This window comes from Xenopus tropicalis, chromosome 2 (genome assembly GCF_000004195.4).
Source record: "Xenopus tropicalis strain Nigerian chromosome 2, UCB_Xtro_10.0, whole genome shotgun sequence".
Classification (NCBI taxonomy): domain Eukaryota; kingdom Metazoa; phylum Chordata; class Amphibia; order Anura; family Pipidae; genus Xenopus; species Xenopus tropicalis.
This window is the reverse complement of record NC_030678.2, coordinates 56,744,653-56,888,831: the sequence shown is the minus strand read 5'-3', so window position 1 is coordinate 56,888,831 and position 144,179 is coordinate 56,744,653. Positions and strand designations below refer to the sequence as shown.

The 144,179-nt window shown below is 38.5% G+C and overlaps 1 protein-coding gene across 6 annotated transcripts; it reads left to right on the top strand.

The window, feature by feature from the left end:
* The first annotated feature begins 27,751 nt into the window (after nucleotides 1–27,751).
* usp9x (ubiquitin specific peptidase 9 X-linked) lies at nucleotides 27,752–143,269 on the top strand. 6 transcript variants are annotated; one of them, XM_031895723.1, is made up of 46 exons: nucleotides 27,753–28,309; nucleotides 43,808–43,935; nucleotides 51,192–51,439; nucleotides 54,559–54,707; nucleotides 56,777–56,856; nucleotides 60,748–60,860; nucleotides 61,516–61,734; nucleotides 64,917–65,032; nucleotides 68,123–68,374; nucleotides 69,459–69,597; nucleotides 70,558–70,710; nucleotides 73,262–73,366; nucleotides 74,737–74,952; nucleotides 77,276–77,412; nucleotides 78,340–78,473; nucleotides 79,713–79,800; nucleotides 81,895–82,237; nucleotides 85,357–85,452; nucleotides 86,500–86,711; nucleotides 86,909–87,149; nucleotides 94,705–94,854; nucleotides 98,646–98,766; nucleotides 99,922–100,052; nucleotides 100,640–100,918; nucleotides 101,344–101,460; nucleotides 102,055–102,180; nucleotides 105,887–106,053; nucleotides 106,568–106,676; nucleotides 107,550–107,696; nucleotides 107,995–108,141; nucleotides 110,412–110,619; nucleotides 114,645–114,865; nucleotides 116,026–116,216; nucleotides 117,797–117,970; nucleotides 118,184–118,325; nucleotides 118,902–119,652; nucleotides 122,929–123,052; nucleotides 123,472–123,697; nucleotides 123,942–124,071; nucleotides 126,151–126,336; nucleotides 129,647–129,867; nucleotides 132,148–132,236; nucleotides 133,417–133,573; nucleotides 133,699–133,911; nucleotides 139,872–139,967; nucleotides 141,558–143,269. In XM_031895723.1, the coding sequence occupies exons 3-46, from the start codon at nucleotides 51,344–51,346 to the stop codon at nucleotides 141,690–141,692; spliced, it is 7,647 nt and encodes a 2,548-aa protein (XP_031751583.1). In that variant the 5' UTR covers nucleotides 27,753–28,309; nucleotides 43,808–43,935; nucleotides 51,192–51,343; the 3' UTR covers nucleotides 141,693–143,269.
* The last annotated feature ends 910 nt before the right edge of the window (nucleotides 143,270–144,179 follow it).

Sequence of the window (144,179 nt, the reverse complement as noted above, 5' to 3'; positions counted from 1 at the left end):
CACATGGATGTGGCACCCTGGGAAATGAATAATATGGCTAGCGTCACGTGGCATTTTCAAATGAAATGTAAAAATCTGTGTTTTTGAAAAATGGATTTCAATGCAGGATTCTACTGGAGAAGTTTTATTAAAGAAGAACTATACCCCCCCGGGCTATAAAAGCCACCTTAACTAGCATTTCCATGACCCCCCTCACTTCTCCCTTATCACATAGTTTCTAACTTTAAAAACTGTCCCTATAGCTAACCCCAACCTAAAAGAGCAGAGCAGCGCAGCTGCATACCTGGCCGACATCTTCCCTGCAAGTAAACAGTCTTCTGGTCTCACTGCCGACACCAACCCTGCTTGCGCATGCACAGTTTAAGCTGATTTCCTGCTACCACCAACTGCGCATGCGCAAGCAGGTTTCATGGACTTACAAAAATAGGCAGTATACAGATAATATTAATCCAGCAAGGAAGGTTTCCACCTTATATGGGAAAAATTACCTTCATATCTCTATTTCTTTCATGTTCAGATTTTATTTTTACCAGCTGGACCAGTAAAATAGGTAGCTGTGGTAAATTATTCCGATATGTATTTATAGTACAAGAAGATGTCTCAAAAGTGGCAAAGTGTCCCTGGAAAAATATTTTCAAATGTTGGAAACAATAGTACAGATTGAAGAGAGGTTTCACTTTTGGTAACACAATAAAAAACACAATAGCAGTGATTAAGTCTTTGCTCTTTTTGTCATTGTTGCTTGAAGAAAAATGTATATTTTCAGAGTGGTTATGATTCTCCTTGACCATTGTTGGTAGTCACGTCTATACATATCTTTAATTTCTAGGGGACTCCTGTGTTTTATATAGGTATAGGATCGTTTATCCAGAATACTTGGGACCTGGGGATTTGGATCACTATAAACCCCCCCAAAAATTTAAACATTAAATAAACCCAGTAAAAGTACAAGGTTTTATTATTACAGTGAAAGAAGGGAATCATGTTTAAAAATTGGAATTGTTTGCTTAAAATGAACTTTATGGGAGATGACCATCCCATAATTAGGATTTTTTGCATAATGGGTTTCTGGATAAGGGATCCCATTGAACTGCCATATATTGTGATGGACAATAAAATTTTGGATAATATACGTTTGCCAATATGAAAATTAATCATTCAGTATTTCTTTGCTCTGTTGCCATTGCAAGCAAGTTTATATGTTATTTCAATAATGGGTTACAATATGGCATAACAGATATAACTAGGTATTGACCTATTAAAAAGTCCTGATACTATCTGGTGTGTAGAAGGATAAAGGCTGAGGAAGCTCAAACCATTGCTAGGGGGCAGTATGCCCTTATCTTTTAAAATAAATTACTTGACCTGGCTTACTTTGTGGTATAGTATGTTTATGTTGATTCATATAGTTCATTTATTTGCATTGAGGTGCCAGTAACTAGTATAATGTAACTTATTACCAGGCATTTTTCCCAAACTTGATGAATTCCAAATATGCTACAGCAACCTAGTGAATTGAAACTATTGCAACATAGGTAATGTTAATGTTAGATGAAGTCTACTGCCTTTGCCTTGTTAGTAAATTTTATCCAGTAGTGTTTCTGCAGCAATGATTTTCCGGCACTGCAGATCTATTCTCTGCCCTACTTAGGTTTGCCACCTTTCTAAATTATTTTTACTGTCTGGTGAGGGACAGGCACAAAAGGGAGTGGGCAGTGACCTAAAGGGGATGAGTCAATGAAATAACACTGTGATGCATGACAGACAGCAGGTTATGGAGAGGATCGAGGAGAAAAACTGTAAAATTGGGCCAGGAGCTCATCTTAAGGGTATTACAAATTTACTGGCTACTACATTGCTGGTAAATTTGTAATACTGACCCTGGCCTTGGTAGGTGTTTTACCAGCTAGGATAGTAAAACACCAACCGGGTGGCAACCCTAGTACCACTTCTTGTACTGCTCCATAAAGGTAATATGTTTAACTAATGGCACTTATGTCTCTTTAGTGCCTCTCCCTGCATGTACATTTGTTTAATTGGGTACACTATCTGTTGGTTTAGTATTAAATCAGGGGGTGAAATTTCCTTTAATAGAATATAGCAAGCAATTATGGTCTTGTTGCACATTCTAGTTATCGCTAGGAAAATGTTACTGTTTTCCTTTCTCTTGAAATCCAGTCAATCATTTATTCTCATACTATTGAGTCTCTTAGACCAAGCAAGATTAAGGAACACTGGCCTTAAATGGGAACCATAATTACAAAAATAAAATCCACCATGGGGCCGATTCACTAAGGTACGAATCCGAATCACAAAAACCGATCATTTCTGATGATCGCAAATGTCACTAAAATTCTTTATGTTTGCATACGAAAATTTTGTACTTATGATCCAATAGTCACAAAATTTTCATATCTGAATGATCGTAAGCGGCGGGAAAACCTTTCTGACTTTGAACCTTCAGTGCATGATTTTGGAAGCCTCCCATAGGACTCAATGGCACTCTGCAGCTCCAACCTGGCCCAAGGAAAGTCACAATCGGAGTCGGAGGCAATTTTGGGTACCTGGAGTCGGAGTCGGCAAAAAATGAACCGACTCCTACTAAATTTAAATGGGAATAAAAAAAAAAAATAAAGCAAGTTTAAATGTCCCAATTCACAAACAGTCATAATTAATTACTTCTCTGCTATAAGAATAAAGCCCAATGCACGCAGTGCATAAACGAACACGTTGAGTGACCATGAAGCATGCTTTTCATTGACTGTATGAATGTATAAAATACATTAGCATATTAAAAACAGAGGAGTCGGAGTCGTGGAGTCGGAGTCGGAAGTATCAGAAACTGAGGAGTGGGAGTCGGAGTCGGAGAGTTTATCTACCGACTCCACAGCCCTGACAATACCGAAGCTTGAATGAATCTGAAATGTTCATACTCGTTGCGACAAATATGATTTTGTCGTGGAAATTGTTGCAAAGTAAGTTGCACAAATCAACTAAAAAATCGCAGAAAAAAATACAAATTTTTTGCATTCGGACTCAATTGTACATTGATGAATGTTCCCCTAAGTGTGTAGTGGATTTTTTTTTATTTCTTTCAGATATTCAGTGATTTATTTGTGTGGCATTTATTTTCAAAGCTCTGCCACATTTTGCTTCTGTCTCAGTCATCCTGATACCTTTTTTTCTTACAGTTTTTAAAGACCATGTATTGGATTTTCATGTTGTAAACCATTTCTAGTCTTTCCAACAGTTTCAATTCAGTAAGGTCCAAGAGAAACAGGACTTTTGAAGTTCAGAGAAATCTCAAAACCTTTTCAGCAAAATGTAGCGTCTTCTTAGTCAAACTGGTGGTTAGCCATGGTTTACAAGATACATTTATTACAAATTATAGTGTTTAGACAATTGACTAGATTCTGACAGTTTGCAGGAATATATCTATGTAAAGAGAAAGATTATAATTAATAGATTTTATGCCTAAACACATTTCCTAGTTAGGTTTGTGAACCTTTGGTAGTAGATACTTCTTGTTTATATGAATACAATTTACTAGGTTCCTAAGGTAATCCTTACTATTCTGTTATACTTATTAATATGCCAATGCTCCATGATCTCATTTAGTGCAAACATTTTATACTTTATTTTCACTATTTCAGCACCACAGACGGGTGTCTTCCTTAGGGAAAACAACGCCATTAGAAATTAAACAGATCTAAAAATGTACCTACAGGTATGGTTCTAGATGATTTTAACAGACATAAGCATGGTGATCTAAAAAGAACAGATGCAGATACATTGACATGTACAACTTTTATTGCACTGCAGCCATTTTATGTGTGTGGGAGGCCCTCATCCAAGGGAGAAAAGATGAATACTACAGGACTTTGAAGTGGTGAACCTACAGTATTATGACACTTAATATATAGTGAATAAAATATAAAAAAGTTGTAAGACCAAATAAAGGGCAGAGTGGGTTTTATACAGGTCATGGAACTCTAAAGTGACTGCTAATATCTTCATTTTTTTAGTAGGGGGTATATTATTTACTATAATACACAAGTTTCAGTGAGTCATGTGACAGAAAATACATCACTGAGCTACGATGATAATTGATGACATCACCATTTATAAGGATATCATTTATGGGATATTTATGGCTTTGTTTTATTATATAATATACTAAACATTCCAGTCTGTGTTTTTTTTAAAAAATTCGTGTGAAATGTGTAGGCAGCATTTATTTGATTTTCCTAAAATTCAAAATAAAAATAAGGTTGAGAAACTATTTCACAAACAGGAGAAAAATTGGAAAGGGAACAATTCAAATTGGCATATTGCGGAACTAAGAACAGCAGGGTGACCTGAAGCCTTTTAGTGACTCAAGCTTCTAAACAAAGATGCTTTCCATGGTTTGGAAAATAGTCAGTCGTGAGAAAAATCTAGCCTGCGGGAATGTTAATGTGAGTGGGCGCATTCTGAAAGACAAGGAGCTGCAAAATGTGTAGATGTAGAATATACACATACACAGGACTGCCTGGCAATTGATGTTCCTCAGTACAAAAGACATATGGGCGTGTGTACAAATAATTAAATACGCATCGAAGCATTCATGTCACCATTTTCAATTGTCTGGGTGCAAGAAAATGTGGATATTCTTAGACTCGCTTTCATTTGGTATGGTACCTATGGAATGGAGGAAATCTAGTGTCATTCCTATATTTAAAAAGGGATTACGATCTCAGCTTTGCCAGTAAGTTTGACATTTATGGTGGGCAAGTTATTTGAAGGCTTGTTATGGGATCACATAGAAAATTTTGTTCTGGAAATTGGCGTTATAAGCAGTTATCAGCAGGGCTGTGGAGTCGGAGGCAATTTTGGGTACCTGGAGTCGGAGTCGGCAAAAAATGAACCGACTCCGACTCCGCAAGTTTAAATGTCCCAATTCACAAACAGTCATAATTAATTACTTCTCTGCTATAAGAATAAAGCCCAATGCACGCAGTGAATAAACGAACACGTTGAGTGACCATGAAGCATGCTTTTCATTGACTGTATGAATGTATAAAATACATTAGTATATTAAAAACAGAGGAGTCAGAGTCGGAAGTATCAGAAACTGAGGAGTCGGAGAATTTATCTACCGACTCCACAGCCCTGGTTATAAGCATGGCTTTATAGGTCATGTCAGACAAATTTAATTGCTTTTTATAATGAGGTTAGTAAGAAGCTGGACAGTGAGATGCAGTAGATCTATTTGGATTTTGCCAATGCATTTAATAACCTGCCCCACAATCGACTGCTTTCTAAACTAAGGTCTGTTATCTTAGTGAAGTTGTGTACACACGGAATGGAAACTGGCTACAGGATCAGGTACAGAGGGTGGTTGTTAATGGTACATTCTCTACTTGGAGTAAGGTTCTTAGTGGGGACCCTCAGGATTCTGTACTGGGTCCACTTTTGTTTGATTTATTCATAAATGACTTAGGGGAGGGTATTATAAGTAATTTATCAGTGTTTGCAGATGACACAAAACTCTGCAGCCCAGTAAATGTAAGGTCATGCACCTAGGATGTAAAAATATGCAAGCCATTTAATGGGACTGGAAAGTCTCAGTTATGAAAAAAGACTGGCCAAGTTAGAGTTGTTTACATTAGAAAAGAGCATTTAAAGGGGACCTGTCACCCTAAAAAATAATTACAAATTGTTTTATATTGTGTTTATCAAGCAAAATAAACTGCAATTACACTATATAAATTATTTTAAACTTATTTCCTTCAGCACTGGAATTGACAATTGCAGAAAACAGGCAGGCACCATTTTGTGGACACTGTTATTAAGGCAAGCTGTGTATCCTGCTAAAATCTTGTTTCTGTGCCAGAATGGGGGACCAGATGCCCATGTCCATGCACTGGTTACACAATTAGATGGGGAGGAGGGAGGGGGGATGTGAGGAGTGCAGTGATATCTAAGAAGTTCTGAACTGAAAGTGAAAGTAACTGTCTGCCCCACCCCTATGCCTAAGGCATAGAGGTGGGGCAGGCAATATATGATTGACAGCTGGGACATTTAAATGCTTATTTAATGGGTATAGATGTGTTAATAAAAAAATGACTTTGGGTTACATGTTTAATTTGAAAAGGGCTTTTATTATACAGCTGTTTATGTCTGGGTGACAGGTCCACTTTAAGGAGTGATATGATAACTATGTATAAATATATAAGTGGATTATATAATAATCTTTTTAATGCTGAATTTACCAGTAGGCCCTTCCAACTGACACAAGGCCACCCATTGCGAATAGAAGAAAGGAGGTTCCGTTTAAACATTCAAAGAGGATTTTTTGCTGTGAAGCAGTGGAATTCCCTCCCTAAGGGCTGTGGCACAAGGGAGATTAGTTGCCCATGACAAATCTCCCTTGTCGCGGCCAACTAATCTCCCCAAAATGCCATCCCACCTGATGGCATACGCAGCACCGCAATTTCCACAAAATCCACTATTTTGGGGAAATCGCGGCGCCGCGTATGCCATCCCATCGGCGATTTACATTTTTGCCGGTGAGATGGCATTTCGGGGAGATTAGTCGCCCGCAACAAGGGAGATTTGTCGCGGGCGACTAAGGAAGGAATTTAGGCATTAAGGTTGAACTTGATGTGTGAATGCCTTTTTTCAACCTAACTTACTATGTTAGATAGTACAGGTATCTGGAAACCCAGAATGTTCTGAATAACAGGAAGGCCATCTCCACTTTACAGCAAATAAATCTAATTTTTTTTTTTAAATATTTCCTTTTTTGTACTTGATCCTAACTAAGCTTCATAAATCCATATTGGTGTCAAAACAATCCTATTGGGGTTATTTCATGTTTAAATGTGTTTTAGCAGACTTATGATTTGATGTTCGAAATTACGAAAAGATCTGGAAAACCCTAGATTCCAAATATTCCAGATAATAGATCTGTACAATGTAATATCACAAAGTTGTTTAGACTGTGGATCCCCACATTTATACCAATTAAAAAAACACGTGAAATTTTGTGAATTGGTGGTATGTATATATATATTTTTATAGACTTAGATTTGACTTATTCATTTCATGAATAAGGCAGAAACTTTAATAACACTAAAAGCCACCTTTCCTTATCAAAAAGGTGGCACTAGGGAACAGGTCCAGACTGGGATTCAACATAAACCCTGGCAATTAAAGTACAGAGGCCCATACAGCCCCCACCAGCCAATAAATAGTGAGCACTCACCTCCACTCCATGTTTTTTCTGCACCTTCAGGCACAGTGTTGGCCTCTGAGCAGATACACTGGGCACTTTCAACACAAAATCGCACTCTCTAGCATTTGCACGCAGAAATCAGCTACATGTGTTTGTACTCAGGCCAACACTATGGGGCACATTTACTAATACACGAACGTCCGAAAAGCGTCCGAATGCGTTTTTTTCGTAATGATCGGTACTTTGCGTCTTTTTCGCGAATTGTCGCGACTTTTTCGAGCTCTCAATACGAAAGTTGCGATAATTCGCGAAAGTCGTAATGGCTATGAAAAAGTCGCGACAATTCACGAAACTTATAATGGCAATGAAAAAGTCGCGACAATTCACGAAACTTATAATGGCAATGAAAATGTCGCGACAATTCTCAAAACTTATAATGGCAATGAAAAAGTCGCGACAATTCTCAAAACTTATAATGGCAATGAAAAAGTCGCGACAATTCGCGCAAGTCGTACCGGTTACGAAAAATTCGCGACAATTTACGGGAAAGTCGTAACGGCGATGAAAAAAATCGCAAAAAATACGAAAAAGTCACAAAATGTTCGTTTTCCAATCCGAATTTTTCTCATTCGGATTCGTGGATTAGTAAATCAGACCCTATGCCTGCAGGTGCAGAAACAACATGGAGTGGAGGTGAGCGGTCAAGCAGTTTCTCAACCTGCGTTTATCCACAGGCCAAAATACAGCCTGATTTGAGCAGAGCCTAAACCTCACAGGTGATAAAACTTTGGTTTTATATAAATAAATTCAGTGCTGAGAAATGTAGAGCCAGTTAGTGTTAAAAGCAAGAAGTGATTTTGTAGACACTTTTTTTAAACGTATAAAGCAGATTCTGCAGGTAATATGTCAAGTGTTCCTTAGGCTAATGCCACACTGTGGATACCGGCTACATGTACCTGCACCTGAGCATATTCAATGATTTTACAGTAGTGGGCGCATTCTCGGCAAGGGTTTTTGGGCTTTCCGAGAATACGCTACGTGGCATTAGCTTTGGGTGCATGGGTTGGGCAGCAAGCTGAGGTAATCAGATACAGAAACCACATGCTTATTAATGTTCAGGGGGGTGCCCATGTCACTGTCGGTAGTCTATACAAATTATGAAGTTGTATTGGTAGTTTGTACAAATTATGAATGTCTTGTCATTTATTAAAAGTTCTGAATTGAAAAAGCAACAACGAAAAAAAAAACAGAAAAAAAGTGAAAACCACAACTTTTCCTATTGTCACACAAATGCAAAAAAACTCTAAAATCACAAAGCAAAGAAAGAATGTCCAGTTGTAACAAGGACAACTGCCATTGACCTCTACATGATCTTTTAGATGTTTTTTTTCTTTTGGATTTGGCAGTTTTGTTGCATAATAAATGGTAAAAAAATCAAGTTTTTTCTGTGATAAAATTTTTTTGCACAAAAAAATACAAATCATGAAAAAAACAACCCTTAGTAATTGTCCCCCTAAATAAACTCAATAGAACAGTTTTGCCACCAATATGGCTCCTGTTTTATTATTACAGGAAAAAGGGTACACAGGGTAAACAGGTAATCTGCTAGCATAATGATAATTGCTTAATACGATATATTTTGCCATAAAGGAGAAAGACAATTTGATCTCTACACTACACTCCAATTTGAGGGGACATTGCCATTAAAAACATCTTATGTTATGGGACTAAAGATATAATTGACAGCTTGGTTCTTATTTTAGCATTCCAGAATTAGGTACAAATATTACTTGTGTAAACAAAGCATGTGTGTTTTGATGCTTGTCTTGACACTGGTAGCATGAGTGATATGGCATATATTCATGCCTGGATAGTTGAAAGATACCTTTGCTATTTATATATAATATAGAAGTGAAATTCTTGAACGCCATATACATATATTTATTAAACCTGCATTAAACTTCCATTACCTTCGAGGACGATTTTACCTTATTTTAATAGCCAGGGTTCGGTGCTACATAAGAAATTGTTTTGTGTTCAGACTTCAGTAACTGCCTTTCAACTGCCTATAAATACATTTTATTGAAAGGCTTAATAGCAACATTTGCTTAGTCTGTTGAAACTGTTCATAACATTGCTTTCCAAATCACAAAAAATGCTTGACAGCTGGAGTTTAAATAGCTATGTGGCTAATTTATATTTATTTTTTTAACCTTCCTTTCTATAAATGGCTGAGCTGTCACAGTGCAAAGGTTATATTATTTAGTATGTAAATTTTACATTCTATATAACAGTAATAACGATTGGCACTTATGTCAAGATACTGGTCTCAGCTCACCCTTCTGCCTACAGCAGCTGCCTTTGGCTCTGGGAGGAACCCTCAGCTACTAAGATGCCAGGCCTTAATGTGAGAGGAACAAGACAAGAGCGAGCAAAGGGGCCAAATCGTAGCAAATGGGAAGGCAGAAGGAAACAAGGTGGGGTCAGTCCAGGCAGAGTTCAAACAAAGTCAAATAAAAGGCAAAGGTTGGTCCAGGCAGAGTTCAGGTAAGGTCAAATAACAGGTAAAGGTCGGTAACAAAGGCATTACAGAAATGCACCCAGGAACTATGAACATAGTCCTATGATAGGCATTGATGCACTAAGGGTGAATAAATATTGGAACTACGTGCCAAAAATAAAATCATGCAGTGTCATAATTGGTACCAAACGGCATGCACAAGGAGGATGTGGGTGTCTCTGCTGCTAGCCCACTAGACCACCAGGTACCCTTACAAATAGACTGAGAAACAATTTAGTTCACATTTAAAGATTAAAGGAAAACAAATGCTTACTAAAATACCTTGTGGCTTTCCTGGGCCTGAGAATTGGTTTGTATTACTGCTTAGGCTAGAAGCAAAACTGCTACAGACATAAGGGGAAGATGGTAATGGGATTGCTCACCAATGGGATCTTTGCCCTGGGCACAGTCCTGCACAGACACATTTTTAATGATTTGTCTCTATATATAAATAGCCTTTCATATGATATGTAAGAGATGACAATCCACACCTGCCAATTCATTATGGTAGGAAGGGATTTGTTTGCAGGTTGACAAAAGAATAAACTAGACTTTCAGTGATGAATATGTCTCTGCCCCAACCTCTAGGAGATAGATGTGCTGGTAGGTCAAAGCACCACCACTGACAATTCTAAGGGGCACATTTATCAAAGTACGATTGCTTCCGAATACCAAAAAATCATATTTTTTCTAATTTATAGAACTGTGCGTATTTTCTACATTTTTTTTTTTCGTTAATTTGCGCAGCTTTTTCGCACTTTGTGACAAATTTTACGCGTCAAAATCGTATTTGTCTCAAGGAGTACAAAAGTTTCGGATTCATTAAAGCTTTGTTATTGTGACTTTCCTTTGGCCAGGTTGGAGCTGCAGAATGCCATTGAGTCCTATGGGAGGCTTTCAAAAACATGCAGAGAAGGATCAAACTTTCGTGACTTTCGGATTGCCAATACGATATTATCGGGACTATTGCGATTTTTTCGTAAGCATTTTCGTGACATTTCCGATCATCAGAAATGATCATATCTAATCTGAATTTTACCCATTTCAGGATTCGAACTCGTACTTTGATGAATCTGCCCCTAAATCTCTGTTTAATTATTATTGTATAATAATTATTATTGTATAATAATTAAAAATCTGAAAGAAATTTTAAAATGTAGATTTACCACAGCTAAACTAAAAATAAAGAAAAAAAATATTCATGCGTATGATTTTGGCTTCTTCTTACTAATTAATCCATAGAGCTTATTCTAAATCAAACTTGTTTCACAATCATTTTATGTGAGCTTTTACATTCCATTGGCTATTTCTTGTTGATACGCTGATGTTTTTTCCATTAAGAGGTCACATTAAAAGACAGTATATTATGGAAAAGTAAGTCTTGATTTATATGCTGAGGCCAAGATATTGAATTTAGAAAAAGTGTAATCAATACTTGAATATTAAGCATCATTCATGATTAATTTAACAGGGTTCTATTAGTAGCACTAATGCAGTTGAAAAATAGAAAAATGTTAGACCATGGTTTCAAAGTTGTCTGGCACAGATATGTAGGAAGAGGTTGGCAATTTCCAAAAACATAATAATATAATTCATTTACATGTTTGCAACAAAATTTATTGGTTCTGTACTATTTTCTGTATAATTAGAGATTCCCATTTCCTGTATAATATCCAGTTAGGTCCATAAATATTTGGACAGAGACAACTTTTTCCTAATTTTGGTTCTGTACATTACCACAATGAATTTTAAATGAAACAACTCAGATGCAGTTGAAGTGCAGACTTTCAGCTTTAATTCAGTGGGTGAACAAAACGACTGCATAAAAATGTAAGGCCACTAAAGCATTTTTTTTTAACACAATACCTTCATTTCAAGAGATCAAAAGTAATTGGACAAATTAAATAACTGGAAATAAAATGTTCATTTCTAATACTTGGTTGGAAAATCGACACATGATAATCGACTGTGTGCCTCCAAATAGGAGGGGTGGTGACAGATTTGGAACTTTTGAGATTGGAATCCAGGTGGATACACAGACTGGGCACAATAGCCCCTAGGGGCCTAAATGAACATTTGCCTTTATCCATTTTTATTTGAATTATTGACTGTTACAACTATTCCTTGGGGATTAGTGAAAAATACACTCTTGATGGAAGTATGGACCAATATATGGTTTCCTTGTTTCAAATTAACCTATTCTGTTTACTTTTGTTGACTAAACTAATTTTATTTATAATCCCACAAGCTGGGGTGTAGTATTGACACCACTGTGAACTAGCTACTCCCAGTTAAACAATTTCTCTTTTATTTCCCTAAACTGATGTAATTTGTGTTAACTAGAGCGGTTCTGTACCCAATTTATCATGAGAATGGTCCATTGAGAATTGATCCATCGAGCAACCTCTCATGGTAGTTGAACTAACCCCTTTATTGTACTAGGAGACTGCAGTTGTACTACACATGGGTCACAATGGGGTAAGATATGGCTTGACAGGCCATAAACCTCTATTTTTACCTCTAAACTTAAAGGAGACATATTGGATAAACTGGAAAAACCCTAATATTGTAGGCAATTATGAATAATATACGGTGCTGGTTTCCCTTTGTGCTTAAAATTAAATCTATCTGTAAAAATGGCCCCTTTGTTGGAGTTCCCTATAGATCTTATCTCTTCTCTGACCATGTTTGAAATGAAGAGTGGGCGTGTCCTAACAGTCCCTGCCAGAGGCACAGTAGGAGGGGGAGAGCCAATCACAGCCCTGCACTCACACAAGCAAAGACAGGCTTCAGTTCCCTATCAGGTCAGCCTAGCTGCTGATTGGTTCCTATCCTACAGTGCAGTGTACGGAGGGCCGCCGGCTCCCCTGCACATTCAGAGAATTCAGCCAGCAGAAAGTGGAACAGATGGGCGGGACTAATGAGGTTTTGGGGGAATTTCTCAATAAATCAGCCTGAAACACAGCTTTTTTAAGCACATTCCTTCTACAATCACCTAAAGGTTTATTAGGAACACCTGTTCAATTTCTAATTAATGCAATTATCTAATCAACCAATCACATGGCAGTTGCTTCAATGCATTTAGGGGTGTGGTCCTGGTCAAGACAATCTCCTGAACTCCAAACTGAATGTCAGAATGGGAAAGAAAGGTGATTTAAGCAATTTTGAGCGTGGCATGGTTGTTGGTGCCAGACGGGCCGGTCTGAGTATTTCACAATCTGCTCAGTTACTGGGATTTTCACGCACAACCATTTCTAGGGTTTACAAAGAATGGTGTGAAAAGGGAAAAACATCCAGTATGCGACAGTCCTGTGGGCGAAAATGCCTTGTTGATGCTAGAGGTCAGAGAAGGGTATTAGTATGGTGTTCCTAATAATCCTTTAGGTGAGTGTATATCTAGAGGAGTATAATTCACTGGTACATTCATAATTTTTATAGGATATGTCTCCTTTAACATCCTATATAGTGTAGCATGTACACACTATGCTACACTATATATACACTATAGTTCAGCAAGAACTTTTCTTGCATACTGAGATTGACTGGAAGGTTGGATACCTTTCCTCTGTAGGATATAATGACTGTGGTATGCCAATGTGCTGTTCGGTGAATCTCTCTGGATCTAGACTACAGAACCTGCCAAACTTAAATGGCGCGCCATTTAAATGTGGCAGGTTCTGCTGAAATGGATTAATTCTGTAAAATATCTCACTTTGTCTGGAATCAACAACAAAACATCTTCATGTTACACATAAACACACGCAAAAATCCTGATAAAGCTTGTGTCCTCGCCATCTAGGGGCCAGAAGTCATTATAACATCTAAAATGATATACAGTGAGGAACATAAGTATTTGAACACCCTTGTGCTTGTTAAAGAGCACCAAAGGGAATGCTCTTGTAGCCTTTAATTTAGTTCTTGCACTTGCGTCCCAGGTACTGTTAAGTGACCCCTATAGGCAGCTTTAAAAAGAACGTTTTCTCTCATTTATCAAAAAAATTAGCACATTTCTTTTCTCTGGAGGGAGAGTTTCATGCACATTTACAAACAAGTATTTTAAAATTAGCCAGTTTAAGCTAGAGAGAACAGTTACAACCAATTGGGGGATATAATTTCTTTCACTCAAAATGCTTGAGAAATTTTAGACTTGTTCTTATAAAGGCAAATGACTTGGACATTGTGCTGAGAAAAAAGTCCTAGAAAAGAATAAATGCCCAAGAAACTAGCATTTCCCACTAGACAAGGTGAGAAAAAAAATCTCAACCCTTTCTTATTTGCATCAACATTTTTCAACTCCAAGTAAATCTGCTTCTTTTGAAAATGTGGTACGTCTTATAAAAAAACATGCTATATTTAATTGAAAATATCTATAATATTTTTGGTAGGGCTTTTGGCAGCAGTTAGTTAATATAAATTAGTTAAGACTCAATTGATAGTAGTGGTATGGGACCTCTTATCCAGAATGCTCGGGACCTCGGGTTTCCGGATAAGGGATCCCATACCTGTAGTAGATTAGCTGTTTTTTTTAGATGAGATAAAAGGTGATTGAATAAAGCAGAGTTGATAGCAAATACTGCAATAAAATGTTAGTTCAAATTAATATCTTTTATTTTTGTTCTTACTCCTGTATTATATTTACAGTAGAGAATTCTAAACTTTACTATAATAAATATGAAATAATTTATTAATGTTTAATTAACATTATTCTTTTTTTCTGTCTCCATACAGAGTCTCTCAGAGAATTCACCTGCTTTGACTGGCTGATTGCAGGATGAGCAGTTATTATTATTATCCTCTATTTATATAGCATTAACATATTTTACAGTGCATTTTACAGCCTATACATCATTCACATCTGGCTCTGTCCCAGTGGAGCTTAAATTGTAAAGACCCTATCACATTCACACAAACGGGGCAATTTTATAAGGAGTTAATTAACCTGCCTGCTGAAGAAAATTGAATCCAACCCAGACCCCAAGGCTGCAGTGCTAACCATTGTGCCACCACGCTGCCTAGTTTGCAATTTGCCACTGACAAACAGCATGGATACGTTTTTTGCAGTAGGCAAAAAAATAAAATATAGTCTTTGTTAAAAAAAAAACCCTTTCCCTTGCTTGCTGGTATTGTACCACCTGTATTGAAAGGCAAAGCTTTAATAACAATTCCCCTTAAATATGACTTCATTATTCTCTATATTAATAAAACTCTTGTTTTGTCATTCTTTCCTAGTATTTTAAAGATACCCAATTCTGCATAAATTGTTTTACAAATATTGAAATATCCATGGAGCTAAGAATTTCTAGAATCCATTTAAAGAACAAAATAGTTTCCCCACCTGAGGTGCTGGCTAATAAAGCGTACACTCCAGTTGGGAGAAAAATACTTTTGCAAGAAAATACCCCTCAGAAGTGCTATGTTGTCTAAAACTGTTGGTCCATGCTTGTGACGTAGGACTGGTTGACACATCACCTGATCCTATGTCGCACACATTGGTGTGAGTGCTCCTGTTGCAGATGGCATAGTGCTTGCAAGGGGCATTTGCAATTGAGTGCATGTATGCACAGTGATGTTGTGGGGGAGGGGTGGGCAGAAAGAAAAGGTACATGCCTAGTGTCCCCCCCAACTGTTGTACCCTAGGCACATGCCTTTTCAGCCTAACCCTCATTCTAGTCCTGCTCCTGTCCTAATCTGGCTACTACCATAATGTGCTCAACATTGCCCTTAATGAGCTTGCTCTTGCTTGCACTCAAACAGCTCCAACCTTGTATATCAAAACTCTCCAAAGGCAGTCACATACATTTGAGCACTTGTCAAAAATAGAATTTTCCATAAATCTTTTCTACTTTCATATAATACCAGTCTTTGCCTTACTAAACAAACCTACTAACTGCACTCATTACCTCCCTATCTAAAAAACCTGCACAACATTTCTCTGCCTTTAAGTCAATACACTCCCCTTCCCCACCCCCTCAGTGAATATCAAGCATTGCCCAAGGTATTGCTGAGTACATGGGGAGATTAGTTGCCCGCGATAAATCTTCGCTATTGCGGGTGACTAATCTCTCTGACATGTCATTCCACCAGCAGGAGTGTAAATCGCAGTGGGATGGCATACGCGGAGCTTTGGTTTTCCAAAATCGCCCAAAGTTTTGGGCGACTGAAGTGATTTGTATACCATCCCACTGCTATTTACACTCTTGCCAGTGGGATGGCATGTAGGGGAGATTAGTTGCCCACAATAGTTAAGATTTATCGCGGACGACTAATCTCCCCGTGTGCAAAATTGACAACATCAGGAATTACATCACTCAATAACATCTCGCAAGCAATTCACCTTCCTCCCTCCATATTACCATGTCTTCTCTGTATTCCATCTTCCCTGTGACTGAAGAGGTAGTCTCAGAACTTTTGACCCCTCACACATTCAGGGGATAGCACACATTGAGATCAGTTGCCCATAATAAATCTGCTCTACCACAGGCACTAATCTCCTGGAAATGCTTTTCCACTGGCAATAATGTAAATCACCAGTGGAAAAACATACACATTGCTTCCATCTTCTGAAGTAATCCAAAGTCTCCTTGCAGGCAACTTCAGAAATCCAAAGTGACGCGTATGTTTTCCCCCTGGCTATATATATTATTGCCGGTGGGAGAGCACTTTCAGGAGATTAATCAATTACAGTAGAGCAGATTTACCAGGCAACTAATCTCTACGTTTGCCATAACCTTGACAACCTGCCCACTCCATTCTATTCTTTTGCTATCCCTTGCAATGCCAAGCCCTGTAATCAAAGCCTTAAAGGAAAAGTAACACTAAAATGTTTTGAGTGAAAAAGCTATTCTACCCTGCACCAAGAACTGCCCTATCCTGCAAACCCCTTAGTATTTTGAATGCTTTAAAAGGTGATACGGAAAAGGAAGGAGCAGGCATCAACTATACAACTATCGATTGATCGAGTCTGGCCTGACTCCTTCCTATACAGAATGAAGGCTAGGCTCGATCAATCGATCGCCACATAGTTGATGCCTGCTCCTTCCTTCGCCGTATCGCCTTAGTTCAATTGACAGGAAGCCAAGTTTTAACAGGTATTTTCTTTTAAAGCATTCAAAATACTAAGGGGTTTGCAGGATAGGGCAGTTCTTGGTGCAGTGTAGAATAGCTTTTTCACTTAAAAATTTTTAGTGTTACTTCTCCTTTAATTCATCTATTTAATGTATTTCTCTCAGTGGTACGCTTTCCCTCCCAACTAAAACCTGCACTTGTCAGCTCGTTTCTGAAAAAAACCCTCTTGATTCCTCCAATTGTGGTAACCTTTGCCCCACCTCTCTGCTTCCGTTTGTTTCTAAACTACTTGAGCATTTAGGTTATACCTGACTGATGCTATTTCTTACTCACAATAAAAGCTCTTAAAAGCTCTTGTGATACCATGGGTGTGGTTTGAAGGGGGTGTGGTTTTTAAAAAGGGAGTGGTCAACACTGGCTTCCATTATCGGACCTCCACAATGTATGTGAGAAATATTTCGGCCCTCAGTACCACAGGTACCACAACACTAACCTAGGGAATATCCAGAATATGATAATGTATCACCCAAGATGCTACTAAAATTCTGATTCATTTTATAATCAAGCCAGTTACTGTAACTCTTTATTAATTGGCATAAAAACTGTAACCTCTGCAGAAGGGCTATAGGGTGACACCAGACCTAAATGTGTCCCTTGGGTTGCAGAAGTGACGTCACATGCCTACTATGCATGATGTCACTTCCTCTACGCGTGAAGACACCTCTGCTGGAAGTGACGTCACTTCCCAGCCTGCAGACTCCCTGTACCCCTCCCCCAACTGTGCCACAGTATTTCACTAGGTTTCAACTGGCGGCAGCTGGGGAGGATCTTATTTATTTATTTTTGCATTGTTTTGATTATATAAGCACAGGCCCTCTGTGCCTATATACAGTGGTGTGAAAAACTATTTGCCCCCTTCCTGGTTTCTTATTCTTTTGCATGTTTGTCACACTTAAATGTTTCTGCTCATCAAAAACCGTTAACCATTAGTCAAAGATAACATAATTGAACACAAAATGCAGTTTTTAAATGAAGGTTTACGTTATTAAGGGAGAAAAAAAACTCCAAATCTACATGGCCCTGTGTGAAAAAGTGATTGCCCCCCCTTGTTAAAAAATAACTTAACTGTGGTTTATCACACCTGAGTTCAATTTCTGTAGTCACCCCCAGGCCTGATTACTGCCACACCTGTTTCAATCAAGAAATCACTTAAATAGGAGCTACCTGACACAGAGAAGTAGACCAAAAGCACCTCAAAAGCTAGACATCATGCCAAGATCCAAAGAAATTCAGGAACAAATGAGAACAAAAGTAATTGAGATCTATCAGTCTGGTAAAGGTTATAAAGCCATTTCTAAAGCTTTGGGACTCCAGCGAACCACAGTGAGAGCCATTATCCACAAATGGCAAAAACATGGAACAGTGGTGAACCTTCCCAGGAGTGGCCGGCCGACTAAATTACCCCAAGAGCGCAGAGACAACTCATCCGAGAGGCCACAAAAGACCCCAGGACAACATCTAAAGAACTGCAGGCCTCATTTGCCTCAATTAAGGTCAGTGTTCACGACTCCACCATAAGAAAGAGACTGGGCAAAAATGGCCTGCATGGCAGATTTCCAAGGCGCAAACCACTTTTAAGCAAAAAGAACATTATGGCTCGTCTCAATTTTGCTAAAAAACATCTCAATGATTGCCAAGACTTTTGGGAAAATACCTTGTGGACCGACGAGACAAAAGTTGAACTTTTTGGAAGGTGCGTGTCCCGTTACATCTGGCGTAAAAGTAACACAGCATTTCAGAAAAAGAACATCATACCAACAGTAAAATATGGTGGTGGTAGTGTGATGGTCTGGGCTTGTTTTGCTGCTTCAGGACCTGGAAGGCTTGCTGTGATAGATGGAACCATGAATTCTACTGTCTACCAAAAACTCCTGAAGGAGAATGTCCGGCCATCTGTTCGTCAACTCAAGCTGAAGCGATCTTGGGTGCTGCAGCAGGACAATGACCCAAAACACACCAGCAAATCCACCTCTGAATGGCTGAAGAAAAACAAAATGAAGACTTTGGAGTGGCCCAGTCAAAGTCCTGACCTGAATCCTATTGAGATGTTGTGGCATGACCTTAAAAAGGCGGTTCATGCTAGAAAACCCTCAAATAAAGCTGAATTACAACAATTCTGCAAAGATGAGTGGGCCAAAATTCCTCCAGAGCGCTGTAAAAGACTCGTTGCAAGTTATCGCAAACGCTTGATTGCAGTTATTGCTGCTAAGGGTGGCCCAACCAGTTATTAGGTTCAGGGGGCAATTACTTTTTCACACAGGGCCATGTAGGTTTGGATTTTTTTTCTCCCTAAATAATAAAAACCCTCATTTAAAAACTGCATTTTGTGTTTACTTGTGTTATCTTTGACTAATAGTTAAATGTGTTTGATGATCAGAAACATTTTGTGTGACAAACATGCAAAAGAATAAGAAATCAGGAAGGGGGCAAATAGTTTTTCACACCACTGTATAAATAAGCCCTTGCTCTCCAGTCCATAATGAATACTGCTGCTAATTTTAATCTTACAGAGCAATAGCTTTTTGGCTGATGGGATAAGTGACTCCCATTTGAAATCTGGAAAGAAGCAGAAGGCAAATAATTTCATTTCAAAGGTTTAAAAGCCGTATTTAGAGTTGTATTAAAAGCTGTATCTGTACCTTTGAAAAAGTATGTGAGGAAAACTGACTTATGCTATACTTTTTCAAGTGTAGCAGAATGACTGTACATTTTCTTTGTATGTTTGTGTTTTTATCGCTTTTGAATGTCAATTCATGTGACATATTATCAGCTTGAAAAACAATATATCTCTCCATCTGGTATATTATATTTTGGAATTATATATTTGTAAATGTATATATTTGAAAATGAAACAGAACTTTTTTTTATATGTGCAAAAATAGCACATGGTGCAATCTCCATCATTATACAAATTCTATCATAGATGTGTGAAATTAAATATAGTTAGAATGAATAATTTAGCAGAAATCTAATGGGTATCCAGACACATGGATATGGGGAGCAAATGTAAAATATGGATAACTAGCAGGATTGTTTTGGTCATTTTCTAAAGGCATTGCTGTTGGAAGGCTAACAAGGCCAGTGACGTCAGTCTGGCATCACAGTGATATTTGCTTTGCCTATTAGCCTTTCTGCAAATTGATTATAATCTCATAGTAATGCTGCTGTGCAGCCACCATGTTGTTGCAGTGGTGGTTTTCTCACTGCAAAAACACTATCATTGTACAGCAAAACCCCATAGTAACATCACTATGACACTGCAGAAAGAAAACCCTTACATGACAATGGCAGCGTAGTAACATTGGGCATAAGTAAACCATAATAAACCAAACTTGGGTTCTCTCCTTATTCTGAACTGATGGCATAATGTATTCATTACTCACTATAAAAGTAAAACACTATGACCTTACTATGATATGACACTGACTTCACTATAGCATAACATTATATAACATCACGGCAACACAGCTATCACTTCACAGTCAGAAAGACATTAAAGCCATTACATTAAGGTCAATGCAACATCACTATGACATTATTATTAACCTACTATGGCAAAAAATGTAAATATAATATATAAAAGATAGAGAGTGGGAGTGAGTATGATTGGAAAAAAATACCCAATCAAAATGATATACTGTATGCATACTGTATATGTTCTAAGCTATAAAAGTATGAGCTTGATTGACCATTTAGGCTAAACCTTCTGATGATCTGCAGGACTTGACTTGGACAGGATAATGATTAGACTTAACATTTCAGCATCTAATTAACACAGTGGCGATTTTCAATATTTGATTTTCAGAAAGAATTATAACAAATTCCAGGGTAGATGACAAGCATCTCTACATTTGAGGTACTGAGAATTATACATTATTTAATAACTATATTGGGAAACTGAGGAAAAGAAAAATTATTATTTTCATGAATGGCTATAGAAATTGCCAAAGTAAAGTCTGTTTTTCTTTTTGGCCTACTTTTATATGTTACTAACTTGAATATACAAATAAATGGAGATTTGGGAAATAATGAGTCACTGCTCTGAAATACTGGAACATTATCATTTTAGCTATTTAGCTATGGAAAGGAGTATAAACGTTTTACTATGGTATAAAAAAAAAAATCACCTTTTTGTATGACATAGACATTGATATTCTCTGACTATTTGCAACTGGATTTCATTATTTAATCTTTTCCTGTTTTCTTAAATTATTTTTTTTTTAATAAATTTATTTATTTTTTGTTCAGCAGCTCCCTATTTTGGAATTTTTGGCAACTATCTGTTGCTATGGTCCAATTCACCCAGCAACTAGACACTAGTCTGAATGAGAGGCCAAAAGATGAATAGCAGATGCAATGAAGAGAATGTTAAGTAATAAAAAGTAATGACAACCAGGGCTATGGAGTCGGAGTCGAGGAGTCAGAGGCAATTTTGGGTACCTGGAGTCGGAAAAAAATGAACCAACTCCGACTCCTACTAAATTTAAATGGGAATAAAAAAAAAATAAAGCAAGTTTAAATGTCCCAATTCACAAACAGTCATAATTAATTACTTCTCTGCTATAAGAATAAGCCCAATGCACGCAGTGCATAAACTAACACGTTGAGTGACCATGAAGCATGCTTTTCATTGACTGTATGAATGTATAAAATACATTAGCATATTAAAAACAGAGGAGTCGGAGTCGGAAGTATCAGAAACTGAGGAGTCGGAGTCGGAGAATTTATCTACCGACTCCACAGCCCTGATGACAACAATAAATTTGTAGCCCAAACAGAAATTGTTTTTTGGTTGCCAGGATCAGTGATTCCATTTGAGCTGAAAAGTGGCCTCCATCCCTCCACTGCAGGGGAACGCAGGGCAAAACACCTGTGGGTATGAGCCCTTAGTTAAAGGTGCACTGCCCCACTGCCTCTGGAAAAAAAATAAGGAAGAGCCTACAGAATTAGGTACAATAGGAGTAACAGAAGATATTTGTACTACAACCACCAGCATCCACAGGTTTAAAGTGGACCTGTCACCCAGACATAAAAACTTGTATAATAAAAGTTCTTTTCAAATTAAACATGAAAACCCAAATCATTTTTTTATTACCCAGCCATAACCATTATAAAAGCATTTAAAAATCCCAGTTGTCAGTCATATATTGCCTGCCCCGCCTCTATGCCTTAGTTAGAGTTACTTTCACTTTCAATTCAGAACTTTTTAGATGTTGCTGTTACCATGTAATTATGTAACCAGTGCATATGCATGGGCATTAGGTCCCCCCATACTGGCACAGAAACAATAGGATGCAATGCCTGCTTTGATTACAGTGTCCACAAAATGGCCCCTGCCTGTTTGCTGCATTTGTGAATTCCAAGGCTGAAGAAAAAAAGATTAAAATAATTTATGTAGTGTAAGTAAAGTTTATTTTGCTTGACAAACAATAGAAAACAATTTGGAATTATTTCTTAAGATGACAGGGCCCCTTTAATGTGGTGTAATTCAATTGCTGCTAGTCATCTTTAATATAATATGACAGAACTACTTCAGAGAATTTTGCAAGTATTGCACCTGCACTTGGGGAGATAGCTTTCAGGGTCAGCCTGCTGCGCACAGTCATGCACCCGGGGCCTTTGATATAAACAATGTGCAACGCTATTATATGACACACAGAATTAGTGGTGAATGTTGCAAGTAGACATTTGCTTGTATAATATGTACTGTATGCTATTAAAAAAAAAGACAGCATTGTAATTAGTGGGCCGCCCATCTGTGGTAATTCAAGTAAGAATATGGTAATGTGCAATGTGGGGAAAAAATAGCTGATTGTGCCATGTTTTGCACTTTGCCCTCCCCAGGCCCAATTGGCAATGTCTGGATTCTGGCAAATGCCAGATGGGCTGTCAGGGCCTCTGTGTACTTGAAATGCCAGAAGATTTTAAAACAATGCAAGTCTAAGTATGTCTTTGCAATACAAAGTATTATGTATGTATCAACTTCCCCATTGGCCTTTAAGCACAGTTCCAAATGCAGAACTCTGCAGGTAGGTGGCAACCTATATATTTCACTGCATCACACCCTGTCTCCAAAGTTCAGATTGTCAAGGAGTAATATGTGCCCTGAAGTAATATGTGGCTCTGGCATCCAGTGTGTATGCATCTAGTTAGCAATCACCGATTTGCAGCTCTGCATTTTGTACACAGGGAATATGTGTTTCTGGTGTGGGGTTGATGCAGCTGGGAAGGAGGGCCTGTGCAATGTGGCCAGTTCTAAAAACCCAGAGGTGGGTACCATTCCTTTTTATTAAACTGGTACAAATGATTTTCTACATTTCTATGAATGTATATTAAAATTAACCAGCAGCACTACAATTGGTAGAAAGTGATCACTGGCTGATCACTTACAAGATATCAAACACTGAGCCTACCAGACTGGTTGCTCAAGACTTGTAAGCTCAGTCTGTCACTACTGACAGCATTTTTGAAAAGGGTAAATTGGATCAGTGGAACCATATATGGAGATGCATGTGCTTCTATAGAATTAAGCCATAATGTGTTTAATAAGAACTTTTTAAGTCACTGTGCAGAGCTGTGGAATCAGACTGGTAAACGAAAACAAAAAATAGGACCCAACACAGGCTAATGTTTAATAGTCACACATTATGCAATCTGCTACTGCACTTTGCACATTCATCTTGGAGTGGTCATGATGTGTTATTAGATATGATAGTTTTCCCTGTCTCCTGCCCTACTCTGCCAGCCCTGCTCTACCCCACCTGTGTGTGCTATACTTTTCCAGAAAATGATGAGTGGGCATGTCCTAACGGTCTCTGCCCGAAGCACAGTAGGAAGGGGCTGGCCAATCACAGCCCTGCCCTGCCCAGCCCAGCCAAGACAGGCTTCAGTTCCCTATCAGGTCAGCCTAGCTGCTGATTGGTTCCTATACCACAGTGCAGTGTATTGTGTGCCACCGGCTCCCCTGCACATGCAGAGAATGTGCAGTTATGAAGAAAGACTGGCCAAGTTGGGTCTGTTTACACTGGAGAAGAGGCGCTTAAGAGGTGACATGATAACTATGTATAAATATATAAAGGGATCATATAATAACCTTTCTAATGTTTTATTTACCAGTAGGTCCTTCCAACGGACACGAGGGCACCCACTCCGTTTAGAAGAAGGGAGGTTCCATTTAAACATTCGGAAAGGATTTTTTACAGTGAGAGCTGTGAGGTTCTGGAATTCCCTCCCCGAATCAGTCGTGCTGGCTGATACATTATATAACTTTAAGAAGGGGCTGGATGGATTCTTAGCAAGTGAGGGAATACAGGGTTATGGGAGATAGCTCTTAGTACTAGTTGATCCAGGGACTGGTCCGATTGCCATCTTGGAGTCAGGAAGGAATTTTTTCCCCTCTGTGGCAAATTAGAGAGGCTTCAGATGGGGTTTTTTGCCTTCCTCTGGATCAACTAGTAGTTAGGCAGGTTATATATAGGCATTATGGTTGAACTTGATGGATGTATGTCTTTTTTCAACCCAACTTACTATGTTACTATGTAATTCAGCCAGCAAGAAATAGAACAGATGAGCGGGACTAGTTGGGTTTTGAGAGAATTTCTCAATAAATCAGCCTGAAACACAACTTTTTAAAGCATAGTCCTTCTATATTTAGAGGAGTATAATTCACTGGTACATTCTTAATTTTAACATGATATGTCTCCTTTAACAATACTGAGTCAACATACTGTCTGGTAGTGATGTGCAGGTTAGCCTGCAACCCTCAGGACCCACAAGTTTACCCTTAGGTCAGTTGGGATAGGGTTGAAATGTGGGTGACCATTGCAGATCGGGTACGAGTTGAGTTGAGTTTTTGGGCATGAGTAGATTTTGATGAAGGCTTGGTAAAGCTAGTTCTCCCCAAACCAACTGGCAGATTATTTAGCACACTATGGGGCTGATTTACTAAGACACGATTTCGAATCCGAATTGGAAAAATTCCGATTGGAAACGAACATTTTGCGACTTTTTCGTATTTTTTGCGATTTTTTCGGCGTCTTTACGATTTTTGCGTAAAAACGCGAGTTTTTCAGCGTCTTTACGATTTTTGCATAAAAACGCGAGTTTTTCGGCGTCTTTACGAAAGTTGCGCAAAGTCGCGATTTTTTCGTAGCGTTAACACTTGTGTGCAAAGTCGCGCCTTTTTCGTAGCGTTAAAACTTAAAAGGCGCGACGTTTCGCACAAGTTTTAACGCTACGAAAAAAATCGCGACTTTGCGCAACTTTCGTAAAAACGCCGAAAAACTCGCGTTTTTACGCAAAAATCGTATAGACGCCGGAAAACTTGCGTTTTTACGCAAAAATCGTAAAGACGCTGAAAAAATCGCGTTTTTACCCAAAAATCGTAAAGACGCAGAAAAAAATCGCAAAATTACCGATCATTACGAATAAAACGCAATCGGACGCATTCGGCCCGTTCGTGGGTTAGTAAATGTGCCCCTATGTGTTCTGGGACACATCTAATAAGTACATGCTGCAGGGCTTCAACAAATGCATACGAAGGAATGTGCAAGTTAGTTTTATCCAAGAATTGCCAAGTTATCTGGTAGCCCTATCTGGGACCTATGAAATTGGCACTGTATTTTAATTAACCTCTCCTAAGTACCTGGGTTAAGCTTTCCTTTCTTTCTCACTAGCTAAAACCCGATGATTTCTCCCATGCAGTTTTGCCAAAATGAATTCTTTATTCTTGCTGTCCCAATTCATACTAACAATGTATACCTAAACTTCTTTGGCCTATATAGGAAGAGCATCCATGTTCCTCCTTTGGGCAGACCTACCTATGGAAACACCCTTAGAATCCAGGCCCTTGGCATTAAGATGACCTATGACATAATGAAGATTATATATATTGCTTTTTGTGGCTTCACAGCTAACAGTTGAACACTGTCACATTGCAGGTGAATACTGTCAGCATTATTTCCCTGCTGGGATATTTCTTTGATTAAAAGTCTTAGGTACTAAATATGAATATCTTTTTTAAGTTATAGCATATGTTGGGCCCATAGGCTTCAGACTTCTGCAATAAACATCCAGTTGATATGTATACATTTGTTGTATGTCGGATAATAAAATGACATCTATATAAGGTCCATTTGCTTGGGTACCTGGAATTACTTTTAGGGTTTATGCAAGTGGTATCCAAACTGGTAGATCTGGAGAAGTTGCTGGGGGCTCAGCCAAAAGACAAATTATGTCCAGATTTGGGGTAATGCCAGTTAATCTTCTAGATACCCCTCAAGGCCCGGGTAGGAGGCTAGTTAGAGTAAGGCTAGTGGCACACAGGGCTGAGGATTAGATTTTCTATGCAGAATTTTATCGGCTTCTGCTTACCAGTGGACCAACACAGGCATCAGCCTGTAAGCGCACATAAGAACCGGATTTTGGCACTAAACTATGAAAGCATGAATTTTTATGCCAAAATACACTCTGTGTATGCACTTAAGGGTTTATACTTTGCCTGTTAGCAAGGGCATATTTATAATAAGGCAACTGAAGGCCTGTGCCTTGGGGCGGCAGGTCTTGGGGGTGGCCCTTGGGTGCCCATAATTTCTTTTTTTCATTTAAAAAAAAATAAAAAAAAATGCCCCCAGCCTCCACTGATGGGTAAGGGGGTTGCAGTCTCTGTGGAGTGACATAACATGCACAATGTAGGGGCGTATTTGGGTCTGGTGCCTAGGGCAGCACCAGCCTTAAATACACCCCTGCCTGTTAGTGCTTTTGTAAGGAGCGGATGGGACTGCAGGTGGAGAAAAGCTCATAAACAGCACTGTGTGCCACTAGCATAAAGTTTGGGACAAATGCTTATTTGCTATTGAAACTACGACTGAATTGCTGATATATAGAAATTTTCTTGAATCATTAGCCCTTTTATTGAGAAGAAATCAGGGCTGTGGAGTCGGAGTCGAGGAGTCGGAGGCAATTTTGGGTACCTGGAGTCAGAGTCGGCAAAAAATGAACCGACTCCGACGCCTACTAAATTTAAATGGGAATAAAAAAAAAAAAATAAAGCAAGTTTAAATGTCCCAATTCACAAACAGTCATATTTAATTACTTCTCTGCTATAAGAATAAAGCCCAATGCACGCAGTGAATAAACGAACACGTTGAGTGACCATGAAGCATGCTTTTCATTGACTGTATGAATGTATAAAATACATTAGCATATTAAAAACAGAGGAGTCGGAGTTGGAGTCGGAAGTATCAGAAACTGAGGAGTCGGAGAATTTATCTACCGACTCCACAGCCCTGGAAGAAATGCAATGACAAATGTGGCCATGGCCTATTCGGAGGGCTCTAAAGGCAGAGAAATTGCAAAAACCAGTAGCATTAAGTGAAGGGTTCAGAATTCAAGAGTAAGCACTAGCCAAATGGGCCTAAACAAGAGCTGGGTTTACTTGGATGGGTTGAACTTGATTGACACTGGTCTTTTTTCAACCCTATGTAACTATGGTCCTCCTAGAAGACCTTGAACCAAAATAGTCTCATAACCACTGGTTTAAACCTAGCATCAATTTAATGCTGGTGAACGGAATCAATTCGGTGGAAAGCACCTAAAATGCCTAATCTCCAGTAACTCGAGTACTCAATAAAACACTATTCAAACAGTTCTTTATGCTGTTTAATTAACTGTAAGAGCCAACACTGCCTCGCGTACAAGCAAAACGTGTAATGTGACTTAAAACTCTTTTTTTAAGTCATTTTTATGGTTAAACAAGGACAGCTGTTCCACGCTCTTTACATACAGTAACAGTGAATGTGACAGTATGCGCACAGCAGCACTGCACTGTATGTCCGGCCATGAGGAGGAAGAGGAGGTGGTTGCCGGCTATGATGGTGGGAGAGGAGGAGGTGCTCAGCTGTAGCTGCTGCTTCTGTTCATGACGCAGGAGAAACGCACCACCGGCTAAAGAGAGACATTACGAGACTAAAAGAAGAGAATATTTATGCGTGTATATGGGAAATCATTACGGAGTCATACTGTCAAGAGCACAAAGCTTCAACCACTGACAAGCCATTGAAGCGGCGAAGAACAAGATAACAGGACAGTCCTCTCAGAAAGGGTGAAAAAAATCAGGCGCGGGAGGCGACGTGAAGAAGTTTTCATGCATATGAAGTTGTGGGGGAGGACATAAAGGAAGCTAGAAAAAAAAAAAAATAAACCAGGAAAGCAGAGTCCGCCCGACCGCACCGGTCCGCATAGCTTTCCCACACATTCCCTCTGTATTACTTTATAGGATTATTCCTGGGAAGGTGCGTGTACCTCTAAATGTACGTGGTTTGCCCCGTCTTATTTGCACTTCTGTTATGACCAAAAGGCCGGCTCATTTTTATCTCCAGCAGGGGAGGATAGCTCACTAGTTTGCGGTGAGTAAATGGCCGTCAGTGGCTCCACATTAAACCATTTTCTACAGTACACCTTGTGCCAGGTCATTTGACATGTATTCAGTTGCTTGTTAGCTATCTGGCCGGGAAGGAAGTTTATCTTTTTGAGGATTTACTGGGTAGGGGGGGCCCAACTTAAGAGAAAACAGGGTTGGCCGTCCCTTGGTATGTAAGCTATTTAACACATGCGCAAATTTTCTGTAACGTTCCCATAGCGATGCAATGTTGCACCTTACTGCCTTAGCAGGGCTTGTGGGAGTTGTAGTTAAGCAGTAGCGCTGCTGTATTTCATGCCAGTGTTACAGAGCAGGAGAGAATGCATTAACGCCGCACACAAACCCACGTAACATTACAATAACAGCACACAGCCGGCTAGTTTATAGCAAAGCTGTTATCTCTTCGGTACATATTGCTCACAGGAGCTGTGTAGGCCTCATGGCTGCATTAAGTCATGTAACATGAATGAACTGATAATAAGTATATATCATGTCTCCACCCTTGTATTTTCCTCCCTCTTTTTTTTTTTTTTTTTACAATATGAAACTGTAAAGGAAAATGGCTGACGTCTCTGCTCTCCCCCCATCCTGTCTGGGGCTGACTGAGAGTGATCTAGCACTCCTCCTCTTCCTCTCTCCTCCTCCAGAGGCCATTGCTGCCCGAACTCTTCCTCCTTTTTGCCCGTTCTGCCCCCATTTTTTTTTGCCTTTTCCAGATTAACCCGTGCTTGTCCTTAGCCGTATTGAGGAGACTGGAGCCACCCACCTGTGACCTCCATAACCCTTACATTCTCCTCTCTGTAGCCCTCAAGTAGCCGAGCATTTCCACTTTTATTTCTAGCCCTCCCTCTGCCCTCTTTTCTCCTCCCCCCTTTCTGTCTTCTCTTCTGCTTTCTGCCAAGCGCCATTATTGAGGTGGAGTGATTTGGAGGGGTGGGTGGGGAAAGCCGAGAGACATGTAGGCCCTGCCTGCAATTCTAGGCCTCTGCCCAATTTATTTAAATACCTTCGGTACCTCACCTTACACGAATAACCTAACAGTGCTTCTTTCAAATACTCGCGGCTCCCCTCTCTCCCACCTATTCAGTTTGTCTCAATAAAGCCAACATGCCCCTAAAATAAAGACGGAAGCTGCCGGAAATGTAAGTAAAGTCCATATTGGGCCTAGTGTAGGAAGGGCTGCTGAATCCTCTCCATGGTTTGGCAGTCATCTGTGTTAGGTTTGTCACTGCAGCCAGACTGTTTGAGAATAAGAAAGAGAGTCAATCTGTTTTAAACCTTAAACTTGCTTTTTTGGAAATTATATTTTGTATTAAAAAAAAAAATCTGCATTGTTATAACTGAATCAGTTTCCCAGGACTGGTTGGGATATAGGAATGTGAGAGGAAAAAAACGTATTTAAATGTGTCACTTATAGGTTTATGCAAGACAAGCTGATTTGGATGTAAACATTTGTGAAGTGTCGTTTTTTTTTTTTTTTTTATACCTAATTACATAAATGATTGGTACCTCCTAATTCTGGCTTGTTCTCTTGAACCTGTTAGCCATGTAGTATTCATGAAAGAAATAGACTGAGGTTTAATGGCTACCATACAAACATATTATCCTGCAGAGTTTCCTAATAGCCGAGGTTTTTGTTTATTGGTCTTCCATTTAGTTACTTTCAAGTTAAGTGCTTTCCAGACTTGGGGTCATTCCTGTTTGTAGGGCAGCATACGTTCGGTGCCTGCCTTCTTTCAATACAAGGTTTTAAAAAAGTAAAATGCAGTTGAATTATTTGTCCTGTCATCCCAACTTACCTTAAGGTTCCCCCTACCATTCCTTTAGGCCCCTGTGTGGAGGGGTGCAGTACCATAGTTTGTAAACCTTCAATTTAGGCTGAATCAAATAAATGTATGTTAGCTGTAGCTAACATGGACTACAAATATCCAAAGATTATTTATTTGAAGCATTCAAAATTACTAACCACTAAATCTATTTGTATGCAATTTGTAATGCTCTTCTTCGTTGCCTGCATTTTAATTATTTTTAGAAACTTTGCCTTGCTTCATTTGGTTTCATTTGCTGTCTTCAGCCGCCTGACTTTTGTGAGACACACTCATAGTACTCCATGTTGATGGCTTGATCTCAAGCCCATTACCATTGTTAGGTTTGGCTTGACAAGTTCCCTGCTCATGTAGATCCTTGGATTTCTGAATTGAAGTAGACAAGCATTGCGAATCTGTTGGTAAACTCGCATTAATTCTGCTCTTTGCAGGTTTTGCTGCCATATTAGTAATATGCCAAGTGCTGGGCTCTAGTGTATCATCTGGTAAATGGCAGGTATACATGAAACACAGCATTATGGTCAGTGTGATAAATAGATCTAAAATGCCACATTTAAAATGCTGGCTACCTTTTCAGACATCAATATATTGAAATTGCAGCACTCCCATTTCATATTCATAAAACCGCCTTTATTTCACATATGGCACAGCCATATTATATGAAATAAAGGCAGTTTTATGAAATAGGAGTGCTGCAATTTTGATATATTGAAGTTTGAAGGTATGTAGAGGTGAACATATGATGCTGCGTGCACACCTCTGATAATCTTCCCACAAGTGTGCTGAAAATCCATTGTGTTTTGTACAATTTCCCTCTCCAGACATGCCAGCTATATGGCTGTCTTTCTCAAAGCCTGTCTTTCTGTCAGGTTCATACATCTAAAGTAAGTTTTCTCTGCACAGTAAGGGATGGTTATTGTAGCTAAAGCTCAGTTGTACTCTAACAGTATAGTTACAGATGTGAGCAACCTCCCCTCCCAAATTATTTCTCTAAGGTAGAAACTGATCATACATTGTCGTCAATACACTGACAATGTCAGAACATTCTTTTTAGTGAATACAATTGTTCTGTTTATATAATCCACAATTTGCAGCATTTCCAACTTTGCAGAACTTTGGTATTCTAGCCGTCAGTTTCTGTAGATATTTAGAGGAAATCTCTGTAGCTCTTCCCAGATGTGCGGCAAGTTTGTAGAGGATTTTTATGTCTTGGTCGTTTTTTTTCCCCCAAGGGTAAACTACAACTTAACAGTGTTGAGGTCAGATGAATGTGCTGGCCAGGCCATCAAAGATTGTGCTCCAGCTCCTCTTTCTTCTTCAAATAGATTTTGCATAGTTTAGAAGTATACTTTAGATCCTTTTAGATCAGCATAATAAAATTTGTACCAGTCAAGCACTGACATTTACATGACATTGTGAAACGGAAAGCGCGTTTCTGGTGATGTTAAACTTTTGAATTCTAATATATATGAAATCAAATACAGGTATAACCATAGCGCATACCTGCAGAAATCATGCTACATCAATAGTAAGTGTTAAAACATGGGTAGTATACACAAATTAAATGTAAATATTTTTGTTATAGTCATATGTTCACAGATTTGGTTGGTTGGACAATCTGGCCTATTTTCCATGGTGTAAAATTATAGGTATTAGATTTATGCATAACTAATGCCCTATGACTGGGGCCTAACAGTAACAGCAGTAGATCCAGGGACTGCTAGGGAGTTTAAGGCAATGCCACACAGGGCAGATTCTTGGCCTGCAGATATATGCAGACAGAGAATCTGCTCCTATGGTTAAAACAAGCTTTATGCCTGCAACTGGAGCCATTGCATTGCTGCTGGCACACAGTCGGATTTGGTGCAAAACTGTTGGCATATGCAAACTTTGTGCCAAATTCCACAGTGTGCCAACAATACTTTTTCCTCATTTCCTCGAATAAGTGGCTGTGTTGTCATAGGGTTGCAATGAATCCAGGATATGGCTTGTGAGTTGGCTGAATCCCTGCACTTTTTGGACAAATCCTTAGTGTTCATATCCAACACCATAGTGATTTTACTTTCAAGCTCTGGACATGTGTATGCCTTCATCTTTAGTTCACAGATCTGATCTGGAAATCAGATTCAGTATTCCAACTAACCTTTTGTTGGAGGTATTGGTGTTTAGAAGAATCCAATAAATATAGATTTGGTTCAATACATGGAAAGATGTGTAATACTGTTGGGAGTGGGGCTTATTATAGGCTAGCAGATTTGCAAATCAAGATTTGTTTAGACATATTAACTTTTAGCATTACTTTATATAGGCAGCCCCCAGTGACTTAACCGCTTACCTTTTACCCCGGGCTGGTGCTCCAGTTAGGAGAAAACCGCACCAGCCTGGGGTACCTGCAGCAAGTGTTTCTTCTTCCTTCTTGCTTTTGTCTCCGGAATCCCTGGGCTGGCGCATGCGCAGTAGATTAAAAAGCCAACTTTTTTTGTTTAAGTTTGGATTTTCACTCTACTGTGCATGTGCGCAAATATGGAAGAAGGAACGGGAGACAGTCGCTGCAGGTTTCCAGATAACTGGTCCCATACTGTATGTATTTTTATTTCGATATTTGTATACTGAATTTGAATTCATTAGTAACTGTATTTTCTAATATGTAGTTTTGTGGGTTTTTCATAGGTTAGTAGACAGTGCCAAATCCTGTCCCCCCAATATTCCCAGTTATTTTGTACACTTTGAATTGGTTCCTTTCAACTGGTTTCAATTTGACTCATCAGTTTATTTACAATAAAACATGGTCCGGGGTCTCATTATAATATAATTGATATCATCCAAATAGGTTAGTGGACAACCTGAGAAGGATGGGAGGCTTTGTCCAGCCTTATGTTTGCTGTACATTTGAGATTTATAGTGAACCTTGTATGACATAAGGCATTAAATCACACAGATGCATCATGTAGAATTTTTTTAGTTTAGAGTCCCAGATCACATGGCTATGCTTGGTGTTTACCATTGCTGGCAGTGTTAAGTGACCTGTGTTGATTGTCAGCATGTTAAATGCTGCTACTCATTAGTGGGAAACAAAAACTCTGGTGTCATACCATAGAAAGGATTTTTAAAAAAGGAAAATAACAATGGCTTTTAAAGACAAGGCAGATTCTAGAAGCTGAGCTAGGAATATTTTTTAAAAGCAATGTTAAAAAAGTTTCTGTTGTATCTCCAGCATATTTATGGTGACCTGTGTGCCAAAAGCTTTTGTGTTTTTTTTTTTTGCTCAGACTTTTATGCTCAAAAGGGGATATGTAGTATTGCACAAACTGCGTTGGGGGTATACTGGGGATTTAGTAATGCAAAATCAGTACCACAACCTGAGATTCATTAATTGCCAGCATAGACTTTAGAGACTTTCACTGGCTGTAAAGGGCCATAGTGCCAGCATTGTAGAGTCTATGTTTCTGGGCAGCTGATTAATCTTTGCTGCATGTGCATCATTGTTTACATGACAACACATGACACTGCAGATAAAAAAAAAACACTAGTGCTTAATGGTTAAATAACCATTTTGATTAAATTCTACTTATATTTATTTTTTCCAGTTACATCATATTTATTTCAGACAGTTTATATATGCAGGCAACTTAGCGACAAGACTTTAAGTTATTTGGATAAAATATTAGGATTTTTGGATAAAATACGGATAAGAATCTATTATTATGAATTAATTGCACAACTCTGCAGAATAATATTACATGCAGGGAGTTACAGGTCAACCAAAAATTGCAAATTGTTCCATAATTGGATAAAATATATACTACAGTGCAGAAATTGCATATAATATTAATACAGGCAAGGAGTTACATTTAAATACACAAATGTAATGTGTAATTGTGTAATGTGCAGAAACTTGAAACTGTGGATTTATTGCATTTAGCAAGCATAAAGGTGGCCATACACCTTACAATTACGATCTTTCCTGTGACCATTGGTCTCAGGAAAGATTGTTCGTTCCCTCCGTTCACTTTCAGAATCGTCAGATATGGAGGTAGAAGCAATAGGGATTCTACCTCCACCTGACTATTCAGCCCTAAACGCAGATTTTGCTTGGGCACATCAAAATCTTTTGTCCTGGCCGATCGACGAGATGACCGATATCCAAAGCTTTTGCGATATCGGTGATCTCGTCGATCTGCCAAATCGCACCAAATATCGTACGAAACAAGGTTTGTTTCATTCTTGTATAGGACATCAGATCATCAATTGGTAAATTTGTGTAGCGGCTAATTTAGATTTTGTTATTCCATCATATAATATTTACATTTTGTGTGAAATAGATCAAACAGTTTTCTTTCAGACAGAATCATACATAGTACCATTGCCTCTCCTTTCTAACACAGACCCGCCGGTCAGTATGAAACCGTTTTAAATCTTGCCATTCCTTAGGATTGCCTTCTATGTACTGTGCAGATCAGTGGAGCTAAAAAACATGCAGTCAGCTGCAGCTACTATTACATACAGTTATGGGATCCATTATCTGGAAACCCATTATCCAAACAGCTCCGAATTACAGGAAGGTCCAATTTAATCAAATATAATTTGTAGAATTATGCTCAAAACGCTACACTTTGGGGCACATTTACTAACCCACGAATCCGAATTGGAAAAATTCCGTTTGGAAAACGAACATTTTGCGACTTTTTTCGTAATTTTTGCGATTTTTTTCGCCGACTTTTCGGAAATTGTCGCGACTTTTTTGTTACCTATACGATTCGCTCGTATCTTGTCGCGACTTTTTTGTATTGAGCGCTCGTAAGCGGCGGGCGAAACTTTCAGACTTAGCATGATTTTGGAAGCCTCCCATAGGACTCAATGGCACCCTACAGCTCCAACCTGGCCCAAGAAAAGTCACCATACTGAAGCTTGAATGAATCCGAATCTTTCGTACTCGGCGCGAAAGCTGTGAAAAAGTCGCGACTTTTCGCGCAAGTAGTAACGCTACGAAAAAATCGCAACATTCGGAATGGCTACGAAAAAGTCGCGTCAATTTTCTGAAAAATCGCCAAATGCCGATCATTAGGAAAAAAACTCAATCGGACGCATTCGGCCCGTTCGTGAGTAAGTAAATGTGCCCCTTTGTGTTTTGGGCTTCTGTATCATAAGGTAGCCATACACTGTAAGATCCACCCATTTGGTGAAGTTGGCAAGTGAAAGCATCTTCTCCTGATATGTCCACCTACGGGTGGGCGATATCGGGCTAATTCGATCAAATTAAAATGGCGGTCATAGCTGATGCGGTCTCCAATCCAATGGAAACATCAAACCTGCCCAATTTTAGACCAGATCTCGGTCAGGTAGGCCTGTCGGTGGTGCCCATACATGGGCAGATAGGATGCTGAATTGGTCTGAAGGACCGATATCGGCAGCTGAAATCGGCCTGTGTATGTTCACCTTTACTCAATGCCACCACAGTTCATTCACACTGAACATGTGTCCTTAGCTTTGAACACAAACACACCACACCGCGTACACACACACTGTACGACACATGCAGGTCATCTATAAACAAAAAGCATTCTTGAGGAAGTGACTTTCCTCAAGGACAATCAACCAGAACTGTAAGCTCCCCCCCCCCCAAAAAAAAACAACAACCTGCAGATAGTGTGGAAAATAGTGCCAAAATTTAAGAGTAACCATGGCAACCTCTGTAAACATCTGTAGTCACTAAGTGACAAAACATAGTAGTGACTACTATGGCATAATACATTACAAAAGAAAAGCACAGAAAACTACCCAGTAATGCTGAGCATAAAAACAAAGAAAAATATATATACCATGTATATGCCATGACAAAATTAAATGAAATTAATTAGCCTCACTTAAAAGCTGAAGTGCAGGTACATCGGTAAGAAACTATTCATCACAGTTATGGCTCTGGCACACGTGGGAGATTAGTCGCCCGCGACAAAACTCCCTGTTCGCGGGCGGCTAATCTCCCCGGATTGCCATCCCACCGGCGGAAATGTAAATTGCCAGTGGGATGGCATACGCGGTGGCGCAATTTCACTGAAATCGCGCCGCCGTGTATGCCATCCCACCGGCGATTTACATTTTCGCCCGTGGGATGGCAATCCGGGGAGATTAGTCGCCCGAGACACGGGCGATTTGTCGCGGGCGACTAATCTCCCCGTGTGACAGAGCCCTTACTCTGCGTACCCAGCATGGAAGAATATACCCCAACACACCATCAAATAATGCTATACCAGGATGCTATTAAGGAAGCCCCAACACCTCTCCCCCCATCTCACCATTTAATAGTGATTAGTATAGATAGTGATGAGTTAGTGGCGTGCAACCTTAGAAAACTTGAACTGACACCTCTAAGTTGCAGTTAGTTTTACTACCCAGTTTGTCTTAAGATGTGTTTCTGCATTGGCTAAAAAGGCACTTTAGGTTCTAATTTGGGTACTTCAGCTTCTTCCAGCACCCCTTTTTAGGAGTGGTGACCTTTTCCAAAAGTACCCCAGAATGAGACAAGGAGCAAGGGTCCGTATGGTTGGGTACACGCCTACAGTCAAACCTTCCAGAAAACTTGAGGTGGGCGCAGGCTACTGTATCTACAAATACACTGACTGGGGTGTCATTTATAAATGCTGGGCAACCATAATAACCAATCAGCCTGCAACTGGCTGGAAAAAAATGAATGATTGATTGGGTGCTATGGGTTTTTGCCCATGTGCAAATTTGCCCAGTCTTTATAAATGAGACCCAGTGAATTAGATGGAATGTTTATCAGTACAGGGCTCAATTTTGTTCTTACACAACCTCCTGATCTTGTGGGCACCCTATGTGACATTCATACTTTTAATTTAACTCTGACATTGAAAGATCACTTCTGTTTCACCACAAATAGCACCCCCCCTTTCACCACATTCATTTGCTACATTCTGGAGACTTATAGCCAGTGACTGTATGTTTGCTTTGTCCTTTATAGTGAATCACCTTGTTTTTTAATTTTTACCTTGATATTGGTATTATATGTACTGTCTGTATTTTTGCTGATGATACCAAATTGAGCAAAATTATTTTCATGCAGGATGTTGCTGTATTGCAGAGAGACCTGACTAAACTGGAGAAAATGGCAGCAAACTGCCAAATAGTGTTAATTGTTTATAAATAGCAGGGAAAAAATAACATTAATTTTATTTATATATTGATGGAAATTGTGTTGTAGACCTCTTTAATTATGAAAGATTAAATGCAAGAACAAGGGTAAAAATAATAATGTGGTACACATATGGATGTGTGGTCAGGGGGCATCCTCAATTGAGAATGATTTGGGAATTTTGCAGACTGCAGTGCTAGAAAGTGCCTTTCAGTGTTTTCTAAAATGTGTGTGAGAGTATATTGCTTGGATTATATATGTGTTGCACACATATTAGTGCTTGGGATCTTTTGAAGGGTTTGAACTTAATGTCCATTGTCTTTTTCAATTCAAACTACATATGCAACTATCCTAAAAGCACAGAACTTAACTTAAGAGTCTTAAAGGGAACGGTTCAGTATAAAAATGAAACTAGGTGAAATAGGCTGTGCAAAATATAAAACAAATTCAATATAGTTAGTTATTCAAAAATGTAATCTATAAAGACTGGAGTGAATGGATTCCTAACATAATAGCAAATCCACTACTTCCTCCTTTTTAGCTTGTTAAGCTGTTTCCAGTCAGTAACCACGACTTGGGGGGGGGGGGCATATGGAATAAAACTCTTTAGTTCGGTTTACTTTTTAATCTTACCTGTGTGCTCACAAACTTAACTGAACAGTTATGTCTCATGTGGCCCCCCTCAAGTTGCTGACTAACTAAGAGGTTAGCCAGCTGAAAAGAGGAAGTAATGTTCTGGCTATTATGTTAGACATCTGCTCACTCCAGGCCTTTATAGATTACATATTTGCCTAACTATATTAGAAATATTTTGTATTTCACATATCTCTTTACCCAGTTTAATTTTTACGCTGAACTGTTCCTTTAAGATGCTTAGGGATGACCCTAACCCAGTGATCCCCAACCAGTGGCTCGTGAGCAACATGTTGCTCCCCACCCCCTTTGATATTACTCCCAGTGGCCTCAAAGCAGGTCTTCATTCTTGACTTTCTAACTTGAAGGCAAGTTTTGGAGGCATAAAGACCATGGATACTACCAAACAGAGCCTCCTGTAGTCTGCCAGTCCACATAGGGATACAAAATTACAGCCTTTTTTGGTCGCCCCCAGGAGCTTGTGTTGCTCCCCAACATTTTTTATATTTAAATGTTGCTCATGGGGTAAAAAGGTTGGTGACCCCTGCCCAAACCTTTATTATAAGATTTGCTGACAAGGGGGAGTCATAGAACTTTTGGACAAACAGTACTTTTGGCATTAGGTGTTGCTTGCCCTGTTACCTGATACCATTACATAACACACACCATGAAAATCCCACAATGATTACCTCAGAGTGTATAAAAATGCATAAATCCTTCTGTCAAAGGTGTCCCATTATTTCTGCCTCACAGTTAATTTATATTCAAGGACACCTGTATGTATCTGGGTTGATTTTGTGTCAGACGTTGCTCCTTTTGTTAATATTTATACGAATAAATACAAACCGCAGCTGGTTTTCCCTCTCCTATGTGAATCTTTTTGAATTTTCAATAGATATAATATTTACCTTTTATGGCATGGCACTGTGACCTTTTCTGTGACTTTGGGGGGCCTTCTAACTTTTCCTTCTAGTATGAAGCACAGTATGTATTGCAGTATTAATATTAATATGCAGTGCAATATTTATTTAATTGGTCTAAATATTTCCATTATTAAGACAAGCTTCTGGAATAGAACTGTGCAGCAAATGGCAGAACCAGAGCTCGTTGAGTTGGTAGAGTGCTTTTGCTAGATGAAGTATTCTAACTTGGTAATGTGATCAACAACTGTCTAAAGCTGAAGTGCTTCAACAACATGACTTCCTGCAAGTTGTAAAGCTAATAACAATCACAATGAATCAACTCATGTTTATACAACTGCTTTCTTCACAGCTTCGCTATGTGAATAAGACATTAAAAACTAATAACTTCCTATCATTTGGATTAATCAAAAGGCCTATGTTTGCATATAGACATGGCAGGAATTTGGTGATCTCTTGGTAACAAAAAAATGGATATTTACTAGATGTATAATCCCATAAATATGGCATGCACTACTACTCATTGTTTCCTGATGTTTCTGGGTAACAATTGATGTGCCATGAGAGCTGTTCTACAGTCAGACAAGGCTGACTAGCCTATAGAAAAGCACTTTTTGATATCAACTCTCCCAGTATAAACATATGTTGGTTGACTTTGTCCCTCTATTTAGGAAAATTGGTGATAGGAATGTTGCTGCTCTTACAGAGATGTGAGGATAGATCAATTTTCAAACTGTATACTGTGCCTTCCAAAGGCTTGAATAAAGTTTTACCATTATTAGTGTTTTTCTGGTGTTTATATAAAAGTTGCATTGCTATATTTCAATCATACTTATGACCCTCTGCACTTAAGGCATCATGAAGAAATGAACTGCTTAATATTTTATATCTTTCAGGCATGGTTCACGTTAGTGCCTAGACTGATCTGTAACTCTTTGCATGTCAAGTTTTTACCCTTTGGTTTACATTTTACCTATCAATTATTCACTTTACTACCCATTTTTTTAGGTAGCCATGTCCCTTATTGAGTATATGTAAATATGTTATTTATGTCATATAAGAAAGCCATGTCCCTTATTGAGTATATGTAAATGTTATTTATGTCATATAAGAAACATGTTATACATGCTATACAAATACAAATATGTTATAGTCTTCAAGTAATGAAAATTGTTGAACAACTTTTCATTGATTTTTTTAATTGATACTGTGAGAGATAAAAGCAGTAAGAACACTTTTTTGGTGTATTTTCTACCATTGTTAAAGGACAAGGAAAGGCTAAGTCACTTGGGAGTGCCAAAATGTTAGGCACCCCCAAGTGACTTTAATCGCTTACCTGGTGCCCCTGTTAGGAGAAAACAGCATCAGACCGGGGTACATGTAGCGAGCGCTTCCTGCTTCGTTTTCTGCGCAGTAGAGTGAAACGCCGACTTCTCTGTTAAAGTTCGGCTTTTCACTCTACTGCGCATGCACGCAAAGAAGGCAGCGCTGCAGCTACCTCGGGTTGGTGCTGTTCTCTCCGAACAGGGGCACCAGCATGGGGTAAAAGGTAGACGATTTAAGTCACTTGGGGGTGCCTAGCATTTTGGCACCCCCAAGTGACTTTACCTTGTCATTCAATGGTGAGATACATCTAGCACCAGGGAAAATGCCTGGTTTAGCAGCAGTGAATGCTGTATTCATGCAAGTGGATTAGGAAAAGCCGGATAGGCGAGTCCTGGAGTAAATAGATGGTGAGTATCTTAGGTCCTCCATTCCGTACTCCAGTTTAGTATGTTGATTTGGCCAGCTGTAAGCAGCTGCCTGATTAGGCTGCAGGTAAGCAGCAAATAAAAGGGCTGTGGGATTACACAGTAGGGGCACCAGGTGACTGGTGACTAAGGTTGGGGACTCGGAGGGGTTCACTCTCAGAGCAGGGCACAGGGCAGGAAGGCTGTCTGCCTGTGTTAGGAACTCCCAGAGGAGCTGGGGGTGCCACCTGCATCTGCAAGGAGCAGAGGGAGCGGTACCCAAGTGAGGAGTCATCCAGAGAAAGGTCTCTCAGAGCAGGGCATGGGGCAGGAAGGTTAACTGACTGTGTGATGAACTCCCAGAGGGGCTGGGGTGCTTGCACTGCAAGGAGCAAAGGGAGCTGTGACCTCATGTTTGAGAGCTGGCACGTTGAGGCTTGGTGAGAAGCCTAAGGGGTATATTTATCATGCTGTGTAAAAAGTGGAGTAAAACATCACCAGTGATGTTGCTCATAGCAACCAATCGGATGTTTTGCTTTGGTTTTCTAACTGTTGCAATCTAGTTGCTGATTGGTTGCCCTGGGCAACATCACCAGTAATGCTTCACTCCACTTTTTACACAGCATGATAAATATACACCTTTAAGTGTGCCAGAAGCTGGTGAGCTGGTATCCCGGGAGGGAGAGACAGCAGGGCTGAGTGAGTAGCCCAAAGTGTTTGAGTGCGAGAGTCACCATGGATGTGTGAAAGCCATTGGGGATAGTGAGAAGCCCTGGGAACAGGTTCCAGTGTGTGAGAATTACCCTGGAAGGTGAGAGCCCTGAAGCAGGAACAATTCATAACCATGTTTGATGAACTGTTAATGAACAAACTGTTAGGTTTATGTTGGGAGGAATTTACCCCAAATAAACTTGCTCCTGATCCTCTACATACCTGCCTACCTTAGCTAATTCCCCCAAAATTACGTGTACAGGCAGTCAGCATGTCACAATACAATTTAAACTGCTCCAACTGTGATATATTTTTTCTGTTTTAGCTGTCAAGTATTCTAGCAATGGTTACTGGTAGTTGTCCACCATAAGTGAGCCTACTTTGACATACTGTTCTCACCAGTACCCAGTCTGTGCTTGCTGAATGACTGTTAGGACTTTTTAATTTTTGTTCCTTACACAAAACTTCGTATACCAGAGACCTTTGTAAAGGTGTGGCCATTCTTGATGCTGTCCACATTGTTTCCTTTAATGGAGAAAGATTATGCTCTAAGTGTTTTTTGTTTAATTGTGCTCTTTGGTGTGACCCATATCAAAATGGCACCTACGTTCAATATCCTTATACACACTGCAATTCCGTCACATTACCTTGTATTGGAGTTCTGCTCTAATTACTTTGATGGGCTTTTAAAATGTGCTTTGTGGAAATCCTTTTTGCATCTCAGGTTGACTGTTAAGTGAATCACATCCTGTTCTCTTGAGAATAACTGTAATACCTTTACCCTTAACTAGCTGGGTATTAGCTAGCTGACATTACTAGTAGGAAAGCTTTTGGAAGGCATAATAAGGGGACTATAAGTTTGTGCCAGCATGGTTTTATGCGGAACAGATCTTGCCAGACTAATTGCCTTTTATGAGGAGGTGAGCGGGAAGCTCAAAGCTGGAATGGCAGTGGATGTTGTCTACTTAGCTTTTGCTAAAACATTTAAGACAGTACCTGACAGAAAGTTAATGATAATAAAATTGAGGAATATTGGCCTAGAACATAATATTTGTAATTGGATAGAGAACTGGCTGAAGCACAGATTGAAAAGATGGTGGTAAATGGAACATTTTCTAATTGTGCCAGTGTTGTAAGTGGAGTACCGCAGGGGTCAGTCCATGGTTCTTTGCTTTTTAACTTGTTTATTAATGACCTGGAGGTGGGCAAGGAAAGTACTGTTTCTATTTATGCTGACGATACTAAATTGTGCAAAACTATAAGTTCAGTGCAGAATTCTGCCACTTTTTCAAGCGATTTAACAAAATTGGGAAACTGGGCAGCAAAATGGAAAATATGGGTTCAGTGCTGAAAAGTGCAAAGTTATGAACTTTTGTAGAAATAATATAAATTGCGAGTTATACACAAAATGAATGTGTGTTGGGGGTATCCTTAATGAAGAAGGATCTGGGTTTTTTTGTGGATAACAAGTTGTGTAATTCTGTGGCTACTAAAGCAAATAAAGTGCTCTCTTGTATAAAAAAGGGCATTGAATCAAGGGATGAAAACATAATTTTGGTTTCTGGTAAGGCCTCACCTTGAGTATGCAGTGCAGTTTTAGGCTCCAGTCCTTAATAAGGATTTTATCGACCTGGAGAGAGTGCAGAGACGTGCAAATAAACTGGGATGGAAGCTTTAAGCTATGAGGTTAGACTGTCGAGGTTGGGGTTGGTTTCTCTGGAAAAAAAAAAGACGCTTGCGAGGGGACATGATTACACTGTACAAGTACATTAGAGGGAATTATAGGCAGATAGGGAATGTTCTTTTTTTTTCCCATAAAAACAACCAGCGAACCAAGGGCCACCCCTTTAGATTGGAGTAAAGGAACTTCCATTTGAAGCAGTGTAGGTTGTTTTTCAGTGAGGGCAATGAGGTTGTGGAGTGTCCTTCCTAGTGATGTTGTGATGGCAGATTCTGTTAATGCCTATAAGAGGGTCCTGGATGAGTTCTTGAACAAGCATAATATACAAGGCTATTGTGATACTAAAATCTACAGTAAGTATTGATGTTGTAACTTTGTAACTATATGGGGAGGTTGTAGTCCATATTGGCGTATTCCTGTTAGCAGAGAAAATGCCATGTGTGACCTTAAGCCTTAGAAGCAAATGTTTCATAAGGCACAGGGCATGATCAATCCATCTTGCTACACTTCTGCTTGGAATTATATTTTTCTGGTTTGATATAGCTGTGGATAGTAAACAGACTATTACTTCTGTATGAAGCATTAAAAAACTACTGAAAGGGGGGTGCCACCCAACATTGCAATACCATTGCTATTGAATGCATTATCTGTTTGGTTGTTTTCATTTCTGCACTTATATTTCTGATTCTTGAAACAATGTAGCAGAAGCCAGGCTGACTGGGAATGAGAATAGATTTCAGCTACTTTGTGCCAATGGTCAGAAACAGAACAGAAAGTAATACCTTTTGCTTTGAATAGCAGTTATATTTAAAGGTAAACAATCTATTTTCCAGAATGCTTGGCACCTGGGGATTTCGAATGAGGAATAATTCTGTAATTTTGTGTAATTTTGATTACAATGCTAAAAACATTAAATAAACCCAATATGGATTCAAGCAGCAAAGTTACCCTCAAGTACAAGGTACTGTTTTTTTTTATTATTGCAGAGAAAACAATCTGTGGGAAATGGCCTCCCTGTAATTAAGGAATTTTTAAATAATGGTTTTCCAAGAAATGGATCCTATATCTGTGCTAATTTTAAAACCAAAGACATTTTATAATTTTTGTATTTTGGAATGTTGCTCAGTATTACATCAGCATCGCAGTGGTTTTGAGTGTGGTGCCCCTTAAAATATTGCCAGCATTTAATTGTTTTTTTTCTAATAATGACACAGGAATGACAAACTAATAGTTATCAGTTACTTCAAAAGAAGAAGAAAACTGATGTTTGTTTATATTAAAAAAGTTATTTTTTTTTTTTAGGCAGAAAAAATGCTGATCTTTATCAATATCAGAAAGAGATGACTAAACAACTAGGGAGTTAACAAGAATCATTCTATCAAGTGGGAATACCAGAAATTATTTATGTAAGATAAATTGGGGATAATGAGTTGGGTTAATAAATTGTTGTAAAGACAACAACTTCCTTGTGCAACTCAATACGATTATTGCAAGAAATATTAAATGTGAGAGGTTTAACCCCAAAGTAAAAATGAGAATGAAATATTTGGGATTTCTTGCTGGTGAGATCAGTTGAGAAAAATCTAAAACTTTCTTGACTGATTATTGAAACCAGTTTGCCTATTTACATTTGCGATAAATCAAAAATGTTAATCATCTGTGAACAAGAAATTCTACATTCAGTTGTCTAGAGGTTTAGATGACTGACTAAAGTTAGATGACTGTAGGACCTTTGTTCTTTGTTAATATATATTTACCCATTTTGAATTCTGCAGATGATATCATTTTAAAAACGTGGCTTTTAGGGCCTTTTTTGCTATTAGGGATTTATAGAGTAAAAATACATACAGTGGGGCTCTGTTATCAAATTTGGGCAAATTTGGTCCTGTGCAGTCACCCATTGAAGCAAATCAGTGATTTGAGTTTGGAGTCTCTGTATGCATGCATAATTTAAGTAACCTTATGTAAACTAAGCTTTAAACTATTAAAGGAGAAGGAAAGGCTAAGTCCCTCGGGGGTGCCAAAATATTAGGCCCCCCAAGTGACTTTAATCGCTTACCTTGTACCCCGGGCTGGTGCCCCTGTTAGGAGAAAACAGCACCAGCCCGGGGTAGCAGGGAGCGCTTCCTTCTTCCGCGTTTGCGCATGCACATTAGAGCGAAAAGCCGAACTTTAACAACAAACTCGGCTTTTCACTCTAATGCGCATGCGCCGGCCCAGGGATTTTGCCGCAGAAGAAAGGTGGAAGAAGGAAGCGCTGGCTACCAGTACCCCGGGCTTTCTCCTAACAAGGGCACCAGACCAGGGTACAAGGTAAGCGATTAAAGGCACTTGGGGGTGCCTAACATTTTGGCACCCCCAAGTGACTTAGCCTTTCCTTCTCCTTTAAGACACAAGATATTTTCATTCTATCAAGAATATAAATTATGTAACATAAGATCCTGCAATGTGCAATTTTGAGTAAATATTTCAGAAACATTGCCTTAATCACTAATTGTACTAAAGATTTGCAGTCCAGCTGAGTGTTTTTTGTAGAAATATTTAACCATTCTGAATTTATGGGTTTATGAATTTAAACTTACTGTATAGATTTTTTTGGTGCATAAAAAACAGGTGAGGAAAAGTCAGCCATAAAACATTTATACACTGTCTATATTACACCTTATTTGGTGATCACCTTATTTGGTAATCATATTTATTGTTGGTATCACACTGTTCAGCAGACTCACAGCATTCATATTTATTCTTTATACCCAAGAACATGTGGGTGATAACATTCTGTTAAATACAAACTTTAAAGGAACAGTAACACCAAAAAATGAAAGTGTATAAAAACAATTAATATATTATATACTATTGCTCTGCACTAGTAAAAGTTGTGTGTTTTCTTCATAAACACTACTGTAGTTTATATAAATACCCTGCTGTGTAGCCATGGGGGCAGCCATTTAAATTTAAAAAAGGAGAAAAGGCACAGGTTACTAAGCAGATAACAGATAAGTAGCAGATTCCCATTGTATTCTACACAGTTTATCTGTTATCTTCTTATGTAACCTGTGCCTTTTCTCCTTTTTTCAATTTAAATGGCTGCCCCCATGGCTACACAGCAGCTATTTCTATTAACTACAGTAGTCTTTCTGAAGCAAACACGCAACTTTTACCAGTGCAGGGCAACAGTACATTATATTTGAATTACTTTAAAACATTTTTATTTTTTAGTGTTACTGTTCCTTTAAGACAATTTTTAGAAGAAATTTTCAAAAATGTTGCTGCTCATTTAGCCCAAATAGTGATATGGCACACCACTGAAATCTCCCCACTTTGGACTCAGCTTGAACAATGCTCTTGAATATTTTATTGAGCAATTTATTGTGGATTTATATGTTTTTACTCCCTTGACATATCTTCCTACAGTAAATAATTCATTAGAAATATGGGCAACTAACAGGATAACATTTCTACTAATTTCTCTCCATAGACCAGCCTTATCTCCACTAACTATCCCCGAGTTTCCTCCGGTTTCCACGGGTTAATAATAAAAAAAAGCTTTAGGGCAGTGGCACAGGGGGAGATTAGTCACCCGCGATAAATCTTCACTACCATGGGCGACTAGTCTCCCCAATATGCCATCCCCCAGGCAAGAATGTAAATTACCGGTGGGATGGCATACGTATTGCTTCAGTTTCCCGAAGTTGCTTCACAAGGAAACTTTGGGCAACTTCGGGAAATCGAAGTGACACGTATGCCATCCCACTGGCGATTTACCTTCTTGCCGGGATGGCATATGGGGGAGAATTAGTTGCCCACGGTAGTGAAGATTTATCACAGGTGACTAATCTCCCCGTGTGCCACTGCCTTTAGGATGAAGACACACGGAGCTACTAGTAACGGCACTTTTTGTGGCGACTAAAATAGACAATGCTGATCATTTACTGATAATTGTCTCTGTGTTTTAGTAGAGGCAATTTTCAATATTGTCTATGGCAAGGAATTTTCTGGAGTTTAGGAGCCATGAAAAAGTAGCTCTACTTGTAGCTCAGTGTGTCTTCACTCTTATTTCAGTGTGAACTTTGATATAAAGCCATCATATGGCGAAGTCTGAAGTCTTTTCAGAAAAGTCACTATTTCCTGTCAACAACAGGAACAAATTGTAAGCTCTAGCCCCGCCCATTGGCTATTATTTATTGTTTACATATTATTCCTTATAAAGGAGGTATTTTAACCTCTGCATTGTTCCCACCTCAGACTGTAATCACCCACATTGTTCACTTGTTCACACCTCAGGCATTATGTACTGCCTGACCTATGCTGCCTGTGTGTATGGCGCACACACAGGCAGCATAGGGTAGGCAGAGTATGGCACACAGGCAGCATAGGGCAGGGAGGGTATGGTGCACACACAGGCAGAGTTGGGCAGGCAGAGCATGGCACACACAGTCAGCTAAGGGCAGGCAGAGTATGGCACACACAGGCAGCTAAGGGCAGTATGTGTATAGCACACACAGGCAGCATAAGGCAGGCTATGTGTGCCATACTCTGCCTGCCCTATGCTGCCTATGTGTGCCATACTCTGCCTGCCCTATGCTGCCTGTGTGTGCCATACTCTGCCTGTCCTATGCTTCCTGTGTGTGCCATACTCTACCTGCCCTACCCTGCCTGTGTGTGCCATACTCTGCTTGTCCTATGCTGCCTGCGGGAGGTGAACCTGGCTGGGGTTTGTTCTGGGAGTTTGTTAGCAGTTTAAAATAGCCATTAAATGGTCCCTACGGTGTGTAATTATGTGCTGGTGGTTGCTGTGCTATCCACAGCGGAGGTGGAGGAGGCATATAGATTTAAGGGTGTGTATTTATGTTACATAATATAATTCTTTCATATATCAATGATGGTTGATATCCCCGCAGTGAGGACCATGCATTTGGGTTTTTACTGCACTACCACCATTGTGATAAAATGGGTGTGGTTTGAAGTGGGTGTGGTTAAAAAGGGTTAGTGGTCAAAACTGGCTTCCATTATCGGCCCTCGACCATGTATGCTAGAGAAATTCCAGCCCTCGGCACCACAGAAGTTGGACAGCACTGATCTAAATGATCTGCTTCTCCTTTATGCTTTAGAGAATGTAGACAAGTTGGATATTTTTTGCACATATGGTGGCAATGTCCAAAAGCAATAAGATTTTAGACAAAAATGTATATAATGATTACAAGTGTTTCGGGCCTTATAGAAAATCCCCAGCCGAAGCCCCTGCTCCATAGGAGAATTGCAGGAGGAAATAAATACGGGCACCATTCAGTGGCCAATCTCTAACGAAGGCCTTGAAAACTCCTTTACTCTCTATCTAGCAGGTCAAAACTAGATTAGACAATTATCTAATTATGGAGTGGCCACTGGCAGATTTGATACCTTTAGAAAAGTATAGAACCCATGCAAGCTTGGTATACAGAGGTTTGATCATATAATGTGCAGATTTTACACTATTTACCATTTTATGTGATTGTACACTCTATTTTGAGAGTTATACATGACTCCTAGTTTATCTTAACTCCCAATATACAGTACATAGGATTACCATTTACCAAATTTTTTTTTTTTTGGTAAATTTTAAAACCACATTTATAGGAACTGTAAAAGGCTCTTCTAGAGTTTTTGTGTCATCCTTGTGTTAAAAATATCCATTATAAATTTAAACACTTTTTTTTTACGATTTTATGAATACCATTGCAAGGCTAAAAAAGACCGTTGAGCACCTTGTGGTTTTCAGACTTGTGCGTACTCTTACGCTGTCCTTCAAAACAGAAGTTAGTTCCAGAGCAGACAGCCTTTGGTGTCTGCTTGATCAAGCTGATTTATATGTTTCTCTTTGGCATTTAAGTTCAGGAAGGGATGAGAGAAGGTGAACTTCTCTTGTAAATGGTTTATGGCTGTGTGAGCTGCATGTTTTAAAAAGCTGCAGAGAAGTGGATCACTGACATGTTGGTGACATCCTTTGCGGTCACAAGGACTGGAAGTTGATTCAGGGAGTGCACACAAACTAGACTTGAGGGCAGTAAGAGCCATTAAACATGGCGATGACCATAAGGGAAACTGGGGAGCATTCTTTTCAGTGGGATCCAGCTTGCAACATTATATTTTAAGCTTAAATGGTTTGACAACTATCTAGGCAGGGGATTAAGAAAGGTCTTACTTATCCTTTAAATTCCAAATTATAAACACAACTCAACTTTAAGCTGCTTCTTGGTGAAATACTTCATTTTGCTATGAAATTGGGGGTGTGAATTGTGCAATCAAAGCTCGCATACATGAATACTTTAGCAGTTATTTAAATGGAACACTTGTACCCCAATATTATGGGGCTTTACAGTGTTTGCCAGAGGATGTCTAATAAATATGAACTCTTCTTCAAAGTAAAAAAAAAAAAAAAGTTCTATTCTGGCCTATGCCACTTATAGTAAATCCTTTGCAATCACAGGAAGCAGGCAGGTCCCATTTTGTGGACACTGTAATTAAAGCAATGTTTGTATTACAGGTATGGGATCCCTTAACCTGGAAACCCGTTATCCAGAAAGTTCCAAATTACGGAAGGCCAAGGCTGTCTCCCATAGACGCAATTATAAGCAAATAATTTCCTTTTTCTCCGTAATTTTAAAACAGTACCTTGTACTTGATCCCAAGTAAGATATAATTCATCCTTTTTGAAGGTAAAACAATCCTATTGGGTTTATTCAATATTCAAATGATTTTTAGCAGACGTAAGGTACGTAGAGCTAAAATACACAAAGATCCCTTGTCTGGAAAACTCCAGATCCCGAGCATTCTGGATAACCGGTCCCATACCTGTACCCCAAAATCTTGTGTATTCGCCAGAATGGGGGACCTAATGCCCATGCACAGGCTACACAGTCTGGCCCGGACTGGCAATCTGTGGCTGAGACCTGTACACAGTTATAAACTGCGAGGAGGGAGGGGGACTGTGCGGAGGGCAGCATCATCTAGGAAGTGATAAAGTGAAAGTGATTGACTGTCCGGGCAGGCAATATTTGATTGACGGCTAAGATTTTTATGTACATTTATAACAGGTATTGGGTATTTTAATTGAAAAAAAAAAAATGTACGTTTCCCGTTTATTTTGCAATGGGCTTTTGTACAGTGTTTTATGTATGAGCGAGAGAGAGGTCCCCTTAAAGAAACTATGTTAGAATTTAGCTAAGTATAAGCAACAACTAATTGCTTTTAAGGAAAGAAAATTGGTTGTAATTTAAGAGAGATTACTAGGATAAAAGGGTGTGGAACTGGCTTTACAAGACATCCACTGATTGTCATGTAAGAGGGTGCAGACACAGGTATTCATACAAATGTTTTCTGTAAAGGTCTTTGTTTTGTTCTTGCAAAACCTCATGACTTTTTGGGTACCCTAGCAGTATTGTATTTAAAGAATAGGGTAAGATTCTGCATTAATGCCTTTTAAGGACAAGGAAAGCCAAATTTACTATGAATGCCTAAATGTTAAGGCACATCCTAGTGAATTCAGTTGCTAAGTTTTATCCTCTGGGCTGATTGATTTATTAGGAAAAAAAATGCACCAGCATGGAGATTAATAGACAGCAGAGTGCCACTGTCTTTCATACCTTTGCCAGGCATCACTAAGCATGCTTAGGCTCAGGACTGCTCATTAGACCACACCCACCTTTTAAGGCCAAACTGCAATAGACTGACTGGCTTACAATAAATGGCACAGTAATATCCTGCATCATATTGCACCAACCAGCCAACATTAAATGGCAATTACCGTCCAGCGTCATATGGCAATGATTGACCGACATTAAATGGCACAGTTACGTTCAGCATCACAGGCACTGGCCGCCAACATTTAATTGCAAAGTAGCATCCAGCATTAAATATCAGTGACCCTGAAAAATAATAGTACAGCAACTCCCAGTATTTATATTTTTAAAATTTCCCCCAATTCCACCAGTGGCACACTGACCTCTTTAAAAGTTTAAAGTTCTCACTGTGCTTCTCCTTGCACCTCCCTACAGGTCATTTGTCTGCATTTTAAACAAATATTTTCTCATAAATGTTGTATTTAGGGAAATTTTTTCCAGAATATCATCCAGTAGTAGATCTTGTATCCATCATGCAATTGTCATTTTCTAGTTTCTGCCAATTATATTGATACTTTATTCTTACGTGTATAGTTACATGATATCTGATTTCCCACAGGTTATGCAATGGTCTCTGCAAAAAACTTTAGGCTTGTGGTGGAGCTTCGTAAGACAAACTTATGCCGGCTCATCATTAAGAGGACTATAATTTCTTTACTTGCTACAGCTACATAAACAGACAAAATTGCAAAGATCTGCCCTGTGTCGAGTATGACAGCCACGACCCGTGGCTCTCCCGTAGGTGGGAATGAAAGCCAGGGCCAGGCACCTGATGGACAGTCTCAACCTCCACTTCAGCAGAATCAGGTATGTATGCTTTGTCTAAGAGGATAGTGTGTTTTCTCATGTCTTACTGTCAGTCACCAGGGTCAACAAAAAACAATAGTGGTTACATTCAAAATAATGTCAAATGTATTCAAAGCATGGCAGATCAGAAAATTCTGCTTTATTGTGCCAAGTGTTGTGTTGGTGGATATCGGCTTGCATCCAGGAGGAGTCAGTGCTTGCAAAAAGTATGTTTGACACAATCCCTTTACATTGAACTTAAGTTAAACAAGGGGGTATAGCTCCTTTTTTAGGGCACTACCACATGGGGTGGATTTTTGGCCTACAGATACACCATTTAGCTCTAAATCTGCCCCCGTGCCAGTGCCCTTAACCATTTAAGTGCCAGCAGAATTTCACATTTTAGTTATACAAAAAAATCTAAATATGTTGTTTTGTGTATGTCCACTTCTAGAACAAGATTTAGAGCTCAAAACACGAAATAAAAAAAAACTGCTTTTTTTTCATGATATAAGGATTTATCCTAGAAAAATATTTCATTTTATGGACAAAAATTCAGCAGATTCAGAAAGCCTCACATCTCTCGAATGTGCCTTTATAAGATATGTATAGTTTAATGCAGATTTCTAGCTTTTATAGACAAAAAACTCAGTAAGTTACCAAATTTTCAAAGACCATACGTTTTTGAAAAGTACACATTCTGCTAAAACCGAAATGGGTAACCATGTCTTTCTACTCCTAACTACCAAACGTTTTGAAAAATTTTAAAAAATTGCCTCAAAGCTTCTACTTTCAAGCATCCTATCTCCCACATAGCATTAGGTATCAAGAAAAAAACATCATAAATATAAAAACCAATGGGGTCCATTGAACAGTTTGGTGCTCATTATGCATAAGATTACCAAAACATCTAGAATTTAGTGACCCCCCCCAAAAAGTTAGTACATACAAATTGCCCTGGAGATCACTTCAGCTACTGAAAATTCAACACATTTACTTTGACCCCCCAAATTATATATTTTTGGAAAGTACACGTTCAGGGAAATTCAAAATGGGTACCCATGTCTTTCTACTCCAAACTACGAACTCATAATGCTTTCCCATAATTGGTGGTTTTAATGAAATACCTAAGAAATCACCTCAAAGCTTCCACTTTCAAGCATGTTATCCTCCCACATAGCATTAGGTACCAACAAAAAACATCCTAAATATGAAATCCCACTGAACCGCTTGATGCCCTTTGGGTCACCAAAGTATCTGGCATTTAGAGACCCCAAAAGGATGTTAGAGCATACATATTTCATGGCATGAATGTATGAATGTATGAATGTAAATCTTTGTTTATAAAGCGCTACTTATGTACCCAGCGCTGTACAGTAGAGCAATAAATTAATAAAACAGTTATTACAATAAATACTAAGTGTGATAATAACTACAAGGTACAGTCGCAATTAATTAGGAATCAAATATGAGAATGGAGGTCCCTAGTCTGTAGATTTAATAGTAAAAGAAAAATAAGGCAAGAAGGGGTGAGACCCTTGTTATCACAGGGGGGTCAGTTGGTTGATGAGAACAGGGAAAAAGCAGAAATTTTGAACTTATTTTTTATCTTTCTATACAACTGAAGACCCAGCTAATCAAGGCTTCCCTTTTGAAACACTCAATTCTAGTAATATAACTACTGATGCATGGGTTGCTCAGGAGAAAATTCAAAAGAGACTTGAAAATGTATAGGTAAACAAAGGTCCAGGACCGGATGGTATTCATCCCAGGGTATTAAACGAGCTTAGTGCTGCGATTGCCAAACCTCTTCACTTAATTTTTCAGGATTCATTGAGTCTGGCATGGTGCCGAGAGACTAGCGAATTGCTAATGTGGTGCCGTTATTTAAAAAGGGATCCCATTCTCAGCCTGAAAACTATAGGCCTGTTAGTCTGACATCAGTAGTAGGAAAGCTTTTGGAAGGGGTAATAAGGGATAGGATACTTGAATACATTGCAAATCACAATACCAGCCAGCATGGTTTTATGCGGAACAAGATTGTGCCAGACTAATTTCGTTGCCTGTTATGAGGAGGTGAGCGGGAAGCTCGATGCTGGAATGGCAGTGGATGTCATCTACTTAGATTTTGCTAAAATGTTTGATACAGTACCTCGCAGAACATAATATTTGTAATTGGATAGAGAACTGTCTGAAGGATGGATTACAAAGAGTGGTGGTAAATGGAAAGTTTTTTTAATTGTGCCAGTGTTGTTAGTGGAGTACCACAGGGGGTCAGTCCATGGTCCTTTGCGTTTTTACTTGTTTATTAATTACCTGGAGGTGGGCATCGAAGTACTGTTTCTATTTTTGCTGGCGATACTAAATTGTGCAAAACTATAAGTTCAGTGCAGGATGTTGCCACTTTGTGGAGCGATTTAACAACATTGGGGAACTAGGAAGGAAAATGAGGTCCAGTGTTGAAAAGTGCAAAGTTATTAACTTGGGTAGAAATAATATAAATGCAAGTTATACACTAAATGGTAGTGCGTTGGGGGTATCCTTACTTGAAAACTATCTGGGGAATTTTGTAGATAACAAGTTGTCTATTTGCTTTAGTAGCCACAGAATGACACTGCCTGGAATTAAAGTACTTGTATAAAAAAGGGCATTGACTCAAGGCACCCCTAAGTGACTTTAATCGCTTACCTTTTACTCCGGGCTGGTGCCCGGGGTAGCTGCAGCGAGCGTTTCCTTCTTCCTCTTTCTTCTGCCGGCAAAATCCCTGGCCCGGCACATGCGCAGTAGAGGGAAAAGCCGACTTTGCCCAAGCGCGCAAAACAGGAAGAAGGAAGCGCTCGGGCTGGTGCGGTTTTCTCCTAACAGGGGCATCAGCCCAGGGTACAAGGTAAGCGATTAAAGTCACTTGGGGGTGCCTAACATTTTGGCACCCCCGAGTGACTTAGCCGTTCCTTCTCCTTTAACAATCTTTTACATCCACAGCTTGCTTATATTTTCTACTCTGCTCATCTGACAACTGAAATGGTTGAAAGTATATATAGACATCAGAAAATGCAACAATAAAATAAACTGGGTAATTATGATGCACACTTAGCACCTTGTTGGTACACTGTTTTAATAACATTTTTATTTGTGTATAGACTTCTTCACCTGATTCTTCCAATGAAAATTCCCCAGTCAGCCCTCCAGGTGAGCAGGGGCAGGATGGGGAAGCTCCACCTCAGCTTGAAGATGAGGAGCCTGCTTTTCCTCATACTGACCTAGCCAAGTTAGATGACATGATCAACAGGTAACAAATTTGTGTGTGTTTTTCTGCAATGAATATTCTGTTCTACAGTAAGCTGTATCCATATTTTGCTGTAAATTTTAAATTTAAATTGAACATGGGCATTTTTATTGCCACTACTTTGCTGTCCCTTGTATTTTATTAGATCTTGGTCATGCATCTATTCATTGCCTTTAATAGATGTCTGCTGTAGTGTCAGGGTTTTTTAATTCAAACAATTTGAACCATGTATTTGTAAAATAAATTACTGTCTTCTGCATTTTTGCACAGTTATCTGTTGTGTCGTAACCCTAATGGAAACTTTGTACATTCAGCTATAATGTGTGCTTTGGGGACAGGTACTGCCTGTGCTTGCTGTGTCAGGTAAATTACAGGGCAGTGTGGTTGGTACTTAAATACTCCGACTCCTTAGTGTTTGTTACCTTTGACAACTCCTGTTTTTAAAGGAACAGTAACACCAAAAATTAGAGTATAAAAGTAATATATTGTGTTCTATTGCCCTGCACTGGTAAATGTTGTGTGTTTTCTTCAAATCCCTAATATAGTTTATATAAGCAAAGATGCTGTGTTGCCATGGGGGCAGCTATTCAAATTGAAAAAAGGAGAAAAGGCACAGGTTACATAGCAAGTAACAGATAAAATACCATTGTATTCTACAGAGCTTATATACTATGTAACCTGTGCATTTTCTCCCTGTTTCCAGCTTGAATGGCTGCCCCCGTGGTTACACAGCTTATTTATTTAAGCTATAGTTTAATTGCTCAGCTGGACTTCATATTCGTAAAACAACAATGCACCTGGCTTAGGTATCGGGAAAATAGGACATTGGACCCAAATTGCTTCAGACTTAGACGCCATTGATTATGTCAGTTGTAGCATGATGGTTTCAGGCTTTTCTCAGGCAAAATACACTTGAAAAACTGCCCTGTATGCCATTGGCTTTAAACTCTCTGGATCAGCCTCAAAGGCCATATGCATATTCTTGTAAACCTCCACTTGCTAAATTAATTACACACTGTCACCCCAGATACATAATACAGTGAAAAGCAGTTGGACCTTTAGCCCCAAATACATTATATATATATATATATATATATATATATATATATATATATATATATATATATATATATATATATATATATATATATATATATATATATATATATATAGTAAGAATCAATTGGTCCTGACACCTCAGATGGGTTACAGGTGCAGGTTTTAGTATTCTGCAGTTCAAAATTAAGTTAAGAAATTGTCTGCATTTCTGAAAATGCTCCGTTTTGTAGTAGGTATGACATTAGCACCCAGCTAGAGAAATAGATGGAAGCTGTCATATGAGACCTGGAGAATAGCTAAGGCAACAGCTGTCTGAAAGGTCTTATGCTGGGCTTGCATGAGGTTCATGCATGATGAATCAAGATGACTGCCCAAAGTCACTTATTTAAAACTTAAAATAATTCACTGTTCCATTTAAAATTTTATTCTTGAACCTTCAAATTTTTTTTTTTTTTTTTAGTTGTAATATTGGTGTGTAGGCTGTCATTGTGCCTGATTCGGAGATTTTAGAAAGAGCCAGCACTACATGTTAGAACTGCTTTTAGGTATCCTATTGTTTCTCCTACTCCCAAGCGGGATTTCTTACTATTGAGTGCTATTCTGATATCTACTGGGAGTTGCTATCTTGCTACCTTCCCATTGTTCTGCTGATCGGCTGTTAGGTGGGGGGTGATATCACTCCAACTTACAGCTCGGCAGTAACGTGTGACTGAAGTTTATCAGAGCACAGGTCAGATGGCTGTGGCACCCTGGGAAATTAAGAATAGGGCTAGCCCCATGTGAAATTTCAAAATTAAAATATAAAAAAATCTGTGTTGTGTGGAGAAGCTCTATGATGCGTTAATAAAATAATACATAAAAAATACATATCTTGCAGGTGTGTTGGCTACCAGGGCTCTTTCAAATGCTTGTCGGAAAGATAGTATATAAAGTGAACTAGCAACAAGCTGTCTTATTGAAAATATAGCAATGTGGGCACTTTATCACTGTAATATATTCTTCTCTTATACTAGACCTCGCTGGGTTGTACCAGTTTTGCCTAAGGGTGAATTAGAAGTTCTTCTAGAAGCTGCTATTGATCTTAGTAAAAAAGGTAAGGAATCTCATGTCCAAAATAGACTCTAAAATTCTTTTCAGATGATTACCTATGCTGACAAGGGCTGGTGTGGGCTTTCGTAGGTGTTTGCAGTAGATTAATAGCAGTCAGAGCTTAAGGTTTGGCAGCACTCACATAAAGTGCTGTTCCTTCAATACTGTCTCACAGGGCCTTCCATTAGCCTACTCTCCTGCTGCTAAATACAGTGTCTGAGGAGTCAAGATGTAACACTGAAGTCCTTTATCAAGCATTCCTATAATCTTTTATGGCCTTTTTAAGTGCATGGCCCATTGTGATTGTTCTTTCTTAGAGCCCAGCAAGACACCTGTCTAACTTCAACAATATATATTCAGAAAGAATGAACTGCTTGGGTATGATTATGTACACTTTGATAATATGAAGTAATATATAGTGGTTTTCATACTTTTTGGATTGAATCTACTCTGTGGTGCAACCTAGTAAAAATGTTAGTGATACAGTCAAACTTTGAAGTTTTAGGTGTCCACCTAATCATATTGGAGGAAATATAAAGTGTAGAGTAGAATTTTTTCTAGCACTTCTTGGATCTTAGACGTGTCAGTCTTAAGGGTACCCTGTTGTATTTTAACTAGGTGGGCAAGTAGTTTCCCTGCCTTTTCAGCATACTTCACAATGTTAATTTTCATAAAATTATATCTAGACTGTTTTGTCCTTCATGTACTCTGTATACTTTACTTGTACATGCTGAAGCTGGTTAAATTTGTGAGGGGGTTTGTGGCTGCTTCAGGTTCAAGCCTGCTGATAACAAGCTCATGCTGGGTACACGTGGAATTTATTTATTTTTTTGAAAGCCCCAAATATGTCTCCAGGGCATCCCATAACATCAAATTTTTTACAGTGTGCTCATTTAGTAAAATAAATTCATGGATAGCGGCATTTATTGGTTGGTAGTAATCGAGAAAATGTAGCCAGTGTAACCAGGCTGGGTTAAGAGACAAACCTGGCCTATTACCATGCTCCCCCAGAGTAAAATACTGACTGGTATTAAGGTGGAGATGACTCCACAACTTGGTCAAACCTGCAGAGGCCATTAGTATTAGTACAGGTATTGGACCCCTTATCCGGAAACCCATTATTAAGAAACCTCCGAATTACGGAAAGCCCGTCTCCCATAGACTCCATTATAATCAAATAATTCAGAATTGTAAAACTGATTTCCTTTTTCTATGTAGAAATAAAACGGTACCTTGGAATTATTCCCAACTAAGATATAAATCATCCTTATTGGATGCAAAACAATCCTATTGGGTTTAATTAATGTTTTATTGATTTTTTAGTAGACTTAAGGTGTTGAGATCCAAATTACGGAAAGACCCCTTATCCGGAATACCCTTGGTCCCGAGCATTCTGGATAATGGGTCCTATACCTGTACTATCATGAATAGTACATTGGCCTCTCCAAAGTCTGTCGACGTCAGCATTAAGGAGGGTGTTAAGATCAACTGTAGCACTCACTGCAACCTGAGGATGCTGTGCAATGAAGTTGAGAAGCTGTCAAGCATCTTGATATGGGTGTGGAATGTGTATATTAGTAATCACTAGCTCCTGATGTCGTGTGTGCAGGAGTATGTAAACATACCTGAACATTATTATGCTAACAGAAGAACAAATTAACTTAACGGAACAAATCCATAAAGCCACGTCATCTGCACAGATCCCCAACTTCTGGTAGAGTTGGACCAATAAACCAAAAACATTGTGAATAACAGTGGGGTGCTAGGCCTGCCAAGGCTATTTTTAGGAGTCACACCTGGTAATTGATGCCGTTGGTGGTGACCATTGTTATATTATAGAAAGGACAATTGTGAACTTTGGCCTAGAATAATATAAATAAAACATCCGCTGGACGAATGCTTTGGCATAGAGTCAGTCTAACATTGAGGGAGAACGTTAAGTTAGCACAAAGGGACATTTTGGAAGTCAGGTGATCTTACAGTCATGGGAATAATGTGGCAATTCAACATAGTCATACAACCTGGTCAGGCAATTCAGCACAACAGGGACGACAGCAGAGCTTGTATTAAAGTAGCTCAGAACACGGTCGCATATCCTCTCCGATTGCTTGGTTAGTAGATTTTCCTTGCATCGCTTCATCTGTTTTTTTGTAACTTCTATTTTTATTAAAGTTTAGTACAAACAAAGCAAAGGTATTCGCAGTTTTATACATTTTAGTAGTACATATAAAGATCCGGCAAATTCGGCAAGTACAGTACAGTGCAGTTTATGTAATTCCGTTATAAACATTCTTAGAGTTATTCAGAGTCATTTGTATTTTTTTTTTATATAGCTTGCTCATAAAATGTATACTCTCATTAGTTTGTCGTGATTCCTGGAAGCAGGTAGTGGGTGTTAGCATGTGCAAATAAGAGTGTGCAAAGAGTCAGTCTCAATAAGAGTTAATTGTAATAAATCAACTTATTTAACTTAAAAACATAGTTCAGTATGTTGTAACCGTATGCCATATTGAGTGTACAGGTTGGCTAGGTATGTATGGTTCTTAGGTTGTCCTTAGGCTGGTGGGAACAGTTCCCATGGGGTCCAGACTTTAAGGAATGTGGGTACCCTGTTCTTTAGATAAGCAATTCTATATTTGAAATCCTTATTGCCATTTATTTTGTGGTGGATTTCTGCCCAGCTGGGAATGGCGGGCGTTTTTGCATCGCTTCATCTGTTAAGCTTCTGGTACCATTTGCTATCATGTGCAGACGGACCTGATATAGCATGGGGTATTAAAGTGGACCTGTCACCCAGACATAAAAAGCTGTATAATAAAAGCCCTTTTCAAATTAAACATGAAACCCAAAATCATTTTTTTATTACCACATCCATACCCATTATAAAGGCATTTAAAAATCCCAGCTGTCAGTCATATATTGCCTGCCCCGCCTCTATGCCTTAGGCATAGAGGTGTGGCAGACAGCTACTTTCACTTTCAATTCAGAACTTTTTAGATGTTGCTGCACTGCTCACATTCCCCCTCCCTCCTCACCATGTAATTTTGTAACCAGTGCATGGACATGGGCATTAGGTCCCCCCATACTGGCACAGAAACAAGATATTGGCAGAATGCAATGCCTGCTTTGATAACAGTGTCCACAAAATGGCCCCTGCCTGTTTGCTGCAATTGTGAATTCCAAGGCTGAAGAAACTAAGATTAAAATAATTTATATAGTGTAAATAAAGTTTATTTTGCTTGAAAACCACAATAGAAAACAATTTGGAATTATTTCTTAAGGTGACAGGTCCGCTTTAAAGGCCTAGATCTCGTAGTTGCAGCTTGCAATTGTTTAAACTGGCCCTTTTTTATGGATTTCTGCAGAGAAATCCTCGAAGATTGAGATTTTAGTATCTAATAACCTAGTAATAATTAGTAACCTAATAAGATGTTCTCAAGGTTATAAAAATTTGTTGCGCAGGAGTTTATGGCCTGGCTAAGTTGCTGGATACAGTCAGGAAACGGGTTGCATAGATCCTCCACAGAGCTGACTCGATGATCCAATGAGGAAGTTCGCTCCTGCAGTTTTTGGCGATCTTGTTTAATTGATAAATCAATTTTCATTTCCTCTGCTGACTGGGACAGAGTGCTAAGTCTAGATGCATCCAGTCACATGCAGCACCAACCATGTGAAATATTAATATATTTTTTGATGCTTACCATCCTGTGATCAGATTAGTTCTATAACTGGTTATGCATCATTCATATAGAATTCATACTAAAATTTTCATTTGATAATTTTTTTTCTCGTATCTGATTGTCCTAAATCTAACTACAACTGCCAGCCGCTCATTTAGCTAGGGATTGTATATTTACATTTTTTTAATGAAATGTTTGTTACTTTACTTATTTAGGCCTTGATGTGAAAAGTGAAGCATGTCAACGATTCTTTCGAGATGGGCTAACAATATCCTTTACTAAAATTCTTACTGATGAGGCAGTAAGTGGCTGGAAGTTTGAAATTCATGTGAGTATTCTATACAAAGTGCCTTTTTAATCAATTGTAAATTAGAGATGATAGTGCATTTTAGTGTTATTAGGAAACTGTATTACCAAAAGGCAGTGGTTCCTTGGATTTCATTTTGCTACTTTCCTATAATTAAAGGATCATTATATTGGTACTTTTTTAAAGGAATACCCCTAAAAGGAGCAGCCAGGTAACATTTTTTTATGAATGCACAAAGTATTTGTTAATGTAGAATTTGCATTAATCTATACAGGTTGCATTTGAAGGTTAAGAATTTTCTTCAAGATAAAAATATATTCACATTGCCTTTGAGACCCAATAAGGCACATTGCCTGCTCAATCCACGCTACCACCCAATTGAGCATTAGAATAACACTGTCTAGGCTTTGATGGTATAGTGCAAGGTTGTCCATTCTACTTCCTGTTGTTTGGTTTTGCAGATAAATGTAACTGAACAGACACTACTTGACTAAAGATAAATGGTCATTCATATATGCTGATAAATTTGGTAGGCATGGTCAGTTTAAGTAGTTTTTCTGTACCCCAGATTTGTTATTCTGCAGTGTGTGCCATACTTTGGATTGAAGCTTTACATTCACTTTTTGTCTATTGCATTGTTTTAGAGAAGCTTATTTTTTTTTTTCCTTCTGAGCAGAGGTGTATCATTAACAACACTCATCGCCTTGTTGAACTGTGTGTGGCAAAGCTTTCCCAAGATTGGTTTCCTCTTCTTGAACTTCTTGCTATGGCCTTAAATCCTCATTGTAAATTCCATATCTACAATGGTACACGTCCATCAGAGACAGTCCCTGCTGGAGTACAGTTGGCAGAAGATGAGCTTTTTGCCCGTCCTCCTGATCCACGTTCACCAAAGGTTTCACTTTTTTTTTTTCACAGTTGGCTAACTGAATTGCTGCCATTTCAAATGTGCATGATAAAAGCACAGCCATTTCTTGACATATGGAATGATAAATCAGAATGTATAGTTATTGTACAAACATTTATATGTGTAAATGGTAATATAGTACTTTGCTACCTGTACTAATTGTTTTGGAGTACAGAAAAGTAACAATAAATCGAAAATGGCATCAGGACTAAATAATACACTTCAGTAAGAAAATATACCATGGCCTTCTTTCCCTTTCTGCTAAAATATAATAGTAAAAATAGTAGACTAGAGCCCACGGTTAATTTTTCAAATGCAATTTGATATTTTTTGTAATACAAAACCCAGAAATGTAAAGACATAATTGTAATAAACAATTACTATGGTGGCTTTCCAAAAATCAGTTAAATAAAAATTAATAAATCCAACAACAAATTTAAGGAACTTAACCCCTCAAAGACAATAAACCACACCCAGATATAACTAAGTAAAAAGCATTATTTATTCCTTTGTATTCTGCCAGCATGGTTAAAAAACACTAACCCATAAAAACAACAATGAAGCCATCAAAAGGAGGGGACCCCTCGATACTGAAACTTGTATGCAATATGTTCAAAAATTAACTTTTCACTCTATAAACATATTACTATTATAATAATATAGTATCGCTCTATGAGCATGACATGATAAAGTAGTGTGGATCACAATTATGGTTCTTAGTAAGGCCAGGCTTTACTGGATTTAACTTATAGAATTAATCACAGTGATGTTTAATGAATGTCTTTAAGTACTTCTAGACCCCAGCATATGTAATCAGTGTAGTGTGTATGCTTAATTCGCACACTCTCTAATGCAGATTTAAGTAGCATAAAGGTAGTGCCAAAAGTTTGAACAGAGTCAATAGCACGTGCAGTATTTGAAGCAAGTCATTGAAAACTTTTAGATGCTAAAATCTGATCAGCCTTACATATATATTTATTTCCTGCACTGAAATGCAGTCACATACATGTAGTTCACAATCCATTGTACTTATACTTATTGCACACCCAGTGATTCAGATTGCAGTCATGTACATATGGTGCAGAATCTGACCAATATTTAGCATGTCCTCTGCCGCATCCAATCACTTCACACCGGGTTAGCATATGGAAAGGCCTAACTAACACAGAATGAGGGGGCCCACATCTTGGGACATACTGCTCCTTGATGTCCGTTTTGCTACAAGAGTAGTGTCCTTAAAGGAAAAGTAACACTAAAAAATTTTAAGTAAATAATCTATTCTACCCTGCCCCAATAATTGCCCTATCCTGCAAACCATTTAGTATTTTAAATGCTTTATCAGAAAATACCTGTTAAAACTTGGCTTCTTGTCATTTGAAAAAAGGCGATAGGCCGATGCAGGGGAAACATCCACTATGTGGCGATCAATTGATCAATCCTAGCCTGACTCTTTCCTATACAGAAGGAAGGCTAGGCTTGATCAATTGATCGCTGCATAGTGGATGCTTCCCCTGCATCGGCGTATCGCCTTTTTTCAAATGACCGGAAGCCAAGTTTTAACAGGTATTTTTTAAAAAGGCATTCAAAATACTACATGATTTGCAGGATAGGGCAATTATTGGAGCAGGGTAGAACAGATTTTTCACTTAAAATTTTTTAGTGTTACTTTTCCTTTAAGAGGCCACATGGCCTGAACTTCTGCATTCTTAAAGGGAAACAAGGTGACATCACTGTAAATAGAGATCCGTTGCTGTGGCAAAACGTGTTATTGCGGTGTGAATAACTTCCAATATTACTTAATCCACTCATAATTGTATGTGTACTTGTCCAGTCACGACTCCAAAGGGCAATATTCAATAATATGTGTCTCCAAAATTACACAAATCTAGTGTGGAGACCATTCATATCACTGTGTATACATTGGATGTTGAATACTGATACATCTGCAATAACAAAATCCATATTCAAGGTTAACAGCCTAATCTAAGTATAGCAGATGCACCCAAGTTACAAAAGTATACAGTGAATAGTACGTCGTGTTAACCAAATTCATATTAAAGTGATACTGACACTATAAAACTACTCTTCAAAATATTAGTGTACATTAAAAGTTACCTATAGGTTATGTTGATAATTTTTCCACTGATAGGCCAGGTTTTGTAAGTCAGGTTCTGGAACTTAAAGTGACAGTTTTGCCAACCTGACCATCCGGATCTTACAGGTAATGTGAAAGCATTGAGCAAATACTTTTATGGCAAAATTATAAATAGCATGCAAAGACAATGTTATGATAGATATAAAAATAAAAAGTATCTCTTTGATAAAGAAACATGCATTCTGCCAGCATAATATTTTATTTATTAAAGTAATAATCTATAAGTAACCAATAGTGGTAGATTTCCTCTTCAAAATAGGTAAGTCAGCCTTAATATGTGGTTTCTCAGCCCACAAATCGTAAATATCCCAGACAGCACTAGTCTAAAAAGTAGTCCTATAAATTATACCCAGGGTTCACAGATAAGTGTAAGAATTTTTCATTTATACCTGACAGTAAACTGGTTAGTTTTTTTATTAAGCATAATATTAAGTATCCATGCTTTGAGCTAAGGAGGTAAATCATGGCTTAACCATGATAAATCATGGCTTAACTCCTATTTTTTGAGGTAACACATTTTAAAAGCAATCCATTCTGAGTGCTGTCATTTATTCTGGGGTTATGTAAGTGGGCCAGATAGGGATCTTTTCTCTGGTTAACAGAATAGCAAATATCAAGAACCTTGTGTATTGGTACACTTGATAAAGGGTATTAACCCGAAACATGTCGTGTTACCACTACCCATAATAAATGTTTTGCAGTTAATCTGCTGGAGCTTTTTTTCCTAATTTTGGATTTTTGCACTTGTGTATTTCTGCCATTCATGGTTATTGAACCCTTTGGCAGGCACAATATAAGGTTGGGAAAGATGCACAGGTACACTTATATGCTAAAGTCACTTTTCTCTTTCAGGCAATACTCCTTAAAATGTGATATGCCAATTTGTATTTATTTGTTATCAGAATATAATCTGATACTTGTATATAAAATAAAACCTTAGATTATAATACATTTTACTTTAAAATATATCAGGCTAGGAAACTTGTATTTCTTATGATATTCTTTCATCCTACAGGGTTGGTTAGTAGATCTCATCAATAAATTTGGCACATTAAATGGGTTCCAGATCTTGCATGATCGGTTTATGAATGGCTCGGCATTGAATGTCCAGATCATTGCAGCTCTCATAAAGTAAGAATTAATTTTTCAGATTTTGATACTTGGATCAACATATAAACATTAAAAATAAAGTACAGTCATGGCCCAAATTGTTGGCACCCCAGAAATTTTTCCAGAAAATCAAGTATTTCTCACAGAAAAGTATTGCAGTAACACATGTTTTGCTATACACATGTTTATTCCCTTTGTGTGTATTGGAACAGAACAAAAAAAAGGGAGGAAAAAAAGCAAATTGGACATAATGCCACACAAAACTCCAAAAACGGGCTGGACAAAATTATTGGCACCCTTTCAAAATTGTGGATAAATAAGATTGTTTAAAACATGTGATGCTCCTTTAAACTCACCTGGGGAAAGTAACAGGTGTGGGCAATATAAAAATCACACCTGAAAGCAGATAAAAAGGAGAGAAGTTCACTTAGTCTTTGCATTGTGCATCTGTGTGTGCCACACTAAGCATGGACAACAGAAAGAGGAGCAGAGAACTGTCTGAGGACTTGAGAACCAAAATTGTGGAAAAATATCAACAATTTCAAGGTTACAAGTCCATCTCCAGAGATCTAGATTTGCCTTTGTCCACAGTGTGCAGCATTATCAAGAAGTTTGCAACCCATGGCACTGTAGCTAATCTTCCTGGGCGTGGACGGAAGAGAAAAATTGATTAAAGGTTGCAACGCAGGATAGTCCGTATGGTGGATATGCAGCTCCAAACAAGTTCCAAAGAAATTCAAACTGTCCTGCAGGCTCAGGGAGCATCAGTGTCAGCGCAAACTATCCGTCGACATTTAAATGAAATGAAACACTATGGCAGGAGACCCAGGAGGACCCCACTGCTGACACAGAGACATAAAAAAAGCAAGACTACAGTTTGCCAAAATGTACTTGAGTAAGCCACAATGCTTCTGGGAAAACGTCTTGTGGACAGATCAGACCAAGATAGAGCTTTTTGGTAAAGCATATCATTCTACTGTTTACCAAAAACGGAATGAGGCCTACAAAGAAAAGAACACAGTACCTACAGTGAAATATGGTAGAGGTTCAATGATGTTTTGGGGTTGTTTTGCTGCCTCTGGCACGGGGGGCCTTGAATGTGTGCAAGGCATCATGAAATCTGACGATTACCAAAGGATTTTGGGTCACACTGTAGAGCCCAGTGTCAGAAAGCTGGGTTTGCGTCTGAGATCTTGGGTCTTCCAGCAGGACGATGACCCCAAACATACGTCAAAACACCCAGAAAGACCAAGGTTAAATGGCAGAGCGACATACCAGACCTGGATGACGAAATGTGGGAAGATGCACTCGATCAGATTCCCGAAATAACAATGTCAGCCCCACAGATTAGCAAAGATATACCCTCAAACGTCAGACTTATGTCCCAAATGTAATACAGCAGTAGGCTCGTTTCTCCATGTATTCTGGGAATGTCCAGCCATTCAACAACTATGGTCAGCAGTATTGAAATATATCAATGAAACATTGGCTTTACCTAACATACACTCCCCAAAGTTATGTTTACTGGGGGTGCTAGAGGACCTTGGGCTATCGTTATATCAACGGTTAAGCTATTTGCAATTGCTATTCTATGTTAAAAAAGCCATTTTGCTAAACTGGAAATCGACATCTGCCCCCTCGCTTACCTTTTGGAAAAAACTAGTCAATGACGTGTTACCTAAACAAAAATTGGTCTACATTTCCAGAGGCTGTCCAGCCAAATTCAATGCAGTGTGGGATACCTGGTTAAATGCACATATTAAATAAATCCACCTGGCTCGCTAAAGCCTTCCCTTTCTTTTTCTTTGCTCTCTTTCTCTAAACTGTTATTTTTCTGTTGTTAAAATGTTTAAATCCTAAATAAAAAAAAAAAAAGGACCCAGAAATGGATGGCAACAAAGTGCTGGAGAGTTCTGAAGTAGCCAGCAATGCGTCCAGATCTAAATCCCATTGAACGTCTGTGGAGAGATCTTAAAATTGCTGTTGGGAAAAGGTGCCCTTCCAATAAGAGAGACCTGGAGCAATTTGCAAAGGAAGAGTGGTCCAAAATTCCCAGTGAGAGGTGTAAGAAGCTTATTGATGGTTATAGGAAGCAACTGATGTCAGTTATTTTTTCCAAAGGGTGTGCAACCAAATATTAAGTTAAGAGTTTTGTGTGACATTATGTCCAATTTGCTTTTTTCCCTCCCTTTTTTGTTCTGTTCCAATACACACAAAGGGAATAAACATGTGTATAGCAAAACGTGTTACTGCAATACTTTTCTGTGAGAAATACTTGATTTTCTGGAAAAATTTCTGGCGTGCCAACAATATGGGCCATGACTGTATATTGCATTTGTATTATGTAAGAAATTCAGCATTTTCGAAAATATTCTGTTCTTGCTCTATTGCTTTTAATTGACCGTTTGCACTTCCTTTCAACATGAGCTCAATGAATAGGGCTTTTGCTGAACACACTGCGTGGAGAAGGGAGGGGTTTGTTTGGTTATAGGTAGCCATACACATTCAGATTTTAGTCTTATTCCGATGAATGTTCAGATATCAATCGTATGTTTAAATGCAGCGATCTGAATCTAACATTCAGACTGAAATTGTAGGATAAAGCAAATCTGTAGAATGTTCTGAACATGAAATAGTTGGCAGACACCAATTGTACAAAAGTGACTTCCTGGAAATACATTGTTGGTCCCCCAAGGATATTGTCAGAGATACAATATATGCGCATATTTTGTCATTATCTGACTGAAATTTTTTAACCTAACCTGGCCAACTAAATGACCACTCTCCACGGTACAAAATTATAGATGTATACTGTCCCTTAAATCTGGTTGTCGGACACCCCACTGCAAGCCTGTAAATGTATTTGATACTAATAGCAGATGGCATAATGAATTGAAGCAGTCTAGGACATTTAGTGGCATTAATAGCTGTGATCAAAGTACTTGTGTCATAGCCCTTATTTTATTGTGTAGAGGCATCTATTGTGTGCTGACCAAATTATTAGCATGCAATTTAGGCAGTTTTTAAGGTCTGAAAATATGTATACAGAAAGTCACTTGGGGGTAAAGCAGTATAAATAACGAAATTTTTTTTTTTTTTTTTTTTTTATAGGCCATTTGGACAGTGCTATGATTTTCTAACCCTTCACACAGTCAAGAAATATTTCCTTCCAATCATAGAAATGGTTCCACAGTTCCTAGAAAATTTAACAGATGATGAGTTGAAAAAAGAAGCAAAGAATGAAGCCAAAAACGATGCCCTATCCATGATAATAAAATCCCTAAAGAATCTAGCTTCTCGAGTACCAGGTCAAGAAGAAACAGTCAAAAACTTAGAAATATTTAGGCTTAAAATGATACTTAGGTAAGTTTTAGCCTCTGCATGTATTACTTTAGATCATTAACCAAAAGTCTAATATCAATAGTATAAGGGTTTTTCTTCAAGTATCTGATTCTATCACTTTTTTGAAGGGATGCACAGAATCCACTATTTTGGGATTCGGCTGAACCCCCGCTTCCTTCGTAAAAGATGTGGCTGAATACCGAATCTGAATCCCAACTCACATACGCAAATCAAGCTACCAAAGTGTTGAAAAGAACTGTGCGCGTTGAAAAATTCTTAACTTCTGTGTGACAAAAAGTCACATGATTTTAAGGATTCAGATTCGGTTCGGCCAGCACCATGGGTTCTAAAAAAAAAAAGGCTGAGTCTTGGCCGAATCCTGGGTTTGGTGCATACATACTATTTTTGTGTGTGCTGTTTTATCACATAACTCTTATAATATATATATATATATATATATACACATACATACATACACACATACATACATATACATACACACATACATACATATACATACACACATACATACATATACATACACACATACATACATATACATACACACATACATACACACATACATACATACACACACACACACTTACACACACACTTCAGGTTGTCAACCAGCTTCTGAAAGTTATGTGCCTTTTAACGTCTGACTACTTGCAGATGCTTACCCTTACGTTGTTGATTTACCTTTTACGGGCACTCAAGTTGTCAGACACCCCCTCTCACTTCCTGGGGCATTTTTAAGTTTAACTTTGAAAACTATGTATTGTGCTATTACCTTAAATTCTTATGGTGCCAAATATATGTGCCGTCTAGAGACCCCAATATGTGAGCTTCAGTTAACTTTGCTGTATTCCAAATTGTCTTTAGTATTGCTGAAACATGACTTTAATGAGTCGCATGACTGGGCAGTAATTACAGTAAGCTATACTTTGTTTCACATGGTAAACAAAAGGATAAATAGCAAATGGAGGGGGTTGTCTGTATGTTAAGCATGATCTTGCTGTTCTAGATGCATGATGTATTACATTTTAATATCACCTACATTTAATTTATTTATTTGATTAATTTTTTTTAAAATCTATTGCAGGTTGTTACAAATTTCTTCCTTTAATGGAAAAATGAATGCACTTAATGAAGTCAACAAAGTAATATCTAGTGTATCATATTATACGCACAGACATGGCAATCCAGAGGAGGAGGAATGGTTGACTGCAGAGCGTATGGCAGTAAGCTTCTTATATTTATTGGACTATCTGAACATATTTGCGCCAGTTATGTTCATGTGAACCAATACTGTGTAGGATTGTAGTAAGCTTACCATGGTTATTAGTTTTTGTTACTCTTCTGTAAATGTGCAACATAGTTTTTCCAGAATAAGTCATGTAAGGATATAGTCAGAGCACTGATTTGATGTCCCAGAGTCTAAAGCTGTTATTAGGTTCAAAGTACTGCTCTGTTTTGAACTTGGCTAGGAGGCAGCCAGGCATGGAGAAGCCTTTCTATATCACCTGTGGCATCAGTATCCATCAGTGACTCGATCATGCTCTAATCGACAGCAGTGACTGGATCATACATATAGTTTGTTAGTTAATGAAAAGCTAGACCTCCTTTTTCAAAAGATTGTGACTTTGCTGACACAAACTTGTATGCCTTGCTTCATCGTATTGCCACTTTTTTGTATTTAGGGTCTGCAACTTTCCTAAATATATTAAGTATGCATTTTCAATATGGTTAAAGTTATTTGTAATTATAACTGCTATTGGATTATGTGTATATCTGTCCCTGTCTATTTACTGCCCTGGAGGTTCTGACTTTTGCCACATTTTTTCTAGAGAGACTAGCAATGCAAAGTGGACAGAAAATTGCAGTACGTTTAAAATAACACTGAAACCACTAGACATATTTCATCCATGTATATTGAAAAGGAGCTTAGCGTAATTTTTTGTGTTTACACCTCCTTTAAGCTATGGGCAGGAGGTGAAAACCCCCATACATGGGCAGAGTTTCTCTGCCTATTATCGCTTTTAAAAAGCCATTGTAATAATATTCCTCATCAATAACTTAGAGGCTCCTTAAAATAATTCAAATGTAATGGCTGAATTCCATCTTGAATTTACATATTTACCCTTTTCATGCCTTTCTGTACATATTAACCCTTTTCATGCCTTTCTGTAATTAAATTTTAGGAATGGATCCAACAAAACAGCATCTTATCTATAGTTTTGCGGGATAGCCTACACCAACCACAGTATGTAGAAAAGTTGGAGAAGATTCTGCGGTTTGTCATAAAGGAAAAAGCATTAACGTTGCAAGATCTAGACAATATTTGGGCAGCTCAGGTACAGTGATTTTATTTTTTATTTTCAGGGAACTATACTAAAACTGTACTAATTGTAATTTATTGAAGTCATTTGTCAAAAAGATTTATAATAAATTAAAAACTGGGCTGTGGAGTCGGAGTTGAGGAGTCGGAGACAATTTTGGGTACCTGGAGTCAGAGTCGGCAAAAAATGAACCGACTCCAACTCCTACTAAATTTAAATGGAAATTAAAAAAAATAAATAAAGCAAGTTTAAATGTCCCAATTCACAAACAGTCATAATTAATTACTTCTCTGCTATAAGAATAAGCCCAATGCACGCAGTGCATAAACTAACACGTTGAGTGACCATGAAGCATGCTTTTCATTGACTGTATGAATGTATAAAATACATTAGCATATTAAAAACAGAGGAGTCGGAGTCGGAAGTATAAGAAACTGAGGAGTCGGAGAATTTATCTACCAACTCCACAGCCCTGATTAAAAATGTGCTGTTTGCACCAAATGGACCTTTAAATGTAGTAGAAAAGAGACTGTGCTATTTCATGGGAAACTGCTGTTTTGTTGATTATTTTTAATCTGTGGCTTAAACAAAAGTCTTTCATTTATAAGCCTATTTAATGTTTTAGTGCTTATTGCTTGCCACAGTTATATAAAAATCACACAAAAATGCCTGACGTTGTTCTTCATTACCACCAGTGGGAACTGTGGAAAATGGCAGCATATGGGAGTTTTATGTGATTCTCTTTTGAACCTATGTTCAGAGTCTCCTACCATTGGCAGATGATTAGGGGCATTTTAGGGAAGGCATAAGGGCAAAACATGTGTGAGGCTTCATCCAGTGGGGAGTTTAAAGTTTTGGCAGGTGGCTTATCCTGAAGGCCAGTTACGTATGGTTAGATTTGGGGATAATTTCATACTTGGATAAAAGTTTAACCAAGCTTGTACTTTAGTGTAAGATTTGGGGTGAATAGAAGTTTGGAATAAATATACTCATATACCAGTGTGTTTTTCCTGTGCCTCTAATCTTGTTGGGTACTGGTGTCGTCCCTGACCTAAGGAATACAAACAGATGTATTATAAAGGAGATATATAAGGATATATAAGGTTATATATATAAACATATGTATATATAAATTTTTATTTTTTTAAATACACATACAAACGAGTATAGGACCTGTTATCCATACTTTAAATAAAAAGAGTAATTTAAACATTAATAAAACCCAATAGAGTTTTTACTCCAATAAGGATTCATTATAACTTTAGTAAAAATTTTTTATCATATAAAAAAAAAATGACTTGAAAAGGAATCAATTCCTCTGAATGAGAGATGGCCTCTTCATAAGTCACAGCTTTCTGGATAATGGGTTTCAGATAATGAATCCTATACCTGTGTGTGCATGAGGGATATTTTCACATTTTAAACAATTTTAACAAAATGCTAGTTTACAAGCTGTCTCTACAGATAAAACAAATGTTTTATCATGCAAAGTAAGACTTCTATCAATACATGATATAGATATATATATATATAATATGGACAGCACACGCATTAAAGTGCAAAACATGTATTAAAAAATCATATTCCTACTGTACACAAAAAGCGACGTTTCGAGCCCGGACGGGTTCTTCCTCAAGGCTTGTAGGCAGTAACTCCATATGCATACTCCTAAAGGAAGCTATTTATAATCCACAAAGGGGAAGTGACCACATAATATATCATAAATACATGGTACAGGGTTCCATCCCCATTTCAGTGATAATACAGTTTATCATATATGCAAAGTACAGGGTTCCGTCCTTGTCATTATTTATAACATAATAGCAAAGCTATAATATCCCATTATGCAACAGCACTTTTCCATCTCAATTATACCAAATCCTTTAAATTTTAAACAAACAGATATAAATTATAATCTTTATTGAGTCCATTTGGATGTAGGCATTTTAGCCTTTTGATCCACCATACCTCCCTCTGTTTAAGTCTTAGTTCCCGATCTCCCCTCCCCCCTCTTTTGTGGGGCAACTCCCTCCTAAACAGTATATCTTATCTGTTCGGGGTGTGGCCTTGTTCTTTAAAATGTTTTTATAGTGGTAATATACTATTCCCCACATTAATTGTGGATTTATGTTGTGAAATTTGAGATTTTACTGAACTGTTTCTCCTACATATATCTTTTTACATTGACAGATGATGGCATAAACCACATACTGGGACAAACATGTAAAATGTCCCCTTAACTCAAATTTTTCGCCTGTCGTGGTATGTTGGAATACTCTTCCCCGCATCACATATTTGCATTGTTTGCAAACTAAACAAGGATACATTCCACTTTGGGAATATCCAAAAACTCGCTTGGTATCCTTACAACCTCCTCTGGAGCAACTTGCAACCAATATTCCTACCCCTTCTATAAGAAATTAGTGGGGGCGACATAAATTCCTTTATTTGTGGATAGGCACCTCGTAAGATGTGCCAATGTTTGCGCAAACTTAACTAATTATTTGTCTAAGTTACATTTCTTTTTAAAGATGTGGGTTTCTTTTGTTTTTGTTTTTTTTTTTAGGCAGGCAAACATGAAGCCATCGTAAAGAATGTCCATGACCTCCTTGCAAAATTAGCTTGGGATTTTTCTCCGGAACAACTTGATCATCTGTTTGATTGTTTCAAGGTAAAACATTTTAAACATTGATTTTATCTTTCATTCAGTGGCAATAAGTATGTTTGTTTTTTTTTTTCTTATTTTAAGTTTTTCTGATTTTAACTATGATAAAATCTTGGTATGTAACAATCTAGCTGAGTGACCTACTATTTTTTTTGTTCTAAGCTAGGAGATTAGCAAGTACTTTATGAATACATGTAAGGATACTTTCATAAAAGCTCTATACACAGAGAGAATTTTTGTATGAAAATGCATGCTTTAGCATTTTGAGGCTGAATTGTACTCCGTATCACTGAAAGCAGGCTGATGCCATGTCTGCCTGTGGATCTGCTTTTCTCTGCCTGCATTCCCCTAGCCTTTAGGTTCTTTCCTGACATACTGTTATTTTATTTTGGCATTTCTTTGCTAAAGTGGAGCTAATTTAAACAATCGGTTCTGTGTGTCCTTTAGACCAGTGCTGTCCAACTGGCGACCCCCCTCTGTGTGGCCCCCCACTTGTCTGGCTGCTTTGATGGCTTACCTTTGTGTAAGCTTTAAATGGTATCAGTACTGTGATTAACTGGCCCCCTGCATGGTTCTCACCTCAGATTCAGGCTGTAATCCCCCTGTATTGTTTAAACATGTAATCCCCTGTGTTGTTCACACCTTTTAATCTTTGCATTGTTCACCCCCTGCATTGTCCACACCTCGGGCTCAGACTGTAATCACCCACATTGTTCCCCTGTTCACACCTCAGACAAGACTGTAGGAGCAGTAGAAACCCATAAACAATCCCTGCATACTACAAAAAGAACATATACTGAGGTGGTACTGCAAGTAAAAAGTTTTTTAATATATAGTTATTGTGCAAACTGTAGGAGCAGTGCCAGCATTGTGTCACTGTATGCTGCCTGTGTGTGCCATACACACAGGGTAGGGCAGGCAGAGTATGGCACAAACAGGCAGGGTAGGGCAGGCAGAGTATGGCACACACAGGCAGGGTAGGGCAGGCAGAGTATGGCACACGCAGGCAGGGTAGGGCAGGCAGAGTATGGCACACACAGGCAGCATAGGGCAAGCAGAGTATGGCACACACAGGCAGGGTAGGGCAGGCAGAGTATGGCAGGTTTTTGCTGTACTACAACCATTAATATGGGTATGGTCATGTGATAACATAGGTGTGGTCCATAAAAATGGCTGTAATACTGTCAGTTGTTTTATCCTGTAAGTATTGCTGTGGTACTTTGCTCATTGTTAAGTATCCTATTGCAGAGCGTTGCTATTATGGTCTAAAAATGGTGTTTATTTACTATTCCCCAACACTGTCCATTATATTTTTTGTGGAAAATATTTAATGTTTTAAGTTCAAACATATTCTTTAACATATTCTGCATGTCTAGGCAAGTTGGACAAATGCAAGCAAAAAACAACGTGAGAAGCTTCTGGAATTGATCCGAAGGTTAGCAGAGGATGACAAGGATGGTGTAATGGCCCACAAAGTTTTAAATCTCTTGTGGAATTTGGCACACAGTGATGATGTACCAGTTGATATCATGGACCAGGCACTAAATGCCCATATAAAAATTTTGGATTATAGCTGTTCGCAGGTTGGTAAAGTAGGTTCACTTTTTACATATAATTTTTTTGTTGCATGTTTCTTTTCTAATATTTCTGCTTTGCTCTGTATCCCTTTTTATTGTTCAATATTATATAAGTGGTCCTTTTCTTCCATACATACTTTTTGAAATGAGCTCATTCAGTTGGGCTTTGTTTGGAAAATGGGAATAGACTCTAGCTGAATTTTAGAAAATGTTTAGGCAGTTTTTCTGCATAAGCCCAACTGAATGAGCTCTTGTCAATAAGGGGGGGGGGGGTTATTTATGTATTCTGCCTGCTTGTCTTTTGATGTTGTTCTACTTATTTTCATTTTTGTTTCCCTTTGTGTCTCTGTGATTTTACACTTACTTGCGAAGGACCCTCTTTTAAATTGGTTATGGGATGTATTTTTGTTTGTAATCTGTATGTTTTATATATACACCCATTTGTTTTACAGTGCTGTGGAATTTGTTGGCTCTTGGTAACTACATGTTATGATATTTATAACAATTACATACATAATTATTGGATAGATAGACAACTACCTGTACACAGGAACATAACATTTCTGTTTTGAGGCTTGCACATATTTTATCTTTTTTGGGTTTTAAAGTGTTACAAAAACCCTTAGCTATTCATATTTATGATCTTTTATTGTTGTATCTAAGGATGTGTGAAATTAAAAAAAAAAAAAAAATTAAGTGCAAACTTTCTGAAGAATTACAGACATGCAGAAATTGCTAACTTCAGTTTAGACTTGTAGTTTGGTAGCATTGTGAATTTATCAGAAGGTATACTTTCTAAATTTAATTGCTTTCTGGTAAAGGACAAGTGTAAGGTTTGAGTCAATTTTCAAAAATTTCATTTAAAAAAGCTGAAGATAGAAAAGCTTTTCAGTGTTGTAATTTTGGAGTAGAAAGACATATTTACTCATATTGACTTGTTTAGGGGGAGGGGTGGGTATAATGTTATGTAATTAGATGTATGTATGTAATGCATAAGAGGGCCCACTGCCTGCAGACCACATTCAGGCCCTATTTATTACATGTTTAAAGTGTCAGTCTACTGACCTATGTATAGGCTCAATATGTCAATCGGTTCAATGAAAAGTGGTTGAACTGGCAGATAGTTTGTCCCTTTGTATGTGGACACTTTAGATCCTCCATGGATTTGCTGAATTACATTTTTCATGTTCCATTCCCTTTGTTTCTACACAGATTCTTTGAAAGAAATGCTGGTTCAGTCTGCAATTTTAGATTTGATTAAGCAGCAATTGTTTTCTTACTGCAGTTTGGATAGAAAAACCTTCGAATCTAAAGCATTTCTCTCTTTCTAATTCCATTATAATAAACCATGTTTGTATCTGTTTTGTAAATTGGACATAATTAGCCTGCATCATAATGCAGCCGGTCGCTGGGTTTTTTTATAGTCTGTACAAGCATTCACAATTCTTCTGTAAATATCAGGTGTTTCCAGCAATTCTGGTGGAAAATATGACTGTATAGTGTTTTTTTTTTGTTTTTTTAAGAAGAATATATTTCTTTGATTCCTTCCAGTCACTTAGAGGGACTATCCCAAAAATGAAAAAAATGTAATTTTAAGCTTCATCATACTGAAATAAGAAATGTTCTTGCAAATTCTGAACTGTGTTTAAAATAAGTTACTCTTCACTCTCCCCCATCTCAGCATCTGTCTCTGTATTCTCTCCTCGCAATTGGGGGGGGGGGGGGGGTCCTTTTTCCACAAAGATGGTTTAGAGCTCACTCTTAATCTCTGTCTCTCTACCTACAAGCAGGATTTGTGCTTAAGTCAGTTATCTTCATAGATTTTGTTTGTGCTGGAATCGGTTACTTGGGTTAGCTGTAATATACCTGCTAGGAAAGGGAGCCCCCACTAAAAGATGTGTTGTTTCTAACTGTCAATCAAAATCTGACACCCAACTCTTATATGAAGAGAGAATGAAAAGAAACAGATGCTGAGAGTGGGAGAGTGAAGGTAAACTTAATTATTTCAGAGACCGTTCAGAATTTTTAATTGATAATAAAAGTTTCTTCAGTATACTGAAGCTTATTTTACATTTTTATTTTCACAATAGTTCCCCTTTAATTCATACATGTATTTTTATATACCGTATTTAGAGTTTCCCCCTCATTATATCTGAATAACGTATACTTTTTAAATTGGAAGTCCTTCATAGTTAGTAGTAGTTAAATGGTTTTCAGCATTATTTGGCCCATTATATAAGCAACAGAAATTGAAATCGCAGGTTTCACAAATTTTACTTCAGTTCCATGAAGCAGTTGTTTTTCTTATAAATGTTTGTCTTGTAATCTCTCTTTTCAGGATCGAGATACTCAGAAGATTCAATGGATAGACCGATTTATAGAAGAGCTTCGCACAAATGAAAAGTGGGTAATTCCTGCACTTAAGCAAATTAGAGAGATCTGCAGTTTGTTTGGGGAAGCACCACAGAATTTAAGGTAATTAGTTGATCATTTTAGCATTAATTGTTTAATTCATTGTTTGTATGAACAGGTATGGGACCTGTTAACCAGAATGAATGCTTGGGACCTGGGGTTTTCCAGAAAAGGGGTCTCTCCATAACTTGGGTCTCTATTAAACCAGATAGTATTATTTTTCCTGCAAAAAAAGATTAATTATACCTTAGCTGGGATTGAGTGCAAAGTGCTGTTTTATTATTATAGAGAAAGGGGAAATCATTTTTAAAAATTAAAAGGAAATCTGTAGGAGATGGCCTTCCCTTAATTCGGGCTCCTTTCTGTTTAATGGGTTTCTGGGTAACAGATCCCATAGCTGTAATATGTCCCAATGGATAATACTAAAAAGAAAATTGACATTTTAAGTACTAACTGCCTCCCTGGTTCATAAAATTTGCTGTGCTTACACACAAAGTTTGTGCACACATACATTCTAAAATACACCAGCCAAATAACTGGACAGAACTGTGCTTTAGTTACACATTTCTTTCTGTTACAGTTAGAGCTGCATTATTTCCTGTCAGGTGGTCCACACAGCCCATCACAAAAAAAGGAGCATTATTCCCTGATATTTAGAAGAGTGTTTGATAAGATACTTGGATAAGTCATTAATGATGACATAAATTATCTGTTTCTTTAAATATTTATTCTAAAGATATAATCTAATTTTAAGTTCATAGGCTCTTGTTTGCCAGCTTGTCATACTCCTATTAGTGGTTGGCGCTTCTAGTATAAACATAGCAGAAATGCTGTAGTGTAGTCATATAATGTGTGTAAAGTAAATGACTTAGCCCATTTACTATGTTGATTTCTTTTTGTAGAATAATGGCAGCCAGTTACGTTACTGAAACTAAATTGCAAAGAACAATTTCTTAATGTAGCATTAGATAATCTTGTCTGTATTTGCAGTCAAACTCAGCGCAGTCCTCATGTGTTTTACCGTCATGATTTAATTAACCAACTTCAGCACAATCATGCTCTTGTTACTTTGGTGGCTGAGAATCTCTCTTCATACATGGACAGTATGCGACAGTACTCGAAAGGTAAGCTTTTTTTTCCTCATGTTTCTGATTTTGGAAGTACTTTTATTGCCAACTAACATTAGAACCTATTCTACACAGAAAGGATAAATACTTTTTTTCACATTTCAGTAGGTGTTTAGAGGGCTTTTTTTTGTGAGAACATTATTTGCATTGCAGAGGAGGCTCTGTATTAAAAAGGAAGACTTGATTGCTTCTTTTGCTTTTCATATCCTATCATGGAAATTTTGCATTATGTGCCAAACAGTAGAAATTGACTACTCTGTTTGGGCAGTGAAATTGAGTAAACAGTAGGAACAAGTGTTCAAGCACTAGCATTAGTGTTCTGATGTATTCTCAACCAAGTACTAAAAGGAAAGTAGGTACTTAAATCTTTTGACCAATGGGTTGGATTTAACTGAGTTTTTTTAATATTAGTTTTTATTGCAATCTAATCCAGTCTATTGATATTGGTTGATATACTCAACTAATAAAAATGCATACTCAAATTATTTCAAATGTTTACTTAATTAGGGTTTACAAAACCCCACAAAAACCCTGCACACCAGAAAAAACTTCCCCAGGGAGGTATTTATAATTAAAAAAAAACATTTTATGATACAGAAAAAAAAAGTATCAAACTTTAAACATTGTATATGCATCAAAAAGCAAATAAATACATACCCCCAGTGTAATAACTGAAAAACAAGATATGAAGGCAGATACTCTGGATGAGAGAATACCCCAACGTTTCGGCTCAAACGCCTTTGTCAAGGGAGCTCCAGGAGTGCCCTCAATTTCTCTAAATTGTATACTTAATTAGGGTTGACAGAATTTTTAATTTTTATCAAAGGTTATCGCAACCATTAAATGGTGCATAAGAGAATTTATTTAACTCTGCATTTGTCCAGTTCCCTAAAGCCTTGATCAGTACTTCTTAATATTGTGAAAAGAATTACAGTATTTGTGCCCAGGGCAATGATTTAGCGTGCTTGCCTGTATCCTAGGCTGAATAGAAAAGCACTACCAGGACCAGAATTAGGGGTAGGTAGCAGAGGCATGTGCCTATGGTGCAATCATGGTTGCAGAGCCCATCTGCCTGGTTTCTTCATGCTCCTAAGGCAGACCCTTTTCTATTAAGCCTAGGATACTGGAATTGTATGCTTTTGTTATTACTTTTAGATCATTATCCTTTTGGGAAATTTTAGAGCGTCTGTTAAATTTGTCACCAGAGAATAATAATGCATTGGTCTTTATTCTCAGAACATGGAGAATATGATCCACAAACTGTGAGACCAGGAAGTCGATACAGCCATGTACAGGAAGTCCAAGAAAGGCTAAACTTTTTAAGGTGTGTTTGTCTTGTGTGCTTTAAATGAATTGTAAATTTTAAGATATTGTAATATTTGTAAGTTTATTAGTTGTTTCCAATGTTTTTGTTTTAAAAGAAGAGCACTTATTCTGTGTATAGAAAGTAATGTCCTACAAAAGTGAAGAAGCAAAAGGCCATAAATAAAAAAAACTAACCTCGGTCTTCATTTAAAATGCAAATGACTAAAATTACTATCACCTTTGTGAAGAGGGCAATGTTGATTTCTGTGGTCATTTTAACTAGAAACTGTATCTTATTTTGTACCTCCTAAACCCTGTATGTATTTGTTGTGTCCATTATTCATCTTTCATAATACAGCTTTTTACTAAATGCATTATGGTAATATGACTGCTTTATGGTATTCTACAATGCTGTTCCACTCTAATAAATTAAAGGGGATGCAAAATAAAATTGCCTCTCAAACTGTAAATGTAAGCAATTTTCTAATATACATTTATTACAAATATTCAATAGCTATAGTTATTTGTAAATATAACTGCTATTAAATGTAGTATCTGTCTGTTCTTTTGTATTGGCTGCCCTGGTGGTTCTGGAAACCATGTAGAAGTCTGCTTATGGACTTGTGAAGAACCATTCAAGATGGACTGCTACATTGTTTCAAGAGACAGGGCTAGCAGTGCAGAAAGGGCATGGAAACACTAATTTCAGTTGCAGTTCCATTGATCGTTAACTGTAATATAATTTGATATTTTCCCCGACTGCATGTTGGAAAGTTTCTTAGAATAAAATTTTCATTTAAAAAAGCAAAGGGGGTTTACATCTGCTTTGCTCTTTTTGTAACTGATAGAATCCTCTTATTCTTTTTAAACAGTTTTAGCTTTAGAAAATCACATACTATTTTTGAAGCATCTTAATTTCTACCAGCAGTCCTGATGCCCATTAAATCATGCAGTGATCCTCTGGTCTACTCCTTTACTCTGATACAATTTCTAGTTTCAGTCAATATGAAAGCACAAAACCCACCAGTGAATAGTCTGATTCACATCATTGGGTCACAAGACAACCTTGCTGTGATCCAGGAATTTGGATGGTGTAGGGCAGTGTTGTCCAGTGGGTGGCCCATGGCCCTCCCATCTGCCTGGCTGCTTTGACTGCTTACCTTTGTGTAAGCTATAAATGGTATCAGTACTGAGATTAATTGACCCCCTGCACTGTTCACACTTCATATTTAGGCTGTAACCTCAGTATTGTTCACACATGTAATGTCCATTGTTCACACTTGTAAGGCCTCAGACTCAGACCCACATTGTTCACCTGTTCACACCTCAGACTGATTGTAGGAGCAGGGCAGGCATTGTGTCACTATATGTACTGCTGTACAAACTGTTCAAAAGTGGTCATGATAGGGTTCCCTGTCTCTTTCCCTTCTCTGCATGCCCTGCTCTACCTGTGTGTGCCATACTTTGCCTGCCCTATGCTGTAGGGATGTGTGGACCAGCCCAATACCTGCGGGTCAGATGGGTTTGTGCCGACCTTAGCACACTATTTGTGGGTCACTCTTTTGCCTGCTTTCCCCATCCGTGACCTTACACTCCTGGCTTGCAGCTATTGGATTTATAGGTGCCGCGCCCCGCCAATGAAGTCATAAAAAGGGGGGGGTGGGTGAGTGGGGTACTGTAAATAGAGGGGAGAAGCTGGGTTTAGGTTGGGAGTTAATGCTTTAGGGTCTGGAGGAGTGGGTTGAGTTTTTCTCTACCCTCATATTACTACTTTGCTGCCAGTGTGTGCCATACTTTGCCTGTCCTATGTTGCCTGTGGGAGATGGTGTGCTCCCACCTTTAATGTGGGTATGGTCTTAAAAGCTCTTGTGACAACATGGGTTTACAAAAGGGGAGTGGTCAAAACTGACTTCCATTATCGGTCCTGCACCATGTAGGCCAGAAAAATATGAATAAATATTCATTCTTTTTGTGATTTTTGTAATATTATATTTTTATAGTATTCTATTCTACTTTTATATAAAAAAAAATATGTAATTTGCATTTACTGTTTTTTTTTTTTTTTTGTTTTTTTTTAATTATCTTCTATTTACTTTATGGTGCTTACATGCAGGTTCTTACTGAAGGATGGCCAGCTTTGGCTTTGTGCACCGCAAGCAAAACAAATATGGAAGTGCTTAGCTGAAAATGCTGTCTACCTTTGTGACCGTGAAGCCTGTTTTAAGTGGTATTCCAAACTCATGGGAGATGAGCCGGACTTGGATCCTGACATAAATAAAGATTTCTTTGAAAACAATGTTCTGCAGTTGGATCCTTCCCTCTTGACAGAAAATGGCATGAAATGTTTTGAGCGTTTTTTCAAAGCAGTAAATTGTCGAGAAGGAAAGCTTGTTGCAAAACGGCGAGCTTACATGATGGATGATTTAGAACTCATAGGACTTGATTACCTTTGGAGGGTAAGCACTTACACCTGATAGCAATTTTTACCTGAATGGTTTGTATTAACGGCTGGCAGGTAATGTTTCTGAGAGATGCCCAGAACTGTTAGAAATAATAGACAAATAATCCTCTTTACGTCAAAACCATGAACTACTTCGACATAAATTGTAACAAAAATGTTTTCGGAGCTGCAGTCTTAATGCCAGGGTCAGTGGCTCTGACACCCAGATATCTTTTAATTGTAAGTTAGAAAGAAGGTAGAAGAGGAAGATAAATAATTAAAGGAGTAGTTTAACTTGTACATTTGTTTTCAGATTGTATACAGTTTGACAATTTTTCTAATATGGGTCTGTTATCCAGAAACCCGTTAACCAGGAAGCAATGAATTAGGAGAAAAAGCCCATTTTGAACAATTCTTATTTTTGAAAATGATTTCCTTTTAATAGAACAGTACCTTGTACTTGATCCTAACTAAGCTGTCACGGGCGACTAATCTCCCGAACTACCATCCCACCGGCGAAAATGTAAGTCTGCTCAGCGTGTGCCATCCCACCGGGGACTTACATTTTCGCCGGTGGGATGGTAGTTCGGGAGATTAGTCGCCCGTGACATGGGAGATTTGTCGCGGGCGACTCATCTCCCCGTGTGCCAGAGCCCTAATTAATATTATGACCCAAATTAGAGAAATATCCCTTATCTGGAAACCCCAGGTCCCAAGTATTCCAGATAATATTTTGTATCCATGCACTGAAGTTTATTTTTTTCCTTCTCATGTCTCCCTGGATCAGCTTGGTGATGGGTGGGGTTGCAACTCTTTAAACTGTTATAATTTTCTACATTAGTTGATTAATTTCTATCTTTAGGCCTCAAGATTAGCTGTTGTAATTGATACAGTTGTTGCTAGTACTTTTCTTAGCAGAATGGAATGTAGCAAACTGTAACAGTTTAGAAGCTACAACTGGAGTGCTGAGCTACACTGAAACACCAAAGAGATGAACAACAAAGTTTTAAAGGAACAATTCTATATAAAAATAAAACTGGGTAATTGGCTGTGTGAAATAAAAAAAATTCTAATATAGTTAGACAAAAATGTGATCTATAAAGGCTGTAAAGAGCAGATGTCTAACATAATAGCCAGACTACTAATTCCTCATAACTGGGGGGGACATAACTGCTCAGTTAGTTTAAGACCATGCAGGTCAAAAAGTAAGCTAACTAAACAGTTGTGTCCCATAGGGCCCCCATCAAGTCAATGATTGCTTACTGACTGGTAACTGCTCAGAGAGCTGTAACGGAGAAAGTAGTGTTCTGGCTATTATGTTAGACATGCTTTCACTCCAGCCTTTAGACATTACATTTTTAGTTGCTTTCTATTTTCTATTACATATTTCCATTTATCTATTTTACCCAGTTTCATTTTTACATAGAACTGTTCCTTTAAAGGAGTGGTTTACCTTAACATAACTGAAGCTATTTCATTTGAAATGATTAGTTCATTTTAATAAAATATAATGTGTCTCTTTAAGAAAATGGCTACTGTTTTAGAAGAAATTACCTCTGAAGATAGTGTTTCCGTATAGGGCAGGAGTCAGTGGAGGCACCAGGGGAGGGGGTCGCTGACCCCTTTCTGAACAAGCCTGTGTCAGCATGCTAAAGCTCTGTGTAACACTGAGTACTGGCAGTAGGAGCTTATAAAGCTACTGCGCATGTCTGCTTCCTGTCTCTTTCTTCGCGTCTCTCCTCTGATTGGCTGCTAAAGTTATTAGGACATAACATGATCTGCTGCTGCTATCTTCTGCTATGAATGTTTGGGGAGGGAGGGCAGAGCAGGGGGGGGGAACTCCCATGTGACTCGCACTGCAGACAGAAGAAATGCTCCTCCTCCCTGAAAAGTGTGTAGATGCCTTTGCCTAAACTGAAGTGCTTACTCGGACACTTAGGGGCTGATTTACTAATCCACGAAGGCGTCCGAATGCGTTTTTTTCGTAATGATCGGTATTTTGCGATTTTTTTCGTAAATTGTTGCGACTTTTTCATAGCCGTTACGACTTTTCTTGGGCCTGGTTGGAGCTGCAGAGTGCCATTGAGTCCTATAGGAGGCTTCCAAAATCATGCAAAGTCTGAAAGTTTTGCCCGCCGTTTACGAGCGCTCAATACGAAAAAGTCGCAAGTTGTAATGGCTACGAAAAAGTTGCGACAATTTACGATAAAGTCGTAACGGCGACGAAAAATCGCTAAAAATACGAAAAAGACGCAAAATGTTCGTTTCCAATCCAAATCTTTCCCATTCGAATTCGTGGATTAGTAAATCAGCCCCATAGTCTTTGCATGGCAAATATTTTCATAGTCAGGGGAACATAATCTATAATTTTTTGGGTAGCAGTGAGAAAAGGTGGACAACCTTTAACCTTAGATTTTAGAGAAATTATCAAATAACAGAGTAACTGAAAAAAAGTTATTTTTGGTATACTATCTGAAATCTATTTAAGTTAAAAACCCTTAACTACTAAAGACTAAAAGTAATTGTAAAATTAAAAAGTTGGTAATTGGATATTCTATAATCACTCTTTAATTTTAACTAAATAGTATATTGACAAGGCTAGAGTACTTCAATAATTTTACTTAGTGCATTTGTATCCGAATTTAAGGTGTCCTAAACATCTTAACATGTCTGTTTCATCCCAAAGTATTACCTTTATAGATAATGTGTGTGTTAATTGTTGTATAATTAGTTAGTGAGGTTGGCATAAAGAGCTCAAGATGTTTGCAAAAGTAAACATCCCAGATTTTTTCTCACCCTTTTTTTATTTTTTATTTTTTGTTGTTGTGCAATATATTTCATATCATTTTGTGTGATTTCATATTCTTTTCTTTTTTTATATAAAAGTGTTAGTGTGTAATATAATTCTCCTTGAAAAATTATGTAACTTGCATATGCTGTTTTCTGAATTATCTGCTTTTGTTTACTTAATTGTTGTTTACATTCAGATTCTTACTGAAAGATGGCTAGCTTTGGCAAAATAAATATGAAAGTGCTTTGCTGAATATCCTGCAATGTAATTAGCTTTAAAAGCTGGTTCATCCTGATGTATTTTAACCTGAATAAAACCGAGTTCCATTTTTCTTGTTTGTATAGGTTGTCATTCAAAGTAGTGATGACATAGCAAGCCGAGCAATAGATCTTCTTAAAGAAATTTACACAAACCTTGGGCCCAGGTTGCAAGTCAATCAGGTAAGTTTACATTTTTTTCTGTATTTTTTTGCCAGCAACAAGAATATATCTTTCATGGTTATAAACAAGAGAAAAGGAAACTTGTCATTGTTAAGGGTAAGAACACATAGATGTTTTGTTGCCCACACTAAAGCACCACCTTCGTCATTTTTACATAATTCTATGTTTTGCTTACAGTGATGTATCATAATGAAAAGGTATTTTCTAGTGTTGTGTTGGAGACAGTTTAGTGCAGACTGGAAAATGTTTTGTGTTTTCTTAATCTAACTATTGTGTGGCCTGCAAAAAAATCATTAAGTACATAGTCTTTGTTATTTTCCATATAAGTTTTTATTGTAGGCATTAAAGTGGATGATCCACCTTTTGCAAAGATAAAAAGTAAGTAAAAGTATTCTCTTACCCTGGATCTGTCTTCTGTAGAGAAGGTGGGTCACTGACCATCTCTTCCACTACTTAAATGTACAGATCTGCAGTATGGAGTAAGAATCTGCGATACTTTCAGAAACAGCAGTGTTAAAATGTAGTACATAAATCTGTTCCCCAGAACACAAACAGGAAGCACATGGAAGAAAAGTTAGCATATTACCATATCTTAATATTGAGGGGTTCCATGAGATTTAATTAAAGGATCTTTATATTGATTTGTATTAATTTCATAAGCATGTAGTAAAGCATGTTTTCTGTCTTAGAGTTCAATAGCGTATGTTGATAAAACTTCTCTCAACAAGGTTTTGCTAAATTCTTGTAGGTTCTCATGGCAATTCTTGCTTAATTGCACCAGTGTTGTATAATTCCCTTACATGGGTTTAGCTTACAAATGTATACAATGGGATATCAAATGCAGGGCTATGTACATTTTGTATGACTGTAAATCCTTATAGATGGACAACCATACTTTTGATGCCTCATTGTATAAAACTTTACATTTAAATTTGGATTTTGAGAGAATACAGTAATATATGCCTGCCTACATGCCATGTATTTCTTGAATGACTACATTCTAAAACACCTATGAATTTAAATTTTGATTTTGTTATTTTTCCAAAGGTTGAGATCCATGAAGATTTCATTCAGTCTTGCTTTGATCGTTTGAAAGCCTCATATGACACTCTCTGTGTACTAGATGGTGACAAAGACAGTATTAACTGTGCAAGGCAAGAGGCAATTCGTATGGTCAGAGTATTGACTGTCTTAAAAGAATATATCAATGAATGTGATAGTGACTACCATGAAGAGCGAACAATTCTTCCAATGTCAAGGTTTGCTTGGATTAAATTGTTTTCATAGCTTTATATTTGCTTCATACTTTATATTAAACATTTTATAATTTTCATAACTTGATTCATAGAGCAGTTAAAGAAAAAATCTTTAAATCGTTGGGATTTGGGATTTCTTTATACATTATTTTCTTAAAGATCAATGCAAAATAAAAGGTTTTCTTTTTTGTTTTTATTAGGGCATTTCGTGGAAAGCACATCACTTTGGTTGTAAGGTTTCCAAATCAAGGGCGACAAGTGGAGGATTTGGACATATGGTCTCACACAAATGACACAATAGGTTCTGTTCGCCGTTGTATACTTAATCGAATCAAAGCAAATAGTGCACATACAAAAGTTGAACTTTTTATTGGTGGAGAACTAATAGATCCTTCAGAAGACCGAAAACTGATTGGACAATTAAATCTCAAAGATAAAACTGTAAGTAAATCTGGAATGGATATGCACATGACATTAATCTCAAGCTGTAATAAAACAATAGAAAGTTTAAATTATATTTTAACTGCTTAAAAGTTTTATGTTGACCTAATCTGGCTTCAAGACTTCAATTAGTAGTTTCCATACAGACTAAAAATTATATATTGTTTTTGCACCCCCAGTCCTTAAGCCACATACAGGATGCTTGACATGTCAGGTTCCCCAGGATGCCTTCATGGCTGCAGGGAGGTAGGGAGGTTAGCCTTTCCATCTGCCTACAACTTGAGTCACTGCATTAGCCAGGGTGTTGGCTCCATGCAGGCCCATGGAAAGACTGTTTAGAGCTTAGGGGGGCTCATTTTCAGCCTGAATTTATTCTCAGGCCAAGAATAGGCCCAGTGTTGCTGTAGCGTTAGCTCAAAACAGTCATCCAAAATATCCATATAAATACTTAATGTAGGCAGATCCCTAAAAGATACAAACTGAGAAAGGGTATAGAAGAAAGACCCTTATCCTTAAGTTAACAGATTTATGTCCAAAAAAAACTTTTTAGGCTAGTGCCACACAGGGTGGTTTCTCGGCCTGTGGATAAACGCAGGCCAAGAATCTCTCTCTTCACTTAAAGGAGAAGGAAAGGCAAAGTCACTTGGGGTTGCCAAAATGTTAGGCACCCCCAAGTGACTTAAATCGCCTACCTTTTACCCCGGGCTGGTGCCCCTGTTCGGAGAGAACAGCACCAGCCCCCGGGGTATCTGCAGCGCCTCCTTCAGTGCGCCCGCATGCGCAGTAGAGTGAAAAAGCCGAACTTTAACAGAGAAGTCGGCTTTTCACTCTACTGCACATGCGCCTGTCGTTTAGTCCTTTCAAAACGAAGCCGGAAGGAGGAAGCGCTCGCTACAAGTACCCTGGGCTGGTGCTGTTTTCTCCTAACAGGGGCACCAGCCCGGGGTACAAGGTAAGCGATTAAAGTCACTTTGGGGGTGCCTAACATTTTGGCACCCCCAAGTGACTTAGTCTTCTTCTTTAAAAATATTGCTCAAGTATGCAGTTTCAGGCTGAAATACGCTGCATTTGTCTGCACCAGGACCACAGCGATGTTTCTGGGTGCACACACAACTTGCAGATTTTTAACGCAGATAGACAGATTCTCTGCTTGTATGTATCCACAGGCCGAGAATCTGCCATGTGTCATTAGCCTAAAGGTGGCCATACACGGACCGATTTTTTACTTACAAACGACCGATTCCCGAACGATCCGATGCTATCGTTAAGTTATCGTATAGTTGGTGGTGTACGAACGATCGTCGGCCCACTAAACGAGCCGACATTATCGTCCCCAAAATCGATCGGCCAGGTTTAAAAATTTTGGTCGTTTAACGATAAAATCTGCCAGTTGGTGTGAGTGTCAGACATTTGTCTTTCAACGATTGTTCTCTGCGCATGTCACGATTGCCAGCAGCGGAAGTCAACGACATCGATCGTACGTAGATGTACGATCGTAGGTATTTTACGATAATGATGCGACAAAATCTTTCCCGAATTATCGTTGCCCGTGGATGGCATATCGTATGGGAACTCGATCGCCATACGATCGTTTGTCGATATAATCGTTCATCGCACAACGAGCGAAATCGCCTCGTGTATGGCCACCTTTAGGCCGAGAATCTGCTGTGTGGCACTAGACTAACACCAAAGTTAAAAGGGTCTGAAGTTTCTCAGTACTTAATATAAGAAATGTATCACTTTTCAAAATAAAGGTATGCCTGGGTGTTGTATGATAGCATCCAAGAGAAGGCACAGCACTTACAGGACCTGTACAGGAATTATAATTTATTTGTGAAGATCAATGTCTTAGTCACAGATTCTTGATAACTGTCTTAATCTGTGACAGAACCGTTGATCTAAGCAAATATATTCTCATTCATTTCTACCTTAAGTCCTGGGAGTGTTGTGCCTTCTTTTGGAGAAGAATATAAAGCAACAGACCATCTTTTTTTTGTGCATAGAGCAGTCCTAATCATTTATTTCCTTTTTCTCTCACAATAGCTTGGGGGACACAGGGACAGTGGGTATAGCTCCACCTGCAGGAGGCAGGACACTAGGAAGGTAATTAAAAAAAAAAAAGAGAATGCTCCTCCCTCTCCAGCTATACCCCACAGAGCAGCCAACTGAAGCTCAGTTTTTTCTCCTAGTGTTAGTAGGTAGGACCAGGCTTAGTCTGCCTGCATCTAGGTTCAGAAAGTCCAGGATTAGCCTGGACACCTGGGGGGGCTGATCTAGACCTCAAGCAGTAGGTCCAATTCACATCCTACCCCCACCGCTGGATTCCCCTTGGGGCCACTAAGTCGCTTCGGCGCGGGCCATCTAGCAACTTTCCTACCCTCTCTGAGGGATAGACGGCTAGCCAAGGGAGCGCTCAGTCCTGATCCGGGCTGCACGGGTAAGTAAGCGCCTCCCTTTCTACCAGGACAGGAGCAGCGCTGGCGGGACTCCCAGGTTCCCCCCTCCCAACCGGGTATACTAACCCGAAGCGCCGGGGGCCCTCACTTCCACATTTAAAAATGGGCGCGCTCGCCCCCTCCGTCATTGCCGCCCGCCCTCCTGTGCTTCCTCTCTTCGCGCCTTCCGCTCTACATCGTGGTGCAGCTTCGGGGGAGAACCAGCATCGCCGGCTTTGCGACTCTCTCTGGCAGCGGGTATTGCTCGGCCTGTAGGGTAGGCTTCCACTCTCTCCCCTCTTTAGCACAACCTGCAGCGCAGTCTTCCTGGGGCATTTTTTTGGGCAAATATGGCGGAGGGCAGCAAACAGCAGTTGTTCCCCCGGGGCCCAGCCTCTTTGGCTAATATAAAGTTCCTGGCCTGTGCCAAATGCAAGAAGCGTCTGCCCACTGGGCACAATGAGCCTGTTTGTGAGGCATGCAGGCCCTCTGAAACAGCCTTAGCAGCTTCTCAGCCAAAGGCCTTGGACTCTGCTCAGCCCTCAGGCTCTGGTTCTCCTCAGCCACCAGAACAGGTTCCACCGGGTCCCCCTGCCACTAGCCAGCTTGCCCCTGACTGGGCCCTCCAACTTTCTAGCGGCATTCCCAGACTCGCGGATTCCCTTAACAAGCTATTGGCAAAGCTAAACGCTCCTAAATCCACTTCACACAAGCGTCATGCACCTCCTTCATCTGATGAGGAGAGCGACACTCCTTTCATGGCAGATTCTCCTGCTCTACCAGATGTATCCCTAAGTGAAGGGTGAGCTTTCTGGAGATTCAGATGCCTTAGGCGAAGATCTACCTAAATCTTCTTCTGAGGAAATTGAGGCACTTATTACCTCGGTTATAGAAACTCTCAATCTAGGGGATTCCCTCAATCCCTCTGACGCCTCCAAACTTCTATTTAAGAGGCACAAGAAACAATCCGTTTGCTTTCCCTCACACGCCCTGAGAGGCGATCCCAGTCCAACAGACGTTTCCAACGTCTCTACCCCTTTCCGCAGGAAACCATTGACACCTGGTCTTCCCCCCCGGTCGTTGATGCTCCAGTGTCGCGCCTTTCCAAAAACACGGCCCTTCCTGTCCCTGATGCGTCCTCCTTTAAGGACGCGATGGACAAAAAAAATGGAGAGGTTCCTGCGCTCTGCCTTTTCGGCTTCTGGGACAGCCTTGCGCCCTACCTTTGCCGCTGCCTGGGTCAGCAGGGCGATTCAGTCCTGGTCCCAAACACTTTTGGACAGCATCCTCTCGGGAGTTCCTAGACAGGAACTGATCCCCATGGTGTCCCAGATCAAAGAAGCTAACTCCTTTATCTGCGAAGCAACCCTCGACGCTGCCCAACTAACCTGCAGATCCTCGGCCCTTACAGTGGACGCTCGCAGATCACTTTGGCTTAAACTTTGGTCTGCGGACCTTTCTTCCAAAAAATCTCTGACTTCCCTTCCCTTTAAGGGCAAACTACTTTTCGGTCCTGAATTGGACAAAATCATAAGCCAGGCCACAGGTGGGAAAAGTACCCTCCTCCCACAGAACAAGTCCCGGTCTTCCTTTCGCAGGGGAAGATTTTTTTCGTGGTTCCGGATACAGATCCTCCAAACCATCCGATTCCTCTCAATCTTTTTCCTCCCGCGGCAAATTCAACAACAAGCCCCGCTCCGCCTGGCAACCCCGGAAACCTGCTCACAAACAGACGGACAAGTCTACCTCTGCCTGACTATCGGTCCGCCCCCTTGCTGCTGCAAGCTCCAGTAGGAGGAAGGTTGCAGCTTTTCCGTGCACAGTGGCAGACTCATGCCCAAGACTCTTGGGTCTGCGAGGTCATAACACGAGGTTACCACCTCGAGTTCACAGCCCCCCCTTCCCACCGTTTCTTCATGTCCCGCACTCCCGGGGACCCTCGCCTACTCCAAGGCATTTCAGACGGCAATCCTAGACCTTCAGGCCGCCGCAGTAATATCTCCGGTGCCTCAGGCAGAGAGATTTCAGGGATATTATTCCAACCTATTCCTCGTCCCCAAGAAGGACGGGTCCTTCCGACCTATCATCGATCTCAAGGGTATAAACAAATTTATCCGCTACACCAAATTCAAGATGGAATCTCTGCGATCGGTCATAGCGGCCATGGGACCACAGGAATTCCTCACCGCGCTGGATGTAAAAGATGCCTATCTTCACGTCCCCATCTCCCCTCGCCATGAGAGATACTTGCGATTTGCCTACCGCAACCTCCATTTCCAATTCACGGCCCTGCCGTTCGGCCTTTCTTCAGCCCCACGCGTCTTCATGAAGATCATGGCGGTCACTGCAGCAGTCATCACCCCCTACTTGGACGACCTGCTTATAAAAGCCCCGTCCTTCCATACAGCGGAGGAGCACCTCCGACTGTCCATGGGCATCCTACAGGACTTTCGGCTGGAAGATAAATCTTGCCAAATCATCACTTCGCCCGAACCAGGTGATGACATTCCTAGGACTGACGTTCGACACCAGAGCTCAGAGACTCTTCCTTCCCCAAGAAAAGGTGCTTCGCATCCAGGCCCTGGTCCGGCTGCTTCTCTCACTACCTCAACCATCTCTCCGGTTCTGCATGAAGGTACTCGGATTGATGGTTTCCTCCATCGAGGCCGTCCCGTTTGCTCAATTTCACCTCCAGCTCCTTCCATGGAACATTCTCTCGGTGTGGCACAGGAACAGAAGCCTCTCCCAACAGACTACGCTCTCCACAAAGACCAGGGCGTCCCTGCGATGGTGGCTCAACACCACCAATCTCACACGCGGCCGTTCCCTCGCAGATCCTACCTGGCGCATCCTCACGACCGATGCCAGCCTATCCGGCTGGGGAGCAGTCCTGGAGGGACGGATAGCCCAGGGCTCCTGGTCCCATATGGAATCCCTGCTCCCCATCAACATTCTCGAACTTCGGGCCATCCGCCTCGCACTGGTCCACTGGCAGACTCTCCTCAACGGCCAGTCGATCCGCATTCAAACGGACAATGCCACCGCAGTGGCCTATAATCAACCACCAGGGCGGGACACGGAGCCATCAAGCCTTCACGGAGACCAGTCATATCCTCAGATGGGCGGAACGTCATCACACCCTTCTCTCGGCCATCTACATTCCCGGTGTGGAAAACTGGGAGGCCGACTATCTCAGCCGGCAAACGATGGACCCGTGGGAGTGATCCCTCAAGACCAGCGTGTTCCAGACACTCACGCAGAGGTGGGGCACACCAGAGGTGGACCTCATGGCCTCCCGAATAAACCACAAACTACCTCGATACCTGGCGAGATCGAGGGATCCTCGGGCAGAGGCAACGGACGCCACGACGACACCATGGGCGTTCAGCCTGGCATACATCTTTCCGCCATTGCCCATGCTTCCTCGAGTCATCAAAAAGATCAAACGAGAAGGGGTGAGGACCATTCTCGTCGCCCCCTACTGGCCGCGCCGGACTTGGTTCTCAGACCTTCTGTCTCTGTCTCAAGAAGAACCGTGGCACCTACCTCAGGATCCGGACATTCTGTCCCAGGGTCCCTTCCTCCACCCAAACCCAAGCTCTCTGCATTTGACGGCGTGGCTACTGAATCCCTGATTCTTCAGAGAAAAGGCTTCTCAGAACCCGTTATCAAAACACTTCTAGCGGCACGGAAGCCTGTCTCATCCCAAGCCTACCACGGGGTCTGGAGAATCTACCGGGACTGGTGTTCCCTTCCAAACCCTCTCGATTCCAGCCATACTGAGCTTCCTTCAAGCCGGCCTTGACAAGGGCCTAGCCCTGGGTTCCCTCAAGGCTCAAATATCGGCACTCTCGGTTCTCTTTCAGGAGCGCCTTGCCCTCCTGCCAGACATCAGGACGTTTGTGCAGGGCGTCACGCACATCAGACCTCCCTTTCGGTATCCCTGTGCCCCCTGGGACCTTAACCTAGTCCTAAAGGCACTACAGGAACCCCCCTTTGAGCCCCTCGCCTCCATCCCTCTCACTTGGCTCACCCGAAAGGTGGCCTTCCTCCTGGCTATCTCATCAGCCCGACGCGTGTCCGAGCTGAGCGCGCTCTCTTGCAAGTCCCCCTTTCTCATCTTCCACCTGGACAAGGCGGTACTGCGTGTACCGTCTTTCCTTCCCAAGGTGGTGACCAAGTTCCACATTAACCAGGAACTGACCATTCCTTCCTTCTGCCCCAATCCTAAATCGCCGAAGGAAGTCGCTCTCCACTCATTGGATGCAGTACGTGCTCTCAAATACTACGTCCACCGCACGGAGGAAACCCGCAAGTCTGATGCCCTCCTGGTCATTCCCACGGGCACCTGTCTCGGGCAATCTGCCTCTAAGTCCACCATCTCCCGGTGGCTCAGAGAGACTATTCGGAGAGCATACATAGCCAAAGGAAAACAGGCCCCTCAATTGATCAAGGCCCATTCCACCAGATCTGTCAGTACCTCTTGGGCGTTCAGAAACCAGGCCTCAGCTGAGCAGCTGTGCAAAGCTGCCACGTGGACCTCCATTCACTCCTTCGTTAATTTCTGCAAATTTGACACCTTTGCTGCATCTGACTCACGCTTTGGACGCAAGGTGCTGCAAGCAGCGGCAGTCTAGCTTCGACTCCGCTTCCTGCCCACCTCTTATTAAGCTTAGGGGACTGCTTTGGTAAGTCCCCACTGTCCCTGTGTCCCCCAAGCTATTGTGAGAGAAAAGGAGATTTTGTGTTACTCACCGTTAAATCTCTTTCTCCTCAATGGCTTGGGGGGCACAGGGCTTCCCTCCCCCGGAAGCAGAATCCTCTTTGCGCTTTTGCCATGTTATTAGGTTACACTGTTATTGGTTATATTGGTTACTCTGGTTACCTCTTTGTTAGACAAAACTGGGCTTCAGTTGGCTGCGCTGTGGGGTATAGCTGGAGAGGGAGAAGCATTCTCTCTTTTTTTTTTTTTTTTTTTTTTTTTTTTTTTATTACCTTCCTAGTGTACTGGCCTCCTGCAGGTGGAGCTATACCCACTGTCCCTGTGTCCCCCAAGCCATTGAGGAGAAAGAGATTTAACGGTGAGTAACACAAAATCTCCTTTTCTATTTGTTTTTCAGTTAATCACAGCCAAACTTACCCAGATAAGTTCAAATATGCCTTCAAGCCCTGACAGCTCCTCAGACTCCTCAACTGGATCTCCTGGAAATCATGGAAATCATTACAGTGATGGCCCTAATCCAGAAGTAGAAAGTTGCCTACCTGGTGTGGTAAGTAAAGTTTTTCTCTTATTTTCCTATTGCAGAATGTTTACTTAATATAATGTTTATTATAAAGCAGCAAACAGTAAGTTTTTATTTTTTTTTTAAACATAGTTTTAGTTTTTACTTTGATCACACCCACAGTGGTACACACACAGACCCTTATTCAGCATGCATTTCATCAAGAATACAGGCTCACACAGGCACATACCGTATATACTCGAGTATAAGCCGAGTTTTTCAGCACCCAAAATGTGCTGAAAAATTAACCCTCGGCTTATACTCGAGTCCCTACAGCTTGCACCCTCTGTTACCTGATTCCCTGACCCCCAGGCACAGTTTAATGCTCCACGCGACTACAGCAACAACTATCAGCGGGACGAATGCCAACAAAACTTTAAGTGCGGTGCTGGACAGGGAGATCCTCGGGTCGCCCCTCGAGGTGTGATGTAATGCGGGGGCAGCGCAAGGAGCTAGGAAGTTGCGGCGAGCAGAAGAGAGCTTTAGAGGAGGATATGATGGCTACCGTACTGCTTTCCCCAACACTTCAAACAGCGTTTACCCCCAGGCACAGTTTAATGCTGCACATGACTACAGCAACAACTATCAGCGGGACGGATGCCAAAAAAAAAAGTGCGGTGCTGGACAGGGAGATCCTCGGGTCGCATTCTGCTCACCACAACTTCCTAACTCCTTGCGCTGCCCCCGGCATGACGTCACACCTCGTGGGGCGACCCGAGGATCTCCCTGTCCAGCACCGCGCTTGATGTTTTGTTGGCATCCGTCCCGCTGATAGTTGTTGCTGTAGTCGCGTGGAGCATTAAACTGTGCCTGGGGGTAAACGCTGTTTGAAGTGTTGGGGAAAGCAGTACGGTAGCCATCATATCCTCCTCTAAAGCCGTTTGACTGGCCTCTGTAGCCATTCATCATGCCCCGGTTACCTCGCTGACCTCCTTGGGCCATCCCTCGGTTGTTGTAGAAAGGCTGGCTGTTCCGTGGGAACCCAGTGTTTTGCTGTGCGGGCTGCTGGTGCCCCGAGGACGCTTGATGGATCTGGTCTGATGTTGCCATGGTAAGTGTTTACAACTGTTTATAGCTGCTCTGGTTGAAGTTCTGTTTGTTCCACTTGATAAGGTTGGCCAGGGAAGGTCTGGTTGTAACTGGCCGGGTACTGGTTCTGTTCCAGTGTTTCTGGCTCATTCTCAGGAGGGACAGGTGCATTCATATTGAAAACAGTCTGCATTGATTGGAATGGAGCAGCATTAACGTTGATACCACTGTGCAGAGGTTTGTTGGAAAACCTGAGGTTGGGAAGCAGCAGGAATAGACAACGAGGTCTGCGTTGGGTCTGTGTTTAAGGACAGTGATGCCTGAATGTCTTTCTATGTGTCTAATGGGGAGGGGGGAGAGGGAAGGGAATTTCCATTAGCCCCCCGGCAACCTTGTGCATTTTGTGGGAATCGGGGAGGGGTGGTTCAATAGCAACACGGGTATTAGTGAGTGATTCCTTCTCCAGGTGATCATGCTGTTAAGCCTGTGGGAGGCAGTAGGGGAGAGCCTGGCATCTCGCATACTCATTCCCTGTACATATTTGTTCAGTAAGATTGATAGATCCTAATTTTATTGGAATTTATTTTTATTATTGAAACTTAGCCGTAGCTGCTGCATTTTCCACTCTAGGCTTATACTCGAGTCATTAGGTTTTTCCAGTTTTCTTAGGTAAAATTAGGTACCACGGCTTATATTCGGATCGGCTTATACTCGAGTATATACGGTATGTCTGATGAAAGTTCTACTTTGTTTGAGCTGAACTCAGGAGAGTTGTTGGGAGAAAAAGATTGAAGCAGACAGCTAGAGCTGAGTTTCTATGGGAACCAGCAATGCCATCTCTTCACTGGCTGCTAGACTGGGGGGCATGTTTAGTAATCTGAGCTTAGAACAACTGAGCATGCCCACAAGCCAACAGCCAAAGCAAATTCCTGAGGGAGGGGGCTGAGTGGGTTACAGGAGGAGAAGCAAATCTAAGTGATTAAGGAGATATTGCAGCATTACTATTAACCCCTGGACCAACCAGTGTGGCAGGTATTGAAATATTTCAAAGAGGCTGTTCACTGGTTAAATTTTTTGTGTGTGGGGTTTACATGTCCTTTAACCCACTCGGCCTCTTCCCTCAGGAATTTGCCTTGTCTGTTGGCTCCTGGGCATGCTCAGTTTTTCTCAGCTCAGATTACTAAACACACCCTTTATTCTAGCAGCCAATGAAGAGATGGCATTGCAGCTCTAGCTGTTTGTGCTCCTATTTTTTTTTCCCCTAACCTCTCTCTAGCTCAGCTTAAACTTTACAGTGCTAAAACAAAGCAGAACCTTTATCAAAGACAGTTCTGCCTGTGTGAGCTGTGCATTATTGATGTATGCTGAATAAGGGTCCTTTTGTTTGTATGCTGTTTGCAGATTTAAATATAACTGATGATGTGTCAGGAAAAATGGCCACCGGGTGAAAGCTGCTATTTGTTTTTGGAAAATGTGATGGTGCTGGCAAACATATGGGAAATATGCAATACAAATGATGCCATTTGGGTGGGGGAAACATGCCCAACTGATATACATTGTAGGAATATGTAGGTTTAAAGGAGAAGGAAAGGTCTAATCACTGGGAGGTGCCAAAATGTTAGACACCCCCCTTCCCCCAGACAAGAGGATCCTTGGTTTGCATAAACCCAAACCTGGTGCCGTTTTCCGCTTAAAGGACCACCATACCAGGGTATCAGGTAAGTGATTACGATCACTGGGATGTGCCTAACATTTGGCACCCCCAGTGATTGTAATTTTCCATCCCCTTTAAATAAATTTGAGATTGTCTCTTTCCATCCTACAAATGAAAATGGTATCTGGTTATCAGGGTAACAAGCCTAGTATCTGAAGAGACTGACTGTGAGGTTTCCGTTTTATTCTTTATTTGTATTACTTATCATTTTTTACAGGCCTCTCCTGTTTATCTTCCATTTTTACTTCAAAATTGCTTGCTAGGGTAGTTAAGCCTTAGCAACCAAATTTTCAAGCCTGAGCACTACAAAATCCACACCAAACATTTAAAGGAAAACTGTCCCCCCAAAAAATGTAGGTCTCTATAAAAAATAAATTGCATAACAAAAACTCAGATGTAAAACCCGGCTTCATCTAAATAAACCATTTTCCTAAAAATATACTTTTTTAGTAGTATGTACTTTTGAGTACTCTTAAATTGAAAATTGCCACTTCAACAATTTAGGGCCACCTTTCTGGGATCATAGGATTCACAGAGCACAAACACAAGCCAAGGCACTCATACATGCTAGGCCACATCAGCAAATTAATTAAGTTCTGTCTTTTGCTTCCACACTTTTTCCTTTTACAGTTAGAGCTGCATTATTTCTGGTCATGTGATCTCTGAGGGAGCACACAGCCCATCACTAAATGGTGGATCAAGGGAAAGGATGTAAAAGGGCAATATTTACTGAAATATATATATTCCAGTGTGGTGAGATTCTTTAATAGGTTCTTTAATAGTATTCATTCTGGGGGTATAATTTTCCTACTTCTACTTTTAATATGTAAAATGTTGCAAATTTCAGGCTCTAATTAGAATTTTTATTTTGATGAGCACCTCTCTCTTTAGAGTAATGAAAAATGTTGACATTCCATTAAGTTGTTGTAAGAACTCCAGTTATGTAAATTATTTTGTATAGGCATGTAGTTAGTACATTTGCAAGTACTTTGTGCATAAATTTTTTTTTTTTTTTTTATACTTAATTTCTTTTCAGATAATGTCCTTGCATCATAGGTATATATCTTTTCTTTGGCAAGTTGCAGACTTGGGTAGCAGCTTAAATATGCCTCCTCTACGTGATGGTGCACGAGTCCTTATGAAACTTATGCCACCAGGTAAGAAAAAAAGAAAGTGCTTAAAAAAGCAACCATAATTATGTTGGTCTTTCTCATTCTTTAATTAAATATTTCATATTATATATAAAAGAATCAAAAGGAGCACTCCCTACAAACAATCAACTGCCCCAGGTGCTGGCCAGAAGTTTATGTAAATGAAGAACAGAACACAAGAACATATGATTAATAAAGATTTTTTGTAATTTTTTAAGTCCCTGTGTGTGCGGCACTAGAGAGAGTGCCACACACACACAGGGACTTGATACAAAAGAAAAAGTGTTTTTTATTGAAAAAATTCCAATTTTTCGAGCACAACCAGTGTATCAAGTCACTGTGTGTGCGGCACTCTTTCTATTATATTTTTGTTTTTGACCTGCACCTAGGGCATTTGGACTTGTATAGGGTGTGCTCTGTATATATTATATATATATATATATATATATAAATATATATATATATATATATATATATATATATATATAATATATATATAATATAAAATTTATGATGTTGAAACTAGAAAACAAAACCGTATTTCATTGTATAAATTCATGTTCTCAGCGCATCTTTGCAGATTTTTATTTTTCATTAATTTGATCTTATTATGGCTGCTCAGTGGGTACCACTGCTGACTCGCACTCTGTAAATGACTATGGACCATTCCCATACATGGCATATAACAATTTTTACTGTAGTCATGGTGGGACCTGGGCTAATTAGAGCAGTGGACAAAATGCGCTGTTTTTCAGCCGTTTACCTAGCTAGCTGCAAAGCCTAAACAAAATTCTAAATAAAATCACCATGAACAGGTTTCCTTAACTTAAAACATTTTACTTGAAAATTTATTCAAGTAAAATGCTCTGTTGATGACATGGACAGTGGGCTGCTGTCTGCCCCAGCAGTGTATGTCTGGATCAACTAGTTGCCAAATTTCATAATTAAATGACAGAATGCCCACTTAAGTTTAACTGTTGATTTTAATCTCTCGTACAAAATGTGTATTCTTGTTTTTCACCTACATTTAGTTCTGGTTCTTTTAATGGTACTTACAAATTTCATCAACAGTGTTTTTTTACTTCAAGCTTTTAAAGCTTGTTTAGTTCTTTCTTCCCTTTAATAAAAATTAAATGCTTTTCGCTCTCTCTCTTTTTACAGATAACACTATAGTAGAAAAGCTCAGAGCAATATGTTTAGATCATGCAAAACTAGGAGAAAGTAGCCTAAGTTCCTCCCTAGATTCCCTTTTCTTTGGTCCTTCTGCTTCTCAAGTTCTTTACCTGACAGAGGTTAGTAATACTTCCATTATATTCCATATTATATGTATAGACACTATTAGTAGTAATGCTAATATAGAATATAAAATGATTTTTTTTAAGTATATAAACTGTTAATAACTTAAGTAAGTTTGTATCCAGGGCATTTTGACCTTCTGAGATCAAGTAACATTGTACAAGATGGGGAGCTCCTGTGACAACTGTAACAACCTATATCATTACTAATATAGAGATGCTAAAACTTGAAGCCAATGCAGTCAGTTTATAATATAAAATATGGCATTTCTAGCCATATTCATTTTTAGGGTTTAGTTCTGCTGCTGTTTGCCTGGCCTGTATACACAGAATCATGGATACACATTGCTTGATATAAAGACTATCAGAACAGATTTCTATACAACTTTAGGGGGAACAATGCCCTTTCAACTGCACAAAAATGTTCTCTGTTAGTTCAGGCTGCATGCTGTTATAATGGGTGATTTAAATGCTGATTTTTTTTGTATTTGTCAGGCTTAATACATTAAACTGAAGCATTTCATCACCAAGTAGCGTATTAACTATTGATTGCTATGATGTTATCTTTGTGTGCCTTTTTCTAGGTAGTTTATGCCTTACTAATGCCTGCCAACGCACCCCTTGGAGAAGATGCAAGTGATTTCCAATACAACTTCTTAAAAAGTGGTGGTTTGCCCCTTATATTAAGCATGCTGACACGGAATAATTTTCTACCAAATGCTGACATGGAAACAAGGAGGAGTGCCTACCTTAATGCCCTAAAAGTCGCCAAATTGCTGCTTACTGCCATTGGCTATGGCCATGTTCGTGCTGTTGCAGAAGCCTGTCAACCAGTTGTGGAAGGCACAAACCCTGTTTCAGCGGTAAACTAAATCATTCAGTATTTGTTCTATTAGTACACAGTTCTATATATAGTTTTGGTCTTACTAAAAAAAAAATAGTTTTTGCTCTTACTAAAATATTGTTGGAGTAGGTCAGTGGTGGTTGTCAAATGTGGGATTTATGTTATTAACAGGGACTTTTTTTTTAGCCAGCAGGGACTTTTTAATTTAAGAAGTAATATGTTGATTACTATATATCAGAAAAAAAATCTGTAAAGTACTGCATAAATAAGCAGCACTATACTAATTAAATTATTCTTATATATAAGTATGTCTGTGAATTATATGTATTACCCATTGTAGAATAATGCTAACCTCCTAAACTCTTGATGTTGGTCACTTCACCTTTTTTTTTTTTTTAATATAATTTAAACCTTATTACTTGACCCTTTAAAACTGTATTTCAGGCAACTCATGATCAAGCAGTGGTTCTTCAAAACGCCCTTCAGAACATTCCTAATCCAACTTCAGAATGTATGTTGAGAAATGTTGCGATTCGGCTTGCACAACAAATTTCTGATGAGGTAAATTTTTAATTTACGTTTCCAGTGGCACAACTAAAGCTTTTTTTAACCCCCTAAAAAATTACGTTTTTTATGCACCAAATCAACTGTTTGTGACATAAGTCAGTGCCATAATGTTTAACAAAAGATTTGAATAAAGTCACAAAGGTGGCTTCTAGTTTTCTGGCACTTTGTTATTATGGCATTTATTAAAGCTATGGATTCATCTGATTCCAACATGAAAAAGCTGCTGTAATGCAGCCAAATAGTGAAACAAATATTGGATTTGTGCATCCATAAGAGAGACTGATTTCAAGCTGTTGAATGAATTTACTATGTACATGTATGGGATCCCTTATCCGGAAACCCATTATCCAGAAAGTTCCAAATGACTGAAAGGCCATCTCCCATAGACTCCCAAAAAAGTAATCCTTATTGGGGCAAAACATTCTATTTAGGTTTATTTAAAGTTTCAAATATTTTTTAGTAGCCTTAAAGTATGGAGATCCAAATTATGGAAAGATCTCTTATCCGGAAAACCCCACGTCCTGATCATTCTGGATATAAAGTCCCATACCTGTATTTATTTTTAACTTCATTTACTTTTCTTAACAGGCTTCTAAATACATCCCTGATATTTGTGTTATAAGAGCAATACAAAAAATCATCTGGGCATCTGGTTGTGGATCTGTCCAGTTAGTATTTTCAGCCAATGAGGAAATAAGTAAAATTTATGAAAAGGTAAGAAGATTATATAATATGTATACTTTATGTATAGCTTCATTTCCATTTTGTTATGTAACTTTAACATGTTGGGTAGCAGCCCCTTGTTTTATAAAAGGTGTTGCGTGGAAACAAGTCAAAATGTCTTCAGGGCAAGGTATTAAAGGAATAGATTTGGTTATAAATTGTTTTTTTTTTTTTTTTTTTTTTACATTTTATACATGGCTTTTGTGTTTTATATTCGTTATGACCGCATACATTTTGGATATATCAATGAAACATGCTAAATGAAGGAAACACTAGTTTCTTATCCCTTTATGGATTTGATGATACTGTTACTTTTGCATGTTAAAGTAATGGTAGGAAATTGTAGCTGAGAAATGTGTTTCCTACAAAAGCTGGCTCTGCTTGAGCTTCTCTTTCCTGCACATTTTAATGTCATTGTTACCTTAGCTACTTATCATCACAAAGTACAAGCAAACTGGTCAATTACCTTAAATTGTCTTCCTTCAGAAATTTTTCCGGAAAATCAAGTATTTCTCACAGAAAAGTATTGCAGTAACACATGTTTTGCTATACACATGTTTATTCCCTTTGTGTGTATTGGAACACAACAAAAAAGGGAGGAAAAAAGCAAATTGGACATAATGTCACACAAAACTCCAAAAATCAGCTGGACAAAATCATTGGCACCCTTAACTTAATATTTGGTTGCACACCCTTTGGAAAAAATAACTGAAATCAGTCGCTTCCTATAACCATCAATAAGCTTCTTACACCTCTCACTGGGAATTTTGGACCACTCTTCCTTTGCAAACTGCTCCAGGTCTCTTACAGGAAGGGCGCCTTTTCCCAACAGCAATTTTAAAATCTCTCAACAGACGTTCAGGGGGATTTAGATCTGGACTCATTGCTGGCTACTTCAGAACTCTCCAGTACTTTGTTGCGATCCATTTCTGGGTGCTTTTTGACGTATGTTTGGGGTCATTGTCCTGCTGGAAGACCCAAAATCTCGGACGCAAACCCAGCTTTCTGACACTGGGCTCTACAGTGAGACCCAAAATCCTTTGGTAATCCTCAGATTTCATGATGCCTTGCACACATTCAAGGCCCCCTGTGCCAGAGGCAGCAAACCAACCCCAAAACATCATTGAACCTCTACCATATTTCACTGTAGGTACTGTGTTCTTTTCTTTGTAGGCCTCATTCCGTTTTCGGTAAACAGTAGAATGATATGCTTTACCAAAAAGCTCTATCTTGGTCTGATCTGTCCACAAGACGTTTTTCCAGAAGCATTGTGGCTTACTCAAGTACATTTTGGCAAACTGTTGTCTTGCTTTTTTATGTCTCTGTGTCAGCAGTGGGGTCCTCCTGGGTCTCCTGCCATAGCATTTCATTTAAATGTCGACGGATAGTTCGTGCTGACACTGATGCTCCCTGAGCCTGCAGGACAACTTGAATTTCTTTTGAACCTGTTTGGGACTGCTTATCCACCATACGGACTATCCTGCGTTGCAACCTTTAATCAATTTTTCTCTTCCGTCCATGCCCAGGAAGATAAGCTACAGTGCCATGGGTTGCAAACTTCTTGATAATGTTGTGCACTGTGGGCAAAGGCAAATCTAGATCTCTGGAGATTGACTTTTTATTATTATATTTTTCCACAATTTTGGTTCTCAAGTCCTCAGACAGTTCTCTTCTCCTCTTTCTGTTGTCCATGCTTAGTGTGGCACACACAGACACACAATGCAAAGACTAAGTGAACTTCTCTTCCTTTTTTACTTGCCCCAGGTGAGTTTAAAGGAGCATCACATGTTTTAAACAATCTTATTTATCCACAATTTTGAAAGGGTGCCAATAATTTTGTCCAGCCCCTTTTTGGAGTTTTGTGTGACATTATGTCCAATTTGCTCTTTTTCCTCCCTTTTTTTTGTTTTGTTCCAATGCACACAAAGGGAATAAACATGTGAATAGCAAAACATGTGTTACTGCAATACTTTTCTGTGAGAAATACTTGATTTTCTGGAGAAAATTCTGGGGTGCCAACAATTTGGGCCATGACTGTATGTATGTACACTCACCTAAAGGATTATTAGGAACACCATACTTAATACCCTTCTCTGACCTCTAGCATCAACAAGGCATTTTCGCCCACAGGACTGTCGCATACTGGATGTTTTTTCCCTTTTCACACCATTCTTTGTAAACCCTAGAAATGGTTGTGCGTGAAAATCCCAGTAACTGAGCAGATTGTGAAATACTCAGACCGGCCCGTCTGGCACCAACAACCATGCCACGCTCAAAATTGCTTAAATCACCTTTCTTTCCCATTCTGACATTCAGTTTGGAGTTCAGGAGATTGTCTTGACCAGAACCACACCCCTAAATGCATTGAAGCAACTGCCATGTGATTGGTTGATTAGATAATTGCATTAATGAGAAATTGAACAGGTGTTCCTAATAAACCTTTTGGTGAGTGTGTGTGTGTACCTCCAGAAAGCACTCACGGCATAGGTATCTGAGTTTAGTTCTTTATTCGGACATAATGTCTACGCGTTTCGATCACCACGGGACCGTCATCACTATGTGTGTGTGTGTGTGTATATATATATATATATATATATATATATGTGTGTGTGTGTGTACGACAGCACCTTACTCCAAAATGCTAATAAATAGTCGCTCTTGTGCACAGAATACAAAATAAAACACAACCAGCACCAAGGGTCTTATAGTTCAAACAATCTCAAGTGTATTGCATGTATAACCGACGTATCGGCCCCTTTTGGGACTTTTTTCAAGGTTGACTGAAAGGGACCGAAACGTTGGTTATACATGCAATACACTTGAGATTGTTTGAACTATTAAGACCCTTTTATATATAAAAATATCTTCCCAAATGTTTATGATAACTATTTCAGTGCAGTTCACCTTCTGCATACAAGCTGGACAAAATAATGGAAAAACCATACAAAAAAGGGAATGTAGTTATTAAAGGGGGTTGTAAGTGTTTATAGGACTTCCCTATTTTAGGACTATATATATTCAGATGGGAAAGCAGTTAAAACAGGCTTAAAACACAAATGACTGGAGCTCTGTATTCCTCACTGTCAGCAACACAGTGAGGAGTGGGCCTGTTTCACACTCTGCTCATGTTTCACTTCCTTATCTGTGCCTGATTTGTTCATATTAGAAACTGACTAATGACACTCCAGTAAAAAAAACTTTATTTTTTTTCAAGTCTGGTACAAAACAGCCCCCTGCTTTTTTCCAAATCAGGGCAGCCACTGGTCCGTTAGGTTTCCAGAAACTCTGATCAGAGCTCATTTCAGGGGAATAGCATAAGATTCAAAATGCAAAGGCTAATTAGCTTATTTTAATTAGCTAATTTTTAATAGATCTGCATTGCAAATTTATTAATTTTGTCTAAATAACACAAGGATTATGATTTTTGTTTTTTCATCCCCTTGATCCCCATGATGTTAGGAAACATGTTGTGTGCCATAGCCCTAAAGTATAAAATTTTAATTTTATTTTAAAGTGTTGCAGGGATTGATAAAATAATTGCCTTTTAAATTTTAAAGTAATTTTGTTTCCATGGCATGGTTGGTTTACTAGCTCTGATGCTGTAATAATTTTTTGAGGAATGCAAATTCACAGAACTGAGAGATGACAAGGATATTTCACAATGCCTGATATTGTCTCATTGATTGACATTTTGCAGACAAATGCTGGAAATGAACCAGACCCAGAAGATGAACAAGTTTGCTGTGAAGCTCTAGAAGCTATGACCCTTTGTTTTGCTTTAATTCCGACAGCATTGGAAGCTCTAAGTAAAGAAAAAGCGTGGCAGACTTTCATCATTGACTTGCTTTTGCATTGTCAGAGCAAGTGAGTACAATATAAGAAATTAATGCCAACACTGAAGCTTTTAGGGCTGAAGACAGCAGAAATAGAAACCAAAATACTATGAACATCAAGGCATTTAAATCATGTATTATTGGTAGAATACTTAGTGCAAAATAAATGTTATTTAGTATTGTCTTAATTTAAATTATGTATTTTATCATGGCAATCAGTAAATTGTGCCAACAAAAAAAGGAGTTGTGCATAATTCTAACTTTATATTACTCAGTTTGAGGATAATTTTTTATTAATCCATATTAAATTGCAGTAGAAGTCAGGATTTCATATTGGCTTGATATATGTCTTTTGTAACAAAGCACTTTTTAACCCATTTAAACAATGACCGGTTGGTTCATTATGCTGATACTGTTGGTTGTGTGGAATGATGATATTTGTTTATGACCAATAATAGTATGGGCTGCCTTCTACAGTGGCTTTATTTGTGATGCCCTTTATTTTGAGTATGTACTGGTCACTCAATCGGCTTTTCAATTTTTAGACTTGTGCGACAAATGGCTCAGGAACAATTTTTTCTTATGGCTACAAGATGTTGCATGGGGCATAGACCATTGATCTTCTTTATTACTCTTCTGTTTACTGTGCTGGGGGTAAGTGAAGCTCTTTAATGTCTTTCTTGCTAATGGGCCAGTAACATGCAACACCTAAATAATTTTAGTGATTTGTATGCGTTATAATGTCAACTAATGTCACCCAGTTGTAGTAGTAAAAATTAATATTTCAGAATCTAATATTAATTTAAATTACATTCAGTATAACTATTGGTAATGCCATTGCTACCAATTATGTTTAAGTAGGGCTGTAGAGGCATACAATGACATTTTGGAAGGGGGTGGTTTAAAATAATTTAACATTTTATTAGCTGCTCTTTAGTTTAAAATTTCTGTCACTATTTTGTTGCTGGTAGACAATGGTGAAAACAATGCATGAGTAGGCAAGAACCACTATATAAAATAAGCAGTACCAAGTAACAATAAAAATGTTGCTTATAAAGCTTCTCCAGCAGAATCCTGCATATAAATATTTTTTTTTTTTAAACACAGATTTTTTTTAATATTTAATTTTGAAATTTCACATGGGGCTAGCCATATTCTTCATTTCCCAGGGTGTCTCAGCCATGTGACCTGTGCTCTGGTAAACTTCACATTTTACTGCTGAGCTGCAAGTTGGAGTGATATCGCCCCCCCCCCCCCACTCAATAATAAATCAAAGTCCACTTTGCGACTCCTCCAGTTACATGGGAGTAGGAGAAACAATAGGTTACCTGAAAGGTTCTAATGTGTAGATGGCTGCCTACACACCAATATTACAACTAAAAAAAAAAGTATACCATAAAAATTATGACATTCAGTATCCCTTGACGGTTCCTGGTGGGTTGTTTCTTCTATATAAGAAAATTTGTTTTGCAAAAAAATGTTCGATATACATGGTCTGCTTTTAACATGATTGTCTAATTGAAACAGAGTACTGCCAGAGAGAGAGCAAAACATGCTGGTGACTATTTTACTTTACTGAGGCATCTGTTAAACTATGCATACAACAGCAACATTAACATCCCCAATGCAGAAGTTCTGCTCAACAATGAAATTGACTGGCTAAAACGGATAAGAGTAAGTAAACCTTTATTTATAGTAGATTTTTTTCCCAAATAGTGGTAACAATATATTTCCAAAACTGATTTGAAAAAACTCGCATGATACCCAACTAACCGATGAGGTACTGACCTCTCTAATCAAGGCTTTAGTAGGCAAGACTAACATAATCTCTGCTTTATCTTCTGGACTATTAAAAACATTAGTTAAAAATGTCTGTGGTCACACCTTTTGCCTATTCATTTTGGTGCTCTGGCAACTTATATATGAACTAAAAAATTTTTGTAGGATGATGTACTTTTGTACTCTTTTGTAGGATGATGTAAAGAGAACAGGTGAAACTGGTATTGAGGAAACTATCCTGGAAGGCCATCTAGGAGTAACAAAAGAACTGCTAGCATTTCAGACCCCAGAAAAGAAATACCACATTGGATGTGAAAAAGGAGGGGCTAGCCTTATCAAGGTAAGGTTTGGTTGCTTTGTTTTGTGTCAGCAGCTTTAAAATCAATCTGCACCCCAGATCTTAAATATTAAATTTCCAGTGACACCAAAAAATGAAAGCCCAAAAAGCATTAGTTCACTTATTGTGCAAGTTTCTGTGCTATTTTTAGAAAAGTTGTATGTTATCGCTATGTAAATTATTACGGTATTCTTTATCTTTATTGCTGCAGTTTATCTGGAAGGGTATTATGGTGATTTACATTTACGCCGGTGGGATGTCATATCGGGGTGATTAGTCGCCCGCAATGAGAGATTTGTTGTGGGCGATTAATCTCCCCGTGTACCAGAGCCCTAAAGGTCACCTGAAGCTCCACAGTATTCTGAGGGGATATGTAAAAACAATGTTTTAATAAACTGGTGCTGAATACAACATATTTACTTGAGGGAGTTAATGGGGTATAGTTTATCATTTTTAGTGTTCTCTGGTTCTTTGGCTGTTTGGGCTATAATTTCAAGCATGTCTGTTTTATGTCTGCTAGTTTTGGTAAATTCGATAAATTTAAATACAGGGAGAACAAATTAATAGTCTTTAACCACGGTATTTGTGGTGTAAAAATCACTGTTCCCCATTACTCTGTATAGTGGTTGGCAGTGTAAAAGACATGGAATTATAGGTAATAGAGCAGCCAACCTTTATGCCTATAGCATATTACTGGCCTCACCATTGCGAATGTTAATAAGAGAAACGTGTGTGTGTGTGTGTATTAGGCGCACCAAGAATAGAAGCAGGTTGTCCACTGCTAAAAAAAAAAATATATAGGCAGCAGCAGTCAAAATGACACTTGTCCCTCTAAGCTTAGCTTTTAAACAGCTGCCCAGAGCACATTGAGCATGTGCAGTGTCACTGACAACTATAACAATCTAAGATGGAGAGCTCCTGTGAAAACCTTTAAGGTCTGTGTCGTTACTACTATGCTTGAACTGGCTGGACAATAAGTTATTTACAAATGTATTTACTATTTAGAGTGTCTGACTGTTTAAAATCTCAGTCCACTAAAGAAGCCAGCTGATTAACAAATTTGTAGTATAACTGACTTTTGCTATAATTGTTTTAAAAATCAAAGGAACTAAAGAGGATTACTGCTTTCAAGTGTAAATTACATTTACAAATAATAAAGACAAATTCAGATGTATTGTGTCTTAATGATTAGTTGTATGGATTCATATTAGATTATAGGCCCATCTAATTAGACCTCTCTGCCCAGAGCCTGAGACATATACAGTTGTGTTCAGAATAATAGCAGTGTGTTTAAAAAAGTGAAAAAAGCTCAAAATCCTTCTAATAGCTATTATTTCCATGCATACAAATGCACTGGGAACACTGTACATTCTATTCAAAATCATAACATGAAAAAACAATTAGCAAATTTTGTTATTCCTTTACAGAAAGTTAAGAAAAATGTGTCTGCATTTTACTTTACAAACCTATTCACTGTATAAACTGAAAAATGTTTCCTTTGAATCACAAAACCAATATTTAGTTGTATAACCACTGTTTCTGAGAACTGTTGCACATCTGTGTTGCATTTTTTCTATTGGATTATGGTCCAGAGATTGGGGTGGCCACTCCATAACATCAATCTTGTTGGTCTGAAACCAAGCTGTTGCACATTTACTGGTGTGTGTGGGATTGTTGTCCTGTTGAAAGATCCATTTCAAGGACATTTCCTCTTCGACATAAGGCAACACGACCTCTTCAAGTATTTTGATGTATTCAAACTGATCCATGATCCCTGGTATGCGATATATAGGCCAAACCCCATAGTAGGACAAACATCCCCATATCATGATGCTTGTGACACCATACTTCACTGTCTTCACAGTGTACTTGAATTCTTGAATTCTGTGTTATGTGTGGTTGTCGGACAAACTGTCTGCGGCCCTAGACCCAAAAAGAACAATCTTGATTTCATCAGTCCATAAAAAGCTTTACATAGGTGTCTTCTAATTGTAACAGTACTCACAGGTATCTTTAGACCATTTGGCTATTGTTCTATCCATTAGAATGGTAGTTTTCAGTTTTCTTCCAAGACTTTCAGGTTTTGGGTCTGTTGGTTTTCTATTTCTCTGCTGCACCTACTAGTAAATTGATTCATAGAATTATAATTTCTACCAAAAACATTGATCAGGTTAGTGATGCTATTGTTCTGAACACAACTGTACGATGGCAACCTAACGTGTTGAAAATGTCTCTGCTTTTGTAATAATTGCGTTAATTTTTTTTTATTTCAGGAGTTGATTGATGACTTCATATTTCCAGCATCCAATGTTTATTTGCAGTACATAAAAAGTGGAGAGTTACCAGCTGAGCAAGCTATTCCTGTGTGTAGTTCTCCAGCTACCATCAATGCAGGGTTCGAGTTGCTAGTTGCTTTAGCAGTGGGATGTGTTCGGAACCTTAGACAGATTGTGGATACATTAAACGACATGTATTACACAGGTAAATAAATGTCTTTATGGCAATAACTGCTAAAGGGACCCAAGCAATAACTTTAGGTGAGGTATGAAAACAAAACACATCTAACATTAGCCTGAGGGATTAGGTCCTCTTTTATTCTTTTTTTTTTTTTTCTCCTTTTGCTTTTACCGTAGTGTTACCAGATCACTTGATCTAGAAAATCCAGGTAGAAATGCTGCCCTGATTGCAATTTACATGTAATTTAATTACATGCAATTAGTACCACCACAGGGAAAATGCAGATACAAATGTCCTCTCCCCCCCCCCCCCCCATAAATAACATTGGCATCAACCATCATTTTTATTAGTATGGGTGACATTATTTTTGCACCCAGGGGGGAAAAACGTGTGGTCACCATCAAGCTGGAATCTAACCTGCACTGTCAGGATCGCCATTAACCATTACGGTCCCTCACTCAACCACTGAACTATCAAAGGGATCACCAGTTGCAGCTGTTTCAGACAGGCTTATAACTATGCCCTATTTGTCTATAAAGGCAATTGGGACAAACTACAAAAAGCAAGACACTCCTAGCAATGAGTTTAGGTGAGTAATAAAAACAAAAAGATATCTAACCTTAGCTTGAGGGATTAGGGCCTCTCTTTTAGGGCTGTGGCAGACGGGGAGAAATACCTGAAATACCGTCCTACCAGCGAGTATGTAAATTGCTGCTGGGATGGCATACGCTGCGCCACGATTTCCCCCCAAAAAAAGTTGTCTTGAGAGGAAAACGCTGCGTATGCCACCCCACTGACTATTTACATACTCGCCGGTGAAATGGTATTTCAGGGAGATAAGTTGCCCGTGACAAGGGAGATTTGTTGTGGGCGACTAGTCTCCCCGTCTGCCACAGCCCTAAGTCTCTCTCTTTTTCACCAGTTGCTTCTACTGTGGGATTACCAGATCACTTAAAAATTCAGGGACATGTCTAGAAAATCCAGTTAGAAATGCTGCCCTGAATGCTGCCTGATTTAGTTTACATGCAATCAGTGCAGCCCTGTGACATGTATGTAGTGGACGTACCACCGCTGGGCAATTGCAGATATAAACACACATGCAAGATCTAGGGTTGCCAATTTTTTAAGGAAAAATAGAATTATGAATCCTACACCAGGTAAGGGTCAAAAAAGGGGGGGTGGGGGTATAGGTGTACCTGTAACGATGGTAGTATCTGACTCTTCCCTCCCTTCCGTATATACTCGAGTATAAGCCGATCCGAATATAAGCCGAGGTACATAATTTTACCTAAGAAAACTAGAAAAACTTATTGACTCGAGTATAAGCCTAGGGTGGGAAATGCAGCCGCTACTGCTAAGTTTCAATAATCAAATAAATAATAAAAGGACACTCAGCATGACCCCCTGTGATCTCTTCATAAATATATCATGCTGGCAGCTGCAGATTAGGGAAAGGTGGATGGAGGACCCTTTGACCCTCCTGCCTTGAAGAGTTACAGCACGGGGAAATAAAACAGGTACAGGGAAAGAAAAAATGGAACCATAGTACTAAGATATTACTTACAGTTTAGGGGGCATTGACAATGTTACCAACTTTATATAACTGATCGTTTGAGGTAATTAAATTTTTATTTACACACAATCTAGGAACATCATCCACAAAGCACAGAATTACTTGATTTTTATACAGAACAGCATCAACACTAATCCCTGCTCAACATCTCTACATGTTATCACAGCACTAGGCAAAGTACTGAACTTAAAGGAACAGTAACACCAAAAAATGAAAGTGTATAAAAATAATTAATATATTATGTACTATTGCCCTGCACTGGTAAAAGTTGTGTGTTTGCTTCATAAACACTACTACAGTTTATATAAATACCCTGCTGTGTAGCCATGGGGGCAGCCATTTAAATTGAAAAAAGGAGAAAAGGCACAGGTTACTTAACAGATAACAGATAAGTAGCATAGATTCCCATTGTATTCTACACAGTTTATCTGTTATCTTCTTATGTAACCTGTGCCTTTTCTCCTTTTTTCAATTTAAATGGCTGCCCCCATGGCTACACAACAGCTATTTCTATTAACTACAGTAGTTTTTCTAAAGCAAACACACAACTTTTACCAGTGCAGGGCAACAGTACATTATATTTTAATTATTTTAAAACATTTTTATTTTTTAGTGTTACTGTTCCTTTAAAAGACCTTTCAGTTGATATGCTTTCCTGCTAAAGGGGACCACATTTATAAAGACCATTATTTATATAGAGTAAACATATTTTAAAGACTTTACACAGATCATCTAAATCAGTCCCTGCGCTAGACAGCTTAGATCAGCAGATCAAAAGGGTCAATTACCTTTGAAGCCAATTTGCCACCAATATCGATTCGTAGCTGGAACTCGTTGTACGCAACCCCGTGGACTGATGAACGGACGTGCGTGCGGGACGAATATGGATTCGTAGCTGCAGCTTCTTGTGCGCCCCCCATGGACTGATGAACGCCCGTGCGTGCAGGGCAAATATGGCTTCGTAGCTGAAGCTTGTTGTACGCACCCCCCGTTGACTGACGAATGTACGCGGGGGGGGGGGGGGGGGGGTGCAAACAACAAGCTGCAGGCTGCAACAAGCGTACAACCAGCTGCAGCTACAAATCCATACTCGAGTTTAAGCCGAGGGTTAGTTTTTCAGCACATTTTTGGTGCTGAAAAACTCTGCTTATACTCGAGTATATACGGTACGGTCGGTAAACACATGTTAGCACAACTATTAATATTTGTGTAACATTACTTTTTTGTAACATTTCCTTATTTGTTTAGTGGATATTGTGATCATTTTACAATCTTTCTGGGGAAAGAAACACTTCAGATGGCAAGCCTTCTGTAGCATTACTTTAACCTTTGTGATGTGCTTAGCCCTAGCCTTCTATGTCCAATGACTAGTTTCTCACAACATTCTAGGTTGTGACATTAATAGGCGGGGCACTCAGGTTAAAATGGATGAGACACATGGACATTCATTTAAACATAAAACTGATGCAGAATGTACACATCAGCCTCAGGGTTCCTGTTCTTACCAAAGGCATTCAATTTGTGTGAGGTCAGAACTTTGTGCAGGCAGTCAAGCACACAGAATAAATTTTTTGTGCACATAGCCAAGCAGTTAGATGGAACATTAACCTGAACATATATTATGGCAAATGTAAATGAAACATTTAATGATACATTTAGTGAAAAAGATTCTGAACAGACCAATTTTTACATTATAAGAAACAAGGATGTGCAGTTTGCCTTAAGCAAACGGCAATACTGACCAGATTGTTAGAGGATTTGTATAAGTCAGCCCCCCCCCCCCCCCAGGTTTTTTTTATGTCTTCAATTTGTGTAATTCACTGTTATGTGCTTTTACACCCCCCCCCCCCCCCCAACATGTTTTTGTTTTATTTTTTCAAGTTTAGAAGGATCATTCAAAAAACAGAACTGTCTACATCATACCAAAAGTTTATTTGAAATTAACCCAAAACTTTGACAGGTAATCAGGTTCAAGAGATACAGAGCAAAAAGCTACTTGATAAAATGTATGTTTTATGGGGTTTTTTGTGCAACTTACAAAAAGGAAAAATCTTTTTTGGTAATTTCTTTAGAACATGATATCTCTCATTTGTCACTTAGGGGCAGATTACTCAAAATGTGACATTAGAGCTCACCACAGAAAAATTCACCCACTTTTTATAAACTTCTCTGGGACTTTTTGAAGCATATTTATCAAATTGCCAACACATTCACCCATTAATAAATATGCTTCATAGTCTCAAATTGCATCCTATTGCATTTAATAGATGTAAAGGGTAGTCAGATGTTGTTATGCAGAATTAAAGGGTTGGTTCACCTTTCGATTACATTTTTGTGGGTTGTTTATATTGTTGTTATAGTTTGTTCTTGAAGCTGACTTTTTATATCTGATAATTAAATTAGTAAAGGGTGTTTCATTTCTTGTGTTTTGTCTACCCTTGAGCCAAATTTTTATAGTATACTGTTTTTTTTTTAGGTTGTGAAGCACTTACTGAATGGGAGTATTTGCCTCCTGTTGGGCCAAGGCTGCCTAAAGGCTTTGTTGGATTGAAAAATGCTGGAGCAACATGCTACATGAATTCTGTAATCCAGCAGTTGTACATGATTCCTGCCATCCGAAATGGAATTCTTGCTATTGAAGGCACAGGTAGTGACGTTGATGATGATATGTCTGGGGATGAGAAGCAAGACAACGAGGTAGTACAATTACCTGCTTACTAACATTTTAACTGTTATTTTATTCTTTTCCTTCAATGAACAGAACACAACAGTTTGGTGCAATGTGTTTTAAAATCTCAACACTTTTTTGTCTTTTGTTCAGTACATGCTAAATTGTGTTATTTAATTTTGCTTATCCAAAAATGGAAAGCGATGAAGCAATTTTGTCATGTGCCTGTTACATTATTGAACTTTTGTGTTAACACATTCCATGAGGAGGGGGGTACAGAAAAATGTATTTCATAGGACACCTAGCCATTCCAAAGTAGCATTGAAGGGGTCAGGTTGTTGCAACAGGGATCACGCTTGGAAACCACGTTGAGTAAATGTATATATTTTTCATGCAGAACATTTATAGTCTGCAGCTGGAGAGGTAGTATATGCTGTACCCGTGGCTCAAAGAAGTGCCCTTAGTTAGATATATATAGCAATTCATGACCATTTGTAAAACTGAATGGTACCTATTCAATTTGACTTTGAGCCCTGACATTGTTTGATGACATTTGTTTATTTTTTGCTTCTGCTGCCAAGGAATCTTTCACACTGTTAATTTGAGCAGACTCTCCAGTAGTGTTCAGTACTATATAGGCTCACAGATGGTGTATTTATTGAAACTCCACTAGTAACCATAAGACAATAGTGGCTTATTCAGTCAGGCTTTCCAATAATTGCTGTGTATGTTTTACTAAATACTGGTAGATATCTTTTTTGGGGGGGAAGGGGAGGGAAAACTTTTGGTTTTCTTAGACTTGTGAAAAGAATTAGCCACAAAGCTACTTGTTCACACCATTGAATATACTGAGTGGAGTACACATAAGTTGTTTAAGTTAAAGCTGGGAATTATAATGTGGCATTTTCCTATGCCTGATCAGTAAATTATATAGGTAATATTAGGAACTTTGATAAATGTGTTGTGTTCTGAATGTATATATCATCTTGTTAAAAAAATATTGCTATTATTTGATGACCACATGCTCATAGTTCAGTATTGCGTTTATTGTAAAAGCTATTACCCATGGCAAATGCATCACTATTGAATGATATAGGCAATTGTAGGAAATGTGTTGGTGTGGAATTTCTACTAAGAAGTTCATTTGTAAAAAAAAAATATTAATTATCAATAATATTTTTGATTGCAGAGCAACGTTGATCCAAGAGATGATGTATTTGGCTACCCTCACCAATATGATGACAAGCCTTCTCTCAGTAAAACAGAGGACAGAAAAGAGTACAATATTGGTGTGCTTAGACATTTACAAGTTATCTTTGGCCATTTAGCTGCTTCTAGATTACAGTACTACGTACCAAGGGGATTTTGGAAACAGTTCAGGTTTGTTTCTGCTGCCACTTATTTTCCTATTGTAGTAGATATTACTGCTGTGAAAATAAAAACTGGATAGGACATTGCACTTACTAAATAGTTGCTTGCAGAATTTTACACAAGAAGGCTGCATTTTTAGCTTGCAAAAAACATAGCAGACAATATGCCCAAGATTGCTTCTCCCCCCCAAACCCCCACCCCCATGCTGTGAATGTTTCCGTTTTTACAGTATATTTCAGTCAACTGTTTTAGTATTTAGATTAGGTTTTGTCTTTTCAATTTGCATAGTAGAACCTTTTTAAAGGAACAGTAACACCAAAAAATCAAAGTGTATAAAAGGAACTACAGTATAATGAACTGTTGCCCTGCACTGGTGCAACTGGTGTATTTGCTTTAGAAACATTACTGTAGTTTAGTAAATGAAGCTGCTGTGTAGCCATGGGGGCAGCCATTTAAAAGAGAAAAGGCACATAGCAGATAACTGAAGTTCTGTACAATACAATGGTGTTTTATCTGTTATCTGCTATGTAACCTGTGCCTTTTCTCCTTTTTCCAGCTTGAATGGCTGCCCCCATGGCTACACAGCAGCTTTTTATATAAACTATAGAAGTGTTTCTGAAGCAAATGTGCAAATTTTACCAGTGCAGGGCAACAGTGCATTGTATTATGATTACTTAAAAACATTTTTATTTTTTGGTGTTACTGTTCCTTTAAGAGGAGGTTCTACTATATTGAATACCTGTACATATAAAATAATATGCTCTTTGTGCAGAATAACTTAATATCACATTTTAGAATTAATTATAGTGTTGTCAGGATGCAATTTTTTGCTGGGAACATTGCCGGGCAGTTGGTTCCATGCCACCAAGCTCCGCTTTGTCCTTCACATAGTGTTAATTAGAAATGTTCTTTTAGTCTTTTAGAAGCCAGTAGGACCACGCGCTTTGCGCAGAAATGCACAATCCCAGCAGTAACAAGAAATAAGTTGCAATGTTTGTATGTGTTTTATATGTAAGGTGAAATACATATAAGAACAGTAATTTCATATTTAGAACAGCATATTTTAGAATAAAAGTTTTTATGTCCATTGTGGGTAAACACATTTGGGTAACTGAAAATAATTATATTACTTGCCTAATGATGATGTACATCCTTGCTCTGTTGTTAATGACAGAATCCAGAGCCATCTCCTGCACAGTGTTATGTGAACACTGGTTAGGAGCTGAAGGCAAGTTACTGCAAGAAAAATTCTTCTCTCATAAACCAGTAGTACTAGTGGTAGTGTGCCCATTACAGCCCTTACTTTGAACCCCTCTGTAGTTGTAGCAGTTGGCCCCTGTAGTTTCATGTCTGTGATAGCAACTGTGTGCTGTTGGTAAGAGGTATCATCTGCATGTGTTTCATATGAAAGAGAACAATATTAGGGTTACCTAATGGTAACCAACTGCATGTGGAAGATATACAATTTCTTGTATGATGTTTACTTTAAAAAATGATTGAAAACTGTATTTGGGTTTATACATTCAACTTTAACATTTTCTGATTTATTAATTTTTTTTTAAATTGATATTTTTTTTTCTTACCCCTAGGCTTTGGGGAGAACCTGTTAATCTTCGGGAACAACATGACGCTTTAGAGTTTTTCAATTCTCTGGTTGACAGTTTAGATGAAGCTTTAAAAGCCTTAGGTCATCCAACTATGTTGAGTAAAGTTTTAGGTGGGTCGTTTGCCGATCAAAAAATTTGTCAAGGATGCCCACATCGGTAAGATTTTAGATCACCTTTTTTTGTTTTGTTTTTTTTTCTTTAATAATTTCTAAGACAAAATTGTGACTAAACTGTAGGAATATATATTTTTTTTTTAATGCTTTCATGTAGAGTAAAGTACCATTATACTATGTTTTTAAATTGCTGGGAATTTTTTGTCGGCTTGATAATGCTATGTTTTTAAAATAAATTACTATTATTAATTTATAGGTACGAATGTGAGGAATCTTTCACTACCCTGAATGTAGATATTAGAAACCACCAAAATCTTCTAGATTCAATGGAGCAGTATGTCAAAGGAGATCTTTTGGAAGGAGCAAATGCTTATCATTGTGAAAAGTGCAACAAAAAGGTACGATCAGCACAGTAAAGTGCTGCTAGGTCTATAAACTTGTTAAGAGGAAATAGGTGCCCAGACTAGGGCAGATTTATCTGTGAGATTAGAGTTTATCACAGAAAAATTAATCTTGCTTTCCTTTCATTCCTTTAGAATTTCTAGTAGTGTATTTATCAGTGGATGAATGTAACAGTTCACCATTTCATAAATGCACTTCTAAAAATTCCATAGGAATAAATAGAAAATGGGTGATTTTTTTTGTTCTGGCTGTTAGTGGGGTACTTGAACCCAAACAATCTGAGCACTGCTGTTCTAGAGAAATGACCTCCAATATTGTAGGTAGTACCTCCTAATATTTTTCATTGCAGCTAATGAATTGTATATTGTAAAGTTTAAATTGCAGTCTTGGTGGGAAAATATGCATGGTGCAAGTGAGGATCTATTTGATCAGGGCTCACCTGTACCTTATCTAATTATGTATACTGGTAATAACTTGCTTTCTGTAGTAAATATAGTTTATCTTTATCATTTGTTTTCTATTTTTATAGAATTTTTTCCTACTTAAAGTATTAATATTTAAAACTTTTTTAGGTTGACACAGTAAAGCGATTGCTTATCAAGAAGTTGCCTCCTGTTCTAGCAATCCAGTTGAAGCGCTTTGATTATGACTGGGAAAGGGAATGTGCAATCAAGTTTAATGACTATTTTGAGTTTCCAAGAGAACTTGACATGGAGCCATACACAGTGGCAGGAGTAGCCAAGTTAGAAGGAGATGATGTCAACCCAGAAAATCAGGTCATACCCAATGACCAAACTGAAAATGAACCTCCTGTTAGCAGTAAATACAGACTAGTTGGAGTGTTGGTGCACAGTGGGCAGGCCAGTGGTGGTCACTACTATTCTTACATCATCCAGAGAAATGGCGGAGATGGTGAAAAGAACCGTTGGTATAAGTTTGATGATGGAGATGTAACAGAATGCAAAATGGATGATGATGAAGAAATGAAAAACCAGTGCTTTGGTGGGGAATACATGGGTGAAGTGTTTGACCACATGATGAAGCGGATGTCTTACAGGCGGCAAAAGAGGTGGTGGAATGCCTACATTCTCTTTTATGAACGTATGGACACTCTAGACAAGGACAATGAAATGGTAAAATACATTTCTGAACTAACAATCACCTCTAAACCTCATCAAATCAAGATGCCATCAGCCATTGAACGTAGTGTTCGCAAACAAAATGTGCAGTTCATGCACAACAGGATGCAATACAGCTTAGAATATTTTCAGTTTATAAAGAAGTTGTTAACCTGTAACAGCATCTACCTAAATCCCCCTCCAGGTCAGTACAAAAGTTTTAAAGTTATCAATTTTGTTTAGTTTTGTAGTTTGGTTTTGTTTGGCTAATAATGCATAATAGATATACCTTAAGTCGCAACATTTATGCAGTACTGCACTCCACCATTTAGAATGGCAATGGCTGCAAGCCATCAAGGGGAGGTGCCTTTTTTGATATCTGTTTCTAATCGTTGCTGTGGGCTAAGCTCTATCTCTGTTGTCGGACAAGCAGCACTTCACACTTACCTGTGGTGGGTATGCATGCTGCTTATTTCCAAGTCCCTAGGCAGCACAGGGACACACAGGTTAATGCACACTTCCCTCTAGGAGGCGGGATGGCATTGAAGAACTGAAAGTTTGAGGCATCATCCCCTACAATCCTCCTCTTCCTTGGGTTAACCCCTCACCCAACAGTTCTTTGCCATCCTGCTTCCAGGAGGTAGGATGTTTATGGAGCTAGCTCCCTAACTATTTTTAAAATTTCCTCTTTTCTTTTCTTTTACTCTATGGTTTTGCTTTTTCCAAAACTTCAGGAAATCTGGTGGAAGTTTACACAGCATGCGTGGGCACTGCCTTTAATGAGAAGTGACTCAAAGCATGCTATAGCGCTGCTAGGTCTCTTTCTCCCCCATCACCTGCTCTCAAACATCTAATGACATGCTGCAGTGCTGTCTTTAGTCTCTGAAGGGAAACGGTATGCTGTAGCGCTACCTAATATCCCAGGTCATATCGGTATACCTTGATGCTACCAAATAACCAGGCCATTCATTTGTGGTCCACAAATGGCAGTGGATAGCAGTGATATCGAAAGCATGGTGAACGCTATAGCTCTAAACAATTTTTTTAATGTTTGATTGTTAAAAAATGACTATTAAAAGTAGTATTTGCTGCCAGTTTACATTCTGTGGACTTCTGGTTTTGAATCCATACAGTGTAGCTGCTTCATTGTTTTCAGAGTGAGAACTAGAGAATAGAAAGGGATAGAAAGTACTGCTTTCAGTTACTTTAAGGGCAGTGATACACAGAGACACTTGTAGCCAGCTACTTGTGGCTACAGAATAGAAAATACTGCTACCAATACAATTTTCAGTATTGTCTGGTGTTTTGTAGCCGCTACAAGTAGCACCAAAAATGTATATTCTTTTGAGATTTCAGCTGAGGTATTTGCCTAATGGGAAGGTACTGTTTTTTAAATTTGTTGCATTGCTGATTATTTTATTTGCATTTAACTGTTGCCATGTGACATTTCAGTGAGGCTCTTTTCTTTAACCTGCAATAGAACCGTATTATCAGTAATGATTTATTACAAAGGCAAAACCATTGTTTGATTCAAATAAACTTTGGATAAAATGTCCTTCATAAAAAAAAGTTTCTCTTTCCTGCAATTTTATAACAAATTTATTTGTAGAGAGCATAGAGAAACCATAGTCCCATGGTGCAGTTATACTACATAAAGTTCAACCTCACCTTTTTCTCCCAGCAAAAGTGCCAGGTTATGGCAGCTTTGTTAAAATTGTTTTGCTAGGCAACACATTTTTTCTGTAGTGCCACCTTAAACTGGAAGCGAAGGTGCTACATTGTTGTCAGGCTGTCGCTTTAAGCACTCCTTATCTCAAAGCCTAACCAGAGCTGCAGCTTATCTTAAAAATAATCTCCTATGCATTGTTCTTGTTGAAAAGTATGGTGCACTGCCATTTTAACTTCCCCTTCGAGATGCTGGTTTAATCCTCATCCTGATCTCTAGAGCAAGATCAAATATATCTGTAAATATTGTTATTTTAAGTGAACAAGTGGCTTTTAAATTTGTAGTAAATGCCTTATATTTTTTGGAACATTTTGTGCTTTTTCTCTTCAGGATAATTTCCTGGGAGATCTTTCAGTATGCCTTGGAAATCTGTTTTTTCTTACTTTGGAACAATCTAAGCTTTCTAAATCTTTCTGTAGCAAATTACAGTCCAAAAGGTAGTCTTTCTAAGCTATCAAATGGTTTTGCTTTCCTAAACTTTACGCCATTCTGATTTGTACAGCAGCAGTAAGTTGACTCTAGGTAACCACATGTTTTGGAAAGAGTGTTTCCTGATGAATTCAACTTTAAAAGCCACTGATCTGCTACTGAACCAGGTAGTGCTACAATCTGTTGGGCTTAGGTCCCTTTATCCACCAGTTTTTTTGCAATCTGTGGTACTGAAAGGATTTTAGGAAGTTTATGGTGATCCTGCCCAAGTGAATCTGAGATAAGTGCTTTCTAGCTGGAAGCCCTTCTTCCATATGTGCACTGCTCTTCGAGTTCTTTGAATTACATCAGTCTTTTTATACAATAAGGTCTGTTAACTGTATATTGGATATCTTGCAATGCAGATGGAATAAGCTAGTAAGCTCCACATTAATTACTTCATTTCCTTAATAGCTTACTTTTTCAATATTTGCTTTCTTTTAGGCACTAGTATATTAATCTTTGAGTTGCTCATCAGGCTCCCTAAAGGTCTGGCTATTGGATACTGGTCTGAGCAGCAGCTTAAGTACAGCTCAGAATGAATGAAATTTTGCAATTTTAACTGAGCTATGAGGCACTTAGGTGTCTTCCAAACCATCCCCTAAACTGTGCTTAATTCAGATATGCATATTATGGTTCTGCTCTTTGTACCTTGCGCTGGTATCGGAGCACCTCATACAGGATGCAGAGAGCATAAAGTACTAAGGGGCAGTAATTACATGTGGTAAGATTTTTCACCTGTGGTTAAATCTGAGTTACCCCGGATCTGAGCCAGTGAAACATTATTTCTGTCTTGCTTAGCAAATTTTGCACAGTAGCAAATGATCAGAACCTGACAGTGATTTGACATGGACCCATTACAATCATTTAATGAAAAAGAATAAGCATGGTGGGGCCACGTCAGATCAAATGGATAATGCTAAACAGGGTGGCATTTATTGCTGATGTTGACTGAGTAGTCAGCCCTAAGGCTACAAGCATGGTGGCTCAGAGTGAGAGCTGCTGAGACAAAAACCTGGTCTAAAAATTTTTATGTAACACCCTGAGCATTTTTAAAAGGAAGCAATTAACAGGGAATGTCTTATAGTCTGGTTTTATCTTTTACTCTATAAGTCATAATGATTTATAACAACATACATAGTATGTAGTTTTAATATTTGATGCATTCTTGTAAACCTTTAAGAAAAGAAAATGGGGTTAGGGGTTTTCAGGATAAATGCAAGTTATATAATTTTGATATATAATTTTTTTTATAAACTCAACAAGATCATCCTTGTTTTCTTACAGGACAAGATCATCTGTTGCCTGAGCCAGAAGAAATAACTATGATTAGTATACAGCTTGCTGCTAAATTTTTGTTCACCACAGGATTTCACACAAAGAAAGTTGTCCGTGGTCCAGCCAGTGACTGGTAAAAAAAACTACTGTCTAATAATTACTGAATAAGGATAGTGAACATCTGTGCTTTTTTTTTTGTTTTGTTTTGTTTTGTTTTTTTTTTTTAGCTTAGTGGGACTGCTGTTTTGGTTAAAGGGATACTGTTCTCACATAATAACTATTTTTAATATGAAAACATTTCATGTTTGGGATAAGATTTAGGGCTGCAACAGGTAGTATGCAGCATATAAGCCAATTTCAGTTAATTTCCCTGTGGCAAATCGTTGTAAATTGCCTATGAATGCAGCTATCTGTATAGAATAATTTCATGCAGAATCCATATAATATGTATAAATATCTATTCTAATTAATTAAATTAATTTAAAATAAAAAAGGCAATTTTCTACTTATGCAAAAATAATGTACAATTTTCTTTATCTTGTTCCTTCTTAGGTATGACGCTCTATGTATCCTCCTTCGGCATAGTAAGAATGTACGCTTTTGGTTTGCACATGGCGTTCTTTTTGCTTATCCTAACCGATTCTCTGAATATCTCTTGGAATGCCCTAGTGCTGAAGTAAGGGGTGCTTTTGCAAAACTTATAGTATTTATTGCCCATTTTTCTTTGCAAGATGGACCCTGTACCTTACCATTTGCATCACCTGGACCTTCAAGTCAGGTAAAAGTATTCTTGAATACAGAGATAAATGTGTTTTTAAAAAAAATCTCATTGCAATAAATAGAAAACTTTGTTGCCCTTTCATAAAACAAGGCTACTAATTAACCTGCATAAGAGACAAAAACGGTAATATTAAAATGCAGTGTATGGGTTCATAAACCCCTTTTAGTGGCCCACCTACAAACTGCTAGGCCTGAAATTATCCCTTTAATGTTTAACTATCCCCTTGTGTTCTGGTTTGTAGGCCTATGATAACTTGAGTCTAAGTGATCAGCTCCTAAGAGCAGTGCTGAATCTTCTGCGCAGAGAAGTATCAGAGCATGGTCGACACTTGCAGCAATACTTTAACCTGTTTGTCATGTATGCCAACCTTGGTAAGTGAGCATCATTTTGCCATCATTTTACCCATTGTGCTAATTATTTTCAATGCAAGCAAATAAAAAATATATGGGTTGTGGTTATCTGCCAAAGTATTTTAAGGCAGTATTTAAAATAATTTGTAAGGTTGTTTTTTTTTCTGTACTACTTATAGTTAATCATTTAGTCTGTCTTACTTTGTAGTTATAATAAATAGAACAGGGGTCCCCAACCGCCGGGCCGCGGACCAGTTCCGGGCCGTGGATGGCATGGCAGTGGGCCGTAAGCGCCCCTCCCCTCTGCCCCCGGTCCGTGAAAATTTTTTTTGGCCTCCTACCGGGGCGTGGCGCTGAAAAGGTTGGGGACCCCTGAAATAGAACATAGCCTATAGGGAGTACTGTAGTTGGCTTATTCCAGCAGTGTATTGTTTAAAGGACATGTCAATCCAGAAAAAAATTTTTTACCTAATAAAAACAATACATAATTCTAAGCAACTTTTCAATATGAGTTTATTAAATATTTTGAGTGCCTTAAAAGTAATTTGTAATTGCTATTGAATGCAGAATTTGCTGAACTCCTGATTTTGACTTTTTAAACAATGTCCAGCAAGACAGGTCTGTTAATCTGCTGACTTGTGTTACATGTTTTAAGTCTGAGCCACCAGGACAGACAATAAAAAAAAAAAGCAGAGAAAATCACTGCTTTTAATAGCAATAATATATACCAATAACTTAACAAACCATTACATATTTGTAATGAATGTATATTGCAAAGTTGCTTAGAATTGTGTTTTCTGTTATTAGGCAAAAAACATTTTTTTGGGTTGACTTGTCCTTTAAATTGGCATAATAATGCTAAAAATGATGTTATTAATTTTCATGGTTTTAACCAATTAAAACCTTAAGTGTACTCGAACACTATCTTCTCACAGGCAGTTGTGCCCTCTCTTGCAAGCAGTTGCATGCATGTGAATGGAAGCGGATTTCAAACATTTTGTCCACTTCTTTCAGAATTACTAATAGCTGCAAGGGACAGAACTGAAAATAATTGATACCCATGTATACATTGTTGTTCTCTCTAGCAACTGTAGCTAAGATAATTGTTAGCAACCCAACAACATTAAGATATATATTTAACAAAGGCTTTTATTTTTAGGTGTATAGAAAGTATAAGGTAGCAATACAAAATATTTCAATACTCTTAAGTGGTTTGGCTCTTTAAATCTTCAGCCTTAAAGGGGTTATTCACCTTCAATGTCCAAATCTTCTTATACCACCAGCAATGCTCTCAGCATGTTAGAAAATCCATTTTCCATTAATAAAAAAAAGTAAACGGGCCCCGTAAATGCAGTTTTTTATACCTGTTAAATCCGTCGTCCTTCTGTTTCTCTGATCAGTTTTCTGAAGGGATGGGAGTGACCTATTTTGTACCTGACACTCTGTCACAGGCACAGGAAGCAGCCAGAGGAGTTCAGTCTGCTGCCAGTACTATGCCTGACATCAAATAAGGAAGTACAAAAGCAACTGTAGATGGTTCTATTCATGTGAACTGTTACATTTGTGAATGTTAACACAGTTTTTAACCTATTATAAATATAAGGGCTGGTAACCAGGAACATGTGAAATTGTAGGTAGCTGTAAATGTTAAAATGGAAAAATGGACTGTGAGAAATTGACAAATAAGAATCAAGTGAATAGAAAATATGCTGTGTTAACTTACAGTGGATTCTATCAGCACACTTTAAGTAAAACTGGCAACTGGCCATTTTTGGGTAATTCCCCATAAGCCAATAAAATGCATCAAGCATCCTTTGCTTTCCAGATCGCTTTCACCTTCTTGTAATTTAGTACTAAAGTCCAATTCGCACTGTGTCCTTTTCCTCTCCGTATATAATATTCCACTTACACCCCTCTAAAAAACATCATCATTCAAAATGAAGCTACACTTGTACATGCTCTCAACCTTGGAATGTCAGCCATATGAAATACCATATATTCTTGTGAACATGCATTACTGCAAAATATTTGATTTGGTTATAGGTTTAGTATTTGGAACCATACATTTTTTTTTCATAATTAAATGCAATTTTTTTTCAGGCGTACAAGAAAAGACCCAGCTTTTGAAACTCAATGTGCCTGCAACTTTCATGTTAGTAGCAATGGATGAAGGCCCTGGTCCTCCAATTAAATACCAGTATGCTGAATTGGGCAAATTGTACACTGTAGTGTCACAACTAATCCGATGTTGCGATGTATCATCGCGTATGCAGTCTTCTATTAATGGTAATGTTTCTGCTCTTTTGTTTTTCTTAAATCTAGCTCAGGAATAAATGAGAACGGTTTTATTTAGTAATCCATTTTTTTTTTTGGTTTTTGCTTTTTTATTGATATTAAAAAAAAACTATATTTGTGTTAAATGGATTTTTATTTCTTTAAATTTTTCATGAGACTTCAGAGGTGTCCAGTAAATTTGTATATTAACTTGTCTTGCTTAGATACCTCTTCTGCTTATAGGTCTATGTCATCAAAAATAAAGTTTATATTTGTGCCTGAAATTAGGCAGGGCAAGTTTTTTTTTTAAGTTTCCCCTAGCATGTAAATCAGTTTGAAAGCAATTGTGTAATATTTAGCAGTTAAGTAGTTTCAGGTTAAAACTAATTTTATTCTAAAACAGTTGCCTTTAATTTTGTTTTTATTGGGAAGTGTAATCGTAAATTTGTCTCTGTCTCTGTCCTTCCTCCTCAAAGCTTTTCATCCTATATGGCTGGGATTCTGGCTAATGCTATAATAATAAATACATTGCTAAACAGTTACTTGTACACCATAACTGCACCAAATAGAGCAAATATTTATTTGTTATACATATATATTTTATTTACATACTTATAAAAATATTACCATTTAAAATACCAGTATGTGAAAATTGACATATATCAGTACTTTTAAAAAAATCCCACCATTTATATAAAAAAAAAAAAATAAAAAATGAAGTGGTATGGGTGCTTAAGTCTTGTTAATGCAGGTCTGTGTGCACATATATATGATACATGTGTATCATTTAATAATTTTTCAAAGGGGCAGTTTAGGGATCATAGTATGTCTCTTAGATACAGGTATGGGATCCGTTATCCAGAAACCCATTTTCCAGAAAGCTCCATATTACAGGAAGGCCATCTCCCATAGACTTTATTTATTTTATTTTTTTTAAAGGTTTTTATTTTGCATTTTCAAACAAACAAAAATAAACAAAGGAAAAAACAGATACAATAAAATAAATTGGCACTTACATCATCGTTAAGTACAATCATTTGCGTTACATACTTAGTGAAAGTTTTGAGATAAGACTCCATGTGGTATCAACTTGTCAAGGTACACCAGGGGTTATTTGTAGATTAGTCGTCCGGTAGAGATATACTAGGGTTGGCATCTAGCCAGGGTTCCCATATTTTCTCGAATTTCCCAGGTGCGCCCCGGGCATTATATGTCAGTTTGATCAGCGGTAGTGTCCCATTTATTAGTTCTATCCATTGTTGGATTGTGGGAGGGATGGGGCTCATCCACTTCATTATTACTACCTTTTTTGCATAGAACACAAGGGAGCGTAGTAATGCTCTGGATTTTTGATGGGGTACTAATTCGTCTATTATTCCTAACAAACATATTTCGGGGGACCTGATGCCAGGAAGAGACAAGTGTTCCTCTATATAGTGGGTGACTTCTGTCCAGTATGTTAATACTTTGGGACAATCCCAGATCAAGTGGAGGAAACCTACTTCTGCCATATTACATTTCACACATTTAGATTTTTCTAATTTCCCCATGGCCTTGAGTTTCAGAGGGGTAATGTATATTTGGTGAATCATCATAAACTGGATCATTCTATCTCTGAGTGATATTAGGAAGTTGTATTAGTTATCAGTTGTTTCGTCCCTTTGATCCTCATCCAGGGATGGAACATTTGCCAGCCATTTGCGTTTGGCCTTGTCAAGTGGAGCTGGGTGTGAGGTCTGGATTATGCTATACAGCTTGGAAACTAGTTTGGCAGGGTCGAAAGCCCAGAGTCTAGTTTCCCATGACAGTAGTGTGGGTGCGAGTTTGTAGGTCCCAAACTGGGAATGAAAAGCATGTCTCAGTTGAAAATAACGGAAAAACTGAATATTTGGCCCGTTAAGTTTGACTTTCAGTTGTTCTATTGATACAAAACAGTTTTCAATCAGTAGATCGTCTAGGTGTCTGATTCCTAACTGTGGGCAATATTGGAAGTCGACTAAGTGTCTCATATGTGGTAGGTTTGAGTTCCTCCATAGGGGCGCTTTGCCTGATAACTGAGAAAGAGGGGTACCGACCTTAGCTTGTAACTTTACCCAGACTTTCCTAGGAGTGGTGAGTACCTCGGGTAAAAGGGGAAGGTCAGCCTGTCTGTATGGCAGGTTGCGTATGGCCTCTAGGGAGCCCATAATTGCCACATGCAGTGCAGTTAATGAGTTGCTGCGGTCAGGATTAAACCAGTTATGTATCTACGATAGTTGGGCTGCAAAGTAGTAATTTTGTATGTGGGGTACAGCAAGCCCCCCTTTTTCTTTTGCAGCAGTGAGTGTGAGCCATGATATTCTTGGGGCTTTGTTGGCCCAAATGAAAAATTAATTCACTGTTTAGTTTTTTAAAAAAACTGGTTAGTTATATACACCGGCGAGTTCCACAGTGGGTATAGGAATTTGGGCAGGTATAGCATTTTAAAGAGGTTTATTCTTCCCTATAGCATCAGCGGTAGTTTGTTCCAGTGAGGAGTTATGGATTTGAATTTTGCTAGGATGGGCTCTAGATTCTCGTTAGTGTACAGTGATGGGTCTGTTGTGACTATAATGCCAAGGTAGCGGAATCTAGATACTAGTGTAAGCACGGGAGAGTTATCTCCTGCAGCTGGACTCCCCAGTGGAAAAATTATGGATTTAGTTTTGTTTATCCATAGACCACTTAGCCTCCCAAATTTCTCCATTATTTCTAGTATGGTGTGTAATGAGAGATTAATATCTGCTAGGAAGAGTAGTATGTCATCTGCATACAGTGCCACTTTCTCCTCTAGGTTACCAATCTTAATTCCTTTGACCATGGGAGTTTGCCTTATTTTTGCTGCCAGAGGTTCAATGGCCAGTGCAAATATAAGGGGTGACAAGGGGCATCCCTGCCTGGTACCTCTTTTTAACTCAAATACTTCAGATAGTGTGTTATTGACCCTGACTTGCGCTCCCATAGACTTTTAATCAAATAATTAAAATTTTTAGAAAGTATTTCCTTTTTCTCCGTAATAATGAAACATTATCTTATACTTGATCCCAACTAATTAATCATTATTGGGGGCAAAACATCCTATTGTGTTTATTTAAAGTTTAACATTTTTACATTTAAGTAGCCTTAAAGTATGGAGATCAAATTACGGAAAGATCCCTTATCCAGAAAACCCCAGGTATTGAGCATTGGATAACAGGTCCCATACATGTACCTAAAAAGTGTTATATAAGCTTATTGTTTAAAATGTGTATTGCAAGTACACCATAGTTCAATATGTAATTATTCTTACAACTTCTCATTCCAGGTAACCCACCACTCTCCAACCCTTATGGAGATCCTAACTTATCTCAGCCTATTATGCCACTTCAGCAGAATGTGGCAGAGCTGCTGTTTGTAAAAACCAGTTACGTGAAGAAAATAATTGAGGACTGCAGCAATTCAGAAGAAACCATCAAGCTCCTTCGATTTTGTTGCTGGGAAAACCCACAGTTTTCATCTACTGTTTTGAGTGAACTGCTGTGGCAGGTAACACATTTTAATGCTCATGTGTATTGTGCAGCTGTGTATGTATAAATGTATCTGTAGCCCACCTATTAACTTGATGTGGCACTACCTGCTGAATTACTCTGTTGGCGCTTCCAGGAGTCCTGAGCCCCGCTGACTATGGGGGAAGCAGGGATTTCTTGGGTAATTGGCGTGCCTCCACCCAGGGCTCTGTTATGGGAGAACTACAACTCCCTCCCTGGGAACTGATACTTTGGTGTAGTGCTGCCTGAGACCTCACACAACCCCAAAAGGGAATCCCCTCCCTGGGGTATCCACTTACTGGTATGTAGGTGCTCCTTGAGGCAGACACGATGAACGCACAGTTGTGATGAAACAGTTGATAGTTTATTAGGCAGGACCTCTCCAGGAGTGGCAATACAAATACAGTGCAGGGGACACTCTCCTTCCTTAACCCTTCAGGGTACATACCCCTGTTGGGTATCTTATCGGTACTCCCTCCAAGATGATCCCTTATAGATGTCCTCCCCGGTACTACACGCCAAGAGACCCTCTCTAAGGGCTCTCCCCGGTACTCTCGCCAAGACGGACCACCTCCAGGACTCATCCCCGGTACTCACGACTAAGTACCCTCAGAGCAGTACCCCATCTAGCGGCAGCCTAACCACCTACCTAGACTCTTGAGTCCCTGCACTCCAGCTGATGTACTGCTGGGGGAGCCTACTCCCTCTACCACTCCTGGAGGGGCTATTTCTGCCCATTCTAACTGTGCCCTAACTACATAGCACTCCTAGAGTGACCTGACACAAGAAATCTACTAATCTACCTTTGGGGAGAATACCTCTGCTCTCAGAGGCTCTCCCTTAACTCTGGCCTACAGCACATGGCTGCATTCCCTTTATATGGGCCTATGCACCACCCTGTGGCCATAACCCAAAAGTGCAGGGACCCTCCCTGTTAACTATAACTACACCAGCTCTACCCACTATCCCATGACCAGCACCACCCAGGGGTCTGTGTAGAAAGGGTCTCTATCATAAGGGTCCAGATTTGGTAAACCCCTACATATCTAAGAAATGTATATGCATTTATTAAGGCATTATAACCATGCCTGTCTATATTCAGCCTGTATAGCAAATTCTTATATATCCACTACAATGTGGGTCCATGTTTGTATCATCAACAATTCCCCTTTAAAGTGATACTGACACCAGAAATTAAACCTTTTTTATAACATTGTCATAACATTGCCTTTGCATGCTATTTATAATTTTGCCATAAAAGTATTTGTCCAAGCTTTTACATTCCCTATCTGATCCCCCATGTTCCTCTATGAGGGGGCTGCCATATTTGTCCAGCAGGGGGCCGTTAGCATTAGAAGCTGTAACTGTCAGGCTGAGAAGGGACAGTCAGGTTGGCAAAACAGTCAGGTTTTGGGATTTCAAGTAACAATTCCTTACAAAAGCAAACCTAGCAGCAAAAAATAATCAACATGACCTATAGGCAACTTTTTATGTAGATTCATATTTTGAAAAGTTGTTTTTTCGTGTCAGTATCACTTTAAATAAAACTTCCTGTCTGGTAATTAGTGACACAAATGCATGTGTAAATATGAAGGGCCTTTACAGTTCTTTTAGAAGAGATAAAATTGGGCATGTGTCATAGTTTAGACACCTTTTTGAAACTAGTGAAAGACCATACCTTCTATTTGGTACATGAGGTTTTAATTCTAATTATGCTACCTGGATCCCTTGGCCACTCCCCTTGTTAGCTTTTTAGAATGGTGTCATTACATTACTAGAAAAGACTGCATATTCAAACCTACAGTCCTCTAGCATGAAAATGTACCAGCTCCAGTGAATGTCATGGAACATATGGTCATATGCCTGGATCCAATTTTCACCCCTACAGGAGTTTTATTAATCCCCTACATGTATAAATTCAGTGGAACAAGTGAGTAGATTTTGAGGATTGTATTTCCCTTAAAGTTTTAAAATTCCAAGGAGTTCCTGACCACTCATTTAAACTGACAAAGCTGCAGAGATGATTAGTGAAATGTGTTTGCCCAACAATCGATCCTTTGCAACACAGACACTGAAACAACATACAGTTTGCAAAATTTAGTCTAACTGACAAAATTTAAAAATTAAAGGAAGACAATCTAAGGCCATAATTTGCCATAATTGAATCTCATAAGTTTATAATCTGGTTTGTGTTCACTCAGTCTTAAAAAAAAAAATTATCTTTTATACTGCATTTGTGGGAGTATTATCTCAGTGCATTATTGCTTTCTATCTACAGGTTGCATATTCATATACATATGAACTAAGGCCCTACTTGGATCTTTTGCTACAAATTTTATTGATCGAGGACTCTTGGCAAACCCATAGGTTAGTACTGAACCATTTGACACTGCAGTTCCCATGATTTTCCAAATTAACAACATTGTGTTGCGAAAAGTCATCTCTTTATTGACACGCTTTCAAATGCAAGACAAGACATTAAGAGCACTATAATCACATTGGCACACATAAAACATATGCTGCAAAGGCAAATTCATATAACTAAATGTGCACTCACACAAAACCCTTCAAATACAAACTTTTACCTTATATGGCCTAAAGTATCCTGCCATCCCTTTTAATTAGTGGAATTTGTGATTTATACCCATTGTTGTGAGTACAGCCATGAAATATGTAGCAGTAAACATTAGCAGTAGAATGAGTTGTACTGAAGAGCTTGTTGACTCGTAACGTGGCTCTGTCATAGGAAGCCATCTTTAACCTGTCCAGTCCAGATATTTTTAGTGTTATAGTGAACAGACCAACATCTACATCAGTGATCCCCAACCAATGGCTCACAAGCAACATGTCACTTGTCCCTTGGATTTTGCTCCCAGTAGCCTCAAAGCAGGTGTTTATTTTTTGAATTTCTGGCAAGTTTTGGAAACATAAAGACCATGTATACTGCCAAACAGAACCTCCTGTAGTCTGCCACATTGGTTCTCTGGTAGCCCAATCACAGCTCCTATTGGGCACTCCCTAATAACTTTTTTTTTTATGCTTGTGTTGCCTCCCAACTTTTTTTTTTATATTTAAATGTGGCTCGTGGGTAAAAAAAAAGTTGGGGAACTCTGATCTACATTAAAAAATAAGTAAATAAGCCAAAGTAGTCTAATACAAAAACCTCTTATATTACCTTGTTTATACACAAACAAAAGTGTTAATTCAGTCTCAGTTTTCTTTTAATTATGCCTTAGATAGAATATTAATATTGTAATATTTAGAAAGGAGTGTAAAGCAATGAATTACCAACATCTAGTACTTGTCAGTATTTCTGGGTAATTGATTATGGAGGCAGCATAACACCTGAAATCACCCCTGCCGCTTCCTACTGTGTTTAGTTGCTTATAAAATGCAATTGAAAACCCATTTATTTTTTTACACCACTTTATCATTTTATACATTTTAGCACACATTTATAGTTGTTGTGTTTTTTTTTTTTTTTCTTCATAAAGTAAATGTTCTTGCCATTTAAAATGAATCCATATGTTTGTTTCCATCAATTTAGGATTCACAATGCACTTAAAGGAATACCAGATGACAGAGATGGTTTGTTTGATACCATTCAGCGCTCCAAAAACCACTATCAGAAAAGAGCTTATCAATGTATAAAATGTATGGTAGCCCTCTTTAGCAACTGTTCTGTTGCTTACCAAATTTTGCAGGTAACTTAAAGCATTAACATCTTTAAAAACAAGTGTTATATAACTGTAAGAGTGTTATTTTCATTTCTGCTTTTTTTTTTTTTTTATATATCTTTACCTGTTCTATTTTTTATTTTTATTCACAGAGTAATGGTGATTTGAAAAGGAAATGGACCTGGGCAGTAGAATGGTTAGGGGATGAATTGGAACGAAGGCCTTATACAGGCAATCCGCAGTACACTTACAACAATTGGTCTCCACCTGTTCAAAGCAATGAAACCTCAAATGGCTACTTTTTAGAGAGATCACACAGTGCCAGAATGACTCTTGCAAAAGCTTGTGAGCTCTGCCCAGAAGAGGTAAACTGTTTATTATTTAAATTACTGTAGTTTTTCATGGACATACTTATTTTTTGTACAATGAAGTGCCTTTCAAAAGTATACATGGTTGATCAGTTTACAGATGACAAATCCTATACTGAAGTTTTCTGTGATTTTTTTTTAATTTTAAAGGACAAGTCAACCCAAAATATAAATTTTTGCGTATTAAGAGTAAACGAAATTCTAAGCAACTTTGCAATATACATTCATTACAAATTTGTCATGTTTGTAAGTTTTTGACTTTTTTTTAAATATAATTGCTATAAGAATTGTTTCTTCCAGTCCGTTTCTTGCCAGCAGACTGACAGACTTGTCTTGCTGGAGGAGGCTGACCTTTGCAACATTGTTTAAAAAGTAACAACCAGGAGTTCAGCAAATGCTGCATTCAATAGCAATTACATTTACAAATAACTTTTAAAGCACTAAAACATTTCAACAAATTCACATTGGAAAGGTGCTTGTAATTCTTTTTTTAGGTAAAAAAATGTTTTTGGGGTTGACATGTCCTTTAAAGCAGTGGTTCTCAACCTTCCTAATGCTGCAACCCTTCTATACAGTTCCTCATGTTGTGGTGACCCCCAACAATAATTATTCCTAAGACCATCGGACATATGTGTTTTCCGATGGTCTTAAGCGACCCCTCTGAAAGGGTCGTTTGACCCCCCCCAAAGTGGTCCCGACCCACAGGTTGAGAACCGCTGATTTAAAGCTTTGAAGTTCATTTAAAAACCAAAAAAAAAAGAGCATACAACACTAAGGCATCCTGTTTGCATATTTATTACATTTTAACACTTTGTAAACCAATTTATGCAGCAACAACAAATTTGCCATCTTTTTAAGTAAGTATATACCAGCTTTGCACACTGCTCTGGAGTCACTTTACCTATTCTGCCAGACAGATTTGCCTAAGGTTGTTTAGTGGTACCATAGATAGTTAATTGGATTGTGTTTATGGCTTTTCTTCATAATACTGTGGGGCTGCTTTTCATTAGATTGGACTGGGATATTTTTAAATAGAAGGAAGATCAGATGGTGCAACGTACTAGTATTTTGCACCATCTGATCTTCCTTCTATTTAAAAATATCCCAGTCCAATCTAATGAAAAGCAGCCCCACAGTATGATGCTGTCACCGCAATACTTGACTTTGGGAATGGGTGAGCCACATTACAAGCTCTGTATAACACTAGCCTGTATGGTAGGTGGGCACTGTCATGAAATAATAAAGCATTTGCCATATGGGAAAACATTTTGTGGTCATGTCATATACAAAGAGAAACATTTTCTCACCAATATTCCAATTAATATGTGTTGGGCAAATGTATTACTGGCCGCACCTCACCTCACCTCACAAATACCCATACTGTTTGTATTGTGGTGTGACAATGCTTTGGGGCTAAAATTCATGTTTTAGCAGGTCAGTAATTCCAAAAACATACTACATTTGCTCAGTCTAACTGAGAATCTAAATGTCAGAAGTGATAAGCATTCTACATGATCTTTCAACTATTTATGTAGTGAGTGCTTGAAGCTTCCTTTCTTCCCTCTTAAAGGAGAACTAAACCCTAAAAATGAATATGGCTAGAAATGCCATATTTTATATTATAAACTGACTGCACTGGCTTAAAGTTTCAACATCTGTATAATAGTAATGATATAGGTTATTACAGTTGTCACAGGGGCTCCCCATCTTGGATTCTGTCCCCCCTCCCTGGAAATGTTCGAGACAATGCACAATGCTCAGTGTGGTCTGAGCAACTGTAAAACTTTCTGCCCTACTTCTGTAGTTTTAGTTCTCCTTTAACGAAAAAGTATACATAACTGTGGCACAGAATGGTGAAGTGTAGTGTTAAACTTGAAGAGTGAAGGAAGTGAGCAAATCTGATACATACTTCATAAACTGTAAAGAGTCTCTCTATGCAATGAGCATATTCCAGTGATCAGGACCTGGCTTGTAGGGACCTGATCAGGGTCAATGTTTTGGACAGAAAATAACAAACAGGAAATAGCAGATCCCCTGTCGTTACTGCGCCACCATAAATGCATAACAGGAAAAGGATACTACCCAAACAAACACTTAATTCTGAAACTTCGTTTTTAGTTTGATTTATACCCCTTTGCACACCAGTGTTAGTTTTATTAGAATACAATTATGTGTGGAAGGTTCAGATAGTATATTTAGTTACTTTTAATCATACGTTACTTTAGAAGTGACTTGAGCCATCTATTGCATTATTATAAGCTTGCATATAGCAAAGTGCATGAAACAGAATTCCAGTTTGAGCTTTACAAGTTAAGCCATAAATTATTACTAATAGGCCTTGGATTAAAGGATATTAGGAAGGGATATCCTGTTTATACCTCAGCCCAAACTGCTGGACATTTTCATGGGTGGTGTATATAACCTGCATTTGGGTAAGAGTTCAACATTTCAGTGTAGGATTTGTTATTCTGTAAAATAAGAAGACAGATCAAAGATCTAAATACACAAGACTCTGTGTAGTGATATAAAATATGTATATTCTACATTTTGAGAAATGACAAACACCAGCACTCCCTTGTACTCATAAATACCATGAAACGGTTCAGTGCCCAACAAAATATATAAAAAGTGTTTTAACCAAAATGTATACAATACCCCTCACATGAAAATGCCACTAATATGATCAGTTAAAAAAGAAAAGAAAAAAAGAACCTAGTGTCCAAACTTTGTATATCTAGACATACAAAAGGATTGTCAAATCTTTAGCTTGTCTAGGCCATCACCTAAAATGACCTTATCTATGGTTATCATCCACCAGTGTACCTACATGCACTCATCCAGAAGTATCACAGGGTAGTCTGTCAATACTGACTATTTAGAAAACTGGCCCTGCAGGTGCCCACGCCCATAGGCCCCCCATCCGACGTCCTCCCCCGAGCGCATAGATTTAACACGGTCGGGCAGGGGGAGCTCCGCATGGGTCGGGGCCCACCGGGATTTGTCCCGGAGGCCCAGTCCGACCCTGCATACTGATATGCATAGAAAGTAAGGATGAAATAGGTCAAACTCCTTGACCAACACTCTTGACCAGCTTTATTCTAATAGATTTGCCCCGTGTTAATAAATCAGCCCAAGTGCCTTGTAATTCAAGTTAAAGGACAAGGCAACTCAAAATATAATTTTTTGCCTAATAAAAGAAACCAAAATTCTAAGCAGCTTTGCAATATATATTTATTACAAGTTTGTAATGGTTTTTGAGTTATTTGTATTTATAATTGCTATTAGAAGCAGTGCTTGCCTGTCCTTTTCTATTCTCTGCCCTGGGGGCTCAGACTGTTGAAACAATGTAACACAAGGCAGCAGACTGACAGACCTGTATTGCTGGAGAAGCAAGACCTTTGCAACATTGTTTAAAATGTAACAACCAGGAGTTCATCAAATGCTGCTTTCAGTAGCAATTACATTTACAAATAAAGTTTAAAGCGCTACAAATTTTTAATTATTTCATATTGGAAAGTTGCTTAGTATTATATTTTCTTTCATTATGCAAAACATTATTTTTGGGGTTGACATGCCCTTTAAGTAATGTAGCATGAATCCATTTTGATGGAAAAAAAATGTTAAGCTGCAAATTTTAAAAAATCCCTTTTGTAGAAAAACCCAGCTCTCAACCATTCGGAAACATAGATCCTGTACTGAGAATGTATAACAGGACAGCAGGCAAGTTGTTTGCCAGAGGTTCAGAGTTTGTAATAAAAAGATAGTGGGACTTATTAATTGTCAAAATTTTAGAATTGTTTAAATATGACTTTATGGAAATGGGCTTTCTTTAATTTGTAGCTTTCTGGATTACAGGTATCATTACAGGTATGATATTATATACCATTCCTGTATGTTTAAGTACAAGTCATTGCTGATGTTTGTAATTTTATTAATATATAATATAATACCTATTTTTGTACATTATCACCAGACATTTCTTATGTTTTATAGATACACAAACATACCATTCATTGCCTAGTTTCTTTAATAAATACATGTTGATGATTTACGTATATGTATTATAGTAATCTTGTGCGACAACTGTAAGAATCAGAGGTAGCTTAATATTCAGGTTATCATGCTACAGTATATTCTGCAAACTCACTGGCAACTTAAGTCTCAGATTGATATAAAATTGTGATGCATGAGCTGCACTTCACTCATTTTGTTAGTAAAATGTTGATTTGAATTCATATTTAATTCCCTTTGCAGCTTATGAGTTTGCCTTTATATAAATAGTAACAATTTTTTACTTGTGTATATCAGTTTATATTATTTGTTATTCAGTTTTTCTCACTGTTATTTGTAGCGCGCTATAAACGTGCCTTCTGTGTGCCCCTACTAATGCTACTAATTTTCTACTAATAGTTATGAATTTTCATTCTTGCTTTTGTCTTGTTAAAAAAAGATAACTATAATTATTTTTATATATTACAGACTTTTGTAACCATTTTATTACAATAGGAACAGTTGGCTACAATGCACAAATGCACAGACTAGAGTAGACATCATGGGGTCATTTATGATTTGGCCTAATATACTTTTGGGGAATAAAGATATTTTTAACCTTTGTTGCAGCATTGCTGCCCATTTGTCTAGTGTGGTGCAGTAAACAGAGAAAAAGATATAATTTTATCCTAAATGAGAAGTGATGATATAGACCCAACTTAATATGGCTTGTATTGGAAGAGTGTTCTTTCTAGTCTTTGTTTTTATTGTAAAACTTTGGTGGTGGTAGTTCTGTTCTTACCCCTATTACTGCATCTATAAAGTAGGGGAGTCAGTTTAACCCTTTTCACCCCACCCATAGTGGAATCTATGGTGCTGAAAGTCCTAATTTCAGAACCTATTGTTCTGTATTTCTTTGATCTATGCTGCATTGCAAGTATACTGGTAACATGTATTGCAGCTCACAAGGGGATTTATTGATTGGTCACTCCTCAAGCTCCTGCAGGCTGTGTCCCAAGCTAAGGCCAATAGAGTAACTGCTGATATTGTACAAAGAATGGTAGCAGACTGGCATGAATGGGATTCACCTGTCACGGCACACTGTGGCTTAGCCGGAAAACACTACAGAGCTATTCAGGGCAGTAGCATCTGCATTCTCTGCCAGCATCTTTCTGCCAGGGAGCATTTGTCCTGTATTACGTTAGCTTTTTGGATAAGGAAAATGTATTACGTCGGGAGGTGATTATCTGTGGGTTTACCTTTTCCTCCTTCAAAAATTGATTTAAGGAGGATCAAATGTAAAATCAAACCACTTTCAGTTTCACTGTTTTTCACTCCTTAGTGCCAAAAATAATAATACACTTAATTTTTTTGTTCATACAATAGGTTCAAGCATATCCAACCACAAGATCTATTTATTAAATTCATCTTAAACGCAAGGGTACATTGCCCATTTAATATCCTTCTAAATGTGCCCGGTTTTACAGTAGTCTGAAATAGATTGATTATGCCATTTTAACAGTTTTTTGTTTTGTTTTTTTTTTAAACCATGAGGCATTAAAGGAAATCCACTTAGCGGGCTAATTTAGTTCTGTATGCCAAGTGGATCTGTTTAATACAAGATATTTTAAGACTATGTAACAAAGTCCCAATTCTAAAAATCAGAAATAGTACAAGACCCTGGTCAACTCACCCTTTAATAGTTATGTCTGGCCACCCCCTTCCCCCGTAATCTATGGTTTGTCCCATCCCATTTCATACAAACAGAAGTGAATTTCTGCTGGTGATTATTTCTGCTTCTTTGTGAATATTCTGAAAGCACTTACTGTTAGTAGATCTAAAGAACAGGTGTAAAAACCAATGTTGTGACTTGTTTCCTGGGACTGTGTTGGATTTGCTCTGGCAGAAGATTTACTTGAATTTTTAAGCGTGTTTATGACAAAATTCAACTCTTGCAAACTTTATAGGAGCCAGATGACCAAGATGCCCCCGAGGAACATGAGTCCTCTCCCCCGGAAGATGCCCCATTGTATCCCCATTCTCCTGGCTCCCAGTATCAGCAGGTATAAAATGCACATTGTATTCTTATTCAACAGTGATGAAACAACTGTTCTGTAACATGTTCAAATTTCATATAAATAGACTGTAGAGTAGATCCTGGAATTTCAATTAATTACTTGATCCAGGTGCCTTTCTTAACATATTAAATGGATCAGTGTGGACAGATGACCTACATAAGTGATTGTAAGTGAAATACATTTCCATTGTCAAAGTGCAAAATATTATTGTGAGCATCATTTCCTGGTGTATTTTATCCCTTTTCTGGGATAAAGATATATATTATCAGATTTTCAGGTGTTTTTTTTAAAAGCTATTTTTATATCCAAAAACAAATGAGGCAAGACGTTAGGTGGCCATACATGGGCCGATTGTAGTTGCCAATATCGGTCCTTCAGACTGATTCGGCAGCTTATCGGCCTGTGTAGGGGCAGCAACGGCGGGCCTGTCCGACCGATATTTGGCCTGAAATAGGCCAGATATCGATCGGGCAGGTTAAAAGATTAAGTCGGATCGGGGACCGCATAAATGAGCCGTGAACCTGCCCTGAACTGATTGAGCCCATTACCGTCAGTATAATTCGATCGTTTGGCCCCACTAAGTGAGATTATGCAATGTAAAGATTAAACGTGATATTGCAGCACAGTGTGAGTTATTTGCTGCGACTTGGGGTTACAAGTGAAGGTTACAATGTTTTTAATACCACACATGACCTCTAACATTATTCCCCATACGGTATACACAGCAGGAATAAGGGTTTGAAATGCATGGTAAATGTGTAGCTTGTTGGATTTGAAGTGTAGCTTTATGCATGTCTTTTTCACCTGTTTGCTTTGCATGAATTGATGTTTACTGATTCAGTTTAATATCAGTGCTGCCATTGTGACAACATTAATAAGGCTTTAAACAAGTTTTAAACCGCATACAGTTACATTTAAGTAATTTAAGCACATATATGCTGGTACATATCCAGGAACTAATGGTAATGGAGTTCTGTGAAACAACACTACTTCTCCCCAGTTGCAATTAAAGACCGATATCTGATTCTAGCAATAATTTTGCCTCCGATTAAGTGTTTTATTGAGCCTATTATGAGAATACATAGTTATCACTCTCACAATAAATACTGTGGTGTTTTTGGCTTCCTCTGTGCCCTTCTTAATAAAATATGCCCCCCTTTTTTTGAAATGAGCTCATTCAGCTGAGCTTAGTAGTAAAGGGGTATAAACACTATCTGAATTTCCACAAATATACACGTATTTTTTGTTACACTATAAAAAAAAAATATCATTTATCAAATTGATATGAATCATAATGGTCTGCCTCTGCTCAGGTACCATTGCCCCTTCCCCCTTAGACTTACTGCAGTCCAGCTCTCCCCTCACTTTTTCACTAAAGTGAAGGATATTGGGAATTAAAGTACCTCTGCTTTGCAGAAAATCTGTGCACCACCGAATATAGTACTGGGGGGAGAAGTTTGAAATTCCTTTTTAAATTTCTTTCCTTTTTTATGACGATAAACTATGCTAAATTGAATTGATAGCATAATGGACATTGATTGTATCTCAACAACATTTCTTTGTCATGCTTTTCAGAATAACCATTTGCATGGACAACCATATACAGGCCCAGCAGCACATCATATGAACAATCCTCAGAGGACTGGCCAACGAGCACAAGAAGAATTAGAAGGCAGTGAAGAAGTTCCCCTGATTCAAACAAAAGATTAGAATATTATACATAATCATTTTACTTTACTCCACCAAGACTGTGCACCCAGGCCTTACAGTCCAACCTTTCTTTGTGTCTGGCTAATATTTAAAACTAGAAAAAGAAAAAAAAAACTATTCCTAATCAACTTGGAGTGGAGAGTCTATTCACTGTCTTATCTGCAGAAACTTGCTGTCGATATATAACCCGCCTGCAGTGGAAAGTGTATAGTGTTTTGTAATAAACAGCCTGATGCTAATGTGTAAATGGCAAAGGTGTACATAGTATATTAATGTCTGACTGTTAATTCCTAAGCAAATCCCCCTTTTTAATTTTTTTTTTTTTTATTATTATTATTTTGGGACTTGACGATATTCACAGATTTTCAAAAAGGAGAAACAAGCAAAATTGAAAAAAAGTCAGAAAACTTGTCTCTGCTCATCACAAGTTTTCCTGCCAAGTGGCAGCTGGATTGAAAAAGAGAGAAACTTTCCACTTCAACCACAGAAATAGTTTGATGTTATCACTTTACCACTGAGTAGTTTGTATTCAGAGCTACTCGAAGGCTGATTTTTTTTTTTTTTATTATTATTTGGTTGATGTGGGCAAGTGGTGATGTTACGCATTGTTTCTAGACTTCCTTTCATTGCCTTCTTCATCACTGGCATTAGTTTTAACATCTTCAAATTCTTGTTATGCTGTAACATATAGCATGGCTTCACACCAAGTTAGTGTAGCCAGACATAGGGGATAGGGGTGGGTTGGTGAGGATGATATGCCATGTTGTTTGACCAACAGTTGCACTGTTTAGTTTTTTTTCCCCAACCCTGTTGTGATTTGTTTTGGGTTTTTTCCCCCTTTGGCTTTTTTTTTTTTCTTTTGTTTATACCTTGGCTTTGAAATGGGAGAGTGAAAAACTTTGAGTTGCACATGTGCCCATTCCTAATATTTTAAAGAATCACCTGTGGGCTGGATACACATAGGTTTCACTTATTTAATAGGAGGTGAAAAATTATTATATAGCAAAACAAATATGCAAACATATGCTATGCCAGGATCCCTTGTGCATAGTACGGAAGGTATTTAATGTGCTTGTTTTGTTTTTGTAAAGACTATTACAAAACCTGTCCAGTACTTTTTCTTTCTTCTGCATCTTAATGAAATGGAGGCCTAGGACATTATACCTGTGAATGCCACTGCCTGGGTAAAAATTGGTCCGTAAAACAATTCTACTGAAAATTAGAGTTGTCTTGTAGCCCTTTCTCCATTCTGTAAGAAATATTTAACATAAGGAAGGTTCTGCATATAATAGAAACTACTGGTTAGTCCAATGCAATTCTGAGGCATCGCGATTCCAGGATTTAAAAAAATGTTTTACAAATTTCAGCAAAAACATCAGTAAATACTGTATTTAAAAGAGAATTGGTAACTTGAATATGTGTATTTTTTTTTTTTTTTTTTTTTTTTTTTGAAACCTGTCTAAAAACCAAATACCCCTGCAAAACAGCCCACCCTATAATATTTAAATATTTTGCTGTTTTATTTTATAGAAATTATTTTGCTGAATTCACAAATAGAATTTGATTTAAGAAGAAAATACTGTGCTTTTGTGTTTATTTTTTCAATTCTGGTGCTCCTATAATTCCATGAGAGAGAGCAAGAGGTAAATAGTATGCCCAAGCCAGCACCATGATTGGTGTTATGTCTGCATTACAGGGTAATGTGTAAATAAACTGGTATTTATTCTTAGCAGTAATTATAAGCAAGGTGGGGCTGGCACTACAGAGAGGGACTTCGCTTTTGTGATGTGTAAATGAATATATACATTTTATAGATGTATAAATGATAGAGTAAATTGGAAAGGTTTGCCTCATCAATGTATATATCGGATGACAGCTTTAAGTTTAATCGTTTGTTGAAACTTAAAGAAGAGTTCGGCGACAATAACCGGCTTGGGACGCAGACCATGCGCAGTAAAAGCACTTACCTTCTGGTTTCTTCTGTGCAAAGCTAGACTGACAGCCCTGAGACATACACCATTACATTTCTGCACATAATTTAAGTCCCATGAGTGTTCTGTGTTCTACATGCTGATTATATATATATATATATATATATATATATATATATATATATATATATATATAATATATATTATATTCTCCCATTCAAGGGGCACTGATTAGTTGGTTGCATTTCATCTCTAATCCAGATAAACATTCAGTCATATGAAAAAGTTTGGGAACCCCTCTTAATTCTTTTGAGTTTTGTTTATCATTGGCTGAGCTTTCAGAGTAGCAACTTCCTTTTAATATATAACTTGCCTTATGGAAACAGTTGTATTTCAACAGTGACATAAAATTTATTGGATTAACAGAAAATATGCAATATGCATCAAAACAAAATTAGACAGGTGCATAAATGTGGGCACCCAACAGATATATTACATCAGTACTTAGTTGAGCCTCCTTTTGCCTCTAGAATCCTCCTATAGCCTTTTATTAGTG

What these genes read in the sequence shown, in the direction of transcription:
- usp9x (XM_031895724.1), top strand. Translation starts at nt 51,344, where the DNA reads ATGACAGCCACGACCCGTGGCTCTCCCGTAGGTGGGAATGAAAGCCAG. An exon ending in GAGGGGCTAGCCTTATCAAG is followed by an intron (nt 108,142 to 110,411) that starts GTAAGGTTTGGT and finishes TTTTTATTTCAG; the next exon opens with GAGTTGATTGATGACTTCAT. An exon ending in ATGAGAAGCAAGACAACGAG is followed by an intron (nt 114,866 to 116,025) that starts GTAGTACAATTA and finishes TTTTGATTGCAG; the next exon opens with AGCAACGTTGATCCAAGAGA.